The sequence below is a fragment of the Malania oleifera genome, chromosome 4 (assembly GCF_029873635.1).
Source record: "Malania oleifera isolate guangnan ecotype guangnan chromosome 4, ASM2987363v1, whole genome shotgun sequence".
NCBI lineage: Eukaryota > Viridiplantae > Streptophyta > Magnoliopsida > Santalales > Ximeniaceae > Malania > Malania oleifera.
Genome location: NC_080420.1, coordinates 104483577 through 104627755, shown reverse-complemented (window position 1 = coordinate 104627755; position 144179 = coordinate 104483577). Strand labels below are relative to the sequence as shown.

Here is a 144179-nt window from a genome sequence, read left to right as displayed (position 1 = left end):
TGAAATGCATAACTGGTTCAATGACTACACATGGAAATGCATGCGAACTAGTTAGATTGTGTCCGTGCTCAAACCAACTATTTGCTATCATATGTCATGTGCTTTAAACTCAATATTTCATAGGTCTTATTGTAGAGACTCGGAAATTATAATTATTAAGTGATAAAGAGAAGGAAAATTTTAAAAATACAAAGCAGGGTTCGTCAACGAACGCCCTGGTTTCATCGACGAACTCCCTGTAGGAATTCGTAGACGAAGTTCAGTGTTTCATCGACAAAAAGAAACCAAGAGGGGGTGTTTCGGACCCATTAGTTCTTCGATGAGCTCCTCACCTTTGTCGATGAACTCTCTTCTTCAGTTCGTTGACAAGACCATGTGTCTCGTCGACGAAGCCATGTGGTCAGCCATCTATAAATACGCAACAAATTAGATTTTGGCGAGGAAATTTTCATTTTACTGTTTCTCTCTCTAGAATTTTGGCCTCTCTGTCTTCTCTCTAAGATTCTAGCCCCGTTCTCCCTGGTTCGACAATCAAAAGTTACCACAATGATCCTAGGGAGATTCTCTACAACTTAACCGGAGTAGAATTCTAATTTTAGGAGTTCAGGCACCATCCCAAATTCAGGGTAAGTAGGTTGTTTAAGGGTTTAGTAGTTATCAGGCTTTTCTGAACCTAGATTTTGGGTTAGATGGAAATATACTAGTGTTTGGGTTGATTAAATTAGGGTGTGGTGATTGTAGGGTTTGGATTTCCAAACACCTCAGGCATGGGTTGAGGATCCCAGCAGTTGTTTTCCTAGGAACTCAGGTAATATTGATAAATAATTAATAGTTCGGGAATTTTATGAATGAAAGATAAATGTGAGCCTGGGGAAAAGGTAGATATGGTTATTATTCTGAGATGGGTTAATTGAATTGGGAAATGTATATTATTATAGGATTTTGTGTTTGGCGCAGTGGGCGTAGGAATATAATTAGAGTCAGATCTCCTAACTAGTTAGGTAAGGGAAATATGTTATGCTAGTAATCAGAAATTTTATCAGTGAATTATAGTATTTAATTTTGAGATACAAAGTATAAATTATATAGTTATACAAATTTCAATATATGAGTTCTATTTATTAATTGTGTGGCTTGAGTTAGTATATGTTCAATACAGTATTTATGCACAGAAATATGTTTTACTAGATTTATAGAATCATGATTTATAGTATATACACAGACAGATATTTTACAGTATTCATAGAATACCATGATTCCCAGAATTACAAAACTATAACACTCAGATATTATAGTTTTTTTAGTACAGATATTACAGATCATACAGATTAGATATTATAGATATTTTAGCTCAGATAATTCAGTATATTCAAATTAGTTTTACAGTGTTATGGTTATTTTGGAATCATGATGAAATAGTAAGATATATATATATATATATATATATATATATATATATATATAGAATAGTATTATACAGTATCAGACCCTGATGAATCAGATCAGTATCAGAGTATGATACCGTAGCTATTTCAGTTCAGAGTGCAACCATATGTGTCAGATAAAGTATGGAATAGTCAATTGTGCCACAGTAGTGTAGAGTGCTCTCTAGCATCTAGACTAGGTGGAGCGGGCCTTTCGTGTTACAGGCATGTTTATGCATACAGTTAAACTAACACTGGTAGGCCAACCAGTCTTTAGTCCAACCTACGGGCTGCACAACTAGTCATGTGGGCTAAATCATGACATACAATTTTTCAAGGAAGTTTTCACAGTTATTTATATGTATACAGATTTACAGAATAACAACAGATATATTATAATACTATAAATATGAATAAATAGAAAGCTCAGATATTACAGTTGTATTTTAAGCCACATAGATGTGAGTTATACTGTATATTATTTGACATGCTATATCAGTTTCAGTTATTTATTAGTATATTATTCATGTAAACTCAGTTGCCACACATTAGTATTAGCATATTTCGTGTTACTGAGAGTTGTCTCATCCCAGTAATTTAACATATTTCAAGTGATCCAACTAGACGAGCAGATCAGGCTCGGAGGTAGAGGGGATAGTTATACTGCCCTGTCAAAAGGGTAACTGGTTTTGGGGACATGTATTTATCAATACCTTATAGGAGATCTAGTGGGGGATTTTTGGAAAGATGTATATGTATATATGGTTTGGGAAAAATACTTGATTCTGGTATTGTAAATATGGGCGTTTAACTTTATGTTTTCCGCTGCATAGGATTGCTATCTTATGAATAGGATTTTCCTCAATGCACACCTAGGTCCTAAGATGTTATAATAGATAATATAGGGGTATCAGAGTAATTTTAATTAATTTTAGTATTGGAAAAAAATGGTATGAATTTTTGGGTCGTTACACTTGTGATATGTTTCATTTGCAATGGATATTTATGGTCTAACCTTGTTTACCATGTCATTTCAATTCTTAATGACTAGTTATACTGTTTGTATGCTCAATTGTCATTCTTTTCAAAAACAATTATATTTTTTATATGCCCAAAACTCTTTTAAATATGGGATGTTCTCTTAAGCTAATATTTCTTTTCAAAATGCTCAAATTGTTTTACTTAGCTTAACCTTTTTTACTGATGCCAAAAGGGAGAAAAATATAATTTCAAAAATTGGTATGCATATTCTTAGGGGAAGCTTTATTTGACTTCACCCATTTTTTGCATTTGTATTTGTCATCATCAAAAAAGGGGAGATTGTTGACTTTTTGAGTCCTATCTCGTTTTTTATAATGACAAAACTTATGCATATCATTACACATTTCAAATCAAACTTCACTTTTCAAAACACGCTCATTTCATTTACTTTTTTCAAATATTGGTAATACAAGTCCAACCCTTTTCTAAATTTTTTTTTTCCAGATGGTTACACAAACCCAATAATTTTCAGACCAACAATTTTTTTTTATCCATCACCATCATCATCATCATCATCATATTTTCATTAAAACTCAAGATTTTAAGGTTAACCCCTTTTAGAGCAATACTATAGGCTCTTTGAAACCATGTTGGAGTACTCGGACAATAATTTCATCACTGGATGACCAAAATGGGTCTTTTCTCTTTTTTATTCTATATTTCTTTTCTTTTTTAAAGGAAACACACATAATTGTGGTAACCATTTTGCGAATATGTGTTATTAAGGGTGCTGAAAGGCTGATCATTACTAAGATGGTTGGCCAATCACCTTCCTCACGCACAAATGTACTCGTGAACTCTAAATATCATTTTCTTATACCTTTTTCAGGGTTTCTCTTTATTTTTCTTGCATTTCAAAAACATAAGATAGTGACTCCATTTTTAATTGTTTTTACCCTTTACTATCAAAACTTTTTTCCTTCTCGTGTCAGGACCATCATTCCCTCCTCATTGGCACGCCCGAATAGAATTTGATGTCTACAGCTTGGTGACTCCACTGGGATATTTATAGAGTCAAGTTGCTTGTATGTATTACCTTCCTTTTGTTTGTGTTTTTTGTGAATATTTATGTGATATGCCTCTGTTGTTAGCTTTTTTTTCATTATTTTTCAATGCCCTGTGATTTTTTGCCTGTTTTTTGGTGTAAATATGTTATATTGTGCATTATTGCTCTTTCTCTTTTTCTAGGTCATTTATTCCTTTATTTGGTAGAGTTGTCTTATTTTTCTACATTATCTATCTGCATTAATTCATTCATTTGCTCCCAACACACACACACACTATACATATGCACTACACGAGTTCTATATCCGAACTCTCATATATTAGGATTAGGATAGGCAAGAAGTAGTGAGATTTCCATAGGGAAGCATCCTTTGTATATGCCTTATAAAAATCGACTCACTCAAGCTAAACCCTCTCCATTCGAAGCCTATGGTAGGAAAGATTGGGGACCTTTCTATAATGCATTGGCGATAGTAAGGATAGTCTGAGAACCTTTAAAACCTCAAGTAGAGTCGGAACTCTGCACTAGTACCCCCTTTACCCTTAACACCCATAGGATAGAAGGCCATCCTTGTATATGACCATTAGGATAGTAGGGAGCTCGCAATAAAGATGATGAGGTCATTATATCCTAGTATTGCGTGATAGCTCAAAGTAGTGAAGTTGTGAGGGATATTGTCTACCCTTCTCATACTCATGAAATATAATAGTATGTCCCTCGTGGGGCAATAGCTCTCGTATAGGCTATGAACCCAAAAAACTTGAGATGTCATGCAATCCAAGTGAACATAGTGACTTCGAAACCTTTTTCATATTTGCATAATTTATTTTTACGTCATATAATCTCTTTCTTAATTCAAGCTTTCTCAGAACTTTCTATGTCCAAGAAATCCCATTTCACCTCTCTTAATCCTCCAAGTCTGAGTCCCAGTATGGATCTGCCAATACCTTAATAGGGTGAGAAGTCTTATGTTGATGACCAACAATTTCAAGTCGTGGAGAAAGCATTGGAAGAGTTAGTTTTGTTTAGCAAAGGCAAGACATTGATAAACTATACAAGTCCCCTTCCACCATTAAGGAAACTTCCATCCACAGTTCTTTTAGAACAAGCCATTAACCCAGTTGAACAAAATCCTTCATAGAACAAGGAAAGCTTGGCAAAGAGAGTGAACAAGTACAAAAATAAAAGGGAACACGTGGTTTTCATTAAAGAAAATTGTGTTGGCCTTACAAGGCTTAAAATCTTGTTATCTTGTTTTGATGCTAACAAACAAGTGGAATTTAACATATTTGTGTGAGTAATGTTGTCTCAGGGCTCATATATGAGAAAGCAAGGTTAAAGTGCTTTCAAGGATCAAATGAAGCTTAAAAGAGTCAAAGCATGGATTTAAAGATCAAAGCATGGATTTAAAGATGATGTATTAAAACTTGAAGAATATGAGGACAAGAATGATTTGTTGAAAGCCAAGGAATGTTAAAGTCAAAAGAGTCAAAGAAAAGCAAAGTGTGAAAGCCCAAAGAATATTAAAGCTTGAAGACCAAGAAAGAGTCAGAGCAAGCATGAAGACTTGAGTGTTTAGAATGTCAAGTCTCAGAAGTCTTTATGTAAGTACTTTAATGTTTAAATATCGTTTGAAATATTATGAAGCTCTTAGGTTAACTTCTTGGACCTAAATACCTTTTAAAATACTTGAAAAATATTTTTATAAGGTTAAAAATTATTTTAAAAAGGTTAGAATCATTTTTGGAATGAAAAGCACCAAAAAGAGTTTTTCCAAATGCTGTCAAACTTCCAAAGCAAAAAGAATGAGAATGATTTCAAGCATGGCATATAAAGTCTTTAGGAAATCCATTGTAAGTATTTCAAAGTTAAATATCGATTGGAATATGTTTTGAAGTTTTTCCAGGAGATTATGAGGACTTAAAAACCTATTTAGGATTATTAAAACAAGTTTTGATTAAGAGAGCAAATCATTTTTTTTATGGAAAATGTTTTCAACAGCTTTTTGTCTGTTTAGATGACTGAAGTTGTAACTTCAGATGACTGAACTTCATGTTCAGATGTCTAAAAAATTACTTCAGACATCTAAAGAATAAGCTCAGATGTCTGAAGAATTACTTCAGGTGTCTGAAGAATAAGCTCAGACGTCTGAAGATTTTCTAGGAAGAAACAGAAATAGGAAGTAGCTGTTCAGATGACTGAACCTGGACTTCGGTCATCTGAACTCGACTCTTAGGTTGCCTAAACCCTATCTTCGGTCATCTGACCCTGTGTCCAGTTCATTTTTTAAAGGGTCTCAGGAACTTTAGATGACTGAACTCGACTCTTCAGTCATTTGAACACTGTTAACGGCCATATTTTTCAAAAGTTTTTAAATTCAAACTTATATTGCTTAGGGTCCAAAATTTCTAAAAATTTGGGAAATTATCTAAGGAAACTTTAGCAACAAGTAAACAAGTTTTAAAGCCTATACATACATGGTTTTGCAAATCAAAACATACCATGAATTGAAAAATCTGTTTTAGAAGCTGAAAGCACTCTTGTTCTTCCAAAGCTCTGTTGTTCACTCATTGCAAATCTCTTTTGCTGAGATATTCTGAAGTGCTAATCCTTCTCTAAATTTCTACTGCTAATCCTCATCTAAGAAGGATATTAGTGAATTCTACACTTAAGCTTCATTGTATTTCATATTGATATTTTACATTGAAGTATATAGTGTTGAACTTGTACTAACTTGCTCTTTGTGATGGTATATTTGTACGCATATTATATCTTGTTTCTTGTAGTTCTTTGACGTTCCAAGGATTGTTTGGATCGTTGGCTAAGCAAGGGGATATTGCTTAGAGAGGCGGGCTTTAGCCTAAAGGAGTGACCGAACGAGGGGACATCGTTTGGAGAGGCAGGCTCTAGCCTAGTGAAGGAGTGTTTGAGCGTGGGGTATTGCTTGTAAATTTTTTGTTCCACCCATCAACAGAATAGGTTTAGTGAATCCTTTGGTGGTTTACCAAAGGCGAGGACGTAGGCTAGGTATAAGCTGAACCTCGTAAAAATCTCCGTCTCACTCTCTCTTTCCCTATTCTTTATTTTCAGTACATATTTAAATTGCGTGGATGGTTTAAATTTGAAAATCATATAAACTACGAATATTTTGAAATCAAGTAAACCTTAAAGTTTGATTTTGATTTGGGTTGCAAAAACCAAAATGGAGTACGTTGGTTGAACCATTCTTTGCGAACACCATACGAGAGTACGTTACTTGGCTAAACATCCCAAAGATAAATTAACTTAAGAGTTTATTTGGATTCTGAAGTTTCGAAAGAGTAATTGGATTTTATATTGAACATCATATTGAAGAAGAAATTTCATATATACAGGGCTTTGATCAAAACTCACATTCATCACAGGGCTGAAAACATCAAAAGCTGAAAGTTACATATATTATATTGATTGTGATTGGATGGTATAAAGATTTGTTTTATATTCCAAGAGTACTAAATCTTGAATGATTTCATCAATCTAATAGTGTTGCAGTGAACTTATATTTGGCAATCCAATTGGTTGGTGGTTTGAGCATTGTGGTTGATTGGCTTGACTAGTTTAATTATTTGTGTGATTGAAGATTGAATGTTTTATTAGTTGTCTTGTTGATTGTTTAAACAAATGTGCCCTTTTCTTTTACAAAATAAGCATGATTTGTATCTACGTGAATGATTATGCTTATATATATTTTTTTTTTGCTCAATGAGGCATGAAAAAGGTTATGGGATTTAAGAGATGAACCCTTTTTGAAATAAATATTTCTTCTTAATTTTAAGGGGTTGTTATGATTATTCTTCTCATTTTTAGCTTTGAGTGTAAATCAAGAATAATCATATGTTTCTTTCTCCAAGCATATAATTTTAATTATTTTCTCAATCTTTTTCTTTTCAAGACTAGCATGATAATTTTCTAACTCCTTTATTTTTTTTGCTATTCTTTTGTTCTCATTCTTCAAAAGTATTTTATTCTTAGACGTTTGAACTAGAAGCTTATGCATCTTAGATAAAGTACAATCTAGTTCTTTGTTCGAAGGCGTGCTTTCAACAGTAAATTCAATGCATGATTCATCATAAGATATATCATAATTATTACATGAATCATTGCATGCAACAACAACAGTATTTTCACAAAGATCATCAGATGATTCTCCACATGATATTTTACAACAATCAACATAAGAATCATCAACTGCATAACAAACTGAAATAGGAGGTGAATCATATACCTCCTCGTTGATTACTAGCTCATGATTCGCCACTACCAGATTATCTGATCTTGGAGTTTCTAGAGTGGCAATCTCCATTTCCTGGGTCTCTCCATATCTCTTTTCCAACTCAACCCAGATCTCCTATGCACTACAACATGCCATAATCTCACAAAGAATATCAGTATCTAAAGCACAGTACAATAAATCCATGGCATATGAATTCGTATGCAATAAATTTATATCATTTTCATTACCCGGTATACAAATTCCATTCACAATCACCTGTTAGGCGCTCCAGTTCATAGATTTTATAAAAACACTCATTCTAATTTTCCAGTGGGTGAAATTTTCACGACAAAATATAGGAGGGCAAGTAGGTGACTGTCCCTCACCAAATGGGGATACACCAATGTGAGTCATCTTGATCTTTTAGTAAAAACGTTTAAGTCAATGCTACGAGGCTCTGAAACCAATTGTTAGTTTTGGTGTATTCCCAAGAGGAGGGGTGAATTGGAATTTAAATTTCTTCCTAGGTTCAACTAATCCAACAACCACTATTACACAAACCTAGGATCTGTCCATGCAGTTCCAATATGTGCAGATAAATATAACGTGCGTAAATTAAATCATGTGCAGCATTCACATTATAACATACACGTGCAGAAATATAGATCGCGAAAATATAAATAGAGCACACATGATATGTTATCGAGGTTCGGCCAACTATGCCTACATCCCTGCCTCTAACTCGCAAGTCCGAAGATTCCACTAAAGGTCACTTAACAGATGGAGCGGCACCGATTACAACCAGGTCAATTCAAATGGCTGATCTCAACCAACACGCCTTACTAGGATGCTGCACTTAACTTTCCTAACCGAGTCTAAACTAGTCCAGGACTATTCAATAGGGTTAGTCTCCCTCTTCAGGCCTGTGCTTGGAATACAATAAATTTGTATAAAATTTTGCATACACAGAAATATGCTTCTCACACTAAGCAGATATGTACTACAATATGTGCGAGTAATAATCAATCCACACCAAACACGTAAGAACTATAAGCTCAGTGGTGTATATGTGTATCTTTGTGTAAGCAACACTCAACAAGATGTGATCACTATAATGTTCAAGCATGTTATAAACAAGCTATATCTTTGAAACAAGTTAATATCAAATCTCAATGTTCAATCAAAGTTTCAAAGATGCTTAATCAAATATTCAAACTAACTCAAAATATTTTCCTTCAATGTAATGAGTTCAAGAGTAGTTTGAAAAATATTATAGCTTGTAGAAAATGTTTTTGCACAACAAAATCAAAGCTAATGGAATCTTGCAATGACAATGCAAAGATCCCTAAGCTTGTTAGTTTATCCCAACACAAGATTTATAATATTGAAATCTGTGGGATAAACTTAACTAAACTCCCCAAAAATGAATCACACAATCAAACAAGAATAGTGGGAGTATTAGTTGTATCTAATAAACACAAGAACAATCAATAAACTCTCACAATATCAAGATGTATCAAGGGAATGAATATTTGAGAGTATTTTGGGCAAAATGAGATTTTGAGATAGAGATGATTTTTGCTAATAATTTTGGCTAATCTCATCTTAATCTTCACAAATGAACCCATATTTATAGACAAGGTCAAAAATATAACCGTTTGGGACCTATTGGGTATTATTAGGAAAGTTTAAAAACATTTAAGCACGATCAACCCTGTTTAAAAAATTTAACCGCGGTAAAAAAATTTTCCAACCCGAGAGCACTGGTCGACCGGACTTAAGGTTCAGTTGATGATTATGCACTTAAACTGCGTAATTAGGCGTTTTTATTTGAGCATTAGGGCTTATATTTTTAATTAAATGCCTAATTACTCTCAATATTTTAACAAGGTGGCCTATTTATAATAATTAGGCTTTATTGACCAATTTATGAATTTTTGGCATTTTTTTTTTTATCACTAGGAAAATTTTTAGGAGCTAAAAACAGCATTAGTTTGTAATTCAAGCATAACTTTTTCTGTTCGAGCTCCGATTGAAACGATTCAAAATTTTGGAGAAAGATAAGAAGATTATCTACAACTTCTGTGTTTTGAGTTTCGAGAGAAATGGGCTCCAAAAGAATCAAAATGGGGCTTGTTTGTAGAGAAATAAAAGAAAGAACAAAGAAAATATATATATAATAGAAGACATGGATGTGACTTGGCTATGCAGCCAGGTCGGATGGCTTTCATGGGTCTCTCGGGTCATAGGTTTCCACCCCCTCCCCTTTATATTTTCTCTTTCAGTATCTCTCTTAGCACACCCTTCTCTTAGCACACCTCACCCTTCTCCCTGCTTTCTCTTTCATTTTTTCTCCCTTTTTTTTAGTCTCTCTTCTTGGCACCCTTCCTTCTGCTCTCACCCTTTTCTTGTCTTTTTTTTCTTTTCTTTTTTTCTCTCCCTCTCTCTTACTCTCCCTCCCACCCCCCCCCCTTTGTCTCTCTCTCTTCCTGCACTGCTCCTCCCTTTCCTGCAATTCCAGTCCCACCAACCACAGTCGGATGCCCAGCTGCCTGCTGCTGAAGAAAACTTCTGCTGCAACCTACCCGAGCTCTCCCCTCTTAGCCACTGCCAGAATCCTGTGAGAACACTAGACCACCGCGGCTGCTGCTACTAAAGGAAGCCTTTCACCTGCCGCTGTCTCATTTCACGCACGAGCCTCCCTGCTGCCATCAATAGCCAGTCGTGCTTTCCCAACTCTAGGCTCTGCTGCAACCTGCCCGAGCTCTCCTCTCCCAGCCAAAAGCCACCACCTGAGGCCAACCAGGCTTCCATTGCAACACTGCAGCACCATCTCTTTCTTTCTCTATCTCTTTCTCTCTTACCTTTTTTTCTTTTTTTTTATTTTAGTTAAATATTGTTAATGTTTTGTTTTGAGGTTTATTTAAAAGTTTAAATTTTAAATTTTATTTAAGGTGTTTTATATTTATTGTAGTATTTATTTATTTATTTTCTCAAGTAGTTTTAGTGGTAGATTTAATTAGCAATTCAGTATTTAATTGCTACCGTTAAGTCCGGTTTGATTCTAAAAAAAGAAGAATAAAATACAAAAGAAAAAAAAATTTATTTTAGAAATTAAATTAGTTGTCATTCTTTCTTAAAATTTAATTGAAGCTTGATTTAGTTTAGGATCCATCTTATTAAAGTTCATATTTTTATCATGTCTAGTTATTGTTTAAGTTTTTAAGGAGTTAAATTTTTGTTCGAGTTCTTGATTGCCTTTAAATTTTGATTTTGGTTCAATTTTTTTAATTTTGTTGAAGATCTAATTTTTATCGTTCGCATATGTGTTTGATTGAGTCTCTATTATTGCGTGTTTTAGTTACGTGTTTAACTTACCGTCTTTAGTTTCTATTCCAAAGTTTAACGCGTGTTTCAATTCTTGTTTGGTGGTTAACGTAGGGTTTTCGTTCTTGTTATTTAATTCAGTGCATGTTAGGATTAGGATTTAGTTTGTGTGTTCATTTAATTTGTCAGAAGAATCTCAACAATCTTGAAAATATTGAATCTGAACTGAGTTCAGTAACTTTTTAATTCCGATTGAAAAAATGTAAAACTTGAGATTAAAACGCATTCCCTAAGGAGACGATCTAACCCTTGGGCTGAATATTACCCCACGTAACTCCAATACTTGGGATAACTTCCGAGCTGCTCATTTTTCAAGTGAGTCAAGTTTTTGGCACCGTTGCCGGGGAGTGTTAGTTTTAATTTCAAATTTTGTATTTTTCCAATTATTTTTGATTTTTCATTAAATAAAAAATTAAAAATAAAAAATTCAAAAATTCAAAAAAAATCAAAAGATCAAAAAAATCAAAAAAAAAATGAAAATTTTGAAAAAAAATTGATCATGCTTGTTTGCTACTATGTTAGTGGATTTATGCTGCTTGCATTGATGTTTGATGTCTTGGGTTCGAGATAATTTGAATAGACTGTCTAGAATTTCACCTAACACCAGTAGGGATACACAAAGCATAGAATCTAGCTGTTTTCCTGTTAGTTTTATGAGTGATTCTGAAATTAATTTAAGCAATCTATTTGACCAATTCTTTGAGAAAGTCACGGCCGCACTTGTACTACGTAAACTTGAGGATTTTCTATAGCCCACACGCACATCTACACCTTCATGCATTGTATTGCCACAAGATGCACTGAACTTCAATATTAAGCATGGCATGTTATCTATGACACCCCAGTTTCACGAGATGGACTCTGAGAGTCCATATTAACACTTGACAGTTTTTAAGTTAGTTTGCACCACTTTCATTAATAGGGCTGGAACTTATGAATATATCAAATTGCGTTTGTTTCCCTTTTTTTTGAAAGATAAGGCCAAAATCTGGTTTAATTCTCTGCGACCTAACTCTATTACTAGTTGGGCTGAAATGCAGCGTGAGTTCTTACATAAGTTCTTTCCTTTTCAGAGAACTTAGTACCTGCAGGAGCAGATCATTCAATTCATGCAAAAAGATGACGAGACATTCCAGGCTTGCTAGGAGAGATTCAAGGACCTAATGAACATATGTCCACACCATGGATTTGAATCTTGGAGGTTAGTGAATTACTTTTATACTGCTCTAACCCCTGTGTGTAAACAATTTGTCCAGACTATGTGCAATGGGGCGTTCTTCCGCAAGGAACCAAATGAGGCTTTATCATTCTTCAATTATTTAGCTGAGAACGCCCAGCAATGGAACACATGTCATGAACGAGCACCAATAGCAGCACAACCTCTCCGAGCGATTAGTGGTGGAGGCAGATACGAGGTCAAAGAGGAAACTAGCTTACAGGCTCTTATTGCTGCGTTGTCTAAAAAACTAAAGGTTATGGAATCAAAAAAAGTGAAAGCTGAGGATTTCTCTATCTGTGAGACCTCAGACCATAGACCTCAGGACTGTCAATTCCTACCAGTATGGTAAGAGAGTAGATCTGATTGGGTGCCATCAGCAAATTGGGTCAACAAAACACAGAATCAGCCGCTCTCGAACACTTATAACCCAAGATGGCGAAATCATCCAAACCTCTTATGGAGAAATGATCAATTCAGTCCATCATCCTCGTGGTATCAGGAAGCCCCTCAACCTTATGCACTATCTCCGTAACTAAAATATCACCCAGTTGCAGCTCCTCAACTGCAGTATCAGTCGCAACAGATTTCTTAGAGCTACGCACCACCAGGATTCCAACCAACTCTAGCTCCTATTCTAGAAAAGAAATCTCCTGTTGATAGCATGGCGCAGATGACAAACATGCTTTAACAATTCATGCAGCTTCGGATTACGACCAACGGAGAATTGAGAGATGCCATGAACAAGATAAGTACACAGCTAAACACCCTAGAAAAAGGAAAATTCCCTACACAGCCACATCTAAATCCCCGGGTATGTAGATAGCAAAAACAATTGGTGCACAATGTTTCAGGGGATGTTTTTTAAGTCAGCTAAGGAAGTTATTACCTTGCAAAGAGGGAAAGAAGTTGCTATCCTAAAATGCCCATTGATCAACAACCAGTTGCACCAACACCTGAGGTGACAAATGAGACTGATGAGGGAAAAGAAAAATCAAATGAGGCCAGCTTAAATTTAACAAAGTCAGATAATAAGGAGGATGAGCCGGATAAGGAGTATCAACCTGTGGTACCGTATCCTCAATGGTTGACATCTGGTCAAAAGAATAAGTATCACACAAACATCCAAGAGATATTCAAACAGGTGAAGATCAATATTCCACTTCTAGAGGTTATACAGCAAATCCCTACATATGCAAAATTTTTGAAAGAACTATACACTGTAAAAAGGAAATTGAACGTGAAGAAAAAGGCTTTCTTGACTAAGTAGGTTAGCACGTTGATATTAAGTCAGACTCTGTAGAAACTTAGAGACCCTAGTTCTCCCACCATTTCGATCTTGATTGGTGAATCTCGTATCAGGAGAGCTCTACTTGATCTGGGGAGTAGTGTGAACCTGCTCCCATTTTTTATATATGAGCAACTGGATTTAGGTGAACTGAAGAGAACTACTATGATGCTATAGTTGGCAGACTGATCAGGCAAAGCTCTGCGAGGCATTGTTGAGGATTTATTTGGTTCAGGTTGACAAATTTTACTACCCCGAGGATTTCATTGTTCTGGATATGCAACAGCATGTTTCTACCATATATCAAGCTCTTTTCATTCTTGGACAACCATTCCTTGCTACTTCTAATGCCCTGATTAATTGTCGAAGCAGAGTGCTTAAGCTCATGTTTAGGAACATGACATTAGAAATGAACGTATTCAATGCTCACAGGATGTCAAGTGGGTGCGATAATGCAGACACACATGCAGTCGATGTAATAGATAATTTGGATATTTCAGAGCTACTGTCAGTACTTGATGTTGATGACGTGCTTGAAAACGACTCTTCTACACAGCTTAAGGAATTTGATGGAAAAATTTCCAAGAACGGAGGGGTAGATTCCTAAGATAGATGGTACCCCTCACGTGTTGGATGCAAGTTACACAAGTAGTTAGCATAAGCCTACATTTGAGGCCATTGATCTACCAGAAATTATAAAGTCATCAGAAGAAGAAACTCTAACACTTAAACTGAAACCATTGCTTGAAGAGCTAAAATATGCTTTCCTGGGTCCAGTAGATGGTACATTCCCTGTGGTAATTTCTTCTCACCTTACTTTTGAACAGAAAACTGAGCTATTGCAGGTACTAAGCGAGCATCGCAGAGCGATAGGATGGACTATTGCAAACGTCAAGGGTATCGACCTCTCAATTTGCACTCATAACATCTTCCTTGAAGAAGATGCTAAACCAGTTCGAGATGCACAATGGAGGCTAAATCAAACCATGAAGGAGGTGGTAAAGAACGAAATGCTGAAATTGTTAGCTGCTGAGCCAATGGGTAAGCCCGACACAGGTAGTTCCTAAAAAATATGGTTTGACAGTCATTGAAAATGCTAATGGAGAATTGATCCCATATAGGAAAGTAACAGGTTGGAGAATGTGCAAGGATTATCATAAATTGAATTCGGTTAGCCGAAAAGATCACTTCCCATTACCCTTCCTAGATCAGATACTAGAAAAAGTAGCTGATAATTTCTTTTACCGTTTCTTGGATGGATTTTCTGGTTACTATCAAATTGTTGTAGCACTTAAGGACCAAGAGAAGACTACCTTCACTTGTCCCTTCGGTACCCTCACCTTTCGCAGAATGTCATTCGGTCTATGCAATGCACCTACTACTTTCCAGCGTTGTATGATGAGTCTTTTCTCTGATATATTAGATGACATGTGTGAAATTTTTATGGATGATTTTTCTATGTTCGGTAAGTCCTTTTATAGTTGTTTGACAAATATGACTATGATTTTGAAAAGATGTGAGGAAAAGAATTTGCTTTTGAATTGGGAAAAGTGTCAATTTATGGTATATAGTGGTTTAGTACTTGGTCTTTTGGTTTCTGAGCGTGGTATAAAGGTTGACAGGGCCAAGGTAGAGCTGATTTCTCAATTACCTGTCCCTAAGATAGTTAGGGATATCCGTTCTTTCTTTGATCATGCCGACTTCTATAGGCATTTTATTTGGGGTTTTAGTAGTATTGCTAAACCATTATGTACTTTATTGCAGAATAAGACTGAATTTTTGTGGACTGATGAATGTCAACAGGCTTTTGAAACGCTAAAGTAACATTTGACTATTGCGCCTATCATGCAACCTCCTCGGTGGGACTTTCCATTTGAAGTCATAACTAACGCTAGTGACTACGCCCATGGTGCCATTCTAGGTCAAATAATTGATAACAAGTTGTCTGTCATTTATTATGCGAGTCAAAATTTGAATGATGCTCAGAAAAATTATACCACCACTGAGAAGGAATTGTTAGCTGTTGTATTTGCTTTAGAAAAATTTCATTCTTATGTCATTGGATTGCCAGTTATTATTTATACTGATCACTCTACTTTGAAATATTTGCTAGTAAAGAAGGATGATAAACCCAAGTTGATCAGATATATTCTACTTCTCTAGAAATTCAACATCACCATTCGAGGTAAAAAGGGCGTGGAAAATGTTGTAGCTGACCATCTCGCTTGTTTGCAGCTATCTGAGGTGCATGTATCTCCCTCTCCCTTAAATGATGATTTTCCTGATGAGCATCTTTTTGCAGTGTCACGCGCTCCATGGTTTGCCAATATTGTGAATTACCTTGTCACCGACCGAATGCCAGAACATTAGCTAACTCAGGATAAGCGTAAGTTCTTTGCCGAGGTAAGACATTATTATTTTGATAATCCATACCTGTTTAAATATTGCTCTAACTAGTTGGTGCGTAGATGTGTTCCTGATGATGAATTCACTTCTTTAATGCATTTTTGTCATAGTGGGACGTGTGGAGACCACTTTGCTGCAAAGAAAATTGTTTCAAAAATTTTACAAAGTGGACTCTACTGGCCTACTATGTTCAAAGATGTTGAGAATTTTTTTAAAACATATGAGGCCTGTCAAAAGTTAGGAAAAATAACTGCAAAGAATGAAATTCCTAAGTCCCTTATTTTGACTCTTGAAATTTTTGACTGTTGGGGAATTGATTTTATGGAACCATTTCCAGACTCTTTTGGGCATTCTTACATTTTGGTTGCTATGGATTATGTTTCCAAATGGGTGAAAGATATACCTTGTAGAACTAATGACCACAAGGTTGTCATCTATTTTTTCAAGGAGTTATTTGCACGTTTTGGCATGCCCAAGGTGATCATTAGTGATGGAGGGTCACATTTTTGTAACAAAGCTTTTGAAAAACTCATGCAAAAGTATGGAGTGACCCATAAAGTCTCTGCTCCTTACCACCCTCAAACTAATGGTCAAGTTGAGTTGGCCAATAGAGAGATTAAAATTATACTTGAGAAAACTGTGCGCCCTAATAGTAAGGACTGGTTAGAAAAAATTATTGATGCACTCTGGGCCTACAGAACGGCTTTCAAGACAAACTTAGGGATGTCTCCCTACAGGTTAGTTTACGGTAAGGCATGTCATTTACTTGTTGAAATTCAGCATCGTGCTTTGTGGTCCATCAAACAGATTAACTTTTCACTTGATGATGCCAAGGGTTTAAGGAAATTGCAAGTATGTGAGCTTGAAGAGTCTAGGAGGGAAGCTTACGACAATGCTCGCTTAGCCAAGGAGCGGATGAAGTTGCTACATGACAAGAAAATCAAAGACAAACAACTTTTCCCCTCTCAACAAGTGCTTCTCTATTACTCCAAATTGCACATGTTTCTTGGGAAATTGAAGTCCCGATGGGGCGGCCCGTACGTCGTTGAAAAATTTCATTCTCATAGCGCGGTAGAGATTGTAGATCCAAAGAGTGGCAACCACTTCACAGTCAATGGACAGCATCTAAAGCCCTTCATGACTCCAATCGATTCCAATAAAGAGGTCTTGCTTCTGCAAGACCCTAGGGGAGTCTTCTGACCTTTCTATTTTACTACCTTCTTTTTCATTTTTTTTGTTTTGTTTTGTTTTATTTGTTTTTATTTGCATCTTTCTTTTCTTTTTTCTATCGCATTAGTCAGTAGGGATTTTCTATTAGTTGTTCACTCGTGCATAGTTTTTCTATTTCCCCCTATGCTTTCACATTGAGGACAATGTTCCACTTTAGCTGGGGGGGTGAGCATTTGCATGTGACACTGTGCACGCATACTTGTTGGGTTTTATATATTAATCTAAAAAAATAAAAAAATAAATAAGAAAAGAAAGAAATAAATAAATAAAGAGCATTGAGGATAAACGATTATGTTATGATGAACACTAACTTATACCCTTCACATACTTGCATATAACCTAAGAATTACACACTTGAGTCATTTATGCGTAGTTTTTCTTTATATGACTTTGTAACTCCACGAAGAATTGATTGGTAGTACACTCATGTTAATTGAAGCTTGATTTAGTTTAGGGTCCATCTCATTAAAGTTCGTACTTTTATCGTGTCTGGTTATTGTTTAAGTTTTTAAGGCATTAAATTTTTGTTCGAGTTCTTGATTGCCTTTTAAATTTTGATTTAGATTTAATTTTTTAAATTTTGTTAAAGATCCGATTTTTATCGTTCGCATATGTGTTTGATTGAGTCTCCATTATTGTGTGTTTTAGTTACGTGTTTAAGTTACCGTCTTTAGTTTCTATTCCAAATTTTAATGCGTGTTTCAATTCTTGTTTGGTTGTTAACATAGGGTTTCCGTTCTTGTTATTTAATTCAGTGCATGCTAGGATTAGGGTTTAATTTGTATGTTCGTTTAATTTGTCAGAAGAATCTCAACAATCTTGAAAATCCCGATTCTGAACTGAGTTCAATAACTTTTAAATTTCGATTGGAAAAATATAAAACTTGAGATTAAAACGCATTCCTTAAGGAGACGATCTAACCCTTGGGCTGAATATTACACGACGTAACTCCTATATTTGGGATAGTTTCTGAGCTGCTCATTTTTTGAGTGAGTCAATTGACCAGGTGACAAAGTTCGGTCGACCGGGCGAAATTTGAACTAAAAGTTCGGTCGACCAGACTAGGGTTCCCAAAGGCTATTTTTCATTTCTGTGTAGTTCAGTCGACCGTGTGGATTTGAATTGAGCGATTCGGTCGACCAGGCGGTTAGCCAAACCCACGTGCAGACTCGATCGACCAGGTAGTTGGCTTAAGCATTAAGTGTGGTCAGTCGTATAGTCTGACATTAGACCTTGAGGGAGTTCGGTCGACCGAGTCACTTGAACTGGCAAGGTTTGGTCGACCATGCTATAGTCAAACTATTGACCTAGTGAAGGTTTGGTCAATCGAATGCTTCTGTGCATTACAGTTCGGTTGACTGAACACACTAAAAATGTGCATTTCGGTCCAGATTTAAATTAAAAGCTTCCCCTGACAACATATATGATAATGGGGACTTTTCTGAGTGTCGTGTAAGGACCTAGGGTAATTTCTAAGGTCATTTTTCTTACCAAAAAAATTTGGCGTCAATTCGGTCGACCGAAGGGTGATCCCAAAGGTCTCTAAGGTCTTGAGCTTTATAGTCCTTACATGCATGTCATGCAACAATTATTACATACCTTTCCTACTTAAATATTACAAACCCAATAATAGTGAAATGAATTACAACATGAAAATAGTTTTCAGGGTCTTTAGTCTTCAAGTCTTCAAGTACCATCAAATGATCTTATTATTATGAACCTGTACATAAACTTGAAAGCCATATTATCAAAACTAGGAATGACCCATAGGGTCAACATTAGTGCCTTAATTAACAAAATTTCTCTTTGAATCTCCTTGAGCTTTAGTTTCCTAAACAAGCCTATATACTCCACCTATTCCTATTCCTTTACTAAAACAAATTTGGTGAGAGTGCTTTAAGAGATCCTACATTGTTTCCACTACCTTATACTCTCATATTGATTGCTGATTTTAAAGAGAGTTAAGCCCAAAGTTTTTCCCTAGTGATTTAATCAATATAATATTTTTGGGGAAGACTTTTTAAGCTTGTGAGTCTATGCATTTTTATTGCAAGACTCTTGAGCTTGTCTTGTGTTTTTGAAGAAAATATTTTTGGACAAGCTTGCTTTTCTAAATATCTATTGTGCTTGAGTTTCTAGAAATTATTTTGAGATATTTGATTATACACTTGAAATCTTTGAAACATTATTTATGGTTGATATATTTATATAGATTGTTTCAAAGAAACTTTGCTAACACACTCTCATACTTCGATTGCATATTGACACAATATTGAGAGTAGATTCACATATCTGCATTAAGCTTATACTTCCTATCCTATTGAAGTGCATTGGTTATTTTTTGTGTGCATCGGTGCAAATCTGCTTATGTTATAAGTATCTTTATTTGTACGCATATTTTTTATTCATTGTTATATTCTAGGCATGGCCTGAGGGGGTGTTGATCTAGCGCATAAGGATCAGGTTGTAAGGTTGGGGTCGGCCCTGTTAATGTGACCTTGGGCCTTCTCTGCCCCGTAAGGAAAGTTTGTAAATATTAAGGTCAACCCTGGTAATTTGACTTGGTATCGTAACCGGTGCCGCTCCACCCATTAAATGAGTATTAGTTGAATCCTCGGGCTTACGAGCTGAGGCGGGGACGTAGGTAGTATATCGTGTGTGCACTGTTTTATATTTCGCATTTTATTTTCTTGCGCATATATGTTATATCTGATATATTGTGTTTGTTATGCTAAATTTTATTTCTGTACATTTTATATATTTATTGAATTGGTATATGCTTAGACAGACCCTAAGTTGTTTATATACTGCTGCTGGTTTGTCGAACCTAGGAAGAAAACTTTAAAAGTCCAATTCACCCCCCCCCCCCCCTCTTAGGAATACACCAATTCCAACAAGTAGGCATCCTTTGAGACAAACAACTTGGACCACTCTTCTGTGGATTTCCTTGACCATTCTTGAGTTTGGGGAGGAGGTGTCGAATCACGAACCGGTTCCTTGTCACGTCTCCTAGAGGAACTCTCTTCACTTCTTTTAGATTTAGGGGCCATGGAAGCAAAATTTAGGGAAGAAATGATGATATTTGAGGGTTTTAGGTGAAGGAGAACAAAAAATCAAAATGTAGGGTTTAAATAGGAGTGAAATGGGTGTGTTATAAATGACCCAGTGTCCGTTTTTGTAGACACTGCCTAACAAAAATCGTCAACGATTTGGTGTTGAACCAAACCATCAATTTAAAAATTTTGATTTTCATAATACATAACTCACATACTCATAATGACTAATAATTTTGCAATATTTTAAATAATACCACGAGGGGTACGCATACCTAATTCATGTCTAATTTTACAAAAAACGATCTTCATTTAGAGGTTTTGTTAAAATATCCACTAGTTGATTTTCGGTATTAATAAAAACAAGTTTCACATCACCCTTTTGAACATGATCATGAATAAAATGATGCCAAATTTCAATATGCTCTGTTCGAGAGTTTAAACAAGGATTCTTCAAAATATTGATTGTACTTGTGTTATCATAATAAATAAGGATTTATAATCCTCAAGTTCTTATTTTATGTATAAAATTTGTGCACAACAATTATCGGTAACCACATACTCGGCTTCAGTGGTTGAAAGAGCAACCAATGTTTACTTTTAACAAAACCACGAAACAAGTAAATGACCAAGAAAATGACAAGTATAACTAGCACTTTTCCTATCCGTTTTGCAACTAGCATAATCGGCATCCGAATAACAAACAAGATTAAATGGTGCATTTTTAGAATAAAATAAACCTAAATCACAAGTTCTGGCAAGATATTTAAAAATTCGCTTAATGGCAATTAAATGAGATTCTTTAGGACAAGATTGGAATCTAGCACACAAGCATACACTAAACATAATATCCGACCTATTAGAAGTTAAATATAGCAAACTACCAATTATACCTTGATAGAGCTTTGGATCCACCTTCTTACCACTTTCATCCATGTCAAGTTTGGTTGTCATGCTCATAGGAGTTGATTTTAACTTGACATCCTCCAATCCAAATTTCTTGAGCATGTCCTTTACGTACTTGGCTTAATTGATGAAAATTTCATTCTTTACTTTTTTAATTTGAAGTCCAAGGAAGAAGGTTAATTCGCCTATCATGCTCATTTCAAAAGCTTTTTGTATAAATGAACTCATTAGTAGCACCAAAGATAAAATCATCCACATAAATTTGAACAACTAACATGTCATCATTTTTGTATTTCAAAAACAAAGTTGTATCGATTTTTTCGTCTTGAAATACCATTTTCTAAAAGAAAATTACTCAATATATCATACCATGCTCTAGGTGCTTGTTTTAAACCATAAAGTTCTTTGGTGAGTTTAAAAACATGATTAGGATATATATGACTTTCAAATCCAAGGGGTTGTTCAACATAAAATTCTTCGGCAATATAACCATTAACAAAAACACTTTTAACATCCATTTGAAATAATTTAAAATTTTTAAAGCATGCAAAAGCTAATAACATTCTGATAGCTTCTAATCTTGCTACCGGAGCATAAGTTTTATCCAAATCAATACTTTCTTGTTGATTATACCCTTAAAAAACTAAGCTTGCTTTTGTTTCTCATAATGTTACCATCTTCTTATTTCTTGTTTCGAAATACCCATTTTGAACCAATTATGGAAGTATCCTTGGGTCTTGGAACTAGATCCCGTACCTTGTTCCTTTCAAATTGGTTGAACTCCTCTTGCATTGCCATGATCCAACTTTCATCTTTTTCCACTTCGTCGAAATTCTTTGGCTCAACTTGTGACACAAAAGCTACGTAGTTGCATCCACTTCTAAGATGTGATCTAGTGCTTACTCCTCTTGATGGACTTCCTATGATGAGATCCGTTGGATGATTTTTAATCAATTTTCATGTTTTAGGAAGTTCCTAGGCTTCTTCATATTTCTTCAAAGATTCATTTTGAATTTGTGACTCAACCTTACACTATTCAATCATATCTTTTTGATCATTTTCTTGATAATTTTCCTCTTACTCTTCATTAATCCTAAGTTGTTCAAGCTCCTTTTCCACGTTAAATATACCTACAAGATCATCCTCATCCTCATGCACAATAGGCCTGGGAACAAAGGGGTTAGCTTTATAAAAGACAACATGAATAGATTCATGAATAGTTTAAGTTCTATTATTGAAAATTCTATTAGCCTTGCTATTTAGAGCACAACCAAGGAATGTTCCTTCGTTGGCTTTTGGATCAAATTTTTCAAGATAATTTCTATCATTATGGGAAAAACACATGCAACCAAAAACCTTGAAGGTTGAAATATTGGGTTTTCGGCCCTTCCAAATCTTTTATGGAGTTTTGGCAATTATAGACCTTATAACCACACAATTACTTACATAGCATGCGGTATTGACGGCTTCGTCCCAAAAGTATTTTGGAAGGCCATGTTCATTTAGCATTGTCGTTGCCATCTCTTGAAGTGTCCGATTCTTCCTTTCCACCACTCCATTTTGTTGTAGAGTTTTTGGTGCCAATAAATTATATCCATAGTCATGCTCATCACAAAAATTCTCTATTTCTTGATTCTTGAACTCACGTCCTCTATCACTTATAATTTTGATAATGGAGAGCCCTTTCTTATTAATTTGAACCTTGCTAAAAAGCTTAATAAGAGCATTAACCGCATCGCTTTTATTTTCTAGAAACAACGCCCATGTAAATCTAGAGTAATCATCAATAATCACAAATGCATATAATTTTCCACCAATACTTGCAAAATCATTAGGACCAAAAAAATCTAGATGAATTAATTTCAAAAGCCGAGATGTTGAAATTTGCTTTTTAGGCTTTAAAGATGACTTAATTTGTTTACCATATTGACATGCATCACATACTTTATTTTTGACATAATTACCTTTAGGTAAACCATCAACCAAACCCTTAGAAGATAAAATTTTTGAAATAAGTCCATACTAGCATGACCAAATCTCTTATGTCATAACTAACTAGACTCATGAGTTGTGACCAAGCATTTCATATCATTAATTTCAAAATCATCAAACTCAATAGTATAAACATTGGATTCACATTGACCAACAAGAATAGTTTTTCCATTTAAATCATTAATAAGACATTGAAAAAATTGGAAAATAACATTAAAACCTTTATCACATAATTGGCCAACACTCAATAAATTATGCTTTAAGATATCAACAAGAACCACATTATCAATCGTAATAGAAGGATTACCTATTTTACCTTTACCAATGATTTTTCCTTCAACATTGTCACCAAACTTCACAAAACCTTCTTTCTTGTAGATGAGAGAAATGAATTTGCTTGCATCACCTGTCATGTGCCTTGAACAACTACTATCAAGAAACCACTTGCTCCTTTTAGATGTGGTCTTCAAGTATATCTACAAAACAAAATCAAGTAATTTGTTTTGGTAACCATTATTTCTTGGGTCCTAAGGGGTTAGTCTTCTTAACAACCCATTCAAACCTCATTCTCTAAAGGAGAAAAAGTAACGAACATGTCCCTTTCTATCACAATACAAACAAGTTTTGTTTGCATGTAAGGGGATTGGCTTAGATGCCCTATTTTTACTTGATGAGGTACTTATTTTGGTACAAAGATGAACATAACCAAAAGATTTATATGAAGATTAACCATAGCCCAAACCTTCTTTGTAAATGCCAATTTTTTGGGCTCCTAAGAGCTTATCAAAATTTTCCTTTCCGTTAGTGAATTTGTAAATAATTGTACTATAATCCTCAACTTTCTTTTTCAAAAATATATTTTCTCCCAAAATATTTTCAATTTGACTCTTCAAATTTTCAAACTTAACTTTGAAATATTCACGATCCTTATGAAAAGTAGTTATAAGCTCCTAATTTTTCTTTTTAAGAGAAACATTTTTTTTCCAATGTGGGACAAAAAGAAGGTACCTTTTGTTTAAATAGAGCAAGTTTTTCCTCAAGACTCTTGTTCTTTCTTTTAACCAAAACTACCTCATCAAATAATTTAGTGCAAGTAATTTCTAACTCATCAAAAGTAGGAATATATTCATCATCATTGAAAATTGCCTATTCTTGCTCATTTTCCATGAGACAAAAATGTGCCGCTTCCTCTTCTACTTCATCGTTAGTGAAAAGTCCATCGAATTCGTCCCAAGTTGTGGCATTCATAGCATTGTTTTTTTTTTTTTTGTCTCCTTGTCAATAATTTTCTTTATTCTTGTTCAAGGGACAATCCACTATCTTGTGCCAAACCTTCTTGCAATTGAAACATCTCATGCTATCGCCCTTGCTTGCTTCTCCTCTTCCAATTTTCTTACCAAATTTTCATCTCTTGATCAAGTATTTCTTGAACTTCCTTGTTAGTAAAGCCACATCATCCTCACATTCTTCATCATCAGCTTCAATCATTTCTTTTTTAGTAAAACTAGATAATTTCAAAGCAACTCCCATTTCCTTCTTGGTTTTATCTAGCTCCAATGTCATGTTCTTCTTCATAACTTCATAGGTCATGAGTGATCCAACTAACTCATCAAGAGAAACCTTGGTGAGATCTTTAGCTTTTTCAATAGTCATTGAAATTAGAGATGTATTCCTCAAAGGGGGGGTGAATTGGGTAATTATTTATTAGTGGAATTTCGTATTACCTTAACCCTTTTTAATTTAAACTTCAACAACCACACAATCACAATATCTAAACAGCGACCATACAATACCAATCAGGAATCCTAGATATGAATGTGAAATCTAAAAATATAATCCAAACTCAATACTTAAATTAATTCAGTTAAACAATTAACAGAATCTGATTTTCCGCAATGATCAATGATTTTCTCAAGATATAATTTCAGTAATGCAACTTGTATTATTTGAGCACTTATGCTTAAATCAGATAATCAATCACAAATATTTTACCTCAGCAACTTTGCACCTACATTCAGAGGTAATGTTTATTTGATTTTTAATCCAACAATATAAACCAATCTCCAAAATACAACTTGGTTCAATCGCAATCAATCTCAAATATTCAGCAAGTTCTCAATGAATATATAAACATACACGCAGGTTGTAATCTTGCAAGAATTTAAAGATTAAGGGAAGAAGAGCTTAACACCAGATTTTTTACAAGGTTCGGCCAGGAGCCTACATCCTTGCCTCAAGCAACCCACTTTAAGGATTTTCTTTTCCACTTCGTTACCAGGTGAAGTATCTCTCTCTCTGTTCAAGGTAGAGACGTATCTCTAATGAGAACAACCCTTTTGCTAGGCAATGATTCAACAACCCTGAATCATCAATAACAAAACAAGAAACAATTTTCTTTGTATAAGAAATATACTCTCAGTTAGAGCACATTTGTACACATTAGAATCACACTATACTTCAATAAAATCAATAAAGAGTTGAAGCTCAAGATTATATCACCAGTAATCTAATTATATATAGAGTGAGGATTTTAGAAGAACAAATCATATTTTTCATGAGAAATCAGCAAGAACACATAGCAACCCTTTCAAAAAACTTTCAGTAGTATAACAATATTCGTATGTGTGTATATGTTAACCTAATTTGCGAAAATATAATCTATATATAGAGCAAAAAGGTTTCTTACCGTTTTCCCTGAGTTTTCTCTGAGTTTGGAAACCAATTATTCAAATTTGGAAACAAAATCGATGATTTTAAAAGTTTAAAACATGGACATCAATCGACTAGGCCATAAGGTCAGTTGCCTGAGCTCTTTAAAAATAGCGCATTCAAAAAGTCAGTACTGGGTCAGTCGACTAGTCACGATAGTTCAGTCAGCTGATCTTATTATGTTTATTCATTAACAAAGTCAGTAGCATATCAATCGCCTGATGATTTATCATCAGTCGCCTGACCACTTGGCCACTTATTGTTTTTCAAAGTTTGGTTCCAAAACTTAAATTTGTAACTTGGAAAACTTATTTTAGACTCTATGAAAATATTTTCCATGTTTAAAAAATAGGTCTCTAAGTCCATAATGTTTCCTAAAAGCTTCAATCTTCTTTATTGAAATTCGAAGTACTTATATGAGACTTTAACAAGATAACAACTATCTAAGTGCCTAAGTCTTCATGTCATATAGCTTCAACACTTTGTCCAAACTTTAACCAATTCTTCAATATGCTTTAAATCCATCATGACTCATAGCTTTAAGTATCAACTTCATTCAAGCTCTTCAAACATAATCGCTTAAATTTTTAAAAACACTTAAGCCTTGGAACTTAACTTAAATAAACATGTTAAGTAACCATGATTTGTTATCATCAAAACGAGATTAAGCCTTGTTAGGCCAACAATCATTGATTTAGCATGACATGACTCGAGTAGAGATCAGAGAAATTTTTGCACATTATCTTCCATTGAATAAGTCCTACCAAGTGCTTTCAATCCATTTATGAGGTGAGTGAAATGAGTGAACATGGATGTTGTTGTCTCACCTTCATCCATCTTGAACATCTCATATTCTTTCACCAACATATATATATATATATATATATATATATATATATCTTGGACTTCTTGACTTGAGATGCACCTTCATATGTGGTTCGAGCTTGTCCCAAATTTCCTTTGTGGTTTCACATCCACAAATATAGTTATACTCATCATCAATCAAAGCACAATAGAGACAATTTTTTTTCTTGAAGTTTAGTTGTATCAACCTCTTTTCAACCGTTGTCAACTCTGTTCTTGACTTTGGAATATCCTTATCCTTGTCATTTTTATTAGTGAAAGAGAAGTCTTCATTTGTGATAATCTCTCACATATCAAGGTCACATGATTGAATGAAGATGGTCATCCGATTCTTCCATGATGGATAGTTGGTCTCGTTGAACTTGGGTGGTCAATCCATGGATTGCTCTTGAGAAAACGTAGTGTCCACCATATCTTCCATTGATCTTTATGCCCTAGAAGTTACTCTAATAAATTAGGCACCTCACTCTGATACCAAATGTTGTCCCTAGTAGTCTAGAGGGGGGATGCATAGACTCTTTTGGGGATTTATGATTTTCTCTACAAAATTAAAACCTTGGCAAGACACAAGTGATTATATCAAAATATATAAAATGAATGACACACAAAGCATAAGTAAAGGAGTGAAGGGAAGAAAAGCTTAACACACGATATTAACGTGGTTCAGCCCCTTGCTTACGTCCACGCCTTGAGCCAAACTCAAGGATTCCAAATCCACTACACTTACTCCTTAAAGGAAGAGAAGCCTTTAGACCACCATGGGAACAAACCCCTTCTTGCTCACAAAGAACCTTCAAGCTAGGTTCACCAAGAACCCTTACAATTTGAAGAAGAAATACAAGATGTTGTTGATGTACACAAAATTCCTTGAATGAGCTAATCACAACACTAAGAAATCCTCACACTAATCTCTCAAGTATTGAATCACAAACAAGATTACAGAGCAAGAGAGAGTGAGCACAAAATTGATGACCTAAAATGCAATGAGCTTAAGGACGTTGTTCACTAGTCATCCAGTGTTCTTAAACAAGTTAGAAGTCTTATTTAAATTGTCAAAAACATGTACTAGCCATTTATAATCGTTAGACACACTTAAATGCAAAATAAAAAACTCTGACAATTTAAAAACTAGTTCTTATGTTTTGAAATATAACCCATACCGTCAACAGTTTTCCAAAATCGTGGATTGTTTTCCTCAACTGTCGATGGTTTGCCTCAAGCCAACTTCCTAGTCAGCTTTGGAAGAAACCGTCGACATATATATATATATATATATGGAAAACCGTGACGGATTTCCTTGTTCCCTCAATGCCTTGATTTTCTTCTATTTTAGTTAAATGGAAATGATTCTAACACAACTAGAACCAAATATACTAAAGTGTACAATACTTATTATAGACACCCTAATTTTTACCAGGGGCTCCCAAAAAGACCTGGCATAATAAAGTTTGACTTTGAGTCCTAAATAACCCCAAATTTTAAAATTAAGACCATGGGTCCCCATAATTTTCAAATATTTGAGTCCTTTTAATTTCAGTTAGTCGAGTTCCTTAAAAATTTCAAAAAAAAAATTGATTTGAAATTGAGTTTTGTAAATTTTCCAAAAAAAAATAGTCTCTCAAATCATTTTATAAAAATTAAGCATAGATCCTTTTAGTTGCAAAATTAATCACCTTTAGTTGAGGCCCTCGTAATTACCTTTGTTAGGCTAGGTATTGTGATAAGTTTTGAAATCCAAAAAATTTGAGTCCTTAATTTTAGTCTTGAAAATAATTTCCTTAAACTTTCTTTAGTTGAATTCTTTAACTTTCAAAATTTAGTCCTTCTACTTTGATTAGGTTCAAAATTGAGTACTCCAGATTTTAAGACTAGAATTGTTTTTTATACCTTAAGTTGAGCTTTTCAAAAATTTCTTCAATCGAGTCTCTTAATCGGGTCTTTTAATTTTGAAACTGGGTACTGTGTTTCAAAGTCATGTTTTATTACCAAATGTCTTTTGGGCAGGGTTGGTCAACTCTAAAGTAGGATTTTGGTCAAAATTGAATTTTGAGGTCACATTTTATTAAAAAGGGAGGGTACACGTGTCCAAAGCACATAAAGAGTTGCCACAAAAAAGAAAGTACAGGGAAATAAAATGTACAATATATAGGGAATGATACAGATAATGGTTGCAGTACAAGAAACGGGGGTACTTCAATATACATGAAAAGATGCAGAAAATTACACAAAAAATAAAAATACAAGAAAAATAAAATTGAAGCAGCCAATCCTTGAATGCCAGTTGGGTGTAAGCGTTCGAAGGTCCTGCACACAAAGGAAATAGCAAAGAAGGGCAGTTATCAATGCAAATTCACATGTGAGCAAAAGAGTTTGTTAGAAAATATTCCCTGCCAGCATCAGGGAATAAGGAGGGGAATTATGTTAGAAGGGGCAAATTGGCGCCAATGCAGACCCCCTTCCTCCCTATAAATAGGGAGGCTCGCACTATAGTAGACATACAATCAGAGCATCAAAGAAATTCTATGAAATTGAGAAAGGAAAGGAAAAAAAAAATTGAGAGCAAGAGAAACTCTATAAAGATTAAGAGTCGCAGAGAGAGTTCAAGAAGAGAAATTAGAAAGAGAGGGAGAGACTCTTCAAAATCAAGGAAGGAAACTCAGAAGGAGAAAGAACCAGAAACCTTAGGGCTTCTATTTGGAACAAATTCCAGAAAAAGAGTAGTCCAGAACTCCATTCCGGTCTGAACCTCTCAACTAGACACCCAGAATAGACGAATACAAAAAGAGAGGATAAGAAGGCTGAAGGAGAAAAGACCCAGGGTAAAACTTAATAATTTTCCCTTCTCTTCATTTCTATAATTCATGTACAATACCATTAGACTGTGAATGCAGGTGTTCACCCCAAGCCTCAAGTTCTAGCTTGAACCTAAGATGGCTTTAAATTGGACCAGTCCTAACTTCCTAGACCCGAATCCTAATTCGGGCTTGAACCCATTTTGAGAAACCACCCAAACTTCTAACCCCAATCAGGGTTCTGACCTTCTGATCCAAATCAAACCCATAACTCAAGGCCCATTCGTTTTAATCCAGCCCCTTTTGAACCAAGCCAATTTTAATTTTTAAACTAGCCCGTTTGCAAAATTTTTAACCCATGCTCCTTTTGAAAACAAACCAACTCAAGCCCATTTTGCAACTCAACCCAAGGCCCAAAATTTTTTTTAAAATTAACCCAAGACCCATGCCCATTTTAAAATTAATTAAGGCCTGACCTTCTTTTAAATAGCTCGAGCTCGTTTTCAAAAGTAGGCCTCGAGGCTCATTTTTCAAAACAACAGAAGCCCAGTCATTTTTCAGTCAACCCAAGGGGAAATTTTTTTAAAAAACTCAAGCCCAATAGTTTTTTCACAAAGCCCAAAACTACTTTTCACCCCAAGCCCATTTAACATTAAAGCCAAAAATCCAACCTTGCACATGTCTGACCCTGACACGTGGAACCCAATCGGGGTCACCCGAGTTAACACACCCCCCTGGGGTTGACTCGCATGAGTCAACCCTAATGTTCACTCACCTGATCTAAAGACGAGTCCACTCGTCTTCGGACCCCTAGCTGATCAGGAAACCCTAGCTAATCAAATACCCACAAACAGTCAGAGAAAAACCAACATTTGAATCTAGGGTATCTAGAAAACCCAAACAATACTCATGAATCACACACACATATACCAGATTTCAAAAAAAAATTAACCAAACAACAAAAATCAAAATAAACAAGGGAAGAAGGAAAAAACTTTACTTACATGACAAATTGGGGTTCAAGCTTGGTTTAAAAACCCTTTACCGAAACCTTTGTCTGGCTCTCAGATCGATCCATCCTTCGAGCTCTGGAGGCTTCATAAGCCTTTGCAAGGAAAGCTAAGGCTTCGGTTCGAATAAGGAGGAAAACTATAGATACTCGAAAAGTTATAGTAGTTAAATAGTAAAAGAAAAGTGAGAAATAGGAAAATTTAAAAGGGGACTTACAGGGTCTCGTCAACGAACGCAGGGTGCTCGTCGAAGAGCATCCTTCTTGAGTTCGTCAACAGGGAAATTCGTCTCATCGATGAGAAATTACCGAGAGGGTTGTTTTCAGGGCCTGAATCTTGTCGACGAGGAGTGGGCATTCGTCAACGAGACTACTACATGGACTTGTCGACGAGGTGACATGGCTCGTCGACGAGGCCACGTGGACAGAATTTTATATATAGCCCTAAAACGAAGTTTTAACGAAAGAAAATCATTTTTACAGCTTCTCTCTCTCTCTACACGACTCCTCTGACTTCTCTCTAGAAATCTGGCTCCGTCTCTCCCCGGTTCGACAATCAGAAGCAACCACAGTGATCTCTACAACATAGCCAAAGCGAAATATTAGTTTGAGAAGTTTGGGAACCATCCTTAAACCAGGGTGAGTGGATTATTTCAGTATTTTCAGTATTACCCAGTTTATTTGAGGTCAAATTTTCTATTATATGAGAATATACTAGGGTTTTGTAAAATAAATTAGGATATTATATTTTCAGAAATAGGGTGTTTTTGGGACCCTGCAGACATGGGTTAGGGACCCTAGTGAATATTTTCAGGAGCCCAGGTAAATTATAATTCAAAAAAATTTACGAGATGTAGGTTCGGGGAAATATAGTTGATTTATTGGAAATATGCATTTGTGTATTATTTCAAGATTTTGGGGATAGTACGCCGTGAGTGTGAGAATTAAGTTGGAGGCGAGCCTCCCGGCCAGTTAGGTAAGGGAAATATGCTATGCTAGGAAATTTAGAAATATTATTAGTAAATTATAGTATTTGGTTATTAATATATGGGGTATAAATTATACAGTTTTATAGATTTTAGAACATGAGTTTTAATAATTGTGTGGTCTGAGTAGATATTCGATTATTATAGAATTTGTATAGTTTTTCAGAATATCATGATTTACAGTGTATATATATAGACAGATATATTACCAAACAGATATTTACTAGTCAGATATTTTCCAAACTTGTATTTTACAGTAATTACAGTATGTCATGCTTTCTAAAACCATAACACTCAGACATTACAGATTATTCAGTCAGATAGAAAAGTTAGATATTACAAACAGATATTATAGTATTTCTAGATCAGATTTATAGTGTTATGGTTATTTTGGAATCATGATGAAAATAGTAGGATATTTATAGAAATAGTATATACAGTATCAGACCCTAATGAATCAAGTTATGTTCAGTTAGTAGAGCATAGTACCGTTGCTATTATCATATCAGAGTGCAACCACATATCTCATATAGTATGTGGAATCTGTCAACCGTGGCTATGGAGAGATTGTAGTCTCACCAATATTCTGGGTTGAGGAGCGCAGTTTGACAAGATAGTTACCAATTTCGAGTTTAAAGGAGGTTGCAGTTTGGTCAGACTGAGGATTGGTAAAGTACAGTTGACTTACCTGGTAGGCCAACCAGGATTAAGTCCAGCCTACGGGCCGTACAACCCAATCATGAGGGGTTAAATCATGATGAACAATTTTTCAGGGTAAAATCTCAGTTATGTATATGTATACAGATTTACAGAATATCAGTGGTATAGTATGATACTAGAAGTATGAAAAGTAGAAAACTCAGATATTATAGTTATACTTTAAACTATGATAAATGTGAGTTATACCGTGTATTGATTTACCAGCTTATACAATTTCAGATATTGTCATTATAATATTATGTAACTCAGTCATCACACACTAGTAATAGCATATTTCCTCTTACTGAGCATTGTCTCATCCCAATGGTTTAACATTTTTCACGTGATCCAGCTATATATATATGGTTTGGAAACACTGAATTCTGGTATTGCAAATACGGGTGTATGACTTTATGTTTTCCGCTGCATAGGTGTGTCAATTTGTGTACAAGGATACCTCAGTGCCCATCTGGGACCTGAGTGTTATAGCAAGTATTATAGGGGTATCAAAGTAATTTATATTTTATATGAAAAAAAAATAAGTAATTTTTAGGTCATTATAGTTTGGTACCAGAGCCTAGTTTGCTAGGTTCTGTAGACTCTAGAGTACAACGTAAAATAATACCAGAATATAGAAATGGAATCTTAAGAAGAGTGAAAAAGGATGATAGTGAGTTAAGGTTGGGGAATTAGGATTTAGGGTTCTGTTCTGTCGTCTGGAGGTAGAGTTTCAGGGTGGTTTCTGTGATTTTCCTAGGATGACGATTTCAGGAAAACCATAGTAGACTATCGACGATTTCTATTTTTATATGGTAGGGCCAGACCTTAAATTAGTGATAAGAGGTAAGGAGTATTTTAGTTAGTATAGTATTATAAGGTTTGGATTCTTAAAATAATTTAGTAATATTACAAGATAGACCTAGGAGGTAGTAGCGCTCACGCTAGTGGCTACGACGGAGCAGGGCCTTCTGGTGCAGGAGTCGAGGATTCGGATGTTGTGTTATGCAATGTCACTCAGCAAGTTATGGCTGAAGTAGGGAGGTCCATCTACAGCTCGGGGGTGCATGATAGAAAAATTTATGAAGATGAAGTCACTAGCATTTTTAGGAGTGGCTGATCCTGCAGTTGCAGAGAACTTGATGTAGGAGATTGAGAAAATTTTGATGGTGCTTCACTGCACCGATGAGCAAAGGGTCTTCTATGCCACGTATAAGCTGATGGGGGAGGCTGAGAGATGGTGGACGACCACTAGATTACTGGAGGAGCAAAGATCAATTCCAGTGCTAATGACCTAGGCCCGATTCAGGGACATATTCTTTGACAGATACTATCCTGCCTTAGTCAGGGAGGCTAGAGTACAAGAGTTTTTGAGCTTGTCCCAGGGATCGATGACAGTTCAGCAGTACGCGACGAAATTCATTAAGTTGTTGCATTTTTGCCTTTATATTGTTCCAGATGAAGCTAAGAAGGCTAGGATGTTCAAAAGGAACTTGAAGCAGGACATTTATAGACAGGTGGCAGTACTGAAGATACAGGACTTCTCGAAGTTAGTAGATAGGGCCATGTTAGCAAAGGAGAGTGAGCAAGTAGATGTGGGAGTACAGAACTAGAGAAAGAGGGCCATGCCTTCAAGTTTTTAGACTGGGCCTAGTCGGGGTTCATGGAGAGGAGGCAAAGCTGGTGAGGGACAGAGACAAATGATAGGACACCGTGGGTATTAGGGTGGACAATCTTATCCCACGTGCCCCCGATGTGGACAGAGACATCTAGGTGAGTGTCAGTTGGGGGAGAATGTTTGCTACCGTTGTTAGAGGCCTGGCCATGTAGTTCGATCATGTCAAAGACCGTCGATTCATGCACCAGCTCCCACACCGAACCAGGGTGGTCATCAGGTGCCCCGTGAAGGCTAGTAGAGGAATATGGCGTCGACGAGTGTCTGTACATTGAAGCCGAGAGACGCTGAGACAGCTAGAGATGTAGTCACAAGTACACTTATTGTATTATCATATACAGATGCCACCCATTCCTTTACATCGGCGAGGTATGTTAAAGTAACTAGGGTAGAGGCACAGCTATTGGATGTAGAGCTGTCTATAGTCACGCCGACGGGATCTATAGTGAAATGTAGGAAGGTACTTCGGAACTTTCCAGTAAGCATTCAGGTGAAAGCACTACCAGCTAATCTCATGGTATTAGATATGCAGGGGTTTGATGTAATACTAGGTATGGATTGGCTAGTAGCTAATCACGCCAACATAGATTGCCATAAACAAGAAGTGATTTTTAGACTCCCGAGTGAGCAAGAATACAAATTTGTGGGTTCACATGTGTGTGCCTTGCCACATCTAGTATTAACTATTCAGGTGAGGAGACTGCTACAAGGTGGTTGTCAGGGTTTTGTTGGCTACATAAAGGAATTTCTAAAAGAAGAATTAAAACGGGCTAATATTTTAGTAGTTAGAGAATTTCTAGATATTTTTCCAGAAGAATTGTTTGGCTTACCACCAAACCGAGAGATTAAATTTACTGTGGATCTACTACCAGGGTTGGCACCTATATCTAAAGCACCATACCTTATAGCTCCAGTCGAATTGAAGGAATTAAAAGATCAATTGCTGGATAAAGGATTTATCAAGCCCAGTGTGTCGCTGTGGGGGGCCCTAGTCCTATTCGTGAAAAAGAAAGATGGGACCATGAGGTTGTGCATAGATTATAGGGAGATAAACAAATTGACAGTCAAGAATAAATATCCTCTTCTTAGGATTGACGACTTATTTGATCAGCTCCAGGGGACCTAGGTCTACTCTAAGATTGACCTGCAATTAGGTTATCATCAGGTAAAAGTTAGAGCAGAGGACATTTCGAAAGCAGCATTCCAAACAAGATATGGGCATTTCAAATTTTTGGTAATTTCGTTTGGGTTAACTAATGCACTAGAAGTATTTATGGATTTAATAAATCAGGTATTCCATCAATACCTGGACTAGTTTGTTGTGGTTTTCATTGATGATATACTGGTCTACTTGAGAAGTTTTTAGGTGCACGAGCACCATCTGAGGCTGGTGTTGCAGACATTGAAAGAAAGAAATTTGTATGCAAAATTCAAGAAATGTGAATTCTGGTTAAGGCAGGTTACTTTCCTCAGGCAAGTGATCTGCGAGGACGGTATATCTGTTGACTCCAAGTAAGATCGAGGCAGTGGTGAGTTAGGTAAGGCCAGGAAATGTAAAAAAGGTCAGGAGTTTTCTGGGTTTGGCAGGCTACTACCAACGCTTTGTAGATGGTTTCTCTAGATTATCAAGTCCATTAACATGACTCACGAGGAAAAATGTAAAGTTTGATTGGACTGATGATTGTGAGCAGAGCTTCCAGAAGTTAAAGCAGAGGTTGGTTTTAGCACCGGTATTGGCTATTCCATTAAGGGAGGATGGATTTGTGATATACAGTGATGCATCTTTGAAGGGTCTTGGATGTGTGTTAATGCAGAATGGAAGAGTCATTGCCTATGCATCTAGACAGCTTAAAGAATATGAGAAGAACTATCTTGTGCATGATTTAGAATTAGCTACAGTGATTTATGCTTTCAAAATCTGGAGGCATTATCTATATGGTGGGAAATGCGAAATCATCATGAACCACAAAAGTTTAAAGTATTTCTTTACTCAGAAAGAGTTAAATATAAGGCAAAGAAGGTGACTGGAACTCATTAAAGATTATCACTGCACTATTAGTTACCACCCAGGGAAAGCGAATGTGGTAGCAGATGCTCTGAGCAGGAAATCAGTGGAACCAGCACTAGTAGCCATGGAGGTTCAACATCCAATCCTGATGGATTTGGAGAGACTTGGTGTAGAGTTGATAGAGAGTAATCCTCAGGCATTTATTGTCAGCCTAATTGTGTAGCCTACGCTATATGAAAATATTAAAGCCACATAGAGAGATGATGCAGAATTAGAAGAGATAATAGTTAGAGTACAGGATGGTCAGGGAGAGGAGTTTAGTATCTCTGATGATGAAGCTTTAAGGTTTCGCACTAGATTGTGTGTGCTTGCAGATGATGATAGAAGAACGATTCTAAAGGAGGCTTACAGATCTCTATACATGGTTCATCCTAGCAGTACTAAAATGTATAGGGATCTGCGAGAGTATTTCTGGTGGAGTGGCATGAAGAGGGAGATTACTAAATTTTTGTAGCAGTGCTTGACGCGCCAGCAGGTTAAGGCTGAGCACCAGAGGCTGGCAAGGTAGTTATAACCACTTTCATCCCTAAATAGAAGTGGGACCACATATCCATGAATTTCATCACAGGGCTACCGCAAGCACCGCATGGTTAGAATGCCATTTGGGTAGTTATTGATTGGCTGATGAAAATAGCTCATTTTTTACCTATTAAAGTTAGCTACCCTATGAACAGATTGGCAGAGATTTACGTTCAGGAGATTGTTCGATCCCATGGAGTACTAGTGTCTATAGTCTCGAACAATGATCCACGCTTTACATCACGATTTTGGAGGAGTTTGCAGGAGGCTTTAGGGTCTCAATTAGCATTCAGCACCGCTTTTCATCCTTAGGCAGATGGTTAGATAGAGAGAACGATTCAGGTACTTGAGGATATGCTACGAACGTTTGTATTAGACTTTGGGGGTAGCTGGACCCAGTATTTGCCGCTGGTTGAATTTGCCTACAATAACAGCTATCAGACCAGCATCGGCATGGCACTTTACGAGGCACTATATGGTAGGAGGTGTCGTTCTCCTTTATACTAGGATGAGTTAGGTGAGAGGCGAGTTTTGAGGCCAGAAATAGTACAGCAGGCGTACGATAAAGTCCAACTTATTCAAAATAGAATCAGTGCAGCACAGAGTCAATAAAAAAGCTATGCAGATACTTGCCGCTAAGAATTGGAATTTAAAGTGGGTGACCAAGTGTTTCTGAAAATAGCACCATTGAAGGGAGTTATGAGGTTTGGGAAAAAGGGTAAGTTGAGCCCTAGGTTTATTGGCCCATTTAAGATACTTGAGAAGATTGGGTCAGTTGCCTATCGGCTAGCTTTACCATCAGCTTTGTTCAAAATACATGACGTATTTCATGTTTCCATGTTAAGGAAATACGTCCCAGATCCTTCCTATGTCATCAGTTATGTAGAATTAGAATTTAGTGATGCTCTATCTTATGAGGAAGCTCTAGTACAGATCTTGGATAGAAAAGAACAGGAATTGTGCAATAAGAAAATATCACTAGTAAAAGTCTTGTGGAGGAACCATGCGGTGGAAGAAGCTTCTTGGGAGCTTGAAGATGAAATTGGACAGAAATACCCACACTTGTTTAGTGTGGTACAATAGTGATTTGTAAAGTTTAAATAATGATAGTTTTATTTTGTTTAATACAGGGTAATGAATGTATAGTTGTATTTCAAATTATAGGGTAGGTAGTATTTTGGTTTTTGGAGAATTTTCCTTTATGAGTATATTTGTAATCTTCTAGAACCCTGAATGTAATCATGGTATTCCTCCACCATAAGTGAGGGTAAGTAATAAAATAAATAGTCTATTTTCCTTAATGGATGGTGTTCAATACAGATAGCAAATTTCGAGGATGAAATTTTATAAGGAGGGGAGAATGTAGAGACCCAAAAAATTATAGTAGTTAACTAGTAAAAGAAAAGAGAGAAATAGGAAAAATTAAAAGAAAACTAACAGGGTCTCGTCGACGAGAATCCTTCTCGAGTTCATCGATGGGGAAATTCGTCTTGTCGACAAGAAATTATCGAGAGGGTTGTTTTCAAGGCTTGAATCTCGTCGATAAGGAGTAGGCATTCGTCGACGAGACTACTGCTTGGACTCGTTCGATGAGGCCACGTGGACAGCATTTTATATATAGACCTAAAATGGAGTTTTAAAGAAAGAAAATCATTTTTACAGTTTTTCTCTCTCTACACAACTCCTCTGACTTCTCTCTAGAAATCTGATTCCGTCTCTCCCCGGTTCAATGATTAGAAGCAACCACGATGATCCTGGGGAGATTCTCTACAACATAGCCAGAGCGAAATGTTAGTTTGAGAAGTTTAGGAACCATCCCAAAACCAAGGTGAGTGGATTATTTGAGTATCTTCAGTATTACCTAGTTCATTTGAGGTCAGATTCTGTATTATATGAGAATATACTAGGGTTTTTTGAAATAAATTAGGATATTATATTTTTAGAAATAGGGTGTTTTTGGGACCCTGTAGATATGGGTTGGGGACCCCAGTGAATATTTTTAGGAGCCCAAGTAATTTTTATTTCAAAAAAAATTATGAGTATGTAGATTCGGGGGAAATATAGTTGATTTATTTGAAATATGCATATGTGTATTATTTCAGGATTTTGGGGATAGTATGCTGTAAGCGTGAGAATTAAGTTAGAGGCAAGCCTCCCAACCAGTTAGGTAAGGTAAATATGTTATGCTAGGAAATTCAGAAATATTATTAGTAAATTATAGTATTTGTTTATTAATATATGGGGTATGAATTATACAGTTTTACAGATTTCAAAACATGAGTTTTAATAATTGTGTGACCTGAGTAGATATTCAATTAATACAAAATTTGTATAGTTTTTCAGAATATCATAATTTACAATGTATATATATATATATATATATAGACAGATATATTACCAGATAGATATTTACTAGTCATATATTTTACAGATATTTTACAGACCAGTATTTTACAGTAACTACAGTATGTCATGCTTCCTAAAATCATAACACTCAGACATTATAGATTATTCAGTCAGATACAACAGTTAGATATTACAGACAAATATTATAGTATTTCCATATCAGACTGATAGTGTTATGGGTATTTTGGAATCATGATGAAAACAGTAGGATATTTATAGAAATAGTATATACAGTATCAGACCCTGATGAATTAAGTTATGTTTAGTTAGCATAGCATGGTACCGTTGCTATTATCAGATCAAAGTGTGACCACATATCTCAGATAGTATATGGACTCCGTCAGTCATGCCTATGGAGAGATTGCAGTCTCCCCAGTATTCTGGGTTGAGGATGCCAATTTGACAAGGTAGTTACCAATTTCGAGCGTAGAAGAGGTTGTAGTTTGGTCGGACTGAGGATTGGTAAAGTACAGTTGACTTACTTGGTAGGCCAACCAGGATTAAGTCCCACCTACGGGCCGCATAACCCTGTCATGTGGGGTTAAATCATGATGTACAGTTTTCTAGGGTAAAATATCAGTCATATATATGTATACAAATTTACAGAATATCAGCAGTATAGTATGATACTAGAAGTATGAAAAGTAGAAAACTCATATATTATAGTTATACTTTAAACTATGATAAATGTGAGTTATATCGTATATTAATTTACCAGCTTATACAGTTTTAGATATTGTCATTATAATATTTATGTAACTCAGTCGCCACACACTAGTAATGGCATATTTCCTTTTACTGAGCGTTGTCTCATCCCAGTGGTTTAACATTTTTAGGTGATCCAAGTAGGCAAGCAGATCAAGCTCGCAGATAGAGAGATCTTTTGTACTGCCCTATTTTATAGGGTAAGTGTATTCAAAGGATTATATTTTTGAGTAGATGATATTGGGGTGATGTGTATATTTGTATATATATATATATATATATGGTTTGGAAACACTGAATTTTAGTATTGTAAATATGGGTGTATGATTTTATGTTTTCCACTACATAGGTGTGTCAATTTGTGTACAGGGATACCTCAGTGCCCATCTAAGGCCTGAGATGTTATAGCAAGTATTACAAGGGTATCAGAGTAATTTATATTTTATATGGAAAAAAAAATGGTGTATTTTTTGGGTCATTACAAAAACCACTAAGGGGGAGGTTAGGGTTTTTTGCACAGTCGGATTGCTCAAAGGGGGTATTCCAATAAGGAAAGAAAGAGCTTGAAGCAGGGTGTCAAAAGAGAAAAGGAGAGCTGGGGTTTTCTTGCTCGCGGGGTTCCAAAGGAAAACTGAGAGAAAGAGATTTAGAAAGAGAGAGAGAGAGAGAGAGAGAGAGAGAGAGCAGAAGGATTCAAGGAAGGAGAGGGGTATTCAGTTTTCAGAGGGGCTAAGTTGCAGAGAACAAAAGCTTAGAGCTCGGGATAGGGAGACTAACCGAAGAACTAGGGTTTCGTTTGAAGGGGTTTCTGAGAAGGAGAAGGGAGAAAAAGAGAAAGAGAGAGAGAGGCTGTGAGAGTGAGATGTGAGAAATGAAAGAAACAAAAAAAAATTAGCTTAAATATGTTTTTCTTTAAGACCGTAGGATTCAAACACGTGGTGTTGCATCCTCCGTTCATTAAGGGGCGACGTGGACAAATCTCTGTCATTCTTGTTGTGTTTTATAGGGACGGTGCAGATCAAGGACACGTCACTGATTCACATGAATTAGCTCTCCACCGTTGGATCTTCATGCACATACAATAGCCTTAATCTCCCTGAGCCAAGCCCCCCCTCGTTCTCTGCTTACCACTCAATCTTTGACACGTGGGTAGCTTACTCCCCATGCACGCGGATAGGATGCATGCTCTCCCTCCACTATTGAATCTCCACTCCACATCAATGGTCGGGATCGCTTGTGTCAAAGATCATCATGAGCGTCGGCTCCACCACCCGCCAGTCTACACGTGGTACACCCAGCCACCACATCTTCCCATCGAACGAAACCTCCTTATTGGCCTAACAAGGCTTACGAATCTTATTTTGATGATAACAAATTAAGGGAATTTAACGTGTTTTGGTTAAAGTGATGATGCTTCAGGAATCAAGCAATAGAGTTCAAGATCAAGTGATCACAAGAATTATTGAAAGCTTACATTCCAAACAAGTGATCAAAAGAAAGCTCAAAAGATCAAAGAAAGAAAAATCTTATGAAAGCTTAGAGAATGTTGAAGCTCAAAGTCAAGATGGACTCAAAGGAAGACATACACGAAGATTTCACACTTAGAATGTTTACGTATCAAGAAATTTTTATGTAAGTACTTCGTTTAAAATCAATACAGATGCTTCGAAGCTCTTTAGGAATGATTATAGACTTAGAAACCCATTTTTAAAATCTTGGAAAATATATTTTTCAAATTTGAAGTCAAAGATTCCAAGACTAAAATCTAAAAGAGTTTTCAAAATAAAATCTTAAAAATAGTGAAATTGCACTCCTAGACACCTAACTGAGTTTTATCAGGCGACTGACAGTTTATATTTGTTGGCCTTACAAGGTTTAGTACTCCATTTTGATGCTAACAAACAAGTAGGATTTAACATGCTTCAGTTGAGTGTGTGTTTTCTCAGGAATCCATATTGAAGGTACTCATATAGCATGAATCAAAGTCTGATAATATGGATCAAAGTCTGAAGAACATAAGAGCATGATGATTAAAGAAGATCAACATAAGAGCTCAAAGTTCAGATTATTCTGAGAGATCAGAGATTAGCAACAAAGAAAATTCAGCAAAGAAGAATTTTTGAGCACTCAGGAGAAGTCTTTGTAAGTACTTTAAGTTTATTCAAGTATGAAGTTTTCATTTTGAACCTCATTAGACAAAGATACTAAGAAACCTTAAGATAATAACTTGGAACATGTTTTCAAAGTTAAAACAAATCTATATTCCAAGTAACAATGAGAGAGAAATCAAAAAATGACTTAGAAAGAAAATCATTCAGTTGATAGACAACAATGTGTTACTAGACAGACGACTGACTAAATTTACAAGATTTAAAATTGAAACACAAAAGCCTGACAGACGATTGTCAAGGCTGCCATAAACGACTGTCAATGAAAAATGAGAAGTCTGTGAAAGTTTCACCAGACGACTGTCCACCTTTTATGCTTAAATTTACACATGGACAGACAACTGTCACCTTATGGACAGACGACTATCATCTCATATTCTAGTGACAGACGACTGCCACTCAAGGGATAGACGATTGCCACCTTTCTGCATATGATTTTTACCTTTATATTAAATGGATAGACGACTGTCAAGACTTCACAGTCATCTGCCTCGCGGCAATTTTCTGTTTTCCAACGGATATAATTTTTGAAATTCAAATATTTGGAAACTCAAATAAGTTTATTTTATAGAAACAAGTTTGAGTATCCTTTGGGGAACAAGCAAAGAGGTTTTATACATCTATAAATACCCCTAAATACACATTGATTGAATGACCAAGATCATTAAGAACTCATAATCTGTTGTTATACTCTCTCTCATTCTGAAATTCTGAAAATGCTACATATTGCTCTCATCCTTACTCGAAATTAAGAGAAGTTCTTGCTGAACTTCACTGTATTTGATCATTGAATTGCTGATTCTTTCATTGAAAGATACTCACGGTGATAAATTTCTAAGAGCTTCATTTTGAAATTCATATTCTGAAGTTACTGAAGTGCATTAGTGTTTTAAACTTGTACTAATCAGCTCTCTGAGGAGCAAGTTATTGTACGTATTGTTTTTCTATCTTTGTAACAGGGCTTCTTGACTATTTGAGTAGTTGAATCGTTGGACCAAACAAGGGGAGATTATTTAGAGAAGGCAGGCTCTAGCCTTACCCAAGGAGTGCTTGTAATTGTTCTTGTTCCAGCTTATAAAGGAACGGTAATAGTGAATCCTTTGGCGGTTTGGCCAAGGGCAAGGACGTAGGCTATGTTGAAGCCGAACCTCATAAAAATCCTTGTGTTCTTCTTTCTCTACTTTACTCTTTATTTTTCAAGGATATAATATGCATGGTTGCTTTAAATTTAAATCTTGAATGTTTGGTTGTTAAATAGACCGGAAGGTAATTTGTTTTGGATAAATCGGCATTGATTGTGGAAACCAAAAGGGACTACTTTGGTTGATTATCCTTGACCTATTAATCTGAAAGTTTATTTAAAAACTGAACATTGGGAAGAAAAATAATTGTGATATAGGGCTTAAACTGAGTGTAGCAAATTTTCACATATATAGTTACTTAAATTGAGAGTTTGATCTTGTTGCGATTGATTGTGATTGTTTCTGAGATTTGCAACTTAAAAGAACTAATTCTAAAGGAAATTTTTTAAAAAAACCAATTCACCCCCCCCCCCCTTTTGGGAAGCTATTCCTAATTTCATATATGTTTTTAAAAAATGCAAACAGAACCATGACAGGTGCCTCACAGATCCATATCAGACGACTGATTGAACACTCTCAGGCGCCTAACAGAGCATTGACTTTTGAAATACGCTGATTTTTAAAGTGACAGTCAACTGACATTTTTTGTCAAACGACTAACCTTCATAACTTTTAAATTAAAATAATATAGGAAACTTTCCAAAAATGTTTGCTTGGGCTCCAAATTTTGTATAAACTTGGGAAATACTCCAAGTAAACTTGGGCAACACGAAATTACTTTTACAAATCTATAAATACATGGAAAACCAAAGAATTTTTACAACAAATACATACAATCAACAATCAGAGTCTCTAATTCTCATACTCTTCGAAAGCTCTCTTGCTCACACATCCTTACTGAAGTAATACTGATTTTTTGCTGATACAACCACTAACTTTTTGTGCTCTTATAGAGTTTTCTTCAATCTAAAGAAGAACCTGGTGATTAATTTCTTGAGCTTCAAATTCATTATTTATTGATATTTAATTTGAAGTATATTAGTGCTTTAACTTGTACTAATCAGCTCTATTGTGAGAGTGTCTTTGTACACAAGAATTTGTTCTTGTTTCTTATTGTTTTTTAGGTTCAGGTTGTTGAATTGTTATACAGAGCTTGGGGTATCGTCTGGATAGGAGGGCTCTATCCTATTTCAAGGAGTGTAAACGATTTGCTCCTCCCAGTTAAAGGATTGGTATAGTGCAATCCTTGGGTGGTGTACCTAAGGCAAGGGCGTAAGCAGGTATAGTCGAACCTTGTAAAAATCTCGGTATCACTCTCTTCCCTATTCTCTTTAATTTTCTGCTTATATAAACTGTGTGGTTGTGTATTTAATTTGTTGAAAATTAATTTGCCTTTGGGAATTGTGGAAACCATAAGGGAGTACGTTGATTAATCAATATTATTGCGGAAACCATAAGAGAGTACATTGATTGATTAATACCAAAGCTCATTAATAAATTGGTTGGTTTCATACTTAAATTCAAGATATTTATTTGATATCAATATTTGAATTTTGGAAGTTTGGTTGAATTTTCTATTTTATTTCATATTGTGAATTCAAAGCTCACCTCATTGATTAGATTGAGTGTTGATTATTACAAATCAATTGTACTTGTGAAGTTGTTGTTTTGAAGAATGTGATTGCAAATTAACTCAAATTGAAAAACGGATTAATACTTAACTAAAAGAATTTGTAAAACAGAAATTTACAAAGAAAGTTTTAAAAACCCAATTTCACCCTCCCCCTCTTGGGAGTACACCTTACTTTTCACTCCTTGAAGCTGTTGGATCTCTGCGGACCATTGAATGCTCAAGATGCTACCACGTAACCTATCCCCACCTGCATGCTTTCCCCAATCGTCGGATGACATGTGGCTTGGCCTTGACTAGGCCTAAAACAAGTTGACCAGCTTTCCCCCTTTGACCGGTTCTTCTCCGAACCAGTTTGGTCCCCTGAATCGATATGGAACCGATTTAGCCTACTATTATATTATATAAACTTTAAATAATTCATAAATATTTAGAAAAATCACCCAAAAAAAAAAGTAGAAAATCAGGAGAAAATTTTTAAAATATTTTTAAACTCAAACTTTCATTGATTTTGCCTTAATTACATTTTTGTTATTTAATTATTTTGAAAAATATAAAAATCTACAAAAATCAGAGAAAATTGCAAAAATTCACAAAAATATTTTCGAAGCTAGAAAGATGATCTCACACTTTGAAAAATCACAAAAAATCAGGAAAAATTACAAAACTCACAAAAATATTTTTGAGCAAAAATGTTTTACTTAGAAAAATCACAAAAATTCAGAAAATTCATGAGAAAATTCTAAAGATATTTTTGACTTGATTTTCACTATTTTTAATTGTCTTTTTGCTAATTCAAAAAATTGGGGAAAAATATGTTATAAAAATTCATTAAAATTGCAATATTCTTGAGGTTGAAAATTCATCTTTGGCAACTTTTCATCTCAAATAAAACCTCCCAAAATAATATTTTGACACTTAGAAAAATCCTATATGAGTTTCAAATTTTGGGAGAGTATTTTGTACTCTATTTTTTTTATTTTCTAATCCCGATGATTTAAAAAGGAGGCATGAGCTATTCGGAGTACGATATGCCCGATTCTGAGGGAATACTTATATTGTATTTACATTACACATTAGTTTGTAATTTTTGAAAGAGAGTAATTTCAAAAGCTTATTAAATTTAATTTGTGAGATAATTTTTTATTAATTAGGTACCGTTCATAAGAATAGGCGTGTAGGGGGTGCTCATACCTTCCACTTGCATAACCGAACTCTCCATCCCGGCTCTGGTAATGCAAACCGATTCTACCCTTAATTGGGTAGCAATCAAGTGTTCTAACCACACTACAAGGCTAGTGGCGACACCATTACACCATGTAAATATTTTCAAAATCACATTGTCTAGTTCGCATTTGGGAACGTCGCAACACTTATACCATTGAACCCTTGTCCCCTAATAAAAAAAAAATTAAGTATAGGATATATGACTATTTTATCATATAAATCATGGTTTTGACTTTGAAAATTTATAAGTATAAAAAATATTAAAAATATATTTTTTTAATTCAAATTATAAATGATTACTATATGGACTAATATGCATGTGCAATTCGCTCAACTCTTGCTCAATAAACTTGCACAAAATAATACTAAAAGAGATAAAAAAAAATCCTACTTTAAACACTCGCCATTACATATGAATTCACAATTGATCTATTTGATGTGCTTGAGATCTTCCACTTGAATGTCCACTTGATCTTCACAAGTCAACCTTTATCTTCATGAATTTCCACACTTTGCTCCACTTGCACCTATCATAACTTGATATTCAAAAGTTAGTAACTTAGAACCACTAATGGGTTGTAATCATCAAAATACGACAAATAGGATCTTGTAGCCACTAAGGTTAACAGTTCCCACCAAAGCAACTGGCACTCCCAAAGTTCAAAAATCTCGCTGAGAGTTCACTCCAGTGCCCATATCCTTAACAAAGCTCTTCAAGAAATTGGTTGCCCAAGGAAAAATGGTGCCTATCCTATGGAAGCCTCAAGTTATAGTGTGGTATTTCAATCCAAAGGAACTCTATAAATATCATATGGGATGGCACAAAAAAATTGTATGCAAATGAAACATAGCGTTTAGGACTTGATCAATACTAGCCTCGTTGTTTTCAAAATTGAACATTTGTAGGAGAACAAGTGCCAATATATATCCCATTATAGCCCGGAGGAGCCGAACATTCACCGACAATGCTGATTCACACTTTGGAAATTAAATTGTTGAATGGGATCTATGTTAAATCTTTTGCTCTCTATTTGGATTTTGAGTTTTCTTTTGTTGTAAACCATTGTTAGCACTACGCCGCTTGCATGCTTTTCTTGCGGCGATGAGGAGATTTCTGTAGGCAAGCTTGAACTCTTTTCTTTTTTTTTTTTTGGTATAGTTCTCTTGTTTATATCTCATTGCATCACTATCTTGTCTCCACTTAGCCCATTTTCCTTCTAAAGAAAAATAAAGAAAAACCATTACAGAAAGAGTCCCTATTTCACACACTATAATAAGGGTTTGGGTTGAAATTTTAAGTCCTATCTGAGGGTTTATTTTTTTGGAAAGAATAGGTGATACGATCGAAAAAAATCCTAAAAGGGCTACAAAAATACAGAAGTTTTAGGAAAAGCAACTGTTACACATGTTAACTGAATCATAAGTAAACATTTCTTTGAGAACCTTAAGGCCTTTTACACTTTAATGTTTTCAGAAAGCTCGAGAATATCATGTTAAGACTGTGCATAAATGAAGGGTGGCCATTATTTGACCAAATAATAACCCTATTTCCCCGTATAAAGTTGCCACTTACTAACCCTGTGAGCCTTTTATGAGCCTTTATTTCATCAATCTGTAATCTTAGGTGGAACCCTAACGCACTTTGCTACGTAAAAGATGGAAATCACAATGAATAGAAACCATCATTCAATTATTACTTTAAGTAAATCTTCTCCATCATTGCCCCATTTTGAGTCTCAAGTTTATTCTTTTAAGCCCCATCAAAGGATCATCCCCCACATTGGGGCAAGTCATCAATAATCAACCCTCAAAACTGGGGCAGTTTTTCTTATTTTGAAAAAAGAGAAAGAAATGAGGATGAAAAGAAGAAAACAACAGAGGTAATTCAAAAGGAACATCGAGGGAGGAAAAGTAAAAATAATAATAGGAGGAAGAAAAGTAGATGTGAAAGAAAAAAAGAAAGAAAATTGAAAACGAGATCAGAAAAGAAAAAAGAAGTGTAGAAAAAAAAAAAGGTAATCCCTGACCACTTTTGATCCAAATATTGTAAATTTAGCTCTAAATATCCTTTCTTTATTAAACCTTGATACCCACGGCCTCATTACAACCAAAAAGAAAGTCCTCTTGGATTGAGGCATTCATTTGATCTTTAGTAAGGTGCCAATAATATGTTTAAAATATTTAAGTACTTGATCCCACATTGGGTACATAGGTAGCTTATGACGGAAAGTAAGTTCAGTCCAACTTTTGTCAAATTTAGTCTTACTTTTTGCCAATTTCAACCCAATTTCCACTAGATTTTTTTCAAACAATGGTAAGTACTAGGGTTCTTGGGTTTAACTTTGGGTTTTGCTCCAAGTTCCCCATTATTTCTCAAACCCCTAACCTGGCCTACGTTTCATCCCATGTCATCAAATCCACCTTGATATTACAAGTTTAGCATGATACTCTTGAACTCTTGCTTAGAACTCTCATTTTAAAGCCAAAAAAGGACAACCAAGGTGGAATATATTGAGCTTCATCAGCTTCCCCAGTTCACTTGCAACCCCTTGAGTTAGCAATCCTTAGACGGTCTCAAATAAGTCAAACATCTGTATGCATGGTGAAAACTTGAGAAGGCAGTATAAATGTAGAGCTAACCCTTGGTGAAAACCAGAAACAATGCCAAGTGGGGAATATGGACACACCAAAAAAGGAAAAAGAAAAAAAATACAAAACAAAAGAAAGAGAACAAAAGAAAAAGTGTACAATTCCTCGGAGCACAGAGAAGGACTCACCCCACTTTAGAATAGGGTAGTTTGAAATAAAGGGATCAACCGTGCAAGTCAAGGTGATTTTACACCCAACTTTGATATTGGGGCAGTTTTCTTTCAAGATGATATGTGAGGACATTTCCAAATTGGAGTAGTTTATTTCATCCCTAATCTGTGACATTGGGGAAGATTATGAATTAGAAGTATGAAGAAGTTGTTCCCTCAATACTCAAGCAGGTTTTGTCTAAAAGGGATTTCCCACTAGAGCACGAATGAGAACAGATCCAAGATAACCCCCAAAATCCTTTGGTTAGGATTTTAAAATGACAACTAGGCCGATGTTATAGTCTGTGAAACAACCCAATGCCTAATGTCATCTCATCCTCATAAATAACCCATTTTTTCAAACGCTCCTGGCTAATAACTCTTTAATGCCTAGACCAATCCCAACTATGTTTTGAAACTCCCCTTCTCACCCCTTTCGAGAAGGGCACTTCCAAAGTAAATGCATAATTTTGAGCTCATTTTCATTTCAAGATTTGAATTTACAAAAATTTGTGCTAATCTTTGTTTACCATGAAAGGAAAAGAAGTGGTTCAAGTCGAGCAATCACACTATTCCCAGACGGAGCAGAAGTCGGTAAAGAAAAAGGAGTATTCTCAGGCACATCTCTAAATACAAGGAGACAATCTAATTAAAGAAATCTTCAAAGTAAGAAGGCATCAATGCCAAAAGTTGGGAAAATCAATAAGTCAATTTCAAGTAAGCGAAGTACCTAAGCCAGTTAAAGAAGAATGACCAATCGATTAAAAGAGTGAAGTGAATTGCCACTGAAAATGAAGATCCGAAAAGGGACTTGTTATCTTTCTTAATTTTTGTGATATGTGGCTCATATACTGAATGGGACACATGAACAAAGGGAGAAAACATAGTAAAAAATTTAAGTGTTGGTGGAGTAGCAGAGAAATTGTTGACAGATTGGCTATAACTATAGACGGTTTGGCACCTAATTTTAGACAATTTCGTTCTGTATGAAACCGTTGATGGTATGGCTCAGGAACCTAGCGCTGATTTTTGAATTTTGAATAAGGGGACGTTAATTTGGTTGGAGTTCGGAGGGAAAATCTCCAGGAACTTTATATATACATTGTCTTAGATGAATATGTTACATGGTTGAGAGAGTTGATGTATTGTTCATGTACTTTGGAATAGAAAGATAGTGAATCTTTGCCATTTGCTCTCGTGGATGTAGGCATTGTCAAACCACATAATTCCTTGTGTTATTGTTTCTATTCCTTGTGATTGTTATTTGTTAGTTCTGTATAATTTACCATTAAGTGTTGCACTTGTGTTTTTGCAAATTTAGTTGTGTATTCGATATATACAACAAATTAGTATCAGAGCATTGTTGTAATGGCTTCAGGTACTTCGTCTATGAAATTTGATTGTCTTTTCTTTGATCTTTCTTTTGCTTTGCTTTCTTTTGCCTCTCTTGTATTTCTTCAAGCTTTGATATACTTTCAAGCTCTCTCTCATATACTTCAAGCTTTAAAATGTCATCTTGAAATCCATGCTTTAAGCTTCATTTTCATGCTTGATCCTTGTGAGTCCTGAAATATCATTACTCAACAAATATGTTAAGTTTCACTTGTTTGTTAGCATCAAAATAAGATGTTAAGCCTTGTTAGGCCAACATTAACCTAGCCCTATTTGGCTCATAGGAAAATACAATAAAATAACCAAAAAATTCACAAAAAAGGGAATCATAATACTTATTTCTTTGGATTTGCTATTTGGATCTGTGAATGGAGAGCTTAAATCTGTTTGATCCCGATCTTGAATCAAGACCTGCAAAAAGGGAAAAATAAGAATAAAAGAAAATTGTTGAATCAAGTGTAATCCCAAAAGGGGGGGTGAATTGGGTATTTAAAAAATTCTTTGACACTTATTTACCATTTAAACCCTTCTTATATATTTACCAATGAATTCTTGCTACTCAATTACTTATGAGTAAGGCTATCCAACCTATACATGCAATATACATAATTTAAATGCAGTGCTGAAAATAAAGAGTAAAGGGAAGAGAGAAGACAAACACGGTTTTTATGAAGTTCAGCCGACTTGGCCTACATCCTCGCCTTTAGCAACCACTCAAGGATTTCACTAAATTCCTGCTTCTTAAATTGGTACGGAGCTTCTCTTACAATCCGTTGCTTACAAGAGGCACAACTCCCTCCTACTCCACTGCTTACAAGAGATACAACTCTCTCCTCACACACCGGTTCATACACCGAACCGTGTATACAATAGAATCTGAAAAATACTCAAAAAATGCTTCTAACAAAAGCGTGGCAGTACAAATCAAATTCCTAACACATTAACATATGATTAAACTTGAAGCTCATGAATGTATGAAAACGATACAATCATTTTGTGTATGATATGCTTCAACACACAAACCCTCATTAATCAAAACTCCCACGTAATGATATATTTAAAATGCTTTGGAGTATACTAGGGTTCTAGTTCACTTTGTAAAATGCACACATATATCTAATGTGAAGTTGATAAAAGCCTTATCTTGAATATTTTATCAATCTATATCAAAAAGCTTTCTTTCAAAATATGTAATCACAACCCGATCTTTGTAATATGTTAATATGTATACGATATGTAATTCAAAGAACAAAATCCTGAGTATAAGATTTTCCAAACAAGATATCCCTTAATAAAATAGATGTTTATGAATACCAAGGATATATTCTCAAGTGTTTTAATATATATAAAATATGAATCCTATAACTGAATGCACACTTGAATAACACCATTAAATCAATAACACAACCTTAATCAAGTAAAGATCTTGTTTAAAATAAATATGTATATGTATAAACAATTTCAAGATCAACCTTTTAATACCTAATCAAAAATAGATTTTTCAATAATATGTTCTATGAAAACTATATATATACTCTTGAATCAAAAACAATCAATTAACAGCTACACAACTTTCTCAAGTAATGATCTTTTCAAAAACAATTTTTTATATATATGAACACACACAAGATCAAACTTTTCTAAAGATAATCAAGAACAAGTAATGAGATGAGAAGTTCTTGAAGATAATAACTTGAATGATCAAACCTTAATACTATAATGAGAATTCAGATGAGTAAACAAGTTCCCTTTGAGATTCTGAGTTGATTTGCCCAAGCTTGATGGTCAGAGATTGAAGTGTAGGCAATCGTATAGCAATAGGAGCAAATTTTCAATGTTCTTTCAACAAGATGTGTTCTTCTATTTCTTGAGTGTCTTAGCTTCGTTCTAGGGTTTAGATATTCAGTATATATAGTGTCTTACCCTTAGGATTGATCTCAGTCGTTGGATCAAAGAAATAGCTCGCGAGTTCATTTAATAAAAATCATAATTTTAAGTTTCCTGCAGTTTCAGGCGCCTAAAGAGAGAGGTTCAAGCTCCTAAAGTGGGTTTAGGCGCCTGAAGTCCCAAGGTCAGGTGACTGAAGAGCCTCGGCCAACTTTCTTGTGTTTCCCATTAATTCTTCAAGCTACCGAACTTAATCTTCAGGTTTCTGAAGAAATTCTTCAGGCTACTAAGGGTGAGTTCAGGCTACTGAAGTCCCTTTTTTCTCAATTTTCTTTTTCTAATTTAAAAATATGCTTTGCTTTTTTTTTTGGGCCTTTTATAAAACATATTTTCCATGATTTCAAAAGCATTTCTAAGTCCATGAAGGTTCCCTAATGATATACATGAAATGCATGAATCCTAAAATCATTCTAAGTTATGTTGAGCCTTAAATGAAATTATATGAAAATGTAAGTACATGAGTTCTAAATATCCATTCCCAAGATGTTCTTGAACTTTGCCGCTTGCATCTTGATTCTCATACTCTTTGAGTTCCATGGATCTTGCCAAGATATGTTAACTTTACTTTGTAACTTCCATGACTCGTTATCCTTTCGTGCATGCTTAATATAGTTCTTGTTCACAAACTCAATGCATAGATCAAATACCAAGTGATTTGCCATTATCAAAACCGAATTGGACTCATAGAGTCAACAATCTTCCTATTTTTGATAATGACAAATGCACGAGCAAAAATATATAATGGGTTATGCCTAACAAGGCTCCCCCTCAATTAATGCATCAAATATTCAATGAATAACAATATGCTCATGTTCATACACAAAGTTCCTGAATATGCTCATAATGAATATGCTCATGATGTTTCAATCCTTGACATCAAAAATTGTTTCTCCCCCTTTGCATATCTCCCTCTTTGCATAATTCCATTCTATTACATAATTCCATTCTATTATTTTTGCTTTCATTCTATTATTTTTGCTTCCAATTTTCTCCCCCTTTTGACATCAACAAAAAGGTGTAAACTAATAAAGCATGAGTAGACGTACCCTTATGTTCTTCTCCCCTTAGAAATCTTAAGGTTTTAAATGTGTCCAATTGTTGATTAATGCAATACCAAATGATTATATCGTAAGTGACGTTGCTCCCCCTGAATTATATCATCTAACATGATTCTAAGCAACCTCTCGACTATGCATGAGACCTAATTCACGCCTAATTTGGATAAACCTATCCTCCACAAGTGGTTTCATGAATATGTCTACCCTTTGTTCATCCGTGCATACAAACTCTAGTGTTACATCCCCTTTTTGCACATGGTCACGAAGAAAGTGATGTCATATTTCTATGTGCTTAGTTTGTGAATGTAATATGGGATTCTTTGAGATATTTATTGCACTCGTATTATCGCATCTTATAGGGATTGTTTTATAACTTAATCCAAAATCCTTTAGTTGTTGCTTCATGTAAAGCGTTTGAGCATAACAACTACCTGCCGCTATGTATTCAGCCTCAACTGTGGAAAGAGCAACTGAATTTTTTTTCTTGGAAAACCAAGAGACCAAGGAGTGTTTTAAGAAATGACAAGTACCACTAGTGCTCTTCTTATCCACTTTGCTACCCGCAAAATCAGCATCTGAATAACTAGGAATCTCAAAGGATGTGTACTTAGGATACCATAACCCAATGTCCACAGTTTCTATCAGATATTTAAGTATCCGTTTAACAGCTAGCAAATGAGACTCTTTTGGTGCATACTGAAATCTTGCGCACAAACATATGCTAAACATTATATCAGGTCTACTGGCAGTCAGGTATAATAAGCTACCTATCATTCCACGATATAGTTTGACGTCTACTCGTATACCTTGTTCATCTTTGTCTAATTTCAATGAAGTGCTTATAGGTGTACCTAGTATTTTTTTCATCTTCCATATTAAACTTTTTGAGTAAGTCTCTAATATACTTTGATTAATTTATAAATATTCCATGATTTGCTTGTTTGATCTGAAGTCCTAGGAAGAAATTTAGTTCACCCACATGCTCATCTCAAATTCATTTTGTATGGTGTTGGCAAATTCATTACTCAATTCTTTATCTATAGCACCAAATATGATGTCATCTACATATACTTGTACTAGGAGAATCTCATCTTTCTTAAACTTTATGAACAGGGTTGTATCTATCTTCCTTCTTATAAATCCATTTTCTAAAAGAAAACTGTTTAGCCTTTCATACCAAGCTCTAGGAGCTTGCTTTAAACCGTACAAGGCTTTTGTCAGTCTATACACATGATCTAGATTCTTATGGTTTTCAAAGCCTGGGGATTGTTTTACATACACTTCTTCATTTATGTAGCCATTTAAAAATGTGCTTTTGATGTCCATTTGATATAGCTTGAAATCCTTAAAAGCTGCATATGCTAAAAGCATTCATATGACTTCCATCCTAACTACAAGGGCAAAAGTTTCTTCAAAATCTATACCTTCTTCTTGATTATATCCCTGAGCTACTAATCTAGCCTTATTTCTCATAGCTACTCCATGTTCATCTTTCTTATTCTTATATATCCATTTGGTCCCTATGATTGACTTATCCTCAGGTCTGAAAACTAATGTCCATACTTTGTTTCTCTCAAATTGATTTAATTCTTCTTGCATTGACAGCACCCAAGATTCATTCTCTATAGCTTCACTCACATTCTTAGGTTCTTTTTGAGATAGAAATGCAAAATGACTAACCATGTTTCTAAGAAAGGAGCGAGTGGCTACTCCACGTAATGGTTCACCTATTATTTGATCTATGGGATGATTCTTTATGTATTTCCATTCTCTAGGTGGTTCATTAACCTCATTTTCAATTTGATCAATTTCAATGGATGGTTCCTTAAGTTCATTTTTCTTTTCTGAATCATTCTCAATTGATAGTTCTTCAAATTCCTTGTTTAATTCAATTTCATCTTCATCGGTTCTTTTGGAGAAGGGATTTGACTCATCGAACACTACATGAATAGATTATATGACTATCAATGTTCGTTTGTTATATACTTTATAGACTTTACTATCTAAGGCATACCCTAGGAAGATACCTTCATCTAATTTCACATCAAACTTTCCTAGATGCTCATTGTCTCTAAGCACAAAACACTTATAGCCAAAGACACGAAAATATGATATGATTGGTCTATGGTCATTCCATAATTCGTAAGGAGTCTTATTAAGTGATGGCCATTCTATTTAGCACATAGCAGGCGATATTCACTATTTCGGCCCAGAAGTATTTAAGTAATTTAAGTTTGTTAAGCATAGTTCTGGCCAATTCTTGTATAAACCTATTCTTTCTTTCAACTACACCATTCTGTTGCAGTGTTCTAGGAGCTAAAAAATTATGGGCAATTCCTAATGAATTACAATAGTCGTTCATGCCTTGATTTTTAAATTTTTTACCCCTATCACTTCAAATTTTAGTAATTGTATATCCCTTTTCATTTTGGACTTTCTTGCACAGGTTTATAAATTGTTCACATGCTTCATCTTTGTGACCTAAGAATAGCACGCCAAGTGTATCTTGAAAAATCATCAACTATGACAAAAGCGTATGATTTTCCTCCTAAACTCTGAATTGGGTTTGGTCCAAATAAGTTTAAGTGTAGCATTTGGAGTGGCCTAGTAGTGGAGATCTCTTTCTTCTTCTTAAAGCTTATTCTTGCTTCTTTTCCTAGTTGGCATGCATCACAAATTTTATCTTTCATAAATTTAGTCTTAGGCAGTTCCTTAACTAATTCTTTCTTAACTAGTTTTAAGATAAAATCCATGTTTGCGTGTCCTAGCCTCCTATGCCAAATCCAACTTATTTCATTTATAACAGATAAGCATGTCACACTCTATGAAGTTAAGTTATCAAAGCTTATGGTATATACGTTTTCATGACGCTTAGCAATAAACAATATCTTATTATCAGTTTTGTGTTCAATTATGCACTTGTCATGTTCAAATGATACTTTGTAGCCTTTATCACATAGTTGACTTATGCTCAATAAATTGTGTTTTAAACCTTCAACTAATAAAACATCATCTATAATGAGTGAGGAATCATTACCGACTTTACCTACACATGTGATCCTTCCCTTAGCATTATCTCCAAAAGTAACGAATCCTTCATCGTTGGGTATGATGGATGTGAACTTTGCTTTATCCCCGGTCATGTGGCATGAGCATCCGCTATCCATATACCATCTATCTTTTGAGGATGCTGATCTTAAGCATATCTGTAAGACACAATTAAACAACTAGCTTTGGTACCCAGATTGTCTTGGTTTCAGGAGGGTTAGTGCTAGATTGACCTTTGACCTTCCCTACTTTCTTTATTTTTACATCTTTATTTTTGAAAGGACATTCGAATTGTATGTGACCCAACCTTCTACATTTAATGCATGTAATGTTTCTATAATAATTCTTAGTTGGAGCATATGACTTTGACTCTTTTGTAAAATAACCTATGTAAAGTTGTCTTTTCTTTATATTTTCCTTACCATTAAAATCGAGCCCTTCCTTTTCTAGGGAATTTATTTGAGATCCTAGGAGCTTTTCAAAATTATTTTGTCATTTAGTAAATTTACAAATAATTTCAAATTTATCTTTCAAATCCTTTTCTAACTCCTTATCTTTCAAATCTTTATCTTTTATGAAAGATGCATGGGATTCATTTTGGTGTTCAACTAGATTTGAAAGTTCTTTGACTTTCCTTCTCAACTTAGAAATTTTCTTTATTTTCTTCTCAAGCATTTTAATAGTGTACAGGTATTCTTGTTTCAGTTCATCATATGAAATCATATCATTTTTATTTTCAGATTCACTAGAATAATATGAAGATGATGAAAAAGATGATTGTACCTCAAGGTCATCATGTGCCATTGGACACAGATTGGCAACCTCGTCATCGCTTGATTCAGATTCTGAACCGCTAGTGCTGTGTGTATCCCAACCGACTTTTAGCGCCTTCTTCTTTTTCTTTGAGGCTTTCAAGAGCTTGGGGCACTCAGGCTTGATGTGTCCAACTTCTCGACAGTTGTAGCATATGGGTGGATCCTCATTCTTTTTCTTCATGCTTTGCTCTCCTCTTTCCGATTTAGAGTTCCGAAATTTTCTATTGAACTTCTTGTTCTTCTTCAAGAACTTCCCAAACTTCTTTGTTAGCAAGGTCATGTCATCATCTGTTTCAGAATCGCTTCCTTCACTTGAATAGCTTGATGATGCCTTAAGTGCAGTAACCTTCTTAGCTTTGCTTGCTCATTTTTCCTCTCGTTTATTGCCAGCTCATAAGTGATGAGTGATCCAATGAGTTCGTCCACCGACATCTCCTTGAGATTTCTCCCTTCTGCTATTGCCGTAGCTTTCACTTCCCACACTGGACGTAATCCCCTGAGTATTTTCCTGATCAACTCATAAGTAGGGTAAGTTTTTCTAAGAGCATTTAAAGAATTAATGATGTGTGTGAATCTAGTGTACATGGATTGTATGGATTCATCAGTCGTCATTTTAAATGCTTTATATTCACTAGTGAGCATGTCTATCCTACTATCCTTGACTTCCTTAGTGCCTTCATATGTAACTTTTAATTTTTCCCAAATTTCTTTAGCTGAGTTACATGTCATTACCTTATTAAGTTCATTGACATCTAATGCACAGAAAAGTAAGTTCATGGCAGTGACATTGATTTGAACTGACTTCCAATCCTATTCAGTACATTCATCTTCAGTTTTAGGTACATTAATCTTATCAATTACTTTCATAGGAATGAGATTTCCCTTAGTCACTATTTTCCAAACCTTCCAATCTACGTTCAATACATATATGCTCATCCTACATTTCCAATAGGTGTAATTTACACCACAAAAGATGGGTGGTCTAGTGGATGAGTGTCCCTCACGGAATGGAGTTACACCAATGTGTGTCATGTGATTGTTTTACAAATTAACTATCAAGTCTATGTAAACCCGCTCTGATACCAAATGTTGAATCATAAGTAATCCCAAGAGGCGGGGTGAATTGGGTATTTAAAAAATTCTTTGACACTTATTTACTGCTTAAACTCTTCTTATATATTTACCAATGAATTCTTGTTACTTAATTACTTATGTGTAAGGCTATCCAACCTATACATGCAATATACACAATTTAAATGTAGTGCTGAAAAATAAAAAGTAAAGGGAAAAGAGAAGACAAACACGGTTTTTACGAGGTTCAGCCGACTTGGTCTACGTCCTCGCCTTGAGCAACCACTCAAGGATTTCACTAAATCCATGCTCCTTAAATTGGGACGGAGCTCTCTTACAATCTGTTGCTTACAAGAGGCACATCTCCCTCCTACTCCGCTGCTTACAAGAGATACAACTCTCTCCTCACACACCGGTTCACACACTGAACCGTGTATACAATAGAATCTAAAAAATAACACTCAAAAAATGCTTCTAACAAAAGCGTGCGAGTACAAATCAAATTCCTAACACATTAACATATGATTAAACTTGAAACTCATGAATGTATGAAAACGATATAATCGTTTTATGTATGATATGCTTCAACACACAAACCCTCTTTAATCAAAACTCCCACGTAATAATATATTTAAAATGCTTTGGAGTATACTAGGGTTCTAGTTCACTTTGTAAAGATGCATACATATATCTAATGTGAAGTTGATAAAAGCCTTATCTTGAATATTTTATCAATCTATATCAAAAAGCTTTCTTTCAAAATATTTAATCACTACCCGATCTTTGTAATATGTTAATATGTATACGATATGTAATTCAAAGAACAAAATCCTGAGTATAAGATTTTCTAAACAAGATATCCCTTAATAAAATAGATATTTATGAATACCAAGGATGTATTCTCAAGTGTTTTGATATATATAAAATATGAATTCTATAACTGAATGCACACTTGAAACCATTAAATCAATAACACAACCTTAATCAAGTAACGATCTTGTTTAAAATAAATATGTATATGTATAAGCAATTTCAAGATCAACCTTTTAATACCTAATCAAAAATAGATTTTTCAATAATATGTTCTATGAAAACTATATATATATACTCTTGAATAAAAAACAATCAATTAACAGCTAAACAACTTTCTAAGTAATGATCTTTTCAAAAGCAATTTTTTATATGTATGAACACACACAAGATCAAACTTTTCTAAAGATAATCAAGAACAAGTAATGAGATGAGAAGTTCTTGAAGATAATAACTGATCAAACCTTAATAATATAATGAGAATTCATATGAGTAAACAAGTTCCCTTTGAGATTCTGAGTTGATTTGCCCAAACTTGATAGTTAGAGATTGAAGTGTAGGCAATCGTATAGCAATAAGAGCAAGTTTTCAATGTTCTTTCAACAATATGTGTTTTTCTCTTTCTTGAGTGTCTTAGCTTCGTTCTAGGGTTTAGATATTCTGTATATAGAGTGTCTTATCCTTAGGATTGATCTTAGTCGTTGGATCAAAGAAATAACTCGCGAGTTCGTTTAATAAAAATCACAATTTTAAGTTTCCCGCAGGTTCAGGCGCCAAAGAGAGAGGTCCAAGCTCTTGAAGTGGGTTCAGGCGCCTGAGGTCCCAAGGTCAGGTGACCGAAGAGCCTCGGCCAACTCGCTGTGTTTCCCATGAATTCTTCAGACTACCGAATTTAATCTTCAGGCTACTAAGAGTGAGTTCAGGCTACTGAAGTCCCTTTTTTCTCAATTTTCTTTTTCTAATTTAAAAATATGCTTTGCTCTTTTTCTTGGGCCTTTTATAAAACATATTTTCCATGATTTCAAAAACATTTCTAAGTCCATGAAGGTTCCCTAATGATATACATGAAATGCATGAATCCTAAAATCATTCTAAGTTATGTTGAGCCTCAAATTAAATCATATGAAAATGTAAGTACATGAGTTCTAAATACCCATTCCCAAGATGGTCTTGAACTTTACCGCTTGCATATTGATTCTCGTACTCTTTGAGTTCCATGGATCTTGTCAAGATATGTTAGCTTTACTTTGTGACTTCCATGACTCGTTATTCTTCCGTGCATGCTTAATATAGTTTCTGTTCATAAACTCAATGCATAAATCAAATACCAAGTGATTTGTCATCATCAAAACCAAATTGGACTCATAGAGTCAACAAAAATGGTTACAAAAATCAAGGATGAGTGTGAGAGAAAAGGAGAGAGAAATCTATAAGAGAATGCAAAAAAAAAAAAGAGAAAATAGAAAGAGTAAAAAAAAAACATATTTGAAGTATGGAGTAGAGAGAGACAGAGAGTTGTGAGAAAGAGATTTGAAGTATGAAGCAGAGAGAGACAGAGAGTTGTGAGAGAGAGACTGGGAGATTAGAGAGAGAGATGCGTGCAAGAGAAGAACAAGAGAAAGAGAGAGAGAGAGAGAGAGAGAGAGAGAGAGAGAGAGAGAGAGAGAGAGAGAGAGAGAGAGAGAGAGAGAGAGAGAAAAAGAATATATATATATATATATGTTAGTAGGACATGTGTCATCGTCCGTACGGTGACACATGGCATAACCAAAGTTGCGTATCTAAAAGGCGACGTTGCACAATCCTAGGAGTCCAATCTGTGTTTTCTTTGAATGGTTGGATTGCTGCCATGTCAGCTATCCACGTGAAATCCCCATAGCTAACTAGGGCACGCCATGTGACAGGTGACATCATGATGGCATCACTCTACTGCAAAAAATTTAAAAAAAAAATAATAAAGCAGTACCACGTGTCGCCATGTCTAGCTGACACGTGGCTCACTAATCCCAATCGGGTCAAACCTCAATTAGATAAGTTGAACCAATTTGACTTTGTTCAAATCGCCGGTTCATTTATTTAATTTTAAAATTAATTTTTAATTGATTTTTAATTTTTTAAAATTGACAAAAAAAGAAAAAATTAGAAAAAAATCAGAAAATTTTTTTAAACAAATAAAAATAACTAAAAATTGTTTGAGTTATTTTGATTGGGATTAAAAATTGAAAAAAAAAATCAAAAGAGAATGAAAAAATCTTTAAAAATCCTAGAAAATTATAGAAAAATGTTGAAAAATTTTTATAAAATTTTGAAAAAATTTGAAAAAAATTGGCAATGTTTTGAAGATTCTTTATGATCAAATTTGAAAAATTTATTGTCTCTATGTATTTTATTTTTGTGTGTGCACCTCAATAATTAAACAAAGGGTAAAGAGGTATTTTAGATCTCACCCATATTAGTTATAAGAGAGGTTTATCTAATAAGATCCCCTCATAGGTCTTATTAGACATTCCTAAATCGCAACTTATTTCATATTTTCTTCTAATATTTTAATATTTATTTATTTTTAAGGACTTAATTAAAGACCATTAGATTCAATTTTGAGATAAATCATAATTAATTAGGCACCGTTCGTAGGACGTGTGTGTAGGGGGTGCTAGTACCTTCCCTTCGCATAACTGAACTCCCAATCACAACTTTGGTAAATGCAAATTGATACTACTGGTTCCTTGACCTTAGGATTAGTCTATAAACCAATCAATGAGTAGTAATTAGGTGAACTAACTACACCTAGGTAAATAATAGGTTAGTGGTGACTCCATCGAACTTATAATATTATTATTTTTCACCATTACCCTTCTCTAGGATGTTGTGATAGGGGTCATATAGTTTCCCTTTGTCAAGAGTTTCATTCTAATTGACTTGACAATCTAGGGGTCATGCAATTCCCCTTTAAATTGTCAAGCATTTCATTTCAAGTGACTTAATAGTGTAAGGTTCATACAATCCCTTTGTCAAGTGTTCCATTCTAAGTGACTTGACAGCATAGGGGGTTATATAATTCCTCTTTTTCAAGCATTTCATTCCAAGTGACTTGATCGTGTAGGGGTTATTTCCTCTTTGTCAAGAATTTCATTCCAAGTGATTTGACAATGTAGGGGTCATACAATTTTATTTTGTCTAGCGTTTCATTCCAAGTGACTTGATAGCATAAGGGTCATACAATTCCTCTCTTCAAGCACTTTTTTCCACCTAAACTAGTTTGAGATGAGTAGTGTCCCCATGGACAATTCTTCATTCCTAGTGAGTTGACAACATAGGGGTCATACTTCCTTGTCAAGCATTTTTTTTCCTCCAACTGGTTCAAGACGGGTGGTGTCTCTATGGTCACTTGAGATTTTTCAAATCAAGTACACTGAGTAACTCTCAATGGACAACTGTCCTTTACAAATCTCTTCTTCTTTAGCTAAAAAGCTTTTCACAGTGCAACATTGCATTGTAGGCAACCTACATTTTCTTTCGGGTGAACTACCTTTCAAAATCAAAAAGGAGATTAATAGTAATCCTCAAGTTCTTTTGTAACTTGTTTAGAAAGTTTCTTCGACAAAATTTGCAGTGCTAGAGAGACGTAACATAGTGTCGACCTATCAAATGATTTACAATGAACCTAAAAGTCAGAAATATAATGATATTGGCACAAGAGTATGAATCTAATTTATCTTTACGTAGATTGAGTCTAGATATTTATATGTGGAACTCCATTTTGTTTGAACAACCAACTACACTTAATGAATTCTCAATAGATAGAATTACTTGTAGAAGTAATCGTCAATACATTTTGTCTTTGAGAGAATTGTATTTTTGAGAAGATCTTGAGTTCCAAGAGCTAATGTAATAGTAAACATTTCAGTTGAGCTATAACTTATTCTATTTCAAATGCTATATTATGATTATCAATACTTAAATCACATAATAATTTAACCCATAGAGGATCATCATTAAATTAGTAATTAAACCAAATTAATTCTTGAACAAATAATAACCGTAAAGACTTGAGAGATTCATTTTACTTATATTATCAGTTAAGAACATCTCACTATTTCTTTTATAAGACTTCTTATGAAACTTCTTGGGTAGCTTCTCACATTGCTTCTTATGATGCTTCTTCAATAACTTCTAATGCATACTTCTTATGCAACATATTTTAGATTCATATCATCAAGTATACTTCATAATATTACTTCTCAATATATGAATCTTTAAGGTACAAGATATCCATTTTGTCAATCATCAAAATTTATTCCCAATATTGTGTTCAATGAAAGAGGCCAATAGGCTAACACATTTACAGTAGCTATGGAGTTTTCCAAACCATTAGTGAGCATTCAACCTTCTTTAAAGAGCTTTTAATGTTATTCTAGCTCCAACATTTGGAAACATCAAATTGAGCGAGAAGTCGTACTCCTATGTTACACTAAGGCATACTCAAAGAACAAAGCCTCTACTATTATTTAGATGATGGTTACCCATCCCATGTACACAAAACAAAGGTCACAAGTAAACACAATGTCCTAAATAAGTTTGACTTGTAATATTAGCTTATGTAGGTAAAAGAAAACATTACTCTTAAGGTTACAGAGGAACCTCCATTAAATGAGAGTTCAACTGATGAAGAATAAGTTGAAATGATTGTACCCCCCCCCCCCCCTCTTTATAAGAAAAAAAAAATGTCTTTCAACAAGAAAATCTTTTGAAAAATCTTCTAAGAAAGATCATTCTGAAAATAAAGAAGAAACAACATGTTTTAAGTGTAAGAAATAAGGGAACTACCATGCAAATCGTCCCTTGTCTATGAAAAAGAAAGCCATAGGATTTTTGGACAAATGGACCGAGTCATTACTACGATAATGAATTCTTAAGAAATAAATATATTCATTACATTTATTAATAAAAATTTACTTATTCAATTTAGGATTATGCTGGGTTTTTTTCTTTTAAACCATTTATCACACTATACAGTAAATTGTTATATTTGTTTTTCTTGGAGCATCACACAACTTAACGGTCCAATATGTGAATATGCTGCATTCTTTGTTATACAAGTTAATTAAAAATACAAATAGTAGCATTATATTACAGGTAAAATGTAAATTGTTAATATTTGATAATATTTTTTACATAACTCAAAAGATATTTTGGGTATTATTAATGTTCGTACAATTGAATTCTTATAAATAAAGGTGGACAATCAAACAATTGTGATTGAAAGACATTTTTCTTCCTCACATGAATTTTGGAATATCTTGATGTATTTGTAAGGTGTTTTCTAGAAAATTTTTATTTTTAATTTTATGAATTATTTATATTTATGTAATTTCATATAATTATATGGGGTGTCTACCATGATATACTAATAAAATTTATTATAAATGAACAAAAATATCCAAATTATATACATATATACACTGATTTTGCAAATTTTGTTGAAATATCAAAATTCAATAATTAGACTTATAATTTAAATTTAGTTTTAAATATCATGAGATTCCTGCTAGTTAATAATAAATAAGGTAAGAGAAGATAAGTGGCTTTCCTGGCAGGATCCAAGAAGACTCGGCCCCAATTTCATTGAAATAGACACATGCACACCATGTGTGAAGCGCAAGACCTACCTTTTTTGTTTTTTTGTTTTTTGATAACATGAAAACACCTTCCCCTGATGCGCCACCCAAGTAAATTCGAATGCGGTCACAGATTGCAGGCGCTGGTTGGATGTTTAGCAAATCTGAAACCTAGGTCACACATTGCATGTTTACTAAGGATTGAACACCCGATGCTCCTTCTTACGTGCCAACATTTTTCCACGGGGGGGTCCACCAATGTATGTAATTTTTTTTATTCCCTGTTAGATCTCTGTGCCTAATCCTGCAAACACAACTAATGAAAATATGGCCAAGACTTAAGGCATAATTAAGATTACTTCCGACAAAAAATTTAAGTATCCTAAGGGCACTGTACCACTTTCACTAAAATTGTACTATGTAAACTTGTGTGTAATTACATTACTACTGTAACATAATTAATAATTTAGTAAAGAGAAATTGACCCCTCAATCGAGTTATTTTTTAGGTGACATATTTAAGTTCTAACCTTCATAATGTCATTTTTTTTTTTTTGCTTTATTATATGCCTATATGGTGGGTTACGTAGTTAGAGAAGGTCCATGTATTATTTCACACTTTATTTTTTTTCACTCTATTGAATATTAGTCCTTAATACGAAAGTCTGAAGTTACATAATTAGAATTTTTTTAGTGTGAATTCCAAATTTTGAATTTGGATTTGAATGAATTTAGATAAATTTCAATAAAATTTGATATTACATTTTATCCAAATTCAATTCAAAGGTCTCTCGAAATATAAGATTACAGAAAACTGATTTTGCTTAAAAGATTTAAAATTCACCAATCATAAAATATAGTATTAGTCTTTAGACTCATTAAAATATTAAGGTTTCCAAATCAATTCATACCCCTGATTTGATATGATTCCATTGCCTATTTAATTTATTAAAAAAATGTCTAATTATCTAATTTAATCAAAGATGCATGATAATTTTTCCCATTTTATTATTATTTTATAATAATATATTAAATAAGACCCTGTTTGGGAAAAATTATTCTCATAATGATGCTCACGTAATCTTGTTGGATTAAACAGTGAGATTTGAACAACGAGAGGCGTTTCCTGATTGACACGTGGCACCCAAATCTAGTTAGATGGTGTAGCGAGATTTGCATGGACGTGCCCAACGCCATATTTAGTGATCCCTAGCCACGACTCAAACCCAATGCTGCTGTCCACAATCTCATACGTCAAGCTACGTTCCATGGGATCAAGGGCCACCAATCTCTCCTTGGACTAGCTGACGGGCATGTCATCATCATCATCATTGCTGGCGTGGGTTGAAAAGGAGGATACCAGATGGGTTTCAGATGCCAGGGATGGAACTGATGGGAATGTGGTTGAGAAAGAGCTGCAGAGCGCTGCCGGAGTCGATCTTTCCCATGCCGGTAGGGCTGCCGGAGTCGTCGTCATGGAGATTGGGGGAAACCGTAGAAATCATGGATGGTGTTGTTGCGGAGAACGGCGTAGATAGAGGTCTCCCAATGACCAGAAATCACCACAATCGGGTTGCCAAAGTCGTCGTCATGTAGAACGTCTCCTTCAATCTCATCTCCAATCCTTTCTTCCCCCCTCTAACTTGAATTGCATATTATTTCATGTATGTATGCATGCAGTTGTTTCTAGCTATGGGTGGCCGGCTGGTTCTCCATCTCCAATTATGCCGCACTTTAATTCTCTCTCTCTCTCTCTCTCTCTCTCTCTCTCTCTCTCTCTCTCTCTCTCTCTCTCTCTCTCTGCATTTATGCATTCGATGTACTTTAACTTCAGGCCCCCACCCGCCCTATAAAAACCAAACCTCTCACATCTCTCACTTTCACATCTCCTACCATCACATCTCTCACTTTCTTTGCTCCTTCTCTTCTTTTAATTGACTCCCCCCCTTTTTTTTTTTTTTTTCTACACACCATTAATTTCTCCCTCCTCTCTGCATGTATGCGTGTATTTATAAAGAAAGATTCAATTGATTTATAAATAATTTTTACTTTAAAAAAAATACTGTTTTAGTTCAGAAGACACTTCAAATATAATTATATTTATGCTTTGTCATAAAATTATTTAAAAATATTAATAAGCAATATTAGTAACTCCAGAACAACTAAACACCAATGGATTTGTGTATAATAATGCCTTAGATGCAACAACATACCGAGACCCAGGTATGGGGAAACACATGCATTCATCAGTCATTACTTACACTAGGAAGTAAACTTGGTTTAGTTTTTGAGGATGGACCACATGCAAGCAGTGCAGTAGCACACAACTTGAACTAAACTTGGTTTAGTCTCTGTTTGTTTGCTGAGAAACTAGACAAGAGCAAAGTCAGTTGGCATAGATCTTTGGAGCCGTCACCAACATCGCTGCATCATAGCTGCTGCAATCAACCTCTGCGAACTCTTTGCATTTGATTTGAACGACATGACTCTATTTTTGAAGAACATATCCTTAATCTTCGATTCTCCGATACGTCGTCGTTTTGCTTCGTCTCTGTCACCTCAGGCATCGATGTATTTGCCAAAGATGAAGGAAGTAGGGGGAATATTCTGGAGTGCTCTACTTCGTTTTTCTCTTTTCTAGGTGAAAAACTCACTAGGCTATTTTGAAAAAAAAAAGTCAGCAATGGTGAATTTTCAACGAAGCCTCCTCGGCGAGCATCTCGCTTCGTCTTCGACAAATGGGAACAAGACGCACGATTATGATGTCAGTGAGATGAACTTCAACACGAACATGGTCATCATCCTTGCCGCTAGCGAAGACGAGGAGGGAGGGAACCCAGTTCTACAACTCCATCCACTTTATCTGGGCAGAGAGATGTTTCCAGTGGGAAGGTGCAAATCTCGCTACATGAAATAGAGAGATTTGAGGATTTGCAACAAATTCACTACACCAATTAGCGAGATTTGCCCGCCACGTGTCAATTATCGATTGCCCTTATTATTTAAACCTCGTTGGATCAAATAGTAAGATTACGTGAACGTCATTTTGGGAATAATTTTTCTGAATAGGATATTATTTAATATATTATTATAAATTAATAATAAATTGAAAAAAAACACATATATTGTGTCTCTCTAATATTCTGTTCTTACTGTTGTTGGTAGGGTCCAAATCGTTCCTTTTAGAGTGTTCACAAGTAGAATTTTGGATTTTTTTTTTGGTGGATGGTGAGTTTCGTACTTCTCTTTTCTACCCCACATTTCAACGCCTCTTTGTTGTGAGGGGGAAAGTTGGTGGGTCCTGCTACTTTGGAGGGTTTTCAGTGTTTCACTCTGCAGTCTGCCGGTGGTCGAACAACCTTTGATTTGGTACGCAACCCAATCTCTCTCTCTCTCTCTCTCTCTCTCTCTTTGTGGATATCAGATATGTACTATTTGCAGTGCCGATGCTTGCTTAATTTACAGGGACAGGGAGATGCAACTCTTTTATTGAAATGTTAGGGTTGAAGGAGATGTGTTTGTTGTTTTAAACTTAAGACATGAAAGGGGACTTTGAATCTTCGAATGTTAGACCCACTTGTGGGTTCCCACTTGCAGTTTTGTTTTTTTGTCTTTTCTTTTTGGAAATGAACTTGAGACATGAATTCTGCATAAGACATAAGGATGTCATTTTCAGAAGGAATAATTTGAAAATTTCTTGTTTATGGGTTTAAAATTGTGATTTTAGTTAATGAAATGAAACCATCGGATTGGGTGGGTACTCTTTGTCAACAGTGCTCATCTCTGCTGTCATGTCTTTCTGCTAGCATGTTCATATTTCTATTACCCTTTGAAACATTTATGAGAAATGGGTTTTCTGTGTCCTAAGATTGACACGAGTATAGACGGAGTTCCTCTTAGAATTGTTGTTTCTGAAATTTGAGTTAAATTCACCTGAATTGCTTATGTAAAATCTTCATCCAAAATCCTATGAGAGAAAAGTGATCATTTTTAGTGTCTTATAAGATAAACCCAATAATTTGACTTGTTTATTTGTAGTACAGTAATGTGGGTTCTTGAATGTGAATGGGAGACAATGTTGCATATAAACAATGAGATGTAGTGGATATTGCCAAGTGAGGAGAACCCAGTAATCCTGAGGAGCTCAAGTGTCAAGTGGTGCGAGGATGACATAAGGATGATGCAAGATTCTCTAGAGAGAAGCTTTGGATTAGAGAGGATGAGGAGTCTATGATGAGAAATGAGAGCAAAAGAGGGAGCTGCCATGGCGTAAGAAAGGAGCTATTTATAGTGCTAGTTAGGGTTTTAAGGCTATTATCCAATAAAGGGGGTTATGATTGTGCAAAAGGCGTTGACTGCCATAAGGTGAAAAAGGTTTAATGTTAATGAATGGTTTAGAGGACACATAGCCAAAAAGAAACAAGAAGAAAATACCACATGTTGTGGGTGACAAATGACAATTTGGTTGGCTAAGGGTGGGTTAAGGCGGTCAGGCCATCCTTGATAGATGGAGTTACAAGCGGAATCACTCATGTGTTGGATTGGTCCCACACATGTGGTGGGACCCAACTAATAAAAATAAAAATAAAAATAAAAATAAAAGGGAAGAAGAGTAATGGAAGTTAATCATTGCACAGGGCATAAATTCTTGGTTGTCATGCCAAAGTTTTCAAGGCTAATTAATTAGTTTTGGTAAATGGAGGCATATATGTCTTTTCAAGACACTCATGTTGACTTTGCAACTTGGTGCTTTCTTCCTTGAATTGAAGATTCCTTGTGTGATATGCATAGCTTAGCTTCCCAAGCATGTAAGTTTCAAAGTCATGTCTTGAATTTGGGTATAATTGTCTACGCAATTGTAGCATGGTCACTTTTTTGGGTTGTTGGACTTTATATGCATGTAGGGTCTATATAAGGAGTGGGTCTCATTTCCATGTGGGTAGAGTAGAGTGTGAGTGTAAGTGAGAGAGAGTGAATTGTAGAAGGGGGTTCATCTTGGGTTCTTCCTCCTACACAAATTTCTTTTCTTGGGTTCGGAAGGGTTGTGGGTTTTTCACAATTGTGGGGAGAGGAGTGATTAGGCCTGGCAAAACGGGTCATGACCCGTCGGGTTATTCGGACCCGTCTATTTAAAACGGGTTCGGGTTTAAAGAAGTCAACCCGTTTAATAATTGGGTGGGTCACGGGTTGACCCGTTTATAAACGGGTTCGACTGGGTTTGGCCGGGTCACCCACCGGGTGACCTGTTAATTTGGATCCTTTAGATATATAAATTTTAGTTCAGCCTTCCCTCTTCAGAAGCGATTCTAGTCTCCACCCAGCCAGGTAGCCACCCACACGACCACACAAAAAAAGCCCTAAGTCCCTAACTCGCAACGCCGACCGCTGCTCTCCTCTCAGGCTCTCAGCTCCGACTCTCTCAATCCTCTCCTCTCCTCTCCTCTCCTCTGGACCTTTCCCTAACCCGCGACGCCGACCTCTGCTCTCCAGTCTCCTCTCAGGCTCGCAGCTCTGACTCTCTCAATCCTCTCCTCTGGACCTTTGGTGCACTGCTACGCCGCGGCCCGCAGCTCTTCTCTCAGTTCTCACTCTCTCAATCCTCTCCTCTCCGGCTCTCCTCTCAGTTCTCACTCTCTCAATCCTCTCCTCTCTGGCTTCCTCTGGTGTGTTGCAACGTGCCGTGGTTCCGGTGCTGCGAACAATCCACTCACGGACCTGGATCAAGCCATACCTCCAGCCTCCAGTCCACACCTCCAGGCTCCACCGCTCCAGCTTCAACAATCCTGCATTTAATAAATTTAATGTAGTATATTTTTTGTAAAAGTTATTTTATATGAATTTTTTTGAAAAATTTTAAAATAAATAAATTATATTTTTAAAATGGGTGACCCGTTATCCGCCCGTTTATTAAATGGGCGGGTTAGGGTTGGTATGTGTGTGACCCATTTAATATCAACCCGTTTATGACCCGGCCCGTTTATGAGCTGACCCGTTGGTGACCCGCCCGGACCCGGCCTGCCCGTCCGTTTTGCCACCCCTAGGAGTGATACTCTTTTGTTGTATTTTTAACACGCCTTGATAGTGAACTTGTTGGATTGCCTCTGGACGTAGGCCTAGTGTAGAACTACATAAATTTCTTATGTTCTTTTATATCTTGTAATTTTGTTATCTTTTTATCAATTATGGTGTAGGTGGTCCTTGTGGGCCAACACTCACATCAACCTAGGACTTGGAATAAGTCAAGGGATCCCGCCATGTATTCTATGATCAATTCATGGAGTGCACGGATGGTTTGGCTCCTGCAAAGAATATGAAGTTCATTATTAGTAAAACAAGCAATTAATATTCAATTGCCATCCAAAATTTAATATGATATTATGTGATTTGATTGAGATAAAAGAAGGTATCTACAAACTCAAACACTCTTTGACACTATACATGTGATCCACTTTGGGGTAGTTGAGGGTGAACTATGGTCTCATTGTGGGATATTTGAAATGTAGCGATTATATATTATATATAAAAGAAGATGCACATGCCTTATTTGGCCTCCAAAGACCACTATCCTAATTTTTGATAATTTTGCATTAAAAGGGCCTAAATGTTTCCACCAACTGCTTATAATTATTCCAATTTGCTAAAATTATTTCCAATTGAAATGGAAACTCACATTTATTAGAATCTAAAATGAAAAAAAAAGGCCCATAGATTTCTGTCAAATGTTTTTTTTTTTATTTTTGATTTTTTGATTTTTAATTTTTTGGGAATATATTATATTTGACTTGAGAAGCCTCCAAATCACAATCCTTGCACTCTCATTAGAAGTTAAATATTCTCTCATTCAATTCCCAAAGCTTGGCTTCACATTCTCAAGCATCCAAAGTGCAAAAGGATTATTAAAAAAAATCTTAAATACATAGGTCTCTACAGTAAATTGAAAGTATTTTGTTTATGCTATGTTTTCAGCAATCATTATTATTTCAGTTGTAAATTTTTGTTAGTTATAAAGCAGGAAAAATATTTGTTTTCTTGATTATGATTTATTAAATGATAAATAGGTTTGAATTACTATATCTTTAGCATAAAGCACGTACAGACAAATTCACAGATAAGAGTTTATGTAAATTCTTGGTATTGATGCTTGAGAACTTTGAAATGAATTGCTACAATTTGTTGATGGATGTAAGTGTCAAGTTATATAGAACCACATTTGAGTTTCTGTAAATTTAAAGTGTATGTGAAATGTTTAAAATGTCAAAGAAATGTTGTTGGAAATTTAGTAGTCCATTATTGATTGTGGTTTAACACACATCTAGTTGAATTTATTTGTTTGTAAAATGGACCATAATTAACAAACTTGTTTGTATGATACAAGAGTGGGGACACTGCTAGGAAAGTTAAAATGGGCCACCTGGGGGGGGGAGGTAGCAGGTTGTTGTGAAAATTCGCAAGTGCATGAAATCGTAACAAGTAATATAGTGATAAAGAAGGATTTCGAACCCACGAGGACTATTTACCTATTAACTATTGACATTTTTCTAATTCTAAATTATTTGAAAATCAAGAAAAGTGGTGGATTTTGAATTTGAAAAACAAAATAAAAACAAATAAAAGTAAATCAACTAAATATTTGAAAAGAAGTTTAACCCAAGAAGAAAACACTAAGGTATTTGACTCACCTAACCAATCCAATCCCAAATCCTAATCATGCAATCAATCAATTATCATCTTATTTGACGGCGAAATATATAACTTATCTAAGACCCTCTCTCGAGTAGAATTAGAATTACCCAACATACGATAACTTGTGATATGTCTATGCGAATTTAAAAGCGTTTTGAGTACATTAAGATTAATAATATTTCACATAAAAGCCGGACAAATCACGTTGGCACATTCCTGTCTTTTGTTCAATTCGTGGCATACATCATATGAAGCTAAACTACATGTATCGTCTCTCGAATTAACATGTACAACAAATCATTCAACTATTGGCCAAATAATTGAAAGCATTAGACTCAATGATGCATACACAAAAGGAATGATAAAATTATGATCACATAGAAATGAGATTTGGAATTGTCATGGAGAGGTTACATCGTAGCCTTAGCAATAGCAATTAGCTCATAATAGAATTAAAACAAACCATAATGATTCTAGAATTCATAATGAAAATTGTACAAAGAGAAGATGAAAGAATTAAAAAGGAAACTATAGGTGGATTGAAAATCTCAATCGTCAACATCTCCAATTTGGCCTCTCTCTTCTTCTTTTTCCAATCTTTGAATTCCTCTTTAATGGTGAAGAAAATCCTTTTCTTTTTTCCTAGCTTCGAATCCCCTCCTTTTATAAAGCTCTGGTCGTCCTCCCTTTTGTCTCCCCAAAACAAGATCATCCAAATCTCCTCCTTTTCTGCCGCCACCTTGATGTGCAATTTTATCTATCGAGATCTTCCCATCTTCGAAAATCTTCAACATGAAAGTTGTGAGATTTTTTCTTAACTTTCCGTAGATACCAAGATCGCCCTTTTTGGAGTTTTGTAGCAAAAGTTATGTTCCAAATATTGAAGGGCGATTCAGGAAATTCGAGAGAGGAATTTGAGTTTGAAAAGGGCTTTTGATGAAAAGAATTTGAATTTGAAAAGTAAAGTTTACTCCTTATCCCATGACTCCTTTAATTTATTCATTCCTAAACAAAAATAAACAAAATAAATCAAAACTTTAATAAATAATAAAATTAAACACAAACTAGCATAAAAATAAGAGTGAAAGTATGACAAAACTTGTATAAAAATTAAACACATATTGGGTAACTATCACTCCTACTAAGTGGACTTGAAATTTGTTGAATCTGAAGAAAAGTAGAGAAGACCAAAGACACATGACTTGAAAAGCAAGGGAGAAAGGCAGTCGCTAGTCTTGAAAAGCAAGGGATTGGTCTAAAACATTGTTTGCATGGTTACCATGGTCCTATGTGAGTTTTCCTAATTTGATAGATTTTTGGCTACTTTCTTTGAAGGAAGAAAGTAGAAAAATTCCTTCAATTTTGAGGGTTTTGCAGCTTTCCTCCAAGTTGCTAATGTTTCTTGTAGTCACATCTTACAAGATGGTAACTTTTATTTTTGTTGGGTGAGCGATTTTCTCTTATGGGAGTTGAAGATATCGAAGTGTCAAATGAATAAAGTTAAGGGCATTGAAAACTTGGAATCTTTGATATCTGACATCCAGTTAAGTGTCCAAACCTTTGTGGCATGAGAAAAATAGTTTATGCAAGGAAACTTTGGGACGTTCAGATACATGGCCTTTGGATGAATAGTGATCTTTTATGGATTTGATTGTTGAAGTTTACAAAAAGAAAAAATTGAAATTGACATTGAAAAATTGGGATTTGACTATGCTAAGTATTAACAAAAGTTAAATTATTCTTTGTTCAGATCCATGTTGGGCATTACGGCTTGGTAACCAAAACGTGGATGGTTTGAAGATGACTAAATTAATGCCTTTTAGCTTTGCCCATTCCATTCTGAGCCAAACATGAGCTGCATGGTTGTGTACTATTTGGTTCAACCATAGACCAAATTCAACCAAAGTGAAATTGGTTTGGTTTGGTTTGGCTTCATATAATGAGCCAAACTATATATGTGCTTATGTATAAAATACCAAATAAGTATATAACATTTTTGTGTTATAATTATATATAATTTTTGAATAAATAGTTATATTAATTATTAAACCAAAAACTAGACCATACCAAACTGTACTATTTTGGGTTGGTTCTGTTTGCTTTCTATGTAAGTTTGGTTCACCAAAAAAGGCCAACTGGACCAAATCAAACATGCACACTCTTACCTGTAGCTATTCTTGTGTTCCATATGCATATCTTGCCTTTTGATAGATGTTTGCCAGCTAGGTTTATGGTATCAGAGGCTGCAGTGTCCGGAGATAATCTTATCCTGCTCTTTTTGATGAATGAAACTATAGGAATTTTGTTCCAACCACATCTATGTTTACTGCACAGAGGATTGTTTCGGTGCTATAGTTCTCATTTTCAGATTTATATATGCTGTCTTAGAGCAATTTGGATGAATTTTCGTAGGGCATGGTATTTGATTATGGTTCCTGCAGTTTGAATGGTTGGCAGTGAGTACTTTGGTCAGTTGGTGCAGTATGTGTATGCTTTTGTATTTTACATGTAAACACAATAATTTGGAGACATAATTGAGGATCTCATGTATTGGAATTGGAATGAGCTTAATGCCATTCATATTGATGGTATGCTAGCTAAAATATGGTAAACTTTAGCGTAATGTAATTTCAATTGCATCACATGGACACTTAAAGTGAGTGAAGTACTCAAAGAGACGTGGCAGATAGCTTCTACTCCTAGTTTTGGCTATTATTTATTCAGATGTTGCTAATGATGCTTGTAGACACCCCATATGTCTGGGGCCTATATAACACAAAATTGGGAAAAATTAATAAAGTGAGAAAATACAGGAAAATAAAAAAATACAGGGAAAATGAAGTTTTTACATTGAAAATTAAAAAATAAAACATGAAAGGAAAAAAATGAAAGAAAAATGGCGGGCCAGCATCTTCTGCTTCAAATCTGCAAGCACAAAAGGAATTATGCAATTAGGCATGTGGGAATTGTGAATTAAAACATGTGAATTAATTTAAATAAATTTGATTGATTAAATTAAGTGTTGATTGATCTAATCAGTGTTAAATTGAGTAATCCTTAGACCTATAAATCGTGGGCTTTTGAGGGAAAGAGGGACACATAGAGACAGAAACATAAAGAGTAAATTGTTTATTGAGAGTTTTTGAAAGAATTGTATCAAGAAGAGCTGGGAGTTGATAACAGAAAGGTTGAAGGAAGGGTGGTTTGAGGGGCAAGTGCAGCAAAAGGGAATTCAAGAGGTTTGGGTAAAATGAAGAATTGCAGAGTGGAGAATTCAGAATAGAAGGTGAAAGATTGGCAGAGAGGAATGCAAGAAGGCTCAGGCAAAGGAAGAGGAAGCTGCAAAAGTCAGAATTTAGGGACAAAGATAAATTCCAAACCCGAGTGTTGACTCGGATCTAACTCAAAAACCAGAGTCAATTGGACCCAGAACCAAGTCAATTGACCTGAATACCCAACTCGGGTCAGACCCAAACTCTTTGACCCAAGTCAATCTTGATTTGGGTCAACTTAGCCCATTTCCCTTCTCTTATTGCCCAAGTGGGCCTTATTTTAATTTAACCCACTCCCTAACTAGCATGCGGCCCAAATGTGCCTGGTTCAACCTAGCCTAACTTGATTCTAGCTAGGCCTAGCCCAAAACCAACTCGAGCCCAATAAGCCCAAGCCTAAAATTAAAAACTAAGCCCAAATTGGGCTTAACCCAATTAGGTTAGCCAAGACCCAATTGGGTTGGCCTTAGTAAGACAATTCGGCCCAAACTTAACTAATGTAATTCACCTAACCCAACTTAAACTTGACTAGCCAAACCCCAATTTTAACCTGAACCTAAGTCTGAATCTAACTTGGGCTAGGACCCAGGTCAATCAACCCTAAAATCCATTTGGATCCTAGGAAAATGCAGGAAAACTCAAGAAAATTCATCACGTAATAAAAAAAAAACAAAAAAGGGGTAGATACTCATCTTATGGGTTTGGATTTGTTGCTCTTTGCTCTTGTGTTTGAATCGATGCCTACAAAAGAAGAAAATCAGGGAGAGATTTAGCGAGATCAAAAGAGAGAAAACAGAGAGAATGAGAGAGTGAGAGGCAGAGAGAGAGATTTGTGCGAGAGAAGAGAGAAAACAAAGAGAAAGAGAGAGAGAGAGTAAAAGACAGATTCGTGCGAGAGAAGAAACAGAGAGGGAGAGAGAGAGAGAGAGAGATACGTGTGAGAGAGAGATGAAGAGAGAAAACAAAGAGAGAGAGAGAGAGAGAGAGAGATAGAGAGTAAGAGAGGTATTTAAGACTTCACCTATAATAGTTTTGAGGAGGTTTTATCTAATAAGATCCCTTCTTTTGGAGGTCTTATTATACATTCCTAAATTGCACCTTATTTAATATTTTCTTCTAATGTTTTTGTAGACACCCCATTTTTTCTGTGGCTTATATAACACAAATTGGGCAAATTTCATTAATTCCATAAGATGAGAAAATATAGAAAAAAAATTATGAATACGGGATAAAATGAATTTTTACATTGAAAATAAAAAAATAGAAAAGGAAAAATGAAATAAAAAAAAAGTGGACCAGTATCTTCAAACCTGGAGCACAAAAGGAAATCCAACAATTAGACATGTGGAAAATATCAATTAAAAACACGTGGGTCAATTTGAAATAAATTTAATTGATCAAATTAGGTGCTAATTGATCTAATCAGTGTTAAATAGAATGATTCCCTAAACCTATAAATAGTGGGCTTTTGAGAGAAGGGTGGACAGACACGGAGATTGGAACATAGACAAATAAAAGTTGAGATCTAGAGTAAAGAAAAGAATTATTTGTTTGAGAATTTTGAGAAGGAGTTGTGAGAGTCAGAAAGAAGAGCTGAAGGTTCTAAGGAGGAGCAGAAAGATAAAGGGTTCAGAGGCTTGAATTGTGGATGCAGTGAAGTAGTAGCAGTGGTAGAGTTCAAGAAGGCTCATATAATAAGAAGAATTGTAGAGTGAAGAATTCAAAATAGGTTGGTAGTTAATTTTGCACTGTTTTCTTTTAAAATTATTAGCATATGCTGGTTTTCAAATTCTGTAGTTAATATTTTAATAGAATAAAAATTTCTTTCCTGAGAATATATCAAATAAGATTTTGGAATTTGACCCAAATATTCAAACTCGAAATGCTAACCCAGATCCAAGTACCCATACCTGATTACTCGTGATCCAACCCGAATACAGGTCAACCTGACCTCGGGTCCTAAATGGTTAACCTGAAGACCCAAGACCTAGGTCCAACCTGGACTTGGGTCCGTTGACCTTTAACCCTAACCCAACAGCCCAACCATTTAGCCCATAAACCTACCATTTTATAATCGAAACCCATGCTCCTAGCCCAATAGGCAGCTCTAACCTAGCCTAGCCTTCGACCCAAAAACAGCTCCCAAAAACCAAAAACCAACTTGCTTAGGCCCGATCTTAAACCCTTAAGCCTAATTAAACCTAACTTGTTTCAGCCCAAACAACACTAAACCCTAGTTAGCTTAACCTAACTCAATCCCCTCCTAAACCTGTTTGGCTGTTTGGTTCCCTAGAAAATCCAAGAAATTTTCCAAGGAAAAATCAAATTGAAGCAAACAAGGGAAAATTAGAAGCAGGGAGAAAGCGGATTTACCTTAGGGTTCAGGTCTATGCTCATGCTCTCTGCCACTAAACTTCATTTGGGAATCTACAAAAGAAAAAGGGAAAACGATTAGAAAGAGACCCGCGAAGAAAGAAAGAGAAGAAATAGAGAAAGGAGAAATTGGAGAAAGAAAGAGAAGAAATAGAGGGAGGAGAGAAAGAAAGAGAAAAAACAAAGGGAGAAGAGAAAAGATTGGAGAAAGAGAGAAATTTGTGAGAGTGAGAAGAGAAGAAATCAGAGAGAGAGAGAGACGAGAAAAAAAAGAAAAGAAAAGTTGAAAAAAGTTTTAAGTAAGATTTAAAAAAAAAAGTTTATATATATATATTAGTGGTACACGTGTCACCGTATGGATGGTGACATGTGGTACGCTCAGGATTGTGTGTTGAAAGCGACATGGCGCAATCCTGACCATCCAATATGTGTTTTAGAAAGGAAAAGAAAGAGGAGAGAGAAGAGAAGACATCAAAGAGAGGGAGAGAGACGGGAAAGAAAAGAAAAGCTGAAAAAAGTTTTATGTTAAGATTTTCAAAAAAAAAGTTTATATATATGTTTTAGTGGGACACATGTCACGTGGTACACTCAGGATTGCGTGTTTAGGAAGCAACGTGGCGCAATCTTGATTGTCCAATCTGTATTTTCTTTGGACGGACAGATCGCTGCTACGTTAATGATCCACGTCAAATCCCCATAATGAACCAAATACTACCAGAACTAAAAAAATTCAAAAAAGAAAGAAAAAAAATAAAAAAAAAGGTGGTGCACGTGTCGCCACTGCTAAGTGACACGTGGCCACTTTTCCCAATCGAGTCAAACCTGGTTTATATCGGTTCAACCGATATGACGTTTCCGAACCATCGATTTATTTATTTAATTTTAAAATTGATTTTCAATTTTTAAAAATTAAAAAAATAGTAAAAAAATCAGAAAAAATATTTTAAAAAATTAGAAAAATAGATAAAAATTATTTAAGCTATTTTGACTTGAATAAAAAATGGGGAAATAAAAATGCCAAAAATGAAAAGAAAGTATTTAAAGATTCTAGAAAATTTTTAAAAATAATATTGAAAATTTTTTCATAAAATTTTGAAAAAAATCTTAGAATGGTTTAAATACTCTTTTTGATCAAATTTGATGAATTTATTATCTATATGTATTTTATTTTTGTGTGTGTGCGTCCCAATGATTAAACATAGGGTAAAGAGGTATTTCAACCTCACCTATATTAGTTCGGAGGGGGATTTATCTAATAAGATCACCTTCTTTGGAAGTGTTATTAGACATTCCTAAATCGCACATTTTTTTATATTTTATTTTAAAATTTTAAAATTTATTTATTTAGTTTGTTTATTTTTATTTTTATTTTTTAAAAAGAGTTATAAGACCAATTGATTCATTTTAGGGATTATTCCTAGTTAATTAGGTACCGTTCGTAGAACGGGTGTAGGGGGTGCTAGTACCTTCCCCTCGCATAACTAAACTCTCGATTCCAATTCTAGTAAATGCAGACTGAGACTACTGGTTCTTTGGGCTTAGGATTAGTCTAAAGACCAATCAGCAAGTAGTAATTAGGTGAGCTAAACGCACCTAGGTAAATAACAGGTTAGTGGCGACTTCATCAAGATTTTAATATTATTATTCCTCGCCATTTCGGACCCTTCTCCGGGACGTTCAGACAGCTTGGCGACTTCACTGGGAAATTAGATAGTCAAATCATTAATTAATAATGAATTGTCCCAAATATGAATTTAATGGTCTTTTTGATTGCTCCATGGTATTTTACCTGTAAATATGAATAATTGTTGTATACTTGTGAATATTTTACCTGTGCATATAACTCTTATATGTATGTTGTGAATGAATGGATAAGTATGTGTAGGGTGTGATGATGTGTTGGGATTAGGGAATAGGCTTTTAAATCCATCTGACTACACACACTTTCATTAGCCCTATACATGGACTTTACCCTTTTAGGAATAGATAGGGGTGTAGTATGGTTAGCTCTCATGAGACGTCTTTGGGGGTGCGTGAACCACTCCGCTCAGTCTGTTCTTTGTCCAAGCCCATTGGGTAAGGATAGAGGATATTCTTGGAACCTATTGTTAATAGGAATAGAGTTTGAACCACACATATTCGAGTCTAGCTTCTTCCCTTGGGATAGAGCCTCAGAGAAAACCTGTAAGTGATAAATCCACTTGAGGTTGGGACATGAGCTTCATCCTTCTTCATATGACTTAGTCTAGTTCTTTTTGTTATATTTGTTTGAATTCCTTTGTGTTGCTTCCCACATTCTACATTCATTCTAGGCATATGCACTACTTTGCCAAAAGTCTTGAGTAGCCCTAAATCATCTCATGGATAGCTCAGTAGTGGCGTACAAAGAGAAAGAAGCCGAAGTACAGTTGTATTCTGAAGACCAGCAAATACATCTGGGTGATAGTTTGAGCAAAGGAACTAATGTGATGCTGCAAGCTCGGGTCAGGGTTTATACCTGATCAAATTCTCTAAAAGAGTTGAGGACAATCTGGGCAAGATGGATAGTTGAAAGATGATTGAAATTCTCTCAATTATATTGTCACGTTGGATTCTTGTTGCATATAGTAGTGAACCTAGAAGTAATGAGCGTTTTGGTGGGTTTTTTGAATCCTTCTTATTGCTGTTTCACCTTTGAAGGGATAGATATGTCTCCAATTGTTGAAGAATACACATCGTTGCTGTAGTTGATGAAGTTTCATACACCTTATAGGATGTATAGACACAATCCTAAGGTGTCATTTAGAAGAAAGATATGTAAGGTAATAGGGATCAAAGCTTAGAAAGTGAATCAGCTGATTGAAAAGGGTGTCAAAAAAATCACTTGGGAATGCTTGAGGACCCTAATGTAAGGAGAAGAAAAATAGGAAGTCCACATGGGTGTTTTGGATTTTGCTATTTATAGAAATGGTTATCTTTCCTAAAGAATTGGGATTTATTGATCAAGAAGTAGTTTCTTTTGTGGCCCAAGTGCAAAGTGGGACTAACCCAATACCTGGAATAGCATAAACATTTCAATTTCTTAATTATTGTAAAATAAAAGGGAAGGGTAGATTGAGATTTTGTGTTTCCTTGCTATACGTCCGGTTTATAAGCCATTTGCTATGCAAAGAGGGTTACTTCTATTCTATCTTCTCGAAGTGCTTCGAATTCCTTTAACTAATTTTGAGAAGGCTAAATGGGAGGAGCAACCGAACAAATTTGAATGGAGTGAAAGGATGCGAACGTGTGTAACGAGGGGATTTTTGTGGCAAGCACCATGGATGGGATACGCTAATATGTTATACAGGTGTGGAGACTTTTCGGGGGGGGGGGGGGGGGGGGTTTATTATTAGGCCCATGGGGAGGAATAGCCCATGCTTCCCTTATGTTCCGAAGACAAGTAGGGTCCTTTCAGTTCATACCAATGGCACATGGTTTGACTGGTTCATAATTTGCTTATGGTCAGGAAGGGGCTTAGAACCAGATAGCGAAATTTGTGGCAGCCTAGAAAGTCATTCATTTGGTAGATTCAGGTAGTTGTATTACTAGGGTTTGGGGAGATAATGATAGTTGGTGCTCTAACATGGTTAATTTTCAAGTTATATATTTCCAACTACCAAGGACTCAAGAGGTTATACTTTTAAGACAAAATTCTCAATTATTGCTCAGTCTCGTATGGAGGAAGCTCGAGAAATAGAATGGTTATAGGAAAAGACTGAATCGCATAAGAGATTTCGTTCAACTGAGGAAAGAGCTATGGTGGCTGAACGAGTGTTCGACAGGCGAAGCGAAGGGAATATGGAATAATTCTTAGGTGTCAGAGGAATGTTAAGTAGAAAAGGGACATGTGCTTGCAAGCCAAGGAAGGAATGATAGCCTTTAGGAAAAAAGAAAAAATACTCCAAACAGAAGCCAAGCTAAATAGAGAATTATTAAGAGCCATGGAATCCGAGAAAAAAGGAAAGTCCCAAATCCTCTTGCAGGAACTTGAAGCCTGATTGCAAAAAATGGGACAATGAATACAAACAATTACAAGCCAAGTATCAGGAGGTCATGCCTTATGTACAAAAGGCACGATATTGGGAGGTTGAGTTTCTATCATTGAATCATCAAGGATTTGAGGTGACTCATTAGGTGTAGGGAGCTGCTAACATAGCACGAGTTATGGCCGAGAAAATGAGGTAGGTGGAGCATAGGGTATCCGAAACAATTCAACTCGAAATTGCAAAGACTATACATGATGTACATCAAGAGTTAGGTTGGTTCGAGCGGTTTCATTAAAAATGTGTTGTGTAATAAAGCTAGTTGTAAAAAAAAGGAAAAAAAATGAATTTGTTTATATTTTCTTTAATGGAGTAATGGAGGGATTTTCTAAGAATTTTGGCCAAGTGGTTGTTAGGTTGTGTTGCATAAGCATTCTTACATTTCATGCATAATCATACATACATGGTCCTATAAAATGTGCTCAGTTTATACAATTGCTTACAGAGGGAAAAAGAATCAATTGATCAGAGTTAGTGATAGAGCTTGGATTTTTTTGGAATTCAACATTGAGCAACACATTCATCCTTGTAATACCAGACGAAAGGCCAAAATCATGGGTGAGCATTTGGAAAACTGCATGATGGGACTTGAGCAAAGCCATGAGGAGATTAGTAGGATGTTCAGGAGATTAAGGAGCAAATGAATAAGTTAATGGAGATGCTTACTACCATGAACAAGGGAAAAATTGTGCAATCTCTAGAACCTGTAATTGAAGAGGGTCCATGATTTCCACAAGGATTCACTCCAGTCAGTGGACATCCGCCGTTACAATCAATGAATGTGACAACAGGTTTAGGTTCAAGCACGTACCCATTCATTCCAACTACACTAGTTTCAAGGATCCAATTGATGGGGAATACACAAACACCGCCAATCATAATTCTTTATATCGAAGAAGGTATAATAGTCAAGGAAACAATTAGAGAATAGACCCTTAGCTTGGAGGTGAACCGTAAGCATAAAGTATTGGAAGAGTGCTTGTGAGCCGTGGAGGGTACAAATGTGTTTGGATCGGTAGACGCGTTTGACCTATGTCTAGTGCCTAATGTGATTCTACCCTCGAAGTTTAAAGTCTCAGATTTCGAGAAGTTTAGTGGGTCAAGTGTCCAGTAATTCATTTGAAGATGTATTGTCAGAAAATGACTGCGTATTCCGATAATGATAAGCCGTTAATCCATTGTTTTTAGGATTGTTTGACTAGGACAACCATGAGATGGTATATCTAGTTAGACCGTTCAAGGATTCACACTTGGAAGGATTTAGATCATGCCTTCATTACCCAGTATAGGCATGTGATTGAGATGGCTCCCGACAGGTTACTTTACAAAATATGGAGAAGAAGACGAGTGAATCATTTAAAGAATATGCATATCGATGGAGAGAAATGTCAGTACAGGTTCATGCTCTGGTTGAGGATAAGGAAGCAATTTCTTTATTTGTCAACACCCTCAAAGATTCATATTTTGGCCATACTATTAGAAGCACTCCCCAAAATTTTGCAAATTTGGTAACCATCGGAGAAAGAATTGAAAGGCATTTAAGATGGGAAGAATGAGCAACTCAAGTATTGGGTAGGGAACTGTGAAAGAAGGAATAGGCAAAAACAAAATGGGGAGGTACAAACAATGCAAGGTCATCCTTATGGAGGAGGAAATGCCAAATAGGAAAGGATGCTCATTTAATAGAATTCCATGCTGGGTTGGAAGATTGACTAGTATTCAACTTCGGTGGTGGATCAATTCGACACAGAAGTGACTGTGGAAAACTAGATTAATGACTGACATGTGCTTGAGTATCCGGTGGTGATGAAATAAATGAAATTTTAGGGATGTTTATGAATTCCTTCATCATTTTCAATAAGAGGACAACGTCCCATAAATTCTTTTTGTTCAAATTATTTTGAATTTAAATGAAATAAAATGCATTTCAGTCTTACCTCATTATATTATCCTTTGACTGTCACTTTTTGCCAAATTTTGTTTGATTTTGCTTGTGTTTCGTGTAGGGATATAGGAAATAGTTTTGCCAGTATGGAAGACTTGGAGTCGATAATTGGTTTTGAGAATCCATTCAATGGGGCAGGGAAAAAAAAGCGGGAAAAAAAAACAAAAAAAATGAAAAAAAAAATAAAAAAATGAAAATAAGAAGAATGAAAAAACCCTTACGATTGGTGCTTAGTAGGAATCCCATTCCAACAATGCGTCCTTAATAGTTTTAAGGAGATGAACTAGTCTAAAAAAGGATGTTGACAATCCAGAAGGATCCCTGTGGGAAATGGATTCCAATTTATAAAGGGTCTTATCAGGAGAAGCATTGCTGTTAGCTGATATAAATGGAGATGACCTATCACACACTATCATATTTTGCTTGGTGACATGTGTGCCTTTTTCATGAGATCAATGAGCAAGGTTCCTTGACCTTTTATTCTAAATTATGGTTAGTGTCTTAGGATGAAATGATTGTGTTCTGATCAAATGATGGGTGACCATCTTTGGGCAACCAGTATACCTAAAAGAGCCGAGCAAAACATTGATTTACCACTTGGTAACCCATTTGAGCTTTAATTTTAAACTAACTTTTTCTTAAAGTCAATTTGCCAAAAATTTAACCAGGGTTTGTGTCCCTTCGTGTCTGGCAATTCATTTGAGGCAATGGTTATTGCCAAAAGGATGACAGGTCACCTTTCTGCTACTCAAAAGAAAATCAAACAAGAAATCCCTAGCTAGCTTTATTGAGTCTGAAAAATTTATTTCTTGAATACACCGTCAAAGGATCACCCCTCCACACTTGGGCAATTTCAAGAAGATTAACGTAGAGCCCCAAGTAAATCCCAAATCAAAAGGGGAACTAAGATTCCTTCACAAAGGAAAGGCAAAAGATATAGGAAAAAAGGGAAATACAAAAAAAAAGAAAAAAGAAAAAAAGAAAAAATAGGAAAAAATGATCTGGGGCATACTTTATAAGTGATCCTTGGCTAATGTTACCCTAATAAAATTGATGACTTTGAGCCTTATTAAATCTTTTTCTTTTTGAGCCCATACCCCAACCTACATTATGGTCCAAAATGAAAGTCTTGACCTGATTGGTATGTGTCAGTACCTCAAATGAATTATCAAGCTCATTAGATTTTGAACTACATTATGAGTTGATCCTAATAAGGTGCGTAGGCAGCTTGTTCAAAGAACAAGTTCGGTCAATCTTTTGCACCACAAGGGGCTTAAATGCCATTTTGGGGAGGGGTTTGTTGAGCCTTAGTTTCCTTATTTTTCTGGAAACTTGTATCCCTAGCATACCTTTCGTTCCGTATCTTAAAGTCCACTCTGAGATTGGAATACTGATCAAAATACCTGATAAGATACTGATTACAACATAGGATGGAAATGTTGGAATAGGCTATGGAACACAAGTGAAGATGGGTACTATTGGAAGTTGGTATCAAATTTATAGTGAAATAGTGAAGAAGTGGATGCAGCAGATGGGCAGTATCAGTTCTACTTCTTCCTATAAAGAAAGGGAGTCGGCGGTAAAAAAAAAATAAGGGTGTTTGCTTGTTGATTTGATTTTCTAGGTTAGTATCAAGGCTGCATAGGCGTCAAAATATTGGTAAAGCCACTTCTTATGAAATAAGCACGGAAATTAGGTAAAATAGACAAGTTTGAGCATCTCATTTGCATCTCTAATGAGATTGTGTTATCTGATTGCATACTTATTCATTTAATTTTAAAATGATTTAAACATTAAGAATGCAGTCCATAGATAAGTGTTAGTGCCAGGATAATTTGGTGAAGCATTGGATAATCAACATTCTTGAGATAAAATTGAATAAACTTGATCATAAGTGCCCTGGGGTAGATGACATGCCTAGTTGTGAGAAAACAAAATCCAGGGGGACTCACATCAGACAATGCGAGTGGTGTTTTCTGCTCACGATCATCGTTTATTGAATAGGGGCATCATTGGCAAAACATGAACCTTCTTCTCCACAGATTGAAATTTGAAAAATGGTGAGTAAAATTGAAGATTGGGTTCAGAATCTTGTCTGTTGATTGGATAGGCGTTGGCATACCTGCAGGGAAGTTGTGCGTTTTCATGCATTGCATGCATAATATCAATATTGATAGGAAGAAATCCACATGCATTTTGTAAAAATCATTGCATGAGTTGAGTTAGAATGTGTCCTTATTCCATGCATCATCATATTCATATCATACAAATTTCCTGCATAAATTTTGTAAGTAATGTTCATTCCACTTCTCACCCCTTCAATTAATTGTTTTCCACAAATTGGAATGATTTGCATTTTTCTTCGGATACTTGGGACATTAGTTCCCAAATTCAAGTAGTTATTTCCAAGTAGTTCCATCTACTTTTGATATTTGGGACATTAGTTCCCAAATCCAAGTAGCCATTTCCAAATTGTTCTGCCTACTTTGGATATTTGGGGCATTAGTTCCCAAATCCAAGTAGTCACTTCCAAATTGTTCTATCTACTTCGGATGTTTTGGGCATTAGTTCCCAAATCTGAGTAGTCACTTCCAAATTATTTTTTGTACTTCGGATATTTAGGCATTAGTTTCCAAATCCAAGTAGTCATTTCCAAATTGTTCTGCCTAATTCAGATTTTTTGGGCCATTAGTTCCCAAATCCAAGTAGTCACTTCCAAATTGTTTTGTCTACTTCGGATATTTGGGACATTGGTTCTCAAATTCGAGTAGTCACTTTCAAGTTGTATTGGCTATCTCAGAGGCATGTGCCAATGGTCCTTGTATTGGCTATCTCAGAGGCATGTGCCAATAGTCCCCATATCTAAGTAGTCATTTTCAAATTGTTTTGGCTATCTTAGAGGCATATAGCATTAGTTCCCAAATTCAAGTAGTCGTTTCCAAATTGTTTTGGCCGTCTCAAAGGCATGTGACAATAGTTCCCAAATTTGAGCAGTCACTTCCAAGTTATCCTGGCTATCTTAGAGGCATGTGGCAGTAGTTCCTAAATCTGAATATTCATTTTCAAATTATTTTGACTATCTCGGAGACATGTGATATTAGTTCCAAAATCCAAGTAGTCCCTTCTAAGTTGTCTTGGCTGTCTCAGAGACGTGTGACATTAGTTTCCAAATTTGAATAGTCACTTCCTAGTTGTTTTGGTTATCTCAGAGACGTGTGACATTAGTTCCCAAATATGAGCAGTCGTTTTCAAAGTTGTAATGACTTATCTACCTTAGTGGTACGTGGCATAGTTACCAAACCCGTGGTAGTGATCTTTTCATAAACTAAAAGATTTACACTTTGTAAGTTTGTTGAGTTGATCTAGATTTCATGCATCTTTGTAAATTCATACATTTTCTTTTGATAGGGTTAAGGCTCAGTCCAAAATTTGTGTCTTTTATCTTTATAGATTTGTTACTGTAAAAGGTCATGAGACAGGTCTTCTTGTCATCTTAAGTAACAAACCTATAAAGAGGGGCATCTATAAACACCCCATTTTGTTCAGGGCTTATATAACACAAATTGGGCAAATTTCTTTAATTCCATAAAAAGAGGAAATACAAAAAAAAATTTTGAATACAGGAAAAAAATGAATTTTTACATTGAAAAAAAAAAAATAAAAAAAGGAAAAATGAAATAAAAAAAGACGTGGAATAGCATCTTCAAACCTGCAAGCACAAAAGGAAATCCAGCAATTAGACATGTGGAAAATATGAATTAAAAACATGTGGGTCAATTTGAAATAAATTTGATTGATCAAATTAGGTGTTTATTGATCTAATCAATGTTAAATATAATGATCCCCTAAACCTATAAATAGTGGGCTTCTGAGAGAAGGGTGGACAGACACGGAGGGAACACAGACAGATAAAAACTGAGATTTAGAGTAAAAAAATGAATTACTTGTTTGAGAATTTTGAGGAGGAGTTATGAGAGTCAGAAAGAAGAGCTGGAGGTTCAAAGGAGGAGCAGAAAGATAAAGGGTTCAGAGGCTTGAATTGTGGAGGCAGTGAAGAAGCAGCAGTGGAAGAGTTCAAGAAGGCTTGGATAATAAGAAGAATTGCAGAGTGAAGAATTCAAAACAAGTTGGTAGTTAATTTTGCACTGTTTTCTTTTAAAATTATTAGCAAATGTTGAGTTTCAAATTTTGTAGTTAGTATTCTAATAGAATAGAAATTTATTTTCTTAGAATATATCAAATAAGATTCGGGAATTTAACTTGAATATTCATACCCAAAATGCTGACTCAGATCCAAGTACCCATACCTGATTACCTGAGATCCAACTCGAATCCAGGTAAACCTGACCCAGGTCCTAAATGGTTGACTTGAAGACCCAACACCCAGGTCCAACCTGGCGTTGGGTCTATTGACCTTTAACCCTAACCCAACAACCTAGCCATTTAACCCATAAACCTGAGATTTCATAACCCAAACTCATGCTCCTGGCCCAATAGGCAGCTAACTGTTGGCGTGACTCTTGCAATTAGCCAGCTATGGAAATCTTAGATTTAGGAATTCCTTCATTCAAGGGTCAAACATGATTGTAGCCGTAAATATTGTACAGACATCGAATAGCTTCCTAAAATAGTTTCTTGTATCTCTATATCTTGTACTCAATTTTATGGAAATGGGACGAATGAAAAGTTACGTTTGACATGGTATCAGAGCATGATCTTGGGTTCCCTGTTTTTTGATCAGGTAGGGGTCAAGATTTTGCTCGGCTTTCATGGCTGACTCCACCGAAAAAATCCTGGATAATCTAACATAAAAAATGACGGAGGTTTTGTCAAGGGTCTAGACCTCTTCCTCTCCCATCACCGATTCCCTGATGGTTCCAATCAGTATCAAGTTGGATGGTTCCAACTATGGATTATGGTCCCAGGTTGTTGAGATGTATATCTCAGGAAAAGACAAACTGGGATAGATCAATGGAGACTACCCCCAACCTCCAGAAACCGACCCCTCCTTTCGTAAGTGGCGCATTGAGAATGCCGTGGTGAAAGGTTGGTTGATCAACTCCATGGATCATTCCTTGGTCGTGAACTTTATTCGCTACCCAACGGCTAAGCAGGTATGGGATTTTGCTACCACAACATACTTCGATGGAACTGACACCTCGCAGGTATACGAGCTCCGACGTTGTGTATCTCGAATGAAACAAGCAGGCGGATCTATAGAAAAATACTATAACGATCTACAGGGTTTGTGGCGAGAGATCGATTTTCGCCGACCGAATTCGATGAAATGTGCAACTGACATACAAAGCTACAACTCCATTTTACAGGAGGAGCAAGTATACACTTTTCTTGACAGACTAGATGATCAATTGGATCATGTTCGGAGCGATGTTCTTTGTCTGAAACCTTTCCCTTCAATTGAGCAGGCATATGCTCACGTTCAAAGGGAAGATCTTCGACAATCTGTGATGATATCTGGAGCAGAAGCAGTGGCTAGTGGTGCTGTTATGGCCATCAAAGGCGTGAAATCTGGCCAATCACAAAAGTCTGGGTCCTCCTCACGATTCAAAGGTCATTTTGATGGGAATAAATGCACTCACTGTGGGAGTACAAAACATACTCGGGAAACCTGTTTCAAATTACATGGCTACCCAGACTGGTGGCGCGAATTACAAGCCCGAAAGAAATGAGATGCTCTTGCAACTAAAGACGTTCCAGGTCGAGCAGCGGTGGCCACGGCTGAATCTCAACTCTCTTTTATTCCCATGGCTGAACCATCTACCTCAACCCCAGATCAAGGTAATTGTGGTCAAATTTTTTGCAGCTCTACTACTAGGAATGATGGTGCCTGGATTATTGACTCCGGAGCGACGGATCATATGACATTTGATCCAAATGACTTCTCCAACACAACTCAGCCACAGAGGACTTGCATTGCCAATGCCAATGGGGCCACTTACCCAGTCACAGGGGCTGGAACCGTGCCCCTGTCTCCCTCTCTCTCTCTCTAACTCACACACTTCTTGTTCCATCTCTCTCCAACAAATTGATGTCTGTGAGTTAAGTTACTGAAGAGCTTAATTGTAATGTGCTGATATACTCTACTTTTTGTCTTCTTCAGGATGTTCTCAGCAAGGAGATTATTGGGCGTGGTACTAAGAGGGGGGGACTGTACTACCATGATGACTTCAGTCCAGGCAAAGCAAATCACACTCACCATCAAACCAGTCGCCATAAACTACAGATTTGGCTATGGCATAAGCGCTTGGGGCACCCGTCGTTCGGCTATCTCCGGCATCTACTCCCATCTTTATTTTCCCATTTGCAAAATGTGGACTTTAAATGTGATGCATGTATCAAGGCTAAAAGCCAACGAGTTTCTTATCCAGTTAGCTTGAATAAAACTAATATTCCGTTTGCATTGATACACTCTGATGTGTGGGGACCATCCTCGATACCTACTTCCTCTAGTCACCGTTGGTTTGTAATTTTTGTCGACGATTGTACTCGAATGACATGGCTCTATCAGCTAAAAACCATAGGCGAAGTTTTCACCATTTTTCAAGCATTTCATTCCATGTTTCAGATTCAATTCTCTTCCAAGATAAAAATTCTTCGTTCCGATAATGGTGGCGAATTCATCAACCAAAGCTTTCTGGCCTATTTCAAATAACATGGTCTCCTCCATGAGACCTCATGCTCTCAAACACCACAACAAAATGGTGTCGCCGAGAGGAAAAATTGGCATATTTTGGAAACATCCCGTGCCCTACTCCTTGGTTCAATGGCCGAGTTGCCATTGGGGGGATGCTGTGGCTACTGCAATGTACTTAATCAACCGTATGCCATCTAAAATTTTACACTTTAAAAACCCCTTACAAATCCTCTCTACTCATAAATCCCTTCCCTCAATATTGATGCTTCCTCCTAGAATTTTAGGGTGTGTTGCTTTTGTCCACCTCCACAAGAATCAACGTACCAAACTGGACCCATGTGCCGTTTGGTGCTTATTTTCTAGGATATGGTTTACATAAAAAAGGCTTTCGTTGCTATGACCCCACTACCAACCGAACCTATATCATCATGGACGTTACATTTCTTGAGTCCGAGAATTTCTATCCTTCACCGGTACCCAATTCTTCCCTTCAGGGGGAGACTCAAGTAGAAGAGACGAATTGGTTGATGGCCCCCATAGGTGAGCATGGAATTGGAAATAGAGAGGTTGAACCGCATGAGGTACCACCAGAGATTGACTATGTCGAATTGAGGAATGACGAAGTCGAAGAACCTGGAAATGAAGAAGCCGAAAATGAAGAAGCAGAAAATACAGAGTACCCTCAGTCCCCTCACTCCTCAATACCCGAAGACCCTCCTCCTCCTGAGAATGTCCTTGAGGTAAGTACTCCTGCTGCACCTTTACATGCTAATATTTTGGATTCCTCTACTGGTTATGTGTTGCCTTTTAGACACAATCGTGGGAAACCGCCGAACAGATACAACCCAGATGAAGAAGGAAGGAAGTCCAAATACCCAATTGCAAATTATGTATCTACTCAAGGTTTGTCCAAGCCACTCAAGATTTTCACTCAAACACTATCCTCCTGCCATATTCCCAATAGTGCTGAAGAGGTGTTATCTGATCCAGAGTGGGCGCAAGCAATGCAAGAAGAACTAGAAGCCTTAAAGAAAAATAATACCTGGAAGTTGGTCCCATTATCGAAAGGAAAAAAAATAGTGGGATGCAAATGGGTGTTCTCTATAAAGTACAAGGCTGATGGATCAATTGACCGATACAAGGCGAGACTTGTGGCGAAGGGTTTTACCCAAACGTATGGCATAGACTACTCAGAAACCTTCTCACCAGTAGCTAAACTGAATACTGTTTCTTACTATATCTTGCAGCAAATTTGGACTGGCCACTACATCAACTCGACGTGAAGAATGCTTTCCTTCATGGCAACCTTGACGAGGAGGTATACATGGATATCCCGCCAGGATATACAGGATCGACTGGGAACAAAATTGTTTGTGAACTGGAGAGGGCATTCAGCATTGTATGGACTAAAATAGTCACCGCGAGCATGGTTTGGCTGACTTAGTTTAGCTATGAGGAAGTATGGCTATCGTCAAAGTAACTCTGACCATACTCTCTTCCTGAAACACTGACAAAGCAAGGTGACAACATTAATAATTTATGTGGATGATATGATAATTACGGGGGATGACGTTGATGAGATCTCGAGGCTTCAAGAACAATTGTCTACTGAATTTGAAATGAAAAACTTGGGAGGGCTTAAGTATTTTCTGGGAATAAAGGTGGCGAGGTCAAGAAAGGGCATATTTCTCTCTCAGCGGAAATACATACTAGACTTATTAACAGAAATGGGATTACTAGAGTGTAAACCTGTGGATACGCCGATTGTGCAGAACCATAGGCTTGGAGAATATTCGGACCAGGTGCTAGCTGATAAGGTGAGGTATCAAAGACTAGTGGGGAAGCTCATTTACTTATCTCACCCTCGTCCAGACATTGCTTACGCCGTAAGTGTGGTAAGCCAATTTATGCATAATCCGAGTGAAGACCATATGGGTGCCGTAATTCGAATTCACCGCTATCTAAAGTCATCACCAGGAAGAGGACTAATGTTCTCCAAGAATGCTCATTTGAAGATTGAAGGGTACACGGATGCGGACTGGGCTGGGAATATCTTGGATAGAAAGTCTACTTCAGGCTACTTTACATTTATTGGAGGAAACTTAGTTACATGGAGGAGTAAAAAGCAGAAGTTGGTAGCATTATCCAGCGCTGAAGTTGAGTTTCGAGGCATGGCGAAAGGATTATGTGAGCTTCTTTGGCTTAGAAGTTTGCTAATAGAGGTCGGTTTTCCTCCAGACTCTGCAATGAATTTATTCTGTGATAACAAAGTTGCCATCGACATATCTCACAACCTAGTTCAACATGACCGCACCAAGCACATGGAGATAGACCGACATTTCATCAAACAGAACCTAGAAGAGAAGATCATTCAGTTCCTTTTCGTTAAATCTGAAGATCAGTTAGCTGACATTCTTACCAAGGCAGTTTTCAGCAGAAACTTCAATGACTCACTTGACAAGTTAGGTGGTAGAGATATCTACACACCAACTTGAGGGGGAGTGTTGGCGTGAGTCCCGCAATTAGCCAGCTATGGAAATCTTAGATTTAGGAATTCCTTCATTCAAGGGTCAAACATGATTGTAGCCGTAAATATTGTACAGACATAGAATAGCTTCCTAAAATAGTTTCTTGTATCTCTATATCTTGTACTCAATTTTATGGAAATGGGATGAATAAAAAGTTACGTTTGACACTAACTAACCTAACCCAGCCTTCGGCCCAAGACCAGCTTAGGCCCAAAAACAAAAAACCAACCTGCTTAGGACTGATATTAAACCTACTCTTATTTGAGGCCTAGTCCACCTAATTTACTTAGGCCCAAACCCTTAAGCCTAATTAAACCTAACTTGTTTCAGCCCAAACAACACTTAACCTTAGTTAGCTTAACCTAACTCAAGCCCTTCCTAAACCTGTTTAGTTCCCTAGAAAATTCGAGAAATTTTCCAAGGAAAAATCAAACTGAAGCAGGAAAAGGAAAATTAGAAGCAGGGAGAAAGGGGATTTACCTTGGGGTTTGGGTTCGTGCTCGGGAAAGTAGGATCGATTGGCAGAGAGCATGAAACTCTTTGCCATTGATCTTCATTTAGGAATCTGCAAAAGAAAAAGGGAAAAAGGTTAGAAAGAGATCCAAGAAGAAGAAAGAAAGAGAAGAAAGAGAGAGAGGAGAGAAATCAGAGAAAGAAAGAGAAGAAACAGAGAGAGAAGAGAGAGAGAAGAGAAGAAATCAGAGAGAGAGAGAAATCTATGAGAGAAAGAAAGAGAAAGAAGAGAGATAATAGAAGACTTCAAAGAGAGTGAAGAAAGAGAGAAGCAAAGGGAGTGTAGGAATAATTCATGATTAATTAGGTACCGTTTGTAGAATGGGTGTGTAGAGGGTGCTAGTACCTTTCCCTCGCATAACTGAACTTCTGATTCCAACTTTGGTAAATGTAGACTGAGACTACTTATTCCTTGGTCTTAGGATTAGTCTAGAGATCAATTTACTAGTAGTAATTAGGTGAGTTAACCACACCTAGGTAAATAATAGGTTAGTGGCGACTCCATCAAAATTTTAGTATTATTATTCCTTGCTATTCTGGACCATTCTTCGGGTTTTTTAAAGAAGTTAATTAAAGACCATTAGATTCAATTTAGGGATAATTCATAGTTAATTAGGTATCGTTTGTAGAACGAGTGTACAGGGGGTGCTAGTACCATCCCCTCACATAACTGAATTCTAGATCATAACTTTGGCAAATGCCAACCAAGAATACTGATTCCTTGACCCAAGATTAGTCTAAAAACCAATCAACGAGTAGTAATTCGGTGACCTAACTGCACCTAAGAAAATAACAGGTTAGTAACGACTCCATCAAACTTTCAATATTATTATTTTTCGCTATTCGGGACTCTTTCTCCGAGACGTTGCGACAATACTGAGGATGCGTAATGCCGGGGAAGGGAATTATGGTGCTTGGGATGGGGGAGTGGCAAAAGGCAACAATTGACAAGAGATCTCATTTGTTCACTGTTTTTATTTACATACTAAAGTTTGTTGATCGTGGAGGATTAAGTCGATTTTTCTATGGTATGATATCTTATATGGTAATGTTCCTGAAACAAAAAAATCTAGGAGGGACACCAAGTGTGGTTCTCTTAGATTTGGTGGTCTCAATGAAGCAAATAATTTTTGTTTGTTGAAATCATATTCTGAGGGTTAAATTGGCAGATTTTGGGCATGGAAGGAAGCTGTATCACAGCTACTCCTTCCAGTTAAAGTTGGGGGGGGGGGGGGGGGGTGCAAGCCCTCAAGGGTGTACTACTCTTATGCTAGAGCTGTGATTGGAACAAGTAGGAGTGCTTAGATCTTAGGATTGATAGGATTATCTTTTTGGGCATAGTGTAGAACTTTAAGGCTCGAGCACTAGAAGGGGACCTTGAATTGCTTGGCAATTCAGCAATCGGAAAAGTTAGTGTCCTAAAGATAAGTACTATTTTTAGATAAGTACTTTTTCCAAAAAAATACTTTTCTATAAGTGGTTCCAAACAATCTCTAAGTATCTTTGGTGTTTGGATGACCAAGGGGTCTAATGTACTTATATTTTGATATTGTGCTTGTGGTGGGTGTTGAGAGTTCCACTTGTGAGGTTGTACCACATTGGAAAAATAGAGTAGAGGATGGATGCTTATATATATGGTTAGGCTTAGGCAAAGTCGGTGTTCACCCATGTATATCAAACTCGTATAAAAACTCCCCAATTCAAACAAGTGGTGACAGAGTTGATGGTACATATGTCTGGACGAGTGACATCGTAAAGTCGAGGTGTAAAGCTAATTCTCCTATTATTTTTATAACCAAGGGGTCTAATATAGGACCGGATAACATTCCAATTGAAGTTTGGAAATGCTTAGCCGATAACGGAATTTTATGGTTAACTAATTTATTTAATACAATTATAAAAACTAAGAAAATGCTTATACAAAAATAAAGGAGATATTCAAAATTGTAATAACTATCGTGGAATTAAACTTTTGAGTCATACGATGAAACTATGGGAAAAGGTTGCTGAACAAAGATTAAGGTTAGAAATGAAGGTTTCAGAAAATCAATTTGGTTTTATACTTGGGAGATCTACCACAGAATATATATATTAAGAATTTTAATGGAAAAGTTTAGGGAAAAGAAGAGGGGCTTGCATATGGTATTTATTGACATAGAGAAAACATATGATAGGATACCTAGGGAAGTTCTATAGTGGGTTTTATAAAAAAAGGGGTATGTAGTAGGTATACGGATGTCATTAAGGATATGTATGATGGAGCAATGACTAGTGTAAGGACCATAGATGGAGAAACTAGAGAATTTCCAATCACCATAGGTGTACATCATGGATCTGCTTTGAGCCCTTATCTTTTTGCTTTAGTGATGGACCAGTTGACTAAGAGTATTCAAAAAGAGGTTCCATGGTGTATGTTGTTTGTAGATGATTTGTATTAATTGATGAAACTAGGGATGGAGAAGAGGCTGGAGAGAAGCTTTGGAATCTAGAGGCTTTAGGATAAGTAGAAATAAGACAGAATATATGAAATGTAATTTTAGTAATGGCAGGAGGAATATTGGAGACAAAGTTAAACTTGATGACGAAGAAATAAATAGCACTTGTAGATTTCAATACCTTGGATCTATTATGCAAGCTGAAGGAGAAATTGAAGATGATGTAATGCATAGAGTTAAAGCAAGTTGGGTAAAATGGAGAAGTGCATTAAGTGTGCTTTGTGATCGCAGAATACCCTTAAAATTAAAAGAGAAGTTTTATATGATAGCTATAAGACTAGCTATGCTATATGGATCAAAATGTTGGGCAACAAAGAAACAGAATATCCAAAAAGTAAAAGTTGTTTAGATGAGAATGCTTAGATGGGTGAGTGGTAGATCATTGAAAGATAAATTAAGGAATGAACATATTCGCGGCAAATTGGGTGTAGCTCCTATAGAAGATAAGATAAGGGAGGGACGACTCAGATGGTATGGACACTTGCAATGTAGGTCACATAGTGCGCCAGTGAGGAAGAGTGAGTTAGTTACTATGGGGGGTAGTAAAAGGAGTAGGGGAAGACCTAAAATAACTTGGAAGGAGATAGTGAGTAAAAATTTAATATCCTTGAATTTGTCAAAAGAAATGGTTCAGGATCGCATAAATTGATGGAAAATGATTCATATAGCCAACCTCACCTAGTGGGACTTAATGCTTGGTTTTGTTGTTGTTGTTGGTGCTCACCCATGTATCTCAAACTCATACAAAGGCTCCCCAAATTCTAACAAGTGGTCTTAGAGTCGATGGTACGTAAGTCTAGGCATGCGACATTGTAAAGTTGAGGTGTAAAGCTAATTCTCTTTATGTGCTAACAGTTGGAGGATTAAGTGTGTGACCAAGGCCAATAAGGATCATCTAGGCTCGAAAGATGGGTTTGAATAAGGTCAAGATGTGGAGGTAGGATTGGTTTAGAGGCACGTGGAATGCAATCCAATGTATTCAAGGTGTGGGGGTAAGACACACTTGAGCAATTTTAGGAGAATTGTGCTTTCTCCCACGAAGGAAATGATTTTTACTTAAGGGGGAGACAGTTCGAATTGGGAACAAGTGTTTGTGTATGTGTTCTTTGCGAATGTAGACACATGGAAGAGAAGTGATTATGAGTGGACTCTCATGGTTTTGCGCTCTTTCCTATGGTTGAGTAATGGCTCCTAGTTGTTCGCATGACATTGAATGATAAAAAATGACTACTTCAAGGAGTGATTGGAATTCACAAGTATGAGGGAGATTATTGAGATTTTCACTTGTGAGTTTGTCCCATGTTGGGAAAATAAGGTGGAGGATGGGTGCTTATATACATGGTTAGGCCTAAGATTCAATAGGCTTAAGATTTTGGGTCAAAGTGGTGCTCACCCTTGTCTGTCAGCCTGTACGAGGACTTCCTTGGTGCTGATGGTGTGAGATAGTCCTTTTGACTTTCGATAGTAGGGAGTCCATGATTATTTCATTGGCCAAAGGAAAGATTTGGGTTGGGGAGATTTTCTTGAATGCATCACCTTGGGACATAGACGAGAGTCCGAGACATGTTGCACGGATTATGCCATGCTTTAGAGATATTGAGTTGAAATGGAAAACTTCCATCATTCTACCTTGAAGAAGAATAGGTTAGACATATTTCACTTAGTTATTGCTGTAGAACACCTTAATTTCATAAATTGTCATAAATATTTGGAGGTTAGTGGCAAAATCTCATTTTTTTATTGTTGAAGAAACATGGAGTGAGTTTTTGGTCGGAGAAAAAATCAGAAGTTAATCTTCGTTTGTCCTAATTTTTTAGAGGCTTTTTCGCAGACTAGTTTTATGGGTATTAGAAGGAAGCATGATGCAAATAGACTATGGAAGTGCTCAGTTCTTGCTATCTTTTGTGTTATTTGGCTCAAGAGAAATGCTCACATTTTCCTTGTTCATTTTAGGCCTGCTGATTTCCTGTTGCATAAAATTATGGGTTTTTTTTAGTTCATCACTTTGGGTTGCCTCTTCTGGATACATAGGGAGTTTTGATTTCTGTGATCTATGAAGAAATGCTTTATTTAGGAGGATTTCTTATCATCCTTTCAGTGCAACTCTTTGTCCTTATCTCTAATATATCTTATTTTTCTATAAAAAAAAAAAATTAAAAATAAGAAAGCCCTGGTGGCTCCTTCAGTGTTTCAATGGTTAAAAAATATGTAATGTGGGGATTCTCTCTCTGGTGAATCAATGCCTTGTGGAAGATGTCATTTGTCTAAATGGCGGCAGTATTTCAGAATTCAAAGTGCCTATGTGTTACGATCCAGCTTCTGTCATCATGATTTCCAGATCTAAAGCTAGAAGGATGAGGGCCGGGCCGAAGGATATGGATTTCAAATTGATGAGCTACTGTTTGGATTTGGGAAGCTCATGTTGTCTTAACTGTATCTCTTCGAGCCCATGTTGTTTCAAGCCCAGGCAGTATCAAAGGCATTCCATTAATTCAGCTTGATCTGCCAAATGTGACCAGCCCTGCCCTCTTCATGATCCAGATATTTGCATAAAAGCTGTTGATATTCTCTAAGATATAAATATCAAGTCTGGTTTGTTGAAACCTGAAAGTTCCACAACATACTTCCATGTTGTATGTCTACATTGCTTGAACAATTCAAATTGAGCTTAGTTTCCACCACATGTCCCATGTTAAACTATTGCTTCTTTTCACATGGGGATATAAAGGAAAACTAGATAATGCTTGATGATTTAAACGTCTCTGTGTCTTGTCATTTGGCATGTAGGTGGATTTGGTAATTACCCACATGTGAGACGTGCCTGCCTGTCCTGCCAGAAGTAGTGGGAATTCTCCCATTCCTGGGTCAAAGACTTGGTTGGGTGCAGGATCTGCTTGACTAGGAGCAGTATGGATGTAGACATTATTCCAACCTCTCTTTCTGTACAGCTAGATGTTTAACTTCACTTCACTAACTGGTGTTACTTGCATCTTCATGTCTCTCTGTGGTCAGCACTAGGTGTTTCCAAGCAGCAGGCAAAGTTTACTTATTGCATGACTAAACCCTGAACCCTTAGCTCAGAGGTCTTCATCAGTATGTTACAGAGCTCCAGTCTTCAGCAGGTCTTAATTTTGAGTTACAAGGGCAAATATCTGGGCAAGGCAAACTCAAGTTGCTCTCACCCCACTCATATGCTGATTTCAATATGTTTTAGACAAGTGACAGTGCACACTTCACAAGGAGGCACCAAAGGATGTGTGTACTTATTGCACCTGGCACTAAGAATTCAAGTGCTGCCAAGTCTATGCACTTTTTTTTTTTTTTTTTCAGATCAATGATTTAGGATAGAAGTTGTGCAGGACTATAGTTTAATGGGCTGTGCAATGCCCCTGACTACTACAATAGTCAAGCTCAGATGTGATGGAGAAGTTTGTTTTCTCAACAAGAAAATTTCAGACTAAAATGCATTGATTTGCAGGCAACTTCTGAATGAGGTTTACGTCTTTTATTATTTTAGCTGTAATCTCAATAAGACAATGTGACAACCATTACAGTTTTGTTTTCCCCTTATCAAATAAGAAATGAAACTTGGGCTTGAGCAGGGAGGTGCTAGCGGCTCCATTTGTTTGTTCGTGTATATAATTTTTATTTGTATTTGGTCCAAGTACCATACTACTATGGTGAAATGATGATCCCAATTTTTATGGTTTGAATTAAACCCAGTGTCCTCTATATGTTGAAAGATCTTAATTGAAAGTATCAACCAATCTGATGCTGCCAAATGACAAATAGAGATTTAAGTTGAATGAAACATAAATGTATGTGGATACCGCACTGCTTCTTCTTTACTTTTTCATTTTTCTTCTTTTGTCAAAAATGAAAATATTAAGTTGCCTCAAGTCTGGAAAGTTTAAATTTAGTAGAATTTGGAACATTCATAGAGCAGCAGAGCTTCTGTTTCCTTACCTATGCAATTGACATTGACATGATTTGCTGATGCAAATTCATTTGTAGTTTTCAGCAAGGCTTATTTCATTGTGAATCTGTGATGGATTTTGTTGTTGTTTCTTGTTGTAGTGAGTTTAAAGCTGCACATTTTGAGAATACAACCTGCCTAGCGAAAACAGTTATGATTATTTTTGCTCCATGATTTGTGGGCTCAGCCCCTACTTCTGCTTCCCAAAGTCTTATTTATTATTGTTTTCCTCAAAATCTAGTGTGCTTTAAAGTTACTTGAACTCATTTCATATTGAGTTGCCTTCATTTTTTTCCTTTCATTTTTCTTTTGTAATCCTCATGATTAGTGACATTGCTACTGAGGAAGTAGAACTGTTTAGGGGTCAACTAGAAACAAAAGCTAAAAACCAAAAACAAAAAACAAAAAATCAAAAACTAATATTTCTAAAATTGAAACAAATTAAAAATGTGAACAAATGCTCATTTTTATTCTTGAATCAAATTGTAATTGAAAAAACATGATTAAGAGAATAAAAAATTCAAAAGATATAAATTTAAAATATAATAATAAAAATTATTATAATTATTTTACTTAGTTATTATATTTTAAAAATCACTTTTTAGTGCTACAAGAATAATCTTATCATACATGACAATTAAAGAATAGTAAAAATATTTTCCAAATGACTTACTTTTTTTCCAAAATTTTAAAAAATGATGGATATTTTATTCGATTTATATTTTAAATTCACATGGTCATTTTTCTTATTTTTAATTAAAAATTATGTATAAAATGAATCATTTAATCCAAAAAATTTAATTTTTGGATATTAAAGTACTTTGACAACTAAAAGCCATAAAATATGGTTTTAATATTTTTTAGAAAAGGAGAGAAAATTGATAATGAAATTACAAAACTAACAACATAAATAAATTGCGTTGTCATAATCCATTGAAAACATAAAATAGAGAAAGACCCTTAATTGTCCTCAACATAATTTTTATGGGAAAGTCGCCTCTTCTTTCGGCCATCTTAAAGAAAAAGACCAAGGTGAAAAGTATGTATTTTGTAGGAAAGAAAAATATTGCTGCCCTCTTAGTTTACCCACTTGACTTTTCTATGATTTTTTGAACTGTATTGTCCTCCCCCCCCCCCCCCCAACTTTCTTCACTAGTGTTTAAAGATTCTTTGCAGGACTGATGTCGAAGCAAAAAGAAAAACAAATATTGTAGCCAATAGAAACTGTTCTTTCTAATGGCATAATTTTAGATATTCAATAAACCTGAAGCATGAGTAGAAAACAAAAGGGAATTATATAGCTATAATCAACCCTTGAGGTTCTAAAGACTATTGTAGAAATCACTTTCATATTTACAACAACTTTCTACCCAAGAAACACAAAAGAAAAATATAAATATAAATAAAAAGAAGAACTGATTTTAGAATAGCTCTAGCATTTGCCATAGACAGATGAAAGCTGAAATAGTAAAGCTAGTCTTATAAATCTGTGGCACCCTTCCATATTTACCAGGACTGAAGTCAGTGTTGTGTTTCATGATGCAGAAACTGGAGAAACTTTCAACTGGAAACTGGAATGAACTTGGCAAGCCAACCAATTGGCCAAGAAAATGCTGCGATCCCGATACATGCAGCCCATTGCCCCCAGTCCAGTCTCTGAGTATTGGCAAACTTCTTGAGAAACTCAACCATCATCGCTTGAAGAACTATTGTCATCCCAACGATTGCTATAAATAGGCTGTTCTTGAGCAGCCCCTTGAATATGTTCTTCTTCTCCAGGTTCCTTGCATTGAACTCATTGAAAACTTGGCAGAGGACAAAGCAATTGAAAATGATGGTGTCTTTAACTTTCTCATCCACCTTGAAGATAGATCTTCCTTTGAACTGTAAGATCAGTAAGACCATTACCTGATACGAGGCCTGAGCTATGAGGTTCCTCCACATTATTTTGCTTATCAGTGGCTCAGTTCGACCTACAGGTGGTTTCTTCATCAGATCATTAGTGGGTTGCTCAGTTGCCAGGGCTAAAGCACCCAAGGTATCCATAATTAAGTTAACCCACAATAACTGGACTGCAGTTAGTGAGACTTTACCAGAAGAAACTGCTGCCACAAAGTTGATTGTAAGGGCAGCAACATTAACTGTAAGCTGAAACTGAATGAACTTTTGAATGTTGTTATACACACACCTTCCCCACCTCAAAATCGTCACCACAGAGCTGAAGTCATCGTCCAAGATGACTATGTCTGAGCTCTCCTTAGCCACTTCAGTGCCCTGAATCCCCATGGATAGCCCGACATCTGCTTCTTTTAGTGCAGGTGCATCGTTAGTCCCATCACCAGTGACAGCTACCACATGGCCTTTCTGCTTCAAGCACTGTACCATCAGAAGCTTGTCAAATGGGGATGACCTTGCCATTACTCGGATTATATCAATCCGTTCCATTCTCTCTTCATTTGAATAGTTTCTAAATTCCACACCTTCCACAACAGCTTCATTGTTCAAACCCTCACCAGGGTTTAGAATTCCACATTCGATGGCGATAGCTGTTGCAGTGAACACATTGTCCCCAGTGATCATTTTGATATTCACCCCAGCATTTATGCATGACTCTACTGCCACTCTCACACCTGGTCGACATGGGTCCTTCAGACCCACTAACCCTAATAGGGTAAGCCCGGTCTCCTGGAGCCTTTTGTGATCCTGCCCAATATCTTCTGAAGTATCTTTGTATGCAAATGCAATACAACGCAGACTTTTCACTGCCATATCTCTAATTATTGACCTGAATTCTGTTAATTCATTATCGTTGATAGCTTTAATCTGTCCATTCTTGAGATAATAATTTGAGCACATCGTCAGTATCATCTCAGCAGCTCCCTTCCAATGTGTGTGGTGTATCTCCTCGCCAGTTCTCCTTAGCAAAACCCCACTTCTTTTCTTTTCTGAATTAAAAGCATCAACATGGAGAATTTCATAATTTTCCTTTAGTTCATCAATATGCATGCATAAGTCAAACACAGCCCAAGAAAGGATGGCTTTCTCTGTTGGACTACCGGAAATATCTGGAGCAACTGTGGGAAGTGCTCTATAAACACAACCAGTCGTGTTTAAGCCGACACCCTGCTTCAGTAATTCAAGAACATTTGGGGCTATTCCTGATGAAGTATCATTCATAATTTCCTCTTTTCCGAGCCAAAATTTAGTGACCCTCATCTGGTTCAAGGTGAGGGTACCGGTTTTGTCTGTGCAGATAGTTGTGGCTGAGCCCATTGTCTCACAAGCAGAGAGTTTCCGAACCATGGCGTTATCAGCCATCATTTGCTTCATGGAATAAGCCAGAGTTAGTGTAACAGCCAAAGGCAATCCCTCCGGAATGGCAACCACCACTATGGTAATAGCCGCAGCAACAATATCAACAACTGCATCTACAACTTTGCTGATCTTTGTCTTACTTCCATTGAATTCCGTGTTACCCATTTCATCTTCCGTGTTTCCAGTGAAGTAACGGACCAGCAGAACTACAAGAACAAGAAAAGCAACCAGCAGCCCAACTTTGCCGATATAAGAAGTCATCTTGTTGAGGCGAGCTTGTAGTGGTGATTGCTCCTTCAAATCACGGCTGATCGTGCCCATCATCTGTCCCCATGCTGTGTTCATGCCTACTGAAGTAACAAGCATGCAGCCAAAGCCGTCTGTGACTTTCGTGCCAGAAAGCAGAAAAGGATTCTCAGCATCAACTTCCACGTGGTCACTTTCGCCTGTCATACTTGACTCATCTACCCTCAAGGAGTGTCCATCTAAAAATAATCCATCAGCCGGAATCTGATCACCAATCTTGAAGTTCACAATATCCCCCACAACAACTTCAAAGATGGATATGGGTCGCCGCCGCCTGTCTCTGACTACTTCCACTCTTATATCACTGCTCTTGTTTGAGAGTTTCTCAAACTGTCTGCCCTGCTTGAAGTTACTGATTGCACTGACACCAACTACTAGAATGACAGCCACAATGATGCTTCCTCCATCATACCACCCATCCTTCATGCCATGCTGTTTGATACCAAAGCCTAGAGAAAAGACTGCACAAAGTGTAAGCATGATAATGGTGGGATCTTTGCATGCTTCAAAAACAAAACTGAGAAAGCTTTTCACGGGCGGTTTCGGATATTTGTTTGAACCATACACACGAGTTCTATTCTCAATTTCAACATAATTGTTCCGAATACCATTTTTTGCATCAGTCTTAAGATTCATAGCCACGGCCTTGACTCCTCCCAACTGGGAAAGACATTCGAGGTCTTTGTCTCGCACCATATCAGTGAGCGTCTTCTGATCAACATTGAAAAACAGTCTATGATCAGTCTGTTCATTCTCGTTGACATTGATGGCAACATAAGATGGGGATGGGCTTAAGATCCTGGCAAGAACACCGGTGTTCTTGTCAAGAATTTTCTTGGACAAAGAAGCAAGAACTCGGGTGCAATAAATTAGTGTGAAAGCCGTCCGCCACCTCTGCCGGTGGCGAGAACTCAGGGATTCCTGTGCTTCCGGCACGGAGCTGGCCGGTTTGCTAGATTTATGAGGTCGAAGATACATTGTCAGCAATGGAACAGTTCTTTCCTCGACTAGCAGATGGAGAGAGGAGGTGGTGTGTGTACGTATGCCTACGAGAATGAGAGAGAATTGACCCTTTCTCAAAGAAACTTGACTGAAATGAAAACCATGGTGCTTCGTTGTTTTATACGAGGTTTTATCCCCTTGAGAAATTTCGCCGTAGCTTCCTGGTAGAATAAACGAAAATCTTCCATTCAATGACGTGACTTGTTTCCTTGCAATATACATGATTTGTGGAAACCAAATCCCAATAAAAGAGTTTTTCCATAACTAGCAGTTGCCTGATTTGCAGAATGACCATTCTTGGTAATTTGATTTTTCTTTGTTGGTAATATATACATTGCATCTTTCGGTCCTGAAATTTCCTAAGTTTTGCATTTTTATTTCTGCAGCCATGCACCAAAGGAAGAAAGAACCCCAACGGTCATATTGCGTGTGCTTGTGGCGTGGGAGTACGGGAAGACGATGGGCTCCGGTCGCCGGTTCCTTTTCGATGGGCTCAAGGCTCACCCATATGTTTAGACTTTTGGACAAAGAACTTTTTTAATAAAACTATAAAAATCAGAAAAATAATAAATTTATTGCATTTTCTTATATTAAATATTTTTTTTAAAATAAAAATTATTCAAATATATAAAAAATTTAAATAAATTAATGATGTGTAAAATTATACTTTTTCATCGATTTAGCATATTTCATTTATCTCATTTCTCTTTATAGCCGAGCATGAAAAACAAAAGCTAAAATTTTTTTTCACATTACATTGGGAGCATGCCAGGGAAGGCTTTATGACTTCAGAGGTAAGTCTCTACACATGAGAGATTACTTCCTTTCCAAACAAAGGCATAGCATTTCTCATTCCTCCTTTTCTCCTTTTGAAAAGAATAAAAAAAAAAACAAAAAACAAAAAAAACAAAAAAAATAAAAGAAATCCCATTATCAAAGTGCACTGATATTTGTAAAAAGATATATCTTTTGGCATTCAAAAGCTTGAAGGACACTCTTTCGATTCTAGATTGGGAAGAATTTTATTACATTTTAGCCAATTTAGAAGGTTAATTTGGAGGTCTTTTTGGTTGTTTGGTATGTTGTTTTTTGAGTTATAATTTCTTTTCGTTTGCCTTGTTTTAGTATCGTCAAGTGATGGCTGTATTTAGGTTGAGCCATAAGTTCGGCTTTTTTTAAGCTTCTGGCTCGAGTTTATTCGTTTTCTTTAATATAATCTTTGCCTTCTTTCCAAAAAAAAAAAAAAAGCATGACATTTAAATATAATAGCACTAATGGTCTTTTTGTTAGTTGATTTTTTATATTCATAAAAAGTGCCCATCCTTAAAATGAGAATATTGTTGTAAGCCTGTCGTATAGAAAATTACAATTGTGAAAAAGAAAACATATGTGAAAAGATGTGCATAATATTTGTCATTATGTTCATTTTTGAAATATTTTTTTTATAATTTTAATGTTTACCAATTAATTATTCATCCATTATTTTTTAAAATTTTAAACTCTAGATATTTCAAGAGAACTAAAAATTGAAGGTTGAAAGCTGTGTTTCTGTTCTTAATTAATAGTAGAGATATATGAATTTTTTTCACTGTTTAAAGTCTTGGTCTTTTTCTTTTCGTCAATGTGTTCAAATATTTTTCTAGTATCGGGACAAGGTCTGATTAATATTAGCCTTAAGATATGTTTAGCAATTTGATAAATATTTTCTTGAATTGCCTTTCGAGAGACGTGAAAAGTTTTTCAAAAGCTACTAATTGCCTTTCGATGAAAAGTTTTTTGAAAGCTACTATCTAGAAAATTTCTATATTCATTATAAAACGGCCCCCTCTATTTTAAAAAATTATTATAGTACCATTGTATTTAACTAAGGAAAAAAAATGTAAAAGCACTTTTTTGCTCGATTTATGTCATAAATAACTAACAACTAATACTTTTATTGTTCCATTTATCACTCTAGAAATTACCATTAGCATTTCACATTCATTATGTTATGTACAAATGATAGTTTTATATTTTAATTTTTTTATTTCACCAGAGAAGAGGCCCAAAAAAATATTGATACATATTTGTCATTTCATCATGAAAACAATGACTAAGATTATAATTTAATACATCAAAAACAAGATGTGATTTTAAAAGAAAGGGTATTTCGGAGAGTTGTGAATAGCTTTTTAAATGATATAAATTTACCAATTAATTATTCATCAATAATTTTTAAAAATTTTAAACTTTAGATATTTCAAGAAAACTAAAAATTGAAGGTTGAAAACTGTATTTTTTGTTCTGAATTAATAGTAGAGATATATGAATTTTCTTCACTCTTTAAAGTCTTGGCCTTTTTTCTTTTGCTTTTCTTGTTATCTTTTTCTTTTGGAATTGTCACTTCACGAATTGGATTCTTATCTTCCACATTCTCACGTAGTGCAAAGTATGTCACGGCCATGACGGTCATCAAAATAAGATAATTTTTAATTGTATGATTTGTTATTTTTTGTCCCACATTGATAGAATAACTCCACATTAGTATAAAAAGTTGTTTTGAATTTTTTAAATTATTTGTCTCACATTGGAGAGAAGTGTTTTTTAGATTTGAGGTTTATATAGAGTTCAACTCTTCATTTGTAAAACACATCTCAAAATTGTATTTTGTTAAGAAGTAGTGGATTGATCGTTGCCACCCGAGGACGTAATTAATTTCTTGTCTTATTTTTTTTACTGTTTTATTATTAGTTTCTGCATTACTTTAGTTTCTTATATATTCAATAGTAATAGTTGTAGCATTGATGTTTGACACAAGTGGGGTGTCCGACACAACAATTGGTATCAGAGCTAGGTTGAATAGTGTCGATATGGAGGCGTTCCTCTGTTAGGATTCTTGATTCCACGTTCGATGCCTAAGAAAGACCTTGTTTAAGCGAGTGCTCAGAGACCATTGTAGTTCAGTCGCTCCTTAGAGGTCGGTCTGGTCAAAGTGAAATTTCATAGGATAAAATAGAGTAGACACAGTTAGTACGTACAATTCATTCTAGGCCTTTTGTTTTGTTGGTTGATATTGAATATATAGAAGATGGCAAAAACTAGTGCAGTAGCAGAAGAAACTCTGTCCACACGAACTCCAACCCCTTCGACTTCAACATCATCATCGAAGATGATAACTAATGCTCAGTTTGAGGTGGAGAAATTTGATGGTACCAATAATTTTGGTATGTGACAATGTGAGGTGATGGACATCTTGTATCAATAAGAACTAGATATTGTTTTGGATGATAAATCAGTAGATATGGGTGACAGAGATTGGAAAAAGATCAATCGTCAGACATGTGGTACGATTCGTCCGTGTCTCGCTAAAATAAGAAATATTGTGTTATGAGGGAGACATTTGCAAAGAAATTGTGGAAGACATTGGAAGATACATTTATGACAAAAGAGTCTGGAAAATCGGTTCTATTTGAAAAAGAAATTATTTTGCTTCCAGTATCAATCAGGTATTTTGATTAATGACGACATAAATGCTTTCAATAAAATTTTGGCCGATTTGTTAAATTTGGATGAAAAGGTGAAAGATGAGGATAAAACCGTATTGTTACTGAATTCTCTCCCTGATGAGTATGAACATTTGACCACCACTTTATTGTACGGGAAAGATAAAGTTACTTATGATGTTGTTTGTACTGTATTGATTAGTACTGAATGTAGAAAGAAGGATTAGAGGGTTCATAAGGAAATAGCAGAAGCACTAACAATAAGGGGACGTTCTCAGAGTCGTATGCCTGAAAGGAAGAGTAAATCTCATGGGAATAGTAAATCTCGTGGGAGACATGCTAAAGATGAATGCACCTTTTGTCATGAGAGAGGGCATTGGAAGAAAGATTACCCTAAATTACAGTACAAGAATAAGGGCAAAACACATTGTAATGCCAATATAGCCAATGATGATGGAAGTGAGTCAAATTTTTCTCTTGTTGGAACATCTTCATCACATTATTTTGGTGAGTGGATTTTGGATTTTGGATTTTGGATTTTGGATTCTGGTTGTTCCTATCACATGTGTCCCCAATAGGGAATGATTTTCTAATTTTGAAGAATTAGATGGTAGGGTTGTTTTTATGGGAAATGATAATACTCGTAAAACAAATGAAATAGGATTAATACAGTTGAAATGTTAAGATGGAACTATTAAGATCTTGACTGATGTTAGGTATGTTCCAAGCCTAAAGAAAAAATTGATTTCATTGGGTGCCTTAAAATCTAAAGGGTTTACTATCACTTTAAAAGATGAAACTTAAAAATTAAATCGGGTGCGCTGGTGGTGATGAAAGGAATAAGGAAAAATAACTTGTATTATTTACAAGATAGTACAGCAATTGACTCAGCAACTGTTGTTTCTGAAAGAGATGTAGGTTCACATATAACCAGGTTATGACATATGCGATTAGCACATGCAGGAGAAATTTTTTTACAACAAGTAGCTAAATGAGGTTTGTTAAAGGGTACAAAGGTGTGCAAACTTGAATTTTGTGAGAATTGCATTCTGGGAAAACAGACTAAAGTGAAATTTGACACTGCAATCCACCAGACTGAAGGTATTTTAGATTACATCCATACAGATGTATGTAGGCCCACAAAAACGGCTTCGTTGGGTGGTATGCATTATTTTGTCATTTTTGTTGATGATTTTTCCAGAAGAGTTTGGGTGTATTCTATGAAATATAAAAATGAAGTGTGATATTTTTCTTATATGGAAAAAATTAGTTGAAACTCAAACTGGCAGAAAGATTAAACGACTCAGATCAGATAATGGTGGTGAATACACGAGTGACTCGTTTATGAAGGTATGTTAGGATGAAGGTATTGATCGACACTTCACAATTCGAGATACACTACAGCAGAATGGGGCGGCAGAGCACATGAATCGGACTTTGCTGGAGAAAGTTCGATGTATGTTGTCTAATGCTGGGTTAGACAAAAGGTTTTGGGCTGAGACTGTTAGATATGAGTGTCATCTCATTAATCGTTTACCATAATCTACAATAGGGGGAAAAACACCCTATGAGGTATGGTCTGAAAAGCCTGCTAGTGATTATGATTCTTTACATGTATTTGATACTATGACTTATTATCATGTTAAAGAATCTAAGTTAGATCCAAGAGTTAAGAAAGTAATATTCTTGGGGATAAGTGCAGGAGTCAAAGGATACCGTCTTTGGTGTCCAGAGACGAAAAAAATGATTTTAAGTACGGATGTGACTTTTGATGAACTTGCGATAATGAAGAAAACAATACACAAGGAGTCATAAGTTGAAGAGAAGACCAATGGTATTCAACAACAAGTGGAGATTGAGACAATTTTGGGAAACCCAGTGAGAAATGAGACTACACAAGGTAACTCTCCAGTTACAGTAGGGAATAGTTTACAAGAAGAGGAGATTTCAATTCGAGAATATTCACAGTAACAAGAATCAATTGTTTCTCAGAGGCCAAGAAGAGAAATTCAAAAACCTGCTCGCTATACTGATATGCTGGCCTATGCACTTCTAGTTGTGAATGATAATGTTCCTTATACTTTCAAAGAAGCAATAAGGAACTCTGAATCAGACAAGTGAAAAAGAGCGATGGATGAAGAAATGCAGTCTCTTCATCAGAATCAGACTTGGGAGCTAGCCTAGCTGCCCAAGGGTAAGAAAACAATTTGTTGCAAATGAGTTTATGTAGAGAAAGAAGGATTTCCAAATGCAAATAATGTTCACTTCAAAACTAGATTGGTAGCTAAGGGCTACACATAGAAGGAAGGCATTGATTATAGTGAGATATTTTCTCCAGTTGTTAAACATTCTTCCATTCGAATTTTGTTGGCTTTGGTAGCATAATCTGATCTTGAACTAGTTCAGCTTAATGCAAAAACTGTATTTTTACATGGTGATTTGGAAGAGGAAATCTATATGACTCAGCCAAATGAATTTCAGGTTGCTGGAAAAGAAAATTGGGTATGTAAAGTAGGTAAATAGTTGTATGGTTTAAAATAGCCTCCAAGACAGTGGTACAAACGATTTCATCAGTTTATGATGGGTCAGAAGTACATCAGAAATAAACATGATCATTGTGTTTATTTTCGCAGACTACAAAATGGATCTTTTATATATTTATTCTTATATGTTGATGATATGTTGATAGTTTCAAAGAATAGGGAAGAAATCAACAAGTTGAAAAGTCAGTTAAATCAAGAGTTTGCGATGAAAGATCTTGGTGAAGTAAAGAAGATACTTGGCGTGAAGATTCGCAGAGAAAGAATGAGAGGAAGAGTTAGTTTGTCTCAGAATAATATTTGAAGAAGGTAGTACAAAGTCTTGGCATGTTTGAGCAGTCAAAACCAGTAAGCACTCCTCTTGCTCCTTATTTCAAACTTAGTGCGGCTTTATCTCTTAAATCAGATGAGGAAAGTAAGTATATGTCACAGGTTCCTTATGCAAGTGTTGTTGGTAGTCTAATGTATGCAATGATTTGTACTAGACCTGATATTTCACAAGCTATTAGTATGGTGAGTAGTTATATGCATGATTCAGGTAAAGGACATTGGCAAGCTGTGAAATAGTTTTTGAGATATATTATGAATACGATTGATGTTGGTGTAGTATTTGAGAAAAATAATACTATTGATTAACGTGTTGTTAGATATGTGGATTTTGATTTTGTAGGTGATTTGGATAAACGTCAATCAAATACTGGATATATTTTTACATTTGCTAATGGTCTAGTGAGTTGGTGGTCTACCTTACAGTCTACCATTGTTTTGTCTACAACAGAAGTAGAGTATATGACAGTTTCAGAGGTTGTTAATGAAACTATTAGTTGCAGGGTTTACTTGAAAATTTGGGAATTGTTCAGAAGCACATTGTTGTGTTCTGTGATAGCCAGAGTACTATTCATTTGGCAAAGAACCAAGTCTATCATGCACGAACGAGGCACATCGATGTTCGGTTTCATTTTATGCGGGATATTATTAATGGAGGCAAGATACTTTTTCAAAAGATTGCTACAACTGAAAATCCCGCAGATATGTTGACAAAGATTGTGACAACAATCAAGTTCAAATATTGTTTGGATTTGATCAATATCCTACAAGTCTGAATATTTTTTGAAGGCGCCGATGATGTAGAACTCCAGAAAATGTTGGTGACTGAAAAATTTGTTGAATTTATCATTAAGGTAGAGATTTGTTATTTTTTGTCCCACATTGGTAGAATAGTTCCACATTAGTATAAAAAGTTGTATTGAATTTTTTGAATTATTTGTCCCATATTGGGAAGAAGTATTTTTTAGACTTGAGGTTGAAGTTATATAAAGAGCTCAACTCTTCATTTGTAAAACACACCTTAAAGTTGTACTTTGTCAAGAAGTAGTTGACTGATTATCGGCGCCCGAGGATGTAAGTAATTTTATACCTAATCTCGTTAATTTCTTATCTTATTCTTTTTACTGTTTTATTATTAGTTTTTGCATTGTTTTAGTTTCTTATATATTCAATAGCAATAGTTGTAGTATTGGTGTTTGACACAAGTGGGGTGCCCGGCACATCATAATTTATCATAACGTCCCAAAGGATCTCCTCATACAAAAAGAGGGTTAAGTCATTGAATCACTTCAACTGAATGGCAACCTCAAAATTAATGAAAATAATGAGTTTGTGATCTTGTCACTATATCAAAAATAAGTTTTGAAAGTTGTGGAAAAATAATTTTTTTGATAATAATATGGAATGTCAGAAAGTGTTGTCAAAAAGCATGTCATTAAAAGTTTTTTCGACAATACAGATGTCAAAAAAAATAAAAAATAAAAATATTATCAACATTTCTTAAATAGTCCATGAAGAAATTTAAGACTATCATTGCTATTTTTTACATAAGATAAATGTTAATATTTTTTTTTTCAAAAGGATAGTTTTTAAAATAAAAATTTATTGAAATCTTTTCTTTTGAACTTAACTCTTAAATTAGAATAAAGGATATCATAAAATGGCACATTTATAATTTTAAAAATGACATTTTAGTAATAAAGTCTGCATCCACGCTAGCTGTCTACTTGTTAATTTAAAGTAGCAGCCACTCTCTCTCTCTCTCTCTCTCTCTCTCTCTCTCTCTCTCCCCATTGTTTATTTACTCTCTACAGTTAAATCTTTCTTTCTTCCTTTCTTTTTTTTTTTGAAAAAGAAAATTATTTCCTCATCTCTTTGTTTCTAATTTAATTTTCTGAATTATTTTCCAACACTTTTAATTATAAAATCAGCCCCTCTATTTTAAAAAATTTATTATTGTACCACCACTGTATTTAACTAAGGAAAAAATAATAAAAAAAGAAATCTAGAAGCACATTTTTGCTCGATTTATGTCATAAATAACTAAAATGCACTAATAATTTTATTATTCCATTTATTACTCTTGAAAATAACATGCGAGGTCGAAAAAAAAAAAGATACAAATTTGTCATTTCATCATGAAAACAAGGAGTAAGATTATAATTTAATACATAAAAGACAAGTTGTGATTTTAAAAGAATAGGTTATTCGGGTAGTTGTGAGTAGCTTTTGAAATAATATAAGTTCACTAATTAATTATTAGCTAATAATTTTTAAAAATTTTAAACTCTAGATAGTTCTAGAAAATTAAAAAAATGAAGGTTGAATTTGGTTCTTAATTAATAGTAGAGATATAATAATTGTTTAAAGTCTTGGTCTTTTTTTTTTCTTGGTATCTTTTTCGTTTTGGAATGTGACAGGTGAATTGGATTCTTTTTCAGACCCACATAACTTTCACACTTCCACATTCTCATGATGTAGTGCAGAGTATGTTCTGGCCAGCACTCATCAAAGTAAGATACATTTTAATAATATAAAATGTTGCAAAATTTTCGGAGGTTAGTTTGCGAAATGTTATTGCTATTTTTATTTTTATAATAATTATTATCCTTAAAATAAATAATAATAATTTTTTAAATTTATTATTATGGTCCTTTTTGTTATTATTATTTTATAGTCATAATTATTATTGTTAGTGCAATTTTAATTATTTTTTATTTTTTATTACTTTTGTAGTAATTATTGTCCTTAAAATAGTAACAATAATTACTTTTGCATTTTTATTATTATTTTCCATAATTATTATTTTTTCACTTTTTATTATTGTTTTCCTCTTTGTTATCGCTATTTTATAGTAATAAACATTATTATGAGTTTTTCTATTATTGTTATAATAATAATAATAATTATTAGTTGTTATTCTTTTTTATAATAGTTTTAACAATTAGTATATTTTTTTATTTTTTATTTTTGTTTGATTGTTATTTTTTATTATTTTCATAATAGTGATTATTATTAGTGTAATTATTATTGTGTATTGCTGTTATTACTAATAATTAGTATCCTTAAAATGATAATTATTTTTTTTCCTTTTTTATCATTATTGTTTTTTTATTATTGTACAGCAATAAATATTATTCTTATCACAGTTATTATTAATTGTTATTATTTTTTATTATATGATAATTATTTTTCTTAGAATAGTACTTATTATTATTTTGGCCTTTTCAATCATTTATAGTGTTGTTGTTGTCATTATTATTTTAACTGTAATAAATACTATTACTAGTTGTTATTATTGTTATTGTTTTTGTAATAATAATACCAATTAGTATTATTATTTATTTTTGTTTTTGTTCGATATTATTTTTTATTATTTTCATATTAGTGATTATTATTAGTGTAATTATTATTGTTTATTGTTGTTATTACTAGTCTTATAATTTTTATAATAATTATCATCCTTAAAATAATAACTATTTTTTTTGCTTTTTTTATTATTATTGCTCTTGTTGCTATTATTATTTTACAATAAGAAATATTATTTTTCTTGGAGTTATTATTAGATTTTATTATATTTAATTTTTATAATAATTATTATTATTTTAGTCTTTTTATTATTAATATTGTCTTTGTTGCTGTTATTATTTTTTTATAATAATTAATATTATTTATTGTTATTGCAATTATCATTAGTTGTTATTTTAATTGTAATAGTAATAATAATTAGTATTATTAGTATTTGTTGTTGTTTTCATAATTTTTTTATTATAAAATAAACCTGATTCCATGGAAAGAAAATTGATTCCAGCTTATCTATATTTAAATAGTGATTCCTCAATTTGCAAGAACTGCATTCCGAACTAAATACGATTCCATTCTTAATTCTGCAAACTAAATGTAAGAATGTGATTCTATTCTTAAGATTTGATTCCATTCTAGGTCTGATTCGATAAACCAAACAGGGGGTCAATAGAACTTGCCTAACCCTGTGTTTGGGAACATGACATCAAACTTGAATTCAAAATTATGCAAATCAGAAAATAAATTTTATACAAATCTAAATCTAAGACCCGACCCTTCGTTCTTCCAAATAGACAGAAAGCTCTTCTTCGTTCAATTGCAGCTCTCACCTCTTCTCCACTTGGAGGCAATAGCCAGCCCCCACCCTTTGTTTTTATGTACCATATCAGAACTAAAATCCTGAGGAAATGGTATTTTACCTTTGTTTCTATGTACTGTATCAGAACTAAAATCCTGGGGAAATGGTATTTTACACCAGTACATGGGGTTCCAAATGGATGCTGCTCAATTTTAATTTCTCTTCAAATGAAAAACTGAAGAAAGAAAACCTTATTTTAAATAAAGAAGCATAAGTATTCACAGCATCAATCTCAATATCTGTAATTCTTAGAAAGGTAAGCATCAGTGGACGCTGCAAGGAATCAAGACTGGACAAAAGACATGGCCACAAACACACGCAGACAATCAAGTCAGCGGAAAATTCCACCAGTATAAGCTTTCGTACACTCCAATGTATGGTGACAAGGTACTAACTCTCAGATAATATATTTTAAAATGACTTTAGAAAAGAAAGACCCAAAGAAAAGTAGGTGCTGATACAGATAACCAAGTTGATAGTATTATATAAAAAATAGTTTAGATCAGCAGAATTTCTAGCAATTGTTTACAGCGCAGATTAGAAGGGTCATGGGTTGTAGACAGCCTAATTTTTATCAGGCCTTTTCGGGAGAATCTGGTGTAATGAAACTGACTTTAAGTCCAAGCACTGAGCCCCCATTTGTTTTCAATCAAGTCCTTCCCAAAGTTTGGGTCCCGTTTAGAGTCCAAATCATCTCAAAATAGTTTTCAAGATGAGTCCCGGTATTCTAGGAAAGTTTTGAGTCCTTTCTACACTTGAGTTTTTATAAAAAAATTTATTCACCTCTGAATGAGTCAGTTGGTAGGTTTAGAATTTTATTCGGTAGATGTGTGTCTCTATCCGCTAACAACTAATGTTTAAACTTATTGATAGTCTCCTATGCCCATACTTATTAGGTATAGATTAAATTAGTATAAGTTTTATTGACCAAGACTTAGTCCCACAATCCCAACATTATTGTATGCCCCTCTAGGTCTACCCCATGCCCATATTCAACTTAAGGCTAAATACTCAATTTTCTCGTGATTAAAATAAAGATCTCTAAATTCAGGTTTTAAAAAATTTTAAAAAATTATAATTTTGTCATTAGTTATTATAAGTTTAACACTTACTAAATTATAATTTTAAAAATAACTTTATTTATTATGTTACAAAATAAATTGTTCATTGGATGGGAAAAAAAATTATATTAGGGATTGGAATGACAGTTTATCCACCATCCACCAAGGATTATCCGATCTAAACCATCATAAATCCACAACTTAAATGAGTCAGATATAGATTATAATATCCTTACCCGACAATTTGCCTAATCCGCCACAAATTATCCGACCCAATTTTTTTTTGGTAGGTTTATTTGAGGGTGGTCACCTGGTCCTTGAATTCTCTCATTTTTTTTGCAAAAATATTTAAAAATTTGACTTCAAAAAACTAATATATTTTGAGGGAGACACACACTCGCCCACACACAAGAGAAGAGTAATTATCGCTCTTACAATGGGCGTTATAAGGTGCGAACCTCTTAAACCTTATTTTAAAATATTCATGGGTTACTTTTTCTATTTACAATAGTACTCTTGAACTTAAACTCTTTGAAAAAAGTTCTTCTTTTATTTCACCTTTTCAAAAATAAAATAAAATGCCGACTTTTTTTTTTTTTTTCAAAATAAAAAGGATAAGTTAGAGAACCCATAAGCTTAATTTTCTATACTTCACTTATTATTATTTTTAAATAGTCACCAAATATATTAACAATAAATGGGTCATTATCACTTTTACCATTTGGTCAAAAAAGAAAAGAAAAGGGTCATTATCGATATTGACAGTTTGAAAGTATTTCAAAAGTTTCTTATTGCTTTTGGTTATTAGCTTCTTCTCCATTGATTATTCAAGAATTTTGGAAACTCTGTTTTTTCATGTACAAGACGAGGAAACCAACAGGATCTTACAAGCTCAAGCGAAGACCAAATCTGAAGCTCAAACCCGGAAAACAACCATCACCTTATATTTTTACAACCCAACAAACAACACACCAACAACATCCAGCAAAACCATAAAACTCTCATGGTCTTATCAACCAACATTTGCATGTACTGTGTGCTGCATCTCAACCAACGGTCATATGTGCCTCCAAATAGAACCCGGAGGCATTGGCACTTCACAAATATTCTCAGCACCAATCTTTTTACATCATTCTCATGGGTACCATCTTATCATCCAAATTTAATAATTTGACAACTAAATTAGAAAACATATATTTTTTTATGAAACTTTGAACTTTTTTATTTGTGCAGAACAAGAGAAAATTATACAATTCAACTCAAACTGTTGTATCTTAGGAGGGACAACTCACGAGAAGTTTTATTGAATCTCCTTAAAAAAATCAAGAACGCCTGTATCTCAATTTAATTGTGAATCGAGTTTGTAATTTTTTTCTGAAAAAAAAAAAAGTTGGCATTTGTTTGGTAGAGGGGAATAAATATACATGCCTAGTAAATAAATTTTTTCTAGAGTTCTCCAATTATCTGCTTATATATATATATATATAAGGAGCTGATCAAGAAGTATTTTTTTATTTTGATTGAGAGGTAAGGAAAGTTCATATTTTTATAATACACAGTTCTAGTCTCTATTGTGTCAACTCTATCTTAATGACAGTCACCTCAACTGTAGACTCTAGTAAGGTCGGCTCTTCACAATATGGGGTCCTAGGCGAATGATTTAATTAGGAACCCTTAATATTTTCTTTTTCTTTCTTCGTTTTTCATATCCGGATTCATATTTTTTCATTGACATAATTAAATTTCAAAATTAATACTAACTATAAATTGACAAATTATGTAAACAAATAAAAATAAATTTAATAAATCTATAGAAATAATAGATTGAAAAAATATAACTTGATTATTATTATTATTATTGCAAATCGATCGGCGAGCGAGACTTTAGAGATATCGGATTCTTGTCGGATACAACGTTCTAGCCTCAAAGCTTCCAAAATCTAAGAAAAAATAGAAAAAAAAAAAAATTTAGAGTGAAAATAATAGAAAAATAATGCACAAACATTAAAATCAAAATTAAGGTCGATGAAAATTACAGAGAATCGAAGACTCGAAAATGATGAACACAAGAGCCGGAGCAAAAATTATAGAGAGTTCGAGATATGAGAGTTGGAGAGTGTGAGAGATGGAATGATTTTTTTAGAGAGACTAAGAGAAAGAGATGTGAGTAATAGATAGTTAGAAATATAATAAAATTGTTAGTTGGGAAGTCAATGAGATTTGAAAAAAAAAAAAAAAGAAGAATTACATTCCATTTATTTTATAATTTAAAATACAATTTCATTTATTTGTTAGTTGGAAAGTCAATGTGTAGGAAGAGAGCATAATAAATAATGTTAATATTATTTAATTAAAAAAAATTTGAGGCTCCAAAAATATATTATTATATTAAAAAAAATTTGAGGGGCGAACACCTCAGTCGCCCAATGGTTAGGCCGGCCTTGGACTCTAGCATAGAAAATTAATAAATTTTTCGGAGCATAATCTCTAAGGTGTTTCTATTTTTTTTTTTTATGCAAGTTTTCTTTCAAGAGTGGGTAAAGATTTTATTAAGCTACAAAAATGGAAACACAATTTACAAGCTGGCTTGAGAAAGAAAATTAAAAATTAAAAATGTGATGGACAAGTAATCGACATAACACATCCTACATAAAACGACCGCCAAAGTCCGAAATTAGTAAATTGACTTAGTGGGTCCGGTGATTTCGTCTACCCTTCATCCAAAAAGGTCACTTTCAATTGACGTCAGATACTTACTTAACCTTAGAAAGATGTTTGTTTATTTTCCACAGAGCATGTGGAGGAAATTAAAGAGCGTGGACGTAGTCTGACCGATGCATGTGCATGCATTTACGTACCTAGTTGATTGACTCCTTTCCCACGCATGGTGTGGAATTTGCTAGGCTTATCCGTGGGTCACAAGCTCCAGGAAGATGCGTGGGGATGGGGCTCACTTGTAGGCTCCGCACAAGTCGTGTTCATTTCCGCGTTTCCTCAGTGCACAATTATGACTGGGTTGTACTTTGTAGAGTGGAATAACTATTTATGAAAATAAAATAGAATATAATTAAACTTTTAAAAAGTAAGAGAATAATTATTCCATGCGCGTCACAATTATTTTATTATGATGAAATTTAAGAATAATTATTGCTTATATATTCCTTACTAATACTATGCACTTATAAAATCTTTCGCATTATTATTTGTTTTATATTAACAATATAATTTCTTATATAATTAATTGTGACTAACCTACTAAAATTAATTTATTTCTAAGAATAAGTATTCCTAAATCAAATGCATCTTAATCTTTGAGGAAGTCTATTACTTTCTCATGAAAATATAAAGTACTTGATCATTATATTAATTTGAAATTAAGTGGGATCCGACGCACCACAATACAATAACCAGGTACCATGTATCGTGTTCATTTTGTGTACATTTGGTTTGTAGGAGTAAGGATCCTTGAATCTGTGTTTGATATAAACTAATAGTAGGATAGAATAGAATTGGAACTCCGCCTGTGATGCACTTAATGTCCTAATCTTTTCATACACAACCCATCTCAAGTCCGAGTAAAGGAGGAGGGTTGCGTTAAGTAGCTGATAACGAGCGTAAAATTTTTCAGATCATTATGATATAAAACATTATTGAATATTCGCTAGGGTGTCTCCACTGAGTGACGTGTTGCACTTATACCACCCGGGTGTAGCAAAAAGTGGGCAAGGGTGGGCTGACACGACATGTTGGTGCCTCGAAGCGATTCAACATGTTAGCACCTGGGTACGTTGTTAAATATGCAAGGGTTCTCCCATCATTATGGATGTGGGTGGGTAAGGAAGTTAGTTTAGGAATTATGATTAAATTAGAAACTTAGAATATAGGGACATGGGTAAATGCAGAAAAATTGTGGACACAATAATTAGAAGAAAAATTAATATAATTTGCCTTCAAGAAACTAAGTGGGTGGGGAAGAAAGTTAGAGAAATTGATAAATCATGATTTAAACTTTGGTACACTGGAAGATGAAAACATAAGAATGAGATAGGAATTATTGTAGACAAAAACTTAAAAGATAACATTATATATGCAAATAGAGTAGATGATAGAGTTAGAGAAAGCAAGATAGTCTTAGGCCAAAAGATAATAAATATCGTTAGTGCTTATGCTCCTAAAGTAGGCTTATTAGAAAATCTTAAGAGACAATTTTAGGAAGATATAAATATTATTATACAAGGCATATCAGGAACTGGAAAATATTCATAAGAGCATATCTGAATGGACACAATGGAATATATAATAAAGGTTATGAGAGGATACATAAAGGATATGGATATGGAGAAAAAAATGAGTTTGGGGAGATCATCTTAGACTTTACTATGTTATATGATTTTATTACAATGAATACTTGCTTTAAGAAGAGAGAAGAACTCTTAATAACCTTCAAAAGTGGTTAAAATAGAAATAAAATAGATTTTTTCTTAACTAAGAGGGTAGATCATTTGTCATGTAAGGATTGTAAAGTTATCCTTGGGGAAAACTTAACCACACAACATAAGCTTTTAGTATTAGGTATATGTGTTAAAAAATGGAAGAGAAAGGATAAAATAAATTAGTATAAGATAACTATATGGTGGAACTTAAAGGAAGAAAATATAATAAAATTTAAAGATAAAATGATAAAAAATGACAATTGGATTATAGAGGATGGTATAGACACAAACACTCTTTGGAGCAGTATAGCCATAGTTGTAGTAATCCAGAAAAAAATAATAAAATAAATAAATAAATAATTATTAATTATTAATTAATTAATTAAACTTTATTAAGGAAATTAATTAAATTAAGAAATCTGTGGGTTATGTGTGTGTATATATATAGATATATATGCTTAAATACATATAAGGATAAATTATTTTTTATATGTATATAGAAGTATAAAGTAAGGAATAAAGGGGGGGAAAAAAAAAAAGAAAGCTTAGTGCCTAAGCTTCCTGAAACAAAGTAGGAAAAGGTAAAGAAAAGGAGAGAAAAAAAAAAAAAAAAACTTCTTCTCACGCAATAGAACTGAAAGGAAGGAAAGGAAAAAAAAAAAAACTCTCACGCTACTCTATCTCTTCTCACACTCTCTACTCATCTCTCTACGATTTCACAGCGGATTCTCGCCCAATTGAAAATTTGAAAATACCACTGGACTCCATTCTCCGCCACTGACATTTCTACCGAAATGGATTTGTCGTAGGAGTAGCGTAGGCATATCTCCTGAGGTAAGGTAAATTCTTATTCTTACTTCAATTTTTCTTAAATTTTAAGCTAAATTGACGATCAGACACCACAACGAGAATCTAGGGATGATTCTCTACAAGTCTAGAGGAGCAGATTTCTCGTGGGGTCATTGTAGGCATAGCCCCAAAATTAGGATAAATGAGTTATTTAGAAATTAATTGTTATTTAATTATTATAAATTTGGAAAGGTTAAAATATTATTTTATTGGGGTTGATTTGATTGAATCAGGGTTCAGGTGAACGCCGCGGGTACAATTTTGGGAACCCTACATGTGTGTTGTTCAGGAAATTAGGTAAAGGAGAATAAAATTATATCAATATTTTATTAAGGTAAACTAGTTATATACGAGCATATGAAATTTATAATTTATCTATATGATTTTTAGAACAACCTGATTACTGGAAAAATGATGATTTTGTTTAAGGTTATATTTGGGGTAATTGCTTATGACATTAAATCTGTGTGGCATAAGAACAATTTTTCCTAATAAATTGAATATGAATTACTGTGATATTTGGGCTTGCATATGGGGATGTTTGTAATAATTATGGCATGATAAATGAATTGTTATGTTTGACTCATGTGTTGAAATGTATTGATCTGTTGGGGTGCTGTGTGGAAATATATTGATTTGTTGGATTATGGTGTGGGGATGTTTTGATCTGTTGGATATCTGTGTGGTATGCATTGATGCATCTGTGTGAACTAACTGGTGTGGTTATTCGTATACATCTCAATATAATGTTGGCATGAGGAGGTTGTTATATTACTTAGATATAAATCATGATATAACATTGGTAGGTCGAGAAGCTCGTCATATTGCCATTTTTATGGGGTAGGACATTAGCAGGTCGAGGAACTTGCTCTACTAATGTACTACGAGTAGGTCATGGGGATTGGATACTGGTGAATAGTGGTGCCTGTGTGGGCCACGTGTCGCAGAAGCTGGAGTGGTGCCTGTGTGGGCCACATTGTATCCTGTGTAGATAATGGCGCCTGTGTGGGCCATAATATGTATCCCGTGTGGATTGTGGCGCCTGTGTGGGCCATGTTATGTACCTTGTGTGGGTAGTGTTGTCTGTGTGGGCCACATGTAGATGAGAAGTATGCAAGTGCCTGTGTGAGCCACGTACTGATATGTACGTAGTTGCTCTGTGTGGGCCACGTACTGAGGACATTGGAAGACGAAGTTTGAGAGCATGATTCCTGTGTGGATGTGTTGTGCGCATGTGAATTTAATTATAGGATAATAATAATAATGATATAGCATATTGTGAATGCATGTGTGTCCATGCAGCGAGGTAAACATACTACTGGAGGCTTGCTGAGAAAGGCAAGTGCTCTGTCAGGTAGTTTCTTGGTAGCAGTGCAAAGGGACACTACTTGTATGGGTGGGTAGACATCCCAATTCTTGGAAACCTTTGCCTCTAAAATAATAAAGATGTGTATATTGGCGGTGAGGTAATTCTTCACCGGAGGGCTTACTGAGTAAGGTGAGTGCTCCGATAGGTAGTTTTTAGTACTAGAGCAGAGGGAAGCTACTTGTATGGGCGGGTAATCTTCCTTATCCTCGGGGACTTTTGCTTGCATAAAAATTATGTACTTGTGCTGTAACGACCTGCTATTTAAATTGGGTATTATTATTATTATTATTTTTATACTATGACATTCTACATGCTCTGATACCATATTGGGGAAAAACCCAATCATAAACCTAAACAACGAGAAGTATAAATCACATAGACATTATCATTTGAACATATATATATACAATACCACACAATACCAGAGTACTACATGTTTCCCAAAATATGTACATATGTTTGTTCCCCAAAAATACCCTCAACTAGCTAAGGTTATACACAAATACTCCCAAAATGAACTCACTCTCCACTGGCAGGGTAGTACAGAAGCCCCTCTATCTACGAGCCTGGTCTGCTCGCCTACCTGGATCACCTGAAAAATGTTTCAACACTGGGATGAGCCAACGTTCAATAAGAAGAAATATGCTATTACTAGTGTGTGACAAATGAGTTACAATATCATGAAAATCTGTTTTCAAATAAACATGTATAATTGAGTATTTAAATAAAGTACAAGTGATAAAATACACCCCCCTTTCCATGTTGCTTAACATAACAGTATCGTAAGTTACTAATCAAGATACTTCTATTATCCATAGGTATATTCCCTGTTTCTATAAATTTGTACATACGTAATAATAACTAAAAATGTTTCCTATGGCTATTTGTGTGTCATGACTTACCCCCTCATGACAGGATTGTGCGGCCCGTAGGCGGGATTTATCCTGGTTGGCCAATTAAGAAGAAATCACTATACTCCATCGGTCAATCTACCCACCTCAACCCATATCTGGATGGGGAGCCTAACCCCTTCAAGGGCCTAGGTGATCGACCTTACCACGTATTATTTAAATAGGTGGTTGCACTCATAAAGTAACATAATATCTGTAGCAATGGTACCATGCTCTGTAGCTGCAAGTCTAACAGGGTCTGATACTATATAATATATTTCTATATACAACTATCTGAATTACCATGATTCTGAAATAATTGTAATAACCATGATGCTGGATAATTGTACTGAAAAACACGCTGAGAGTGGAAAACTAAGGCAAAGAGAGGTTTGTAGTGGTAAAGTCCATCCCGTACTTCACTCGTTCCAATCAACCTCCTCGTTGTTAGGTCCTGAAAAACATAAAAGTTAGGAAAGAAGAGAGCAACACAATTGAGATCAGTGGTGAGTTTGCTGATGGAAAATAAATTAAATTTAAATGAAGGCACATAAAGAACATTAGAAAGAGAGATATTAGGAGAAAAACACATAGTGCCGGTATGAGTTATAGGAACAATGTCACCATTAGGAAGCTTAATGGGGCATGACTGATTAAAGAGTTGAATATTGTTAAGAGAAGACAAATTGAAAGTCATATGATCTGATGCACCTGAATCAACAATCCATTCAGTATTAGAAAAAGAAGCAGAATGACAAGAGGCAAGGTTACCAGCAAAGTTGGCAGAGTTGGTGTTCGAGGGCAATAAGAGATCCAAGAGTTGACAATATTATTCATTGGAGAGACCAGGGACACTAATCTCAGAAAAAGTTGAAGAACCTGTGACATTATTTGCAGTCATTGAAGAACCATATTTTCTATCTGGTGTTCCGCGAGATGGAGACTTGTTGTTGGGATAACCATGCAGCTTATAACATTGTGCTTTCCAATGACCATTACGACCATAGTGATCACATTTTAGACGACCATGCCCTTGCCCCTTTGGTATCAGAAGAATGATAAAAATTATGAGGAACCGCCTTGGCAGCAGATTCTATTAGAACACTAGAGATATGAAGAAGGGCTGCTTCTCTTCTTGATGCAAAATTGAATAGACTTTGGTGACGAAAGGTAAAGGATCCATGGCCAAAATTTGGCTACGGATGGAAGCATATGAGTCATGTATTCCCATCAAAAACTGAAAAACTCGCTCAGTGTCTTGCATTCGTATTAATTCAGTTAAGACACCACAAGTGCACTTCGATGCGGAGGCAAGCATGGCAATTTCATCCCAATAACCTTTAAGTGTTGTAAAATGCACAGGGATGGTCATGGAACCTTGGGTAAGAGTAGCAATGTTACGCTTCAATTTGAAAATTCTAGGATTGTTGCTTTGAGAGAAACAATTCTCAAGATCCATCCATACATCATGGGGACATTCATGATAGATCAAACTGTGAACAATGGATGGATCAATGAAGTTGAGGATTCATGATAAGACCATATCACTACAACATTCCTACAATTGAATTTTTTCTGGGGAGGACGTTGGTTTAAGAAGAGTACCATTAACAAAACCAAATTTATTTTTGGCATTCAAGGCTATTTTCACAGCCCTTTTCCAAGTAGGATAATTTTCACCATTTAGAAGAGTGGAGACGAGGATGACACGTGGGTGATCAGAAGAATGGAGAAAATATGGAGAAAACGCATCCAGGGATGGTGGATTGGAGGAGGAAACCTTCACCGATGTGATGTTGGACATAACGTCAGACCAATTTGGATGAACCAATCCGCTGAATCGAGTCAAATTCGATCTTTGTGAGGGATGATTGCTACTGCTCTCGCCAAAGAAGACGACTGGGGACAATGAGCACTATGAATACGACAGTCATAAGGAGAGAGAGATGACGTTAGAAAAATGCCGTCGAAAAATCAAGAACCAACTGAAATGACACCGGAGACAGAGAGCGCTGGAGATGCACCAGCCGGGATTGAGACCTGACACAGAACCAAAACGCGAATGCTGGAGATGCACTAGCCGAAGACTACTGCCGGAGAAGATGGGAGAATCGAACAGAGAGATGTGAGGACGAACTGAGAGGCGGAGAGCTGTCGAAGAAGACGAGTAGAGAAGTCTTCTAAGACGACTGAAAGCTTCGAAGATGAGAAACTGCAAAATGGTCATGGAAAAAAAAAAAAAAGAGAGCCAAGAGAACGATGTTGGAATAGAGAATAACTAGAGAAGCCAACGACAATAAGAGAAAGGTTGAGACTGAGATGATTGGAAGAGAGAGGAGAGACGACGCCGGAAAACAGAGCATGAACTGCAGGGGATGCCGAAGGTGATCACAGTGTCAGCATGTTCTCTGGTTCGCTGAAGATGATGACAATGACATCGTCAAAACCGGCGGCCGAGCTGAGGGAGGATGGTACTAGAGGGATTTCTGCCGCCGAACGGAAGCCTGTTGTGCGTGTTCAGAAATAGTGGGTAGTGGCAAGGAAGGTTAGGGAAAAAAAGAAATTAGGTTTTGAACGTAACCTGTCCCTGATACCATGTTAGAATTTGAATAAAGGCATTTTTATTATATATTATTCAACAATACAAGAATGTATTTATATACATGAGTCAAGGAACATGATCCTAAATTACTCATAAATATTTGCTCTATAATAATTACACAATAAATGAAAAATGGAAAGTGTAGATATTTCTCTAATATGTCATGTTTATTTATTTATTTTTAAATGAGGGCAAATAAATATTTTCTAGAGCAACTCTCTCTATCCTTTTTTTTTTTTTTTTCTTTCATTTGTTTTTTTTACCTTGAGAAACTGAGGGTGTGCGAGAGCCTTCAAACACTTACCTTCTTACTAAAACATAGAAGAATTTAACCGCACGCACATAAGTTAGCTCCCAAAGCAATCAAGGATTTGAGGATCCAAAGGGGATCGAACTCAACCTCTTTCACTCTTTGTTTGCTTTTCACACCGAGCCTACCTGGTTGATTAAATGATCTTTCTTTTTCTTAAAAAAATAATACTTATGTGGAAAATTACTTATCTAAAAGAAATATTTATCTAAAAGTAGTTTAGGATTATTTATTATAAATACTTTTTCACTTAATTACTTTTTTCAAGTTATTTTTATAAAATACTTACTTTTTAAAGAAAATAATTTCAAATTTAATTTTTAAATAAAAAATTAATAAAAGAGTTCCAATAAAATTTTAAAATAACTATTCTTTGTCGAACTCATAAAATGTTCATATTATTATTTGATTTATAATATTAACTTCATTTATTATAATTAATTATGACTAATTTATTATAATAAATTTATTCTTAAAAATAGGCATTTTGTAAATCAGGCGTGATCGACGGTTTGCACCAAAGCAGAAAGAGCAGTACCTGCCCCAAAAAGAAAGAAAATTAAAATATTCAAATTCAAATAGCACGAGGATGACTATGCCTTGTTAAACCCTGACACTTTGGAAATTAGAAAGGGCTGGGAGATTGCAAGGTGGCGTCGCTTGGGTCAGTCTACCAAAAGGCTTTTAAAATGTTGCGTGGTTCACAAGGCAGACCATTCTTCTACTAAATAATTGGATAAGAAATCCTTAGACTATATATGTTTGGGGAGAAAATAAATTTAAATTTATATTAAATTTAAATTTTATAATACATAATATGAAAATATATTGAGATTTTTCTAAATTCATTCAAAATTAAATTTAAAATTTGAAATTCATACTCTTAAACTTCAAATATTTTTTTTTTGAAATTATTAATATATATATATATATATATGTATGCATATATGAGTTGAGGTAATGCAATATTATTATGCACAATTATTATTAGATATTATTTTTGAGCTTTATAAACGTCAACTGCGAGGTTATCGTATATAGAATTTGCAAAATACTTTCATTGATATGAAGATGTACTATATATAAGACTTGTACAGAAGTATGGTTGCTACAAATTCAAAATTATTTAAATGTCATAACAAAAAGATTCTAAACTATCAGATATGACAAATATTCAAATAATACAACAGGAGAATCCCAGGCTATCGTATATCAACTAATATTCAAATACGAAGATTCTCGACTATGTCAGCAATGAACAAAACCGTCGATAGTTTCATTCTGAAAATATTTCTGTCTGAAACCGTCGATGGGCTATGCAATAACCGTTGACAATTTTCTGGTTAACTACATGATTTCCTTTATATGCCCCCTCAAGATAAGCGAGACATCAGATAAGCCGATCTTGATGCACAAAGTTTGAAATTTCTGATGTGATAGAGCTTTAGTCGAGAAATCTGCAAGCTAGTCGAGTGTGATGGCATGAGATACTTGCAGCATTCCTTTGGTGACTAGATCACGACCAAAATGAAGATAAATAACAATATGTTTCATCCTCAAATGCATTACAAGATTAAGACTTAACTAAGTAGCATTAATATTATCACAAAATATTTGTGAGGGCTTAGCAATCAGAATACCAATTTCATGAAGCAATGAGTGAATCCAAACATGATCGGAGGTGGTTGAAGCAAGAGCATGATATTTTGCCTCGGTGGAGGAACAAGCCACAGCATGCTGCTTTCGCATGCTCTAGGAAATGGGACAATCACCCCAAAAATAAGATAGGAAGAGGTGGAGGATCTAATATCTCTATCACCTACCCAATCAGCATCAGAGAACCCTTGAAGAGTGAGATTCCTAGTGTGCTTGAGGAGAATGCCATGATTAAGAGTGCCCTTCAAGTAACACAGAATGCGTTTGGCAGTAGTCTAATGAAGGTGAGACGGTTTATGCATGAACTGAGCCAACTTATTGACCGAGAAGGCAATGTTGGACCGAGTAAGAGAGAGATATTGGAGAGCTCCTATAACTAGGCGGTACTCAGTCGAATCATCAGGAGAAAAGCCATCATGAAGCTGAAGAAGATCCTTAATTTGTGGCAAGTAGAGTCATCACTACCTTGGCACCATCCATCTTGGCGTGAGAAAGAAGACACCGAGTATAGTTTTGTTGCCATGATTAACTAAAATTACCTCGACACCAACAAAATAATTTAATGAACCAAGATCCTTCAAAGAAAAACAATGACCAAGCTGCTAAACAACTCTAGGGATAGTTACATTATTACTTCCAGTGAGTAAGAGATCATCCACATATACCAGAAAACAGAGTGTAACACCATCACAATTGTAGATAAACAAAGAGGAGTCGGATTTGGACTACTGAAATCTTAATTGAAGAAGACAAGTGCTCAGTTCTTGATACCAAGCACGAGGTGCTTGTTTCAAGTTATATAAAGATATTTTTAACCTACAAACATGAGAAGGCAGATTAGGATTGTTAGCCTTAGTGGCTACATAATCTTAATTGTCATATTTTGATGATAACAACTCATTAGCGGTTCTATGTTAAACTTGTAAAAACCCCAAAAAGGGATATAAAAGACTAGTAGAATGATTTTAAAATAATAATAATTAATTAATTAATTAATTAATTGGATTAAAAAAATATATATAATAAAGAAAAAATAGGTAATTAATTAAATATTATTAAATTGAATTGATTAAATAAATAATATTAAAGATATATGTGTGTGTGTGTGTGTGTGTGTGTGTGTGTATATATATATAAGGATTAAAGTAAAAAGGAAAAATTATAATATAATATAATTATAAAGTAAAGTAAAGAGATGAAACCTGGACGTTTCCTGAAGGTTGATTTAAATATTCAATGAATTTTTTTTTTTTTTTTTTACTTTCTTCTTCTTCTTCTTCTTCTTTTTTCTTTTCTTTTCTTTTCTTTTCTTTTAAGCATCTTGCAACGCGCCTCTGAACTCTCTCTCTTCTCACGTTCTCTCTTCCACTCTCCTTGATTTCGTGATGGATTTTCGCCCGATCGAAAATCCGAAAATACCACTGGACTCCATTCGCCGTTGCCGTTATTTCTACCGAAGCGGATCGGTGGTAGGAGCAGCGTAAGCATATTCCTTGGGGTAAGCCATTTTTTCCTTTTTCTTTAATTTCTTACAAAATATAAGCCCAGTTGACGAACGGACACCACCACGAGAATCTAGGGATGATTCTCTACAAGTCTAGTGGGACGGAATTCTCGTGTGGGTGTCGGACCAAAATCTCAAATTTGGGGTGCGGCGATTATTAAGGGACTTATTTTTAATTAATTAGCATTAATTTAGAAATGCTAAAATATTAGGCATCTAGGACTAAAGTAGGATTTCTGGAATTTAGGGCCCGGGTGAGCGCCGCGGGTGTAATTTTGGGACCTGCAGGAAAAATTCAAAAAATTAAATAGGGATATTAAATAATAGTTTAAATATTAATTTGAAGTATATGAAGCTTAGGAAAGGCTAGATGAGTATTATTTTGAAGAAATAGATTAATTAATATGGGGAAAATGTAAATTGTAGGAGTTAAATTTCGGGCGCCAAGGGCGTGAAATTTTGCGTCATAACGAATTTCTCAGTAGTTAGGTAAGGGAATAAACTAAAGCAGTAATTTTTCATACAAATTATTATTGATTATGAGTAAATTTATTTTCAAAAAAGCATATGTTATATTGTGTATTACGAATGAAATGTACGATTGGAAAAATACTGTTATGATGATTAAAATGTATATGTATGTATGAGATGTAAGGAATTCACGATTTTAGAATATGAAGTATGGTTTTTTTTTTTTACAGCATATGTGGCATGAATATTGTTTTATGTAGAATGTATTATGATTTGAAAAATTTTACGAATGAAACATGTTTTAGGGTATTATGAAAAGATGAATTATGTTATGATGGTTTTGACGATTATATGATAAATGATGTATTTTCAGAATATATATACCTGAAACAATTTTGGCGCGAAGCCATATATTTATGTTATCGGCACGAGGCCGTATTTATGTTATTGGCGTGAGACCATATATTTATGTTATCGGCACAAGGCCGTATTTATGTTATTGGCACGAGGCTATGTATTTATGTTATCGGCACGAGGCCGTATTTATGTTATTAGTGCGAGGCCATGTATTTATGTTTTCGGCACGAGGCCGTAATTACTATATTTTCGGCACGAGGCTGTAATAATGTTATATATATGATCATGTATTATATGTTATCACCACCAGGATATTAGTTTAGTTTAGTTCAGGGGCTCGGTACCGTAGCTATATGTGTAGATCAGATATCTACGTCAGATTAGTGCTAACCATCCCACAAGGGGATGAGAGATGGATAGTCGATGTGGCTTTCAGTAGAGTGTGGACGTCCACCTGGCAGTCCGGACCAGGGTGTGGCGGGCTCATCGTACTTATAGACATATTTGATTCGGCAGTGGTCGGCCAGCCATTGTCGGGTCCCGCCTTTGGGCTGCACAACCCATCATGGGGGGTAATATATGACACTAGCTAGCTATTCATCCTAGGTTTGTTTTCAGTACTACAGTTATAACAGATGATTTTATGTATGTTATGATTATTAACAGATGTGAAAATATATGTTTACCCAGTACGATATGATGATGTTTATAGAATTCTGAAATGTACTGTATACGTATAAATGCATTAAATATTTATGTTGTCACACAACTGTATTTAGTTTATTTTCCCTGATTGAGAAGTGTCTCACCCCCAAACTTAATTAATTTTTCAGGAGCCCCTGAGAGACCGGTGGGTCAAGGCCGCCGTTGAACAAGTGAGATTACCCTGTGAGAAGGGTAAGATTTTGTAATAGGGTCAGAGTTATTTTGTGTTTGACCCTAGAGATATTTTGATGTATGTGAGGATGTATAGAATGCTCTGGTATTATGTTTTATGATTGGATGTTTGAGATTTTATATTTATTGCTGTTAGGTTTTCCGCTGTGTTTGGCAGGTGTCCCCGTTACCCACGGGTTCGGGTTGACCATTTTATTATGTGATATTTTATGTTAAGAAATTGAGGGTCGTTACAAAACTAATCTTTGCATACTAAGTTGTGACAAGTATAAGCGGCGAAATCATACAGATATAGAGTTTAAGTGCAAAGATCAAGCAAATACTCTAATCATAGGCAAAGATATAGTGGACACTCAAATAGGCAAAAGATCAAGAGGACACTCACTCGGGAGATCTCAAGCACATCCAAATGAAGAAAGTGTAGAATCATATGTCATTGGGAGTGTTTGAGGTAGTACTTTCTGTAACTCTTGTAGTTTTGATTCATGCATGTTTATTGAGCAAGAGTTGAGCAACTACATGTGCATACTAGTATATAGGATATCACCAAATCATAAGTTTCATACTTATGAGTATTCAAAGACAAAACAATGAGTTTTATGAAAAATATCCTTTAGTCAAATGTATTTTAATATGGGACAAGCATTAAATAATCTTAGTATTATAAGCTTTTATTCTCTTGGTCCCAGTTGAGATAAAACATTGATTATGCACCTAAAAATCAAGTTTATGAAGAAACACGACAATCTGTCGAAGGTTTGGCCCAAGTGCTTCGATGGTTTCAAGAAGAGAGTTGGAAATTGTGTTGAAGGAAACCATCCACGGTTTAAGGGGAAACCATCATTTGATGAAATCCGACCTTTGGCCACCAACCTTATTTTATAGTGAGAAATACTACCATCAGGATTTCGTTTGATTCAGAAAACCCATTTGCATCCAATGGGTTTGATGGTGGAGTGTAGTGGAACAAGCTCTCATGTGCCATGTTTAACCAAAGTAGTGAACTCCTCTAACATAGAGTGCCGCCACTTGGGATCCTTTAGGGCCCGAGACACACATATGGGCCCTACAGGTTGAGGAAGAAGATGTTTTGTGGTTAGGTAAAGATGTTTGGGTCTATGAATATTATTCATAGATCGGGTAGTCATAGCATGAGTATAGGTGGACCGGTTCGGAGCTGCAGGTGTGGCAGGTGGAGGTATTATTGCTGGCAGAGATTGTGTGGGGGAAGATGATGGCTGGGAAAGGAGAGCCGAAGCTGCAGAAGCACTGTCCATCACAGTGGTAGGAGAGGAGGGTATTTGTCCAATGGAATGCACCGCTGGTATGGCAAGATCTTGTGTGTTATCACTTGAAACTAATAGAGAAGGCATAGTGACATGAGCATAGGAAGAAAAGGGAAAAAAAACACTAATCAAAGATCACATGCTTAGACACGTAAATGCAAGATGTAACAAGGTACATATACTTATAGGCACTTTGTGAGCTTGAGTAACCGAGGAAGAGATAAGGTGTTGATTTTGGTGGTAGTTTACTTGTGGTATAAGGTTTTATCCATGGGTAACACTGACAACCAAAAATTAGCAACTTCTTGTAATCGACGAGACGACCAAATAAATATTAGAATGAACTTTTATTTTTAAAAAGAGGAGTGGGCATATGATTTATTAAATAAACCACTGCTTGAAATGCATAGGACCAATAAGATGGAGGAAGACTCGCTTGACTCAATAGAGTGAGGTCTATTTCAACAATGTGATTATGTTGACGTTTACTCGTACCATTCTATTAAGGTGTATGAGGAGCGGTGGTTAGTCAACTAATGGAATTAGAAGAAAGAAATTAGAAAAGATCATAATATTCGCCCTCATTATCGAAGTACAAGTGCTTGATTTGAAAACCAAATTGTTTTTCAAGTAGCCCTTTTAACTGACAGAAAATGGAGCGAACATCACTTTTTCGACGGATGGGAAAAAACCAACAATACTTGGTAAAATGATAAAAAAAGGGGCATAAAAATGAAACTCATCAAGTGAAGTGGAAGACATAGGCCCCCAAAGATCTCAATAGATATATTCAAGAGGATAAGTGTTAACAAAGAGAAGTGAAGAGGTACGAACACTACAACTGGAAGAGAAAATGTACATATAATAAAATCAACAATTTTATTTGATGGATGCCTAGGTCATCTATGCCAAGTGTTAGATGTTGTTTTTTCAGCAACAAGTGCTAAAACAGAAGACTTAGTAGCAGGAGAAGCCATCAGCATTGGATAGACACCATCCTAACATTTACCGCGACGAAGAGTCACCACTGTGCTCCAATCCTTCACAAGAAAATAAAATGAGTGAAACTCAAGATAGACATTATTGGAATGGGTGAAATTATGAACAAGGATTAAGTTCTTGTGAATATTAGGAACATAAAGAGTATTAGTTAATGTAAAGGATTTCGAGGAAGGGGCAAGAGTCATAGAGCCAACATGTGTGACTTGTAAACTTGACCATCACCAATAACGACTAAAGGGCTATAGTACCATGCTCTGTGATCTGCTCTAGTCCATCAGGGATCTGATGCTATATAATACTATGTCTGTATATTACTATTTTACCATGATTCTGTATAAATTGAAATAACCATGATTCTGTACAAACTGTAATACCATGATTTTGTATAATAACTGTAAGTCATAGCTCTATACTAACTGTATATCATGGCTCTGTAAAAACTGTATATCATGGTTCTATAATAGTTGTATATCATGGTTCGGTAAAAGGTGTGTATCATGGTTCTGTAAAAGGTGTATATCATTTTCATCTTCAACATCACTAGGAATTTCATCATTTCCAACATCTTCAAGAGGTGGAAGAAAATCTTTCATATTTTTATCATGTGCCAAAGGTGGAGTAAGTGACTCTAAGTCAACAAAATCATTCCCATTAGATCGTGGTTGCTCAATTGTGCCAAAATCTTCAATTGTTTGATCTTGAAAAAATTTAACATTTCAGCCTTTAACAACTTTCTTTTCAACCGGATCCCACAATCTATATCCAAATTCATCATGGCCGTAGCCAAGAAAAATACATTGCATTGTTTTGTCATTAAGTTTGGATCTTTTATCTTTTGGAATGTGAACAAATACACGACAACCAAAAACTTTCAAGTGATCATAAGTGACATCCTTACATTTCCAATTTTTTTCGGGAACTTCACCAAGTAAAGGTGTTGAAGGAGATAAATTAATCAAGCCCACTACTGTCCTCATTGCTTCACCCCAAAATGATTTTGGCAACTTTGCATGAGAGAGCATACATCTCATTCTCTCCAGTATGGTGCGATTCATCCTTTTAGCAATTCCATTTTGTTGAGGGGTTTTTTTGACAGTCTTTTGATGTCTAATCCCTTGGCTATAACAATATGCATCAAATGGGCCAATGTACTCTCCACCATTATCTGAGCACACACATTTCACCTTCTTTCCAGTCTCTCTTTCAACATTAACCTGAAAATGCTTAAACACATCTAAAACTTGATCTTTAGTTTTCAAAGTGTAAGCCCAAACTTTTCTTGAACAATCATAAATAAAAGTAACAAAATAAAGTGCACCACCATGCGATTTAACTTTCAATGGACCACATACATTGGAATGTATCAAATCTAGAATTTTGTTTTTTTGGTAGCACATTTTGTATGAAAAGGAGCTTTATATTACTTTCCGATCAAACAATGAATACAAGCTTTAAGAGAAGTACCTTTCATTTCGGGTAAAAGTTTCTTTTTGAACAAAAACTGCATTTTTTTTCACTCATGTGCCTAAGTCACTTATGCCACAAATCGGTGGAAGAGTGACTCTCAATTGCATTCAGAATACCATTACCAATTTTACCTTGCATCATATAGAGTGTACCGGTCTTCTTGCCTTTAGCCACCACCAATTTGCCCTTTGTGAGCTTCCATTTTCGATCACCAAAATGATTGCCAAACCTTTCATCATCAAGCTTTCCGGTAGCCGAATGTCGGGTACATGTCTCACATCTTTGAGCACCAACTTGCATCCCAGATTTGGTTCTAAACAAACATTTCCCATGCCAACAATTTTTGACAAAGCTTCATTACCCATCTGAATAACTCCATAATTTCCTTTGTAATAAGAAGTGAAGAAATCTTCCTGAGAAGTGACATGGAATGATGCATTGGAATCAATAACTCAGTTAATCTCTTGACTTGTCAAATTAATGTAACTTTCATCACAAACAACTATAAGATTACCATCAGATGCAACTGAAGTTGTGTCTTCATTCTTTTTCTCAAAATTAGATGCAACTGAAGTTGTGTCTTCATTCTTTTTCTGAATATTTTTCTCTTTGTTTTGCTCCTTGAATTTTAATTTTTTACACTCTTACTTCATATGCCCCTTTTTATGACAATAGTGGCACTCAATATCTTTTTTCAAAACTGAGCTGGACCGGCCTCTTGATTTATTATTGCGGTGAGAATATATGCGTTTGCATCTACCTCTCCCCCAATTTTCTGTCACAAGTGCCTTTGAATGAGAAGAACTAATTGATTTTCTTCTAACTTCTTCATTCAACAAGCTACTAGTTACATGGTTCATAGTAACAATTCCATCGGGCGCCGAATTACTAACTGTCACAATCAAAGTCTCCCAACTTTCTAGCAAAGAGTTAAAAAGCATTAAGGCCTGCAATTCATCATCAAAAACTATTTTCATAGTAGCAAGCTGATTGATAATATTTTTCATCTAATTCAAATGCTTGGTAATAAGACGATCATCTTTATATTTCAAGTTTACCAATTTTTGGAAAAAAAAAACTTTATTTGTAGCCGACTTTTTATTAGAAAGACCCTCTAATTTTTTCCACAATTAATGTGCCGAAGTTTGGGTAGAAACATGATGAAAAACACTATCATCAATCCATTGCCGGATGACACCAATGGATTTTCTATTAAGCCAATTCCACTCATCATCACTTGTGCCTATAGGCTTTTGACTATCACCCTCAATAGGTCCATCCAAATCTTTGTAAAATAAAAGGTCTTGCATTTTTGTTTTCCAAGTTACCCAATTGCTTCCATTGAAGCTAATCATATGATCAATATTACCATCCATGATTTACACAAATTTAATAAGTACAAATAATACGACTCAGATACCACTTGTTGGGGAAAAAAAATATATATGAACTAATTACCACAAGTAAATCAATGACGTAATGCAAATAATAAAATAAAATGAGACACAAGAAATTTAACGTGGTTCCATCAAATGTTGAAATACGTCCACGGAACACAATTGTCCAAATCCACTATCACCAAATGTTATACAAAGTGGATACAAAAGGCACGACCCTTACAAATACACAAGAGTGTATAAACAAATATAGTAAGATATAAAGATCTCATCAATATTATGAACAAAATTTCCAAAAGAATCAATCAAAATAGCACATCCAGTAAAATACTAATATGCTGTAAATAATAAACAGCTTGAATTGCAAGACTCGCCGACGGAGCTGCCGCAGAAAATGAATGGTGAGGACGACTGATGCTGATGCTGGTTGTTGGCGGAGGGAGTGCTGCAGTGCTGGCTGCAAGCAGAGGGAGCCATAAGCTTTTGGAGAATGCCAAAGGACATGCAGCAAACATGCCTTTTTTGAGAAGCCAACAGAGCATTAATTAAAAATCTTTTTTGGGTCCCACGTGAGGGAAACCCAACATGTAGAATCCACACAATCCAGCTAAGGTTTCGACCTGTTGCAGTTTAGTTTTATGAACATTATCCTCAATCAAATGGGTCGTGCCGAAAGCAGTTGTAGGATTTTTATCCATTTGGAGTTTCACATTTTTGTCCATTTTGGTGTTTCACATTTTTTCTAAAGTAACAACAAATGAACTGATTTCTCTCTCTGACTTTAATTTTTTTCATCTTTATGGTGGCTGCTTGCCTTCTCTGCTGCTGGTTTCTCTTTTTATCTCCTCTTCTCTTTGATTGAAACCTGCTTTACCTTTTACAAAAGTTAATGTTGTGGGTATGCGCCTACGCCTATAATATATATCTAAGTGCGTATGTGTGTAACTCAAATTTAAACAAAACTTCATACATTTTCTTACATGGAAACAAAATAAAAATCATATAAGCATCTGGCTTATAGCTTTTGAAAAAACAATATTATGGTATTCCATTTGATTTTATAAGAAGCTATGTATATGTTGTCTAGAAAGAAAAAGATGAAATTATAAATTAATTTGGGAAACTTATTTTATTCTCTATATTTTAAATTAGTACAATTTAAAGGATTTGTACTTAGCGATTTCATGCAATCATATTTAACTGTCAACTTTAGCAAGCCTAAGAAAAGTAAGTGAATCTTATTGAAGTGTACATAAAAAGATTGACCAACCTTACAAATTTATATGACTATTAATTAATTACTAGGAGGATATCCTTTCTTCTAAAAAAAGAAAAAAAAAAAACACACACACACACACACTAGAAGTTTCAATTAAAGTGATTATTTCTTCTCATTATGATTTTATATTTTAAAATGAAGCATATATGGTAATCATAAAAATTTCAAGGATTATATACCTTTTTCTTATAGTAAGATTTCTCTTTTAATTAAATTATTTTTATGTTGTGTTTGAGAGTATGAATTTTGAATTTTGGATTTGAATTTCAGCGCATTTGGACAAATTTCAATACGGTTTTATATTACATATTTATTCAAATCTAATACAAATTCAAATCCAATGTCTTTTAAAACATAGATAGTGTTTGGAAGGATGCATTTTAGATAATGTCTTTCCAAATTAACACAGGGATAGGGTTAGTGATTTTTTTGTTTGATGCAAGTTTCAATCTTTCCATATTATTTTTATGTCTATTTATTAAATGTTAAACAAGTGGCAATTAGGTCCCACTATATATATATATATATATATATATATATATATATATATATATATAGATCTATGACATATTTGCCACAAGTCAATATTTAAAAAAATAGGCACAAAGAAACATGGATGAATAGAAATTTTTTTTTTTTGATACACCAGATATATACACTGAATCTAATATTATCTCGTTATGTGTAGAAAAAAATAATACTTAATTTAGTTAAATTAGTAGAAATAGAAAAATCATGTTAGATTCTATGTATATACTCAGTATATCTAATGATTTCTTGAAGGGTATATAATTTCTATAATGATAAACTCATATCTATCTAAAAAAACACTCATATCTAATAATTTTTTCCATAAGTTGTTTTATTGCTTCATGAACTTCAATAGAATATTACAGATGCTCCACATTCAGTATATAAATATTTACAGAATCATACAATTATATTTACGGAAGTTTTCATTTTGAACACACTACATGAAATACAATAATTGCCATTTGTTAATTATGCTCTTCTTAAAGATATATTATATTTTATATGCATGAACTTATACCAATGCTGCAAAACACTTATCTTCAATGGAGAAGAACATCTACACAGAAATCTTGAAGCGCTTGCATCTTAGATAGCTCATAAATGGTTTTTCTCCAACCGGAATATACTTCACAACCAAACCCAGCGGCCACGAAATGGAGGCAAGCGCAATGCACACTCCCCACTGACTCCAACTCAGTCTCTCTGTATCTGCAAACCTCTGTAAAAATTCCACCATCACCACTTGCAGCACAATCGTTATCCCTATGATTGACACAAACAACTGGTTTCTGTGAATCCCCTTGAACACATTCTTCCTCTCCAATCTCCTAGCGTTGAACTCGTTGAAAACCTGGCAGAGAACGAACGTGTTAAAGATTAGTGTGTCCTTAACCTTCTTGCCCACCTTGAATATGGAGGTGCCCTTATATTGTAAGGTCAGAAGGATGATTATCTGATAGAAAGCTTGGAAAATTAGGTTTCTCCACATGATGTTGGTAATGAGGGGTTCGGTTCGACCGACCGGGGCCTTCTTCATTAGCTCGTCGGTCGGCCGCTCGGTGGCGAGGGCTAGAGCCCCTAGAGTGTCCATGATGAGGTTCACCCACAGCAGCTGGACCGCAGTTAACGGGACTTCTCCATTTGAGCATGCTGCCACCAAGTTGATCACGAGGGCGGCAACATTGACGGTGAGCTGGAATTGGATGAACTTCTGAATGCTATTGTAAACACATCTTCCCCATTTCAAAACAGTGACGACCGATTTGAAGTTGTCGTCCAAGATGATGATGTCCGAGCTCTCCTTCGCCACTTCGGTACCTTGAATCCCCATAGCAAGCCCGACGTCGGCTTCTTTTAATGCTGGCGCGTCGTTCGTTCCATCCCCGGTGACGGCAACCACATTGCCGCTTTGTTTTAAGCATTTCACCATTAGGAGTTTGTCCATAGGGGAGGATCTCGCCATCACGCGAATGTCGCGGATCCTCTTCATCCTCTCTTCGTGAGAGTAGTTTCGGAACTCGACCCCTTCTACTACTTTTTCTTTGATGTTTGAATTGGATTCGAGTATCCCGCATTCGAGTGCGATGGCTATCGCGGTGAAAATGTTGTCCCCAGTGACCATTTTGACATCGACACCTGCGTTCTGACAATCCAGCACAGCATGCTTAACGAAGGGTCGACACGGGTCTTTTATACCCACAACACCTAGAAATGCTAGGTCTTCTTCGTCAAGCGGCCGCGTCCTTTCGTGGCCTTCATAATTGAGATGATCATCATCTTCCACTCTAATTTCTTTATGAGCGAATGCGATGCACCGAAGGGCCTCGGCCGCCATACTTCGGATATTTTGCACGATTTCTTTTCGATCTCCAGCATGTATGGGTATTAGCGACCCGGCACTATCGTAATAATACGAGCATCTTTCGAGCAACAACTCGGCTGCTCCTTTCCAATGGACATGAATCTTATCATCTGCCTCATATTTTAACAACACCCCACTACGCTTTTTTTCGGAATTGAAGGCTTTCACATTGAGGATTTCATACTTTTGTTTCAATTCGTCAACATCCAAATTCAATTCTTGAACAGCCCAGAAGAGCAGCGCTTTCTCTGTTGGGCTCCCGGAGAACTCCGGCTCTGAGCCTGAATTGGTTTTGTAGATACTACCTGTGGTGTTTAGACCAGCTGCCTGGCGAAGCAACTCAACGATAGAAGGAGAAACTGCTTTGTAGGCGTCGGCAGAAATCGATTCTTTTCCGAGCCAAAACGCAGTCACCTTCATCTGGTTTAGGGTTAATGTGCCTGTTTTATCAGTACAAATTGTCGTCGCCGAACCCATCGTCTCGCAGGCCGACAGTCTCCGAACCAACGCATGATCAACCATCATTCTTTTCATGGAATAAGCCAAAGTCAATGTAACAGCAAGAGGCAAACCTTCCGGGATCGCCACCACCACGATCGTCACGGCCGCTGCAACCACTCGAACCATGGCGTTCATGATCTCATCGAACCCGGTCCTTCTTCCATTGTACTCCCTACGTCCATTTTCATCTTTAGTACTTCCTGTGAAGTAACGAATCAACATAGCTACTAGAACCAGGGAGGCCACCACCAAGCCTACCTTGCCGATGGCAGATGTCAACTTGTTGAGCCGAGCTTGCAGCGGCGTCTGCTCTGCCGAATCATGGCCGATGGAGCTCATCATCTCCCCCCACGTGGTGCTAGTGCCCACCGCGGTCACCACCATTCGGCCGTACCCGTCCACAACCTTAGCTCCAGAAAGCAAGAACGGGTGGTCATGTTCGATCTCGACTTGTTCGCTCTCGCCAGTCATGCTAGACTCGTCGATTCGCAGAGAATGGCCGGTCAAGAAAAGGCCATCGGCCGGGACCTGGTCACCAATATTCAGGCTCACGACGTCTCCAACCACCACGTTGGAGATGGAAATGTGGTGGCGCCGCCCGTTTCGCACGACATCGACTTGGATGTCGCCGCTCACTTTCGATAACTCTTCGAATTGTTTCGACTGCCTGTAGTTCGATCCTGCGGAAACCACAATGACCAAGAAGACAGCAAAGTAGATGCTTCCCCCTTCGTACCATCCCTCCCTTGGTCCATTCTCTTTGATGCCGAAACCAAGCGAGAGAGTGGCGCACATGAGCAGGATGATAATGGTGACATCCTTGAAGGCTTCCCAAAGAAAATGAAAGAAGCCCTTTGGAGGGGGCTTGATGTATTCGTTCGAGCCGAATTCTCGAGCCCGCCACTGCACGTCTTCTTCTCCGCCGTGGATACCATTGTCAGCATTGGTTTTCAAAGCTTCAACTACGCCCCCGACTCCGCCGAGACGTTTGAGGTCATCCAAGTTTTTTTCCTTAGCCATTTTGGCAAGCGCTCTTTTCTTAGTAGTGCCTGCAACATTGGAGAAATGGTGGGGAGGACTTGAGTTGATGTCAAGGATAGCATGAGAAGTACTGGTTAGGGACTTGATCGTCGAGAGCAGAGCGCGAATGGAATAGATAGCGGCGAAAGCGAATCTCCATCTCCGCTGAGGCTTTGTGAGATTGTTGGCTGCTGGGATGTTTACGACCAGTGCTGCATTTGAGTGGTGTGGTTGCAGTGGGAGAAGACGGGGCCAAGTTGACATGGTTGGAGAAAGAATTGAAGAGGGGGGAGCAGGCAGGCTAGGCTAAGTTCCTAAGAGAGCAAGTTTGCACTTGAATTTATATAGAGCTTTGATTCTTATGCATTGGAGCTATTTAAAATGGGCTCATGCCAACAGTGCTCTGCTCTCATGATAACAAATGTAAATGGTAAAAGAAGAGAATCATGAGCTTGCCTTCTAATTACTCCTCTAGGCTCCTTCCTAGAACCTCGGAGGCATTATCGCCTGTACCTTATCCTTGCTCCCTAAGGCAAATTATGAAAGATCTGAAAAATCTTTCATGTAACAACACCATGCGTGTTGGGCAAGATTTACAATGCACCAATTATAAGCTTTTGTCTTCCATATTGGTTGTCAAAGGGAGCTCTTTCTTATGTGGGTGTTAGGACTCCTATTATCCACCAATAATTCTTTAATTTTACAGTCTTAAAAGTTACAATCCTAACTGTGTTTTTAAACTTAAATCTTGAGAGCAGTCTCTCGCATTTTACACATTGGTTTATTGATTTTTTGATCTTCAATTGCATTGAAACAAAAGCTAAGTGTCATTAATTTAATATGCAACAATAGTTGATTTTTTGACTAAATTATTACAATGTTTAATTTTTATTTTTCCAAGTATTAAGACAATGAATTCAATCAACCTCTAAAAAAACAATAGTTTACAACTTTTGAGATACATTTGACGTTGAGTACTTTCCCTAATACATTTGACGTTGAATTTAGTTCGTCACCTTCTAGTTTAGTATACATCTCACTCGTAGCATAGACTATCAAATTCTAGAAACTAGCCCTTGTGTTCCTACTACACTGTTGGAGGTGGCGAATTTGGTTTTAGGAAAACAAAGGTCTCTGATCGGTGCAAACTGCAAGCGCACAGTATCGTAATTTTATAATATAATGTTGTGTAGAGTATCGTCCTGTGGGATTGATGTCTTAATTTTACAAAATACCGAATTTATAATAACCTTGATTTTATTTAGAAAGATTAATAATTTTAGATTGCGAAATTTAAACAAAACTACTTTAAATAAACTATTCAAGAGAATTTAAAACTGGATACTGCTTATCAAATTACTGATGGTGAAAACTTTTAGAAAACCGATTTCACCTAGTTTCTCACTATGCTTAACTCATCTAGCCAATTCGAATTCATATTCTCTGTTTGTTAGTAAATCTCCAATTTTTCCAAAAGTCTCTTTTGATAGTTAATCAAAACTTATTCTTATTTATTATTTAACATACGATTATGCAAATTAATAACTTTAAAATGCAAAAAGATCCTCGATTTTTAATGCTACGTAGGTTCATACAAATCTTTCGATCTCTATATTTACCTATGCTGAATTATCCAAGATTTATCCTATAATTCCCCCTTTCGGTACCAAATCACAATACTGATATCATTTAATTAATGACCAGTTAATTAAAAGCATTAAGCACAGAAATACCTCAAACAAACAGTAATGAAAATTACTTCAAATTAGGATCAAATAGCAAGCATAATTCGAAATTGGTTACATCGTTTTCTTAAAATACAAAAATTTAGTTCATTTTAAAAATTAAATTCAACATAATAGAGTTCACCATATTTTCTTCTATTTGGAGCGTACGAGAAAGTCAATACTCGTAGTACCGCCGTCGCACGTCGCGAATACCCCAAACACAGCCGTTGTTCGCCGCCTTCCAATTCCGAAAAGATTTTATTTTGCTGTGCACAACCTCCTCTCCTTTGCTGATCATGTATTTGTGTTTTCGCAGCACCCCAAAAAGAAAAATCACAAGAAAGCTCACCAAAAAAATAAATTTTTTTTCAACCCTCCTGTGTGGTGCGGCCTCCCCTGTCTGCCTCACGCCCCACTCTTCCAAACCTTCTGCCCCACTCCCCCAATAAGAGAACCTACCTCTCTTTTATTTTCTCTTTTTTTAGTTCCCTTCCTACTAGGGGTGAGCAAACGGTCGGTTCGGCCAGATTCGGTTAATTAACCGAATTAACCAAAAATTTCGGTTAATAAATTCTATTAACCGAATCGACCGAAAAAGGAAAGCTACCCGAATCGAACCCGACCGAATTCCTTTTCAGGTAATTCGGTTAACCAAATCTAACCGAAATAATTAAAATTAATTATTAAAGAATGGAATATGTACCTGAGTCACTTAATTGATATCCAGCGACTGGAAGAGGGATTTGGGATCGGGATTGGGATGAGAACAGAGAAC

At 35.5% G+C, this 144179-nt stretch overlaps 3 protein-coding genes and 1 long non-coding RNA gene across 5 annotated transcripts; 2 read left to right on the top strand and 2 right to left on the bottom strand.

The window, feature by feature from the left end:
• Positions 1 to 12369: 12369 nt before the first annotated feature.
• Positions 12370 to 15984, top strand: LOC131153916 (uncharacterized). Its single transcript, XM_058106361.1, has 3 exons — positions 12370 to 12674; positions 13792 to 14089; positions 15850 to 15984. The coding sequence occupies exons 1-3, from the start codon at positions 12370 to 12372 to the stop codon at positions 15982 to 15984; spliced, it is 738 nt and encodes a 245-aa protein (XP_057962344.1).
• Positions 15985 to 67493: 51509 nt separating this feature from the next.
• Positions 67494 to 99438, top strand: LOC131152655 (uncharacterized). Of its 2 annotated transcripts, XR_009136073.1 has the most exons (3): positions 67538 to 67662; positions 98609 to 98736; positions 98834 to 99438. It is a non-coding gene; the product is annotated as an uncharacterized LOC131152655 (long non-coding RNA). The 2 variants fall into 2 exon arrangements; XR_009136074.1 differs by lacking the exon at positions 98609 to 98736 and having other exon boundaries at positions 67494 to 67662.
• A 1635-nt stretch (positions 99439 to 101073) lies between these two features.
• LOC131152654 (putative calcium-transporting ATPase 13, plasma membrane-type) lies at positions 101074 to 104506 on the bottom strand. Its single transcript, XM_058104438.1, has one exon. It carries the CDS (start codon positions 104394 to 104396, stop codon positions 101358 to 101360), a length of 3039 nt encoding a protein of 1012 aa, XP_057960421.1. The 5' UTR covers positions 104397 to 104506; the 3' UTR covers positions 101074 to 101357.
• Positions 104507 to 138595: 34089 nt separating this feature from the next.
• LOC131152653 (calcium-transporting ATPase 12, plasma membrane-type-like) lies at positions 138596 to 142017 on the bottom strand. The gene has a single exon (XM_058104437.1). The coding sequence runs from the start codon at positions 141939 to 141941 to the stop codon at positions 138852 to 138854; it is 3090 nt and encodes a 1029-aa protein (XP_057960420.1). The 5' UTR covers positions 141942 to 142017; the 3' UTR covers positions 138596 to 138851.
• Between the last annotated feature and the right edge of the window lie 2162 nt (positions 142018 to 144179).

Excerpts from the sequence above, each read along its gene's own strand:
- LOC131153916 (XM_058106361.1), top strand. The coding sequence starts at position 12,370 with ATGTGCAATGGGGCGTTCTTCCGCAAGGAACCAAATGAGGCTTTATCA. Across the intron at positions 12,675-13,791 it reads TGTCAATTCCTACCAGTATG|TTGGCAGACTGATCAGGCAA; the intron begins GTAAGAGAGTAG and ends ATGATGCTATAG. Across the intron at positions 14,090-15,849 it reads CAGACACACATGCAGTCGAT|CTATCTGAGGTGCATGTATC; the intron begins GTAATAGATAAT and ends GCTTGTTTGCAG.
- LOC131152654 (XM_058104438.1), bottom strand. The coding sequence starts at position 104,396 with ATGTATCTTCGACCTCATAAATCTAGCAAACCGGCCAGCTCCGTGCCG.
- LOC131152653 (XM_058104437.1), bottom strand. The coding sequence starts at position 141,941 with ATGTCAACTTGGCCCCGTCTTCTCCCACTGCAACCACACCACTCAAAT.